Raw genomic sequence first — 144,179 nt, 5'->3', positions numbered from 1 at the left:
GATCGAAACATGTTAGCCCAATCTGCTGGTGTCATGTCCAGGTTGGTAATAGATTCAACCATACTTATGGTGAAGGGTGCTTGCGGCCCATAGGTTGTTACAGCCTCCTTTAATTGCTTCACTGTTTTGAAATCTAAAGCATGGTGAATTCGTTGCCCTCCTGCCTGTTCAAGTACAGGGCATGCTAATCTTTGGGGTCCTGCCTCAGGATTCCATCCATCAACTACGGGACTTGAGGACCGCTCAGCTGTAGATGGAGCTGTTGGTTGAATTATGCCCTCTGGTGATACAACGGAGTTAGTAGCAGCCTCCTGTTGTAATTCCCCGCCTTATGGTTGTTTTTCCTCTAAGCTTTCTTTTTTCAAATTTTCCTCTGTCTGACTAGCTCAAGAGACCTTCTCTTTTGCTTGACCTAACATGTTTTCTACCATAGTCTGGACCTCTAACAATTTACTTAACAGTCTTTTGGTTTGTTTTTTACTAGTTTCTAATCTACTATAAAGGTAACGCAACCCAATAAGATACCATAAAACAAAACCGAAACACAATGAAACAAAAACAGAACAAAGAGTAGTTGTATCAATTTTCTCTTTCTCAGTGCCGAACAACTTCATACCTTGAGCCAACCATTTTTCCCAGTTTGCCTGAGAAAATTTTAGGGATAGGCAGCTTGAAACAAAAATAAAATGAATCAAAACAAGAACACACTGTTTTTTGAAATGGTCACCCATTCTGTCGCGTTTCCTCAGGGGCAAGCAATTTTACTCACCTCCAAGCTTCAGGCGGTCCCCATACAGGCCACCAATTGCCGCAGTCTGGCTGGGCACAAAATCACGAGCCACTCAAGCAGGAACAAACTTTATTTTTTGAAACTGCCGCCAATGCTCCCTACGCGTCCGGGAAGATTCCCAATGGACCCACGCCACATTCTTCTGGAACCCCAGAGGAAGGTCCTCCTCCAGAATTCCCTCCTACCGCACTTCCCCAACCAATGGGAACTCTCCAGGAGTCCTGTAACAGGCCAAGGTGGACAGCAGGAGTCCAATATCCATATAAATGCAAATCTTAACATAATGATATCATCTCAATGGCTTGCTGGCATCACCTAAACCAAAAATGCCATGCATCATATTACTTGGCTGTGGCTCTTAGCAACCATTCACTTTTATCTTTGACTTATTTTATCATTCAGCTCTTGATTTAGGACATCATCTTCATATTTTTTTTTTTTTACTTTAACATATAACATGAATATGGTAATAAAATTTCAACGGGAATAAATTGATTTCCATTTTAATCTTCATTGCTTACTCAGTCAGGTAAAATAGTTTAAAAATGCCAATTATACCTTGAATTCAGTAGTTACTTCCCATTGGTTCTAGTAAGATATCTTCATAAAAATCAAGAAAGTTTGCATTCTTTGAATTGAAATGATTCCTTTATCCTGTGTGCTCAAGAACTTCTAAGGCAATCATCTTCAAAGTCTTTTCTCTTTTGGGTGGCTATATACACAGCATTTTATAGAGTCTGTGTTCAGTCTTTCTACATGAACCTAACAAAGTACTTTTTGCAATTACAGCCTAAGGTCAGGCTCTGGCTTTCTATTTAAACTTCCTGGAAATTAGATTTTTATGAAACAACAAATCACACAATTGCAACTCAATCTGAAATCAACTATTTTGTAAGTATAGGAAAAATAATCAATTGCCCTGTAAGGGAGATGACAGAAAAAAGCTTGTATTTCTAATATAATGAAAACAATTATCATGATACGTCATAGAGTGAAATAATTACAATAAAATGTATCCCTCTAGATTTTCTGGGCATCTGTTAGAAGAATTTCTAGTCATGTGTAGTGTTTCACTATAATAAAATGGTTTTCTATTAAATAGTTATTTTCATCTCCTAAAGGCAGAATAATAAATATAATATACTATATATGTAACATAAGGTACATAAAACACATTTAAAATGGTACATAAGAATTTTGATATTAAAATGTATGTTAATATATAAATATTTAATTTAAAATGCATGAGTTCAATTTATTTGTTTATTAAATAATCATTTTTTAGTTGTAGCTGGATACAATACCTTTATTTTATTTATTTTTATGTGGTACTGAGGATCCAATCCAGGGCCTCACACATTCTAGGCAAACACTTTACTGCTTAGTCACAACTCCTGCCCAAGTTCAATTCATTTTTTTAGCTTGAAATAAGTTTAGCATTTGTTTCTAAGAATACCCTACATAAAAAGTCATAGGTAAATAATTACTGGACAAAAAGCAAAGTAATAAACAGCACATACAAACGCGAATTTTTAGGAAGACACTCTCTGGAGTGCTATTTATGGATTTTAGTCTGAATATATTTTGTGTGCCCCTTTAAATTAATGAATAATCATTAATTTTCACTTACTTTCTATAATTTGCAGGTATGGGATGGATTCTTTTGTCACAAACACCTTCGTTAGAATAAATGTTTCTCGAGGGTTTCCATGTAACCTCAATTTTAGAAAATATATTAAAAAATAAATGTGAAAAAATATTATCCTGCAATGGTTTGCTTTCTCTAACATAAACAATATTGAGTATTTACTATATGATACTTGAGACATGCCAACATAGACTAGATGAAGTTTTGTTTTCCACATAGATTATTTTTCCTCTGGAAAATATGGAGGAAATAAGAGCTGCCTTCAGGGACTCACAGTGCAGGAAGTTCTGACTCTTTTAGAGTACAGCTAGGACATAGGGCAGTTCCAGGAGAGGCAGAACAGGTGAGGTCACTAGAAGGAAAAGCACAAAGGGAAACCTAGAGGGAGGGTTATGGAAGAAGAAATCAAAAAAGAGCAAAGAGAGCAGCAGCCAGAGAGCTCTCTGAAGTAAATTCTGCATAGCCTAAAGTAATTGGACAAATCTAGATATCTATATTTGATAGAATCAACTTGTATTTGATGTTATCTAATAGTAATATTTCTGATAGTGACAGTACCTAAATATTCTCTTAAACATTATGAAATTATTAAGGAATTGTGGAAAAGTGCCATAATATAGGGGGATACTGAATCATGACATTATTTCCACCTGCACTGAACTTACAGGTTTGGGGTTTCTCCAGTGAGCAATCTAGAAAAGACAGTGCTAAAAACTCTTAGTGGAACAAAGTTTCAATGGTGCTTACATTCTTATTCTCAGATGGAGGGTGAGTTGGAGGTGGTTACAATCAGTGTGCTACAGACAAGAAGGCATAAGGATATAGGAACTGATAATCCATCTAAAAGTTTGGTGATGGGCTTTTCTGTATAATTTTATCTTAAGTATTGTAGGAAGGAACACATGGAGCTTGGTTAACATATCTCAATTGTCCAATATTGGATCACTAAATTTATCACAGAATTGTGCCTGGAAGAGCAATCTCTGGCTCTGCTTAGGCTCCCCCAGGCACCTGGGATAATCCAAGAGAGAGTCTAAAACCAGTAAATTTAAAAGGAACCTTGAGATAAACACTGTCAGACCATCTAGATTCTTCTGGGGATATAGAGTAGTATTCAGAATTCAAAGTTAATAAAGTATAAACTGAAAGGAGTACAAATACCCATCTAGGAAAGAACCATAATATGAGAAGAGTTGTGTTATTCATTAGAAAATTCCAAAGTGAAGGATAATGTAGCGAAGGGAAACAAGTATAAGTCTAATTATAGGTATTATAGTAAAATTGGGAGATAAAAAAATAATTATTTGTGAACTGAACATAATTATTTGTGAAGAAGCTGGACCATGCAGATCAGAGTAATAAAGATAATGGCCATCAGAGCTCCCCATCTTGTTCAAGAGATCTTAAAGTGCCAAGTTAGCAAAACCTACAATACTTCGTATTAATCCTGAAAGTGTCAGAAGCAATCATGCTTTAAAAGTGGTAAACTTTTTCATTATTATAGTTGCATTATAATTATATGTAATATAGTGGGATTCATTGTGACATATTCATTTATACATGTGACAATTTGGTCAAATTATCTCCTGTACCTTCAGTTTTCCTCCCCTCTTTCCTCCCTTCCAAATTCACTCTCTCTAGTTTACCTTAGTACTTTTAGTATTATTATTTTAATTAGTGCATTAGTGTTATATACAAAATATGTATTCCTTGTGATATATTTGCATGTGCACATAGAATAATTTCTTGGATTTTGTTCCCTAGTATTTCCCCCATGCCCTAACTTCCTCATTTTCTCTGAATTCCTTCCTCTTCCTTCTATTTTTGTGAGCTCACTAACTGAAGTAACAACATTTCCAGATCATGCAATGTTTTTATCAGTAATATTGTTTCATATTTAGTGACAAGATACATATGAAAAAGTCTAATTGAATCAGATCCCTAAAGATAAGATTATATAAACAAATCCATTGCAAACTATTTGACCTATATGATTGAAGACTAGAATTTAGAGTACATAGTGAAGAGAGTTGCAAATCACTTCAGCAAGTTTTCAATTTTTATTATTGTTCATAAACCATAAGTAATGAGTCCACACTGATAATTAGATTGTCGGGAGAAATTTTTGCATTACAGTTTTTTTTTCTGTCCATTGTAAATGTATAGACTATTCTAAAGTGAATTAGTGATTCACAATCTTCACAACTTTAGTGGGATATATTTGACATGCCATAAATTTTGTCCTTGTTTTAAATGCACTATTCAATAAGTTAAAGGCAATGCTATATTGCATTATGTGTCATTGAACTTTTTAAGAAAGTCTGGACATACACAGTTATTAATGAAAGAGGAGAATTATACCTTAATTGAAGATGTAAAATCTTCTTGTTATTGTTTGAAGTGCAGACTGGACTCATTCTACTGCATTTTTTAATGTGGTACAATACTCTTCTTATTAAAAAGAATTAAGGAGAATCCTAAATCCTTTTTGCCCCAAGTTGGATCCACAATGATTTGTAATTTTAGTCTCTGGTTTAGTGCCTGGTTATTGTGAAATTGAGTTGAATGCAGAACTATGAGTTTTAAAAGCCAAAGAAAAATCAATGGTAAGGTTAAATTTTTTTTTATAAAATAGGACAAGTTGAATAATATTGTTCCTTCAATGGAAATGATTCTACTAGAGAATGATAACTGGGCAGAGTTAAGAGCAGACTTTGATCATTTCACTTAGAGAAATGGCAATTTCAAAATGAAGTTTAAGGATTTAAGATATACATTGTGAAGCAGGTGCATGGTATTCTGGTTTGAGTCCAGTGAGACAGAATACACTTGTAGGTAGCAAGATACATTAAGTAGATTCATTACTTATAAGGAGGCTGCAAGGGACAACAGAAGTTTAGGATTCATTGCATTAATTTAAGGTAAAAAATGTATGTACATGTTTAAAGTATTACATATTTTCTTTGTGATTCCATGACTATCTACCAGTTTCAAGATTTAATCAAAGTAGTCAAATGATTTACCCTAAGTCCATATTTACAGATAAGATTTATGACAATAAAGTTAATAGGAAAAAAATTCAGAAAAACAATATATATATATATATATACAAAGTCATATATAAGTCAGAGAGGTCATATGCAGTTTCTTTGTCCCTACTCTTATAGAAGTTAAAAGAAAACATCCTTCTCACTTCTTCCAAATGGCAGGAGCATATAAGAGAAATTCCTGACCCTGAAAGTCCTTTTGAAAAAAAGTTGATAAAATGAACTAAGAATCATTTACTTTTACTAAAATGATACAAATATTTATATTTCTCTTAAAAATCAAGGGAAGAAATTGCAGGTTATTGTGGACAAAAGTAATTTATGTTCATTAGTAAATGAAGTATAATATTCTTTATAAAAATACAAGGCATCTCAAATAAAAGTTGGAACACATTCAAAACCAATAGTCTTAGTCTATTATTTTAATTCTCAAATTAGTTAGAAATACTTACACATGTTTTTGTATAATGATGACCCTCTTCTTCCACCATCCTTGCTATTCCCCTTGTATCTCCCTTTCCATCCCACCCCTATTCCCTATCTAGAGATAATCTTCTTCCCATGCTCTCCCTCCCTACCCCACTTTGAATCATACCCCCTTATATCAGAGAAAACATTCAGCATTTGTTTTTTTTTTTGAGATTGGATAATTTAGCATAATCTTCATGTGAATTTGGTGTCAACATACCTTATATGCAAACAGAGATCTGATAAATTATGGTATAAAGTGTATTAAAAATTGCAATGCAAAAAAATAAGAGAGCTCAGTATAATGGCATAATTTGGCATGAACATACTTTATATACAGAGTTATGAGAAACTGTGCTGTGAATGGATAACTATGAATGTAATACATTCCACTATTGTCATGTATGAAATAAATAAATAAAAAGAAAAAAATACTTACACATGTTCTATTCCCTATGTTTCATTTTCAAGAGTAAAGTTGACAAGTGAAAATATTTATTCAATGTCACAATAAGATTTAAACCATTTTTCCAAATGTAATATGTTATGTTTAAGGCACTATTGTTGAACAAAATGTCTTTCAATAATTTTGTTCTCTAATACTCCTAGGTCTGCATAGCTATTGGCAAAGAGATGTATCACTGCTATGATGGACAAAACCCAATTTTTAATTTTATATTTTATTCATTTTAATTCAATTAGGCCCATGCAAATAATGCCCCCCATATGGGCAGCACAACTTGCAGTTATAGATATGGATATTCTTCTGGACAACCACTTTATCTGGAAACCTGTGGCACATGCTATCAGTGTCCACTCATTGAATATTTTTCATATTGTTCCTGCACTTTCTGTATACTCTCACCCACAAATAGGGAAAACTGTAGGGAAGTTTATTTTCATGAAATATAGCCTTCAGGAAAGAAGCAAGTGGATCGATAGGAAAAGACTATCATTCTCACACTGCAGTGGGTGTGGAGATATTCTGAGGACAATGCTATTACTGGTCTGAGGATCTGCAATAGGATTGAATCCAGTTGCTCACTCCAATTATTTATTTATTAATAGTCCTTATTCTTTTTTCCCTGGTATTCTTCCTTTTCTTAAATGAATTCATTCTTTCTTCTTACCAGTAATTCCTGGAATCATCTCTCATATAAATCCTTGCTTTAGGAATAACTTCCTTATTTACTCGAAACAGGATTAATAGACTTTAACTTCTATCTCTCCATATTCATGATATTCCTTCCTTTTCCCCTCACTAATACATTTGTGAACCATGTCAATATTTTCATCACCATTGCTACTCAAATATTGATATACTGCCTGACAACATCAATGAATATAAATATTTAATGAATGATTGGTTGGGTAAGTGAATAAATAAATGTATGCATAATCAATAAAAAATTAAACAGAGTAAATTTCAAAACTCAGTGGTAGTTTTCCACTTTTCTACTGCCTCTAAGCTGATGTCAGTTTTCCTTTTTCTTATGATTGCTAATTAATGTATTTGTTATCTACTTTTTATATTATTGGGTTTTGTGTTTTTATTTTTTTTTTCATATTTTCACTGTTCTCTCAAGAGAGCTTATGCACATATTTTCTTTGCTAGATTAACATACTTAATCTAGGTCTTATATAGTGCTTTCTTCCAGTTTTATCCTCAGAATCTACCCTGTATGCACAACCTTCTGATTGTTTTGTTATCCAACACTTTCATCAGTGCACAGTTTTTAACAAGCACATAAGCTGGGAATTGTATTTCCTTAGTTTTGCAAATGAGGTTAAACAATAACAATTTTTAAATTAAATGTTGAGAAAAAATTCAGATATCCTAATGTATCTGAGTCCCAATAGGAAACACACAACACATTCTAATTTGAATAATATTACCAAGTGGTTAACTGCAGAAGCACCTCAAGAAATAATAGTGCATAAAGCTGGACCTGATCAAAATTGCTATCAGTGTCCCTAGAGACCTTTTATTGAAGAAATCTAGTTTTCTGAGTTTCTCATACAAGCAGAACCAAGGAAAAGTTACTCTCCCTCTCATTTCTCTGCTTTCTTGCAAGGGCTCCTCATTGGCCAACCCCAGCAGAAACCAGAGGACCCAGGTCTATTCGTCCAAACTATACAGATTGTTCTGTCAGGATGGTTGAATAGAGCAGGAGAAGTTACAGGGTAGACCTGGAGTAGCAAATAGAAGACCTAATACATACTCATGAATAGAAAGCTCAATTCAAAGCTCACTCCTATTCAGACAATTTCTACACTTCCAGATCCCCTTTAGCGAATAAATAAAAATATTTTGAAGAACATCTTAATATTTTGATAATTAGTATAATGAAAAATGTGGTAAGAATATCTTTCTATTCTGCTTCAATCACATTTAAGATATTATAAGGAAGCTTACAACTGCTAATAGCATGCTAATGCTTAAAAATAACAATACAGTTATGTGGCATTTTTAAAGTTCAGAATTAAAGCAGAATTAATAATTCAGGTATGCGATTGCTCAGTAGGGTGACTATATATAATAATAGCATATTGTGTATTTCAAATGGTAGAAGAAGAGGTTTCTTAAGTATTCATTACAAAGAAAAAGTGATAAATATTGGAGAGGGAGAGATATGTTTAATGTGATTCTACAATGTGTACCTATTACAAAACATCACTTGCTGAAACATTAATTGTGTATTTTTGTCTTTTTTAAGTATCAGTTCAAGATAAATTTATTTTAAATAACAAAATTTAAAAATAGTAAAATATTTATGCAAAAGATCTAAAATCAGCATATTATAGTGATATAGTATTCATAACAGCACAATACACAATTGCAAATTTATGAAAGCACTCTATGTGCCCATGAAAGGCAAATGAATTAAGAAAATGTGGCATATAAACACAATGAAGTTGTAATTAACCATAAAGAAGAATGAAAAGATGGCATTTGCAGGTAAACTCATCAAACTGGATAATTTTGCTTAAAAAGTAAAGCAACACATATAATACCATGTGATAAAAACATTTTTCTACCTTCTCAATATCATATGAATATTTTTATTAAAAAATGTAAACTAATTCCCAAGTATTTGATATTTTTATGTTTTTACTGTATTATTATATTTTTTGTTATGTAGTGAAAAATGAATGTATTTTTAAAAATCATTTTTGTGTTCCTGATATTAAAAAATTATAGTTAGTTTTTTGGCTCTTTTATTGTCTACTCATTCAATATATTAATTTTTACTATGATCATTTCAGAAATTCAATTCTATACTAAATACATTCAAAGATTGAATACCATTTTCAGACACGGTAAAGGTGAGATTCAGTCATGCTAATATAGTTTGTTTAGTAATGGTGATGTTTAACATCACTGTGAATTATCCTAAGGAAATGTTAGGATAATATCTCATGCTTTAACAACTGCAGCTAAAATTTCTAAGAACAAGGCCATTGTCTCTTTAAAGTTGAAAAATATTAACTTTTTCCCCATATAATCTTATAAGTACATTTTCAAAAGCAATTTTAAATATTTGGACATACTTTTAAAATTTGTTGTAGTTGAGAAAATACTTGCCAAATTCCCACAACATAGTTTTAAGTAAAATATAGAATTTATTTTCTTTAAAATATTGACTCGTAGATAATATTTTTGAAAAAAAGTTTTAAGAAATTTGATTTAAAAAATCCATGATTAAACAAATAAAACAAATAACAGTATCCTCAGAAAAATACAACATAACTTATTTCTTAAAACATTAAATATATACTAACCTCAATATAAAAGTGTTGAGAATACACATTACTTTAAAAAAATTGAGTTTTATTTCTTGGAGAATAAGAAAGACAAAAATATGTTTGAATAAATCACACACTGATAGTAGACCTTGTGTTAAATCCAAAAGGAAACTGATTTCTTCTCATGATAAAGGTCCATGTAATATTTATAATTCTCATCCATTCCTCCTTCTTGCAATAATCCTTGGCATCACAGTCTTTCTCCAAATGACTAAATGGTGCTGCATCTACCCTGAAAACATTACTGGATTCCAGTTCAGCTGCTTGCACTCTGTTGTATTACATTTTTCACCTATAAAGTCTGAGTCAGTTAGCATCAAACACACAAATTTCCTCATTGAGAAGGAACATTTAAATCAGAAGTGTAAATATCCCTTTGAAGGAAGCTCTGATTAAGGCAAAGCTCTTGATTAGGACTTATTTTATTAGTATTAATTGATATTAACATTAGTATATTACAAAATATTTTTCATGCATTAATTGACTTACAATATAAAGATTATAGTATATGTTAATATGAAATAAAAGATAAAACAATACTATGCTTATTTAAATTTTGTTTACTGTGGTCTTATTTTGTAAATTCCTCCTACATGATGGTAAAACTCAATGTAAACACATTTGAACTAAACACAGATTATGGCTAACCATATAATCCGACTTCTGCAAAATGTGGGTGTGTGCTGTGATATGTCATATTGCTTTTCTTTCCTTTAATATGAAGATACTACAAAGGCTTTTCTATGAAAATATTTTATTATAGGATTCTGTTTCTCCTAATGTTAAGTAAACTGAACTTTTCTAAGGCTGTGTGGTATCTTGGATGTCTTTGCAAGTTAAGTACATTCATTTAAAATGTTTTATAATTGTGTAAGTTATAGGCAATGAAAGGTTCTAAATTGTGCTATCTGTGTTTTCATTTAACCAGATATAAGTTGTAAGAAACTTTAGAAATATCAATAATTTTTTTGCACATCTGAGTCTCTCTTTGCCAAAATATCTATCATAACAAAAGCAAAATCTCTAAAACTTAGGTAAGTAAAATTGTTTCAGTTTTGAAACCTAAAAAGAGCTCAGGTGGAAAATGGCATTGACAACCAGAATTTTCTCTCTCACAAATCACATTAATTTTGCAATATGTCTCTTTTCCTACAAAAATATGGTTTATTAAATGTTTTGCTAATTTGATTGGGGAAAGATCTGTAATATTTATTTTCCTATATGTACCATTGGTAAAACCATGCTTTGTCCCTCAATGGTGCTTAATAAATAATTTGATAATATTTTGTAAAGTGAGATTGAATTATGTGATAAGGCCTAAGGAAGTTCAGACGTTGAAACAATTAAAGATAATCAATGATGAGAGAATTCCCCAATATATTTTATTACACACTTCATAAAGTTAAAAAAAATAGTTTATATATTTTTTTCTGATGGAATCCAGATTCTAACACAAACATTTATTGAAATATATTTTCAAAATTCCAAATACTAAAAATTAACTCAGATATTGCTGTCACAAGTGAAATAAGAAGTCAATATTCTTACATGTGAATTTATTTTTTTAATTATGGTGCTTTTTTCAAAAATTGCACAATCTTAAATGATTTTATTTTTAGAATATTAAATATGAAGTACCCTTTGATATCCTTATTTTGGTAGAAAGATTCTTACTGTTATTTCTGACAAAAACACCCGTGAGGCATTCCTCCTCACTTCTACTCTGGCTGGAATCCACATGAGCATTAAGTGGGCTCAGAACTTCTAGTTAGCACCATGATACTTATAAACAGGCTGAACATGTCAAAGAGTTAAATACATCATACTCCAGAAGTTAGTCTATGTTCTCAAAATAGTATCTGGTACAAATACTGGGAACTGAGACTATTTCTTTTTTCTTTCTTCTTTTTTCTTTATTTAATTTATTTATTTACTTGTATTTATTTAAACTTCTTGTTGAACCTCCAGGGAAAAGGAGGTCAAAAATGGTCTCTTTGGAGAATCTTTAATTTGATTACTTTTTTAAGCTGAAATTTTCTAAGGCTGTGTATTATCTTGGATGTCTTGGCAAACTTCTTATTTTCTCTAAATTTCAGAACTAAAATTGTGTTGAAGAATAATTTCCTGAATGTGTTTTGCAATACAACTTACTAAAGCTCCATTTTTCAGCATAATGTTCAGTTATAAACCATAAATAGAAAAGTTCTAACTGGAATTAGACTTAATATTCTCATTGCTTTGCTGAAATTTAAAGGCCCAGGTGCTGTTACTCTTAGATCCTATCACCTGAAAACCTATTTACCACTGCTGAAATCAAATGCAGAATACTTTTACTATCAAAATAGCACAGTTCATTAATAATTTTCTTTCAAATAAACTTCTGTCCCTGGGCTATTACTTAAATACCAAATGATCTTTATTCAGAGCTTTAAAAGGCAACAAAAACACATTGAGAAATGGTTTATTTAGCACAGGTTGTACTGGAACACATACAAATAAAGTCAGCCGCTGGTTCTCATGCATTGCAGTAAATCCCACTGTTTCTCCTCATTGCTCCAATTCAGAGATTACGAACATGTATAAACTATTTTCAACTAATAAGATATTCTCTCTGGAAATGCATTGACAATTACAATGAAACATAAATATTAAAAACAATTTTAAAAACAAGACATGATTATATAAAACAGAGACTTCAACCTTTGTGTGTTTCTCTAATCCTCACTGAAGTACTTTAATCACGCTTGTAATCAAATTGGATGCATAAATTTGCTTTATCTATATACTCTATTTTCTATTCCGCATCAAGTCACTCTTGTTTCTGGTATTTTCCTGCCGTTTACATCAATAAAAAGCCACACTCATCCCCACGGAGAGCATTTTATTACCAAATACATCTAATTTTCTAAAGTGTAAACAGCTTTGTATCAGTGTTATCCATGCTGTCAACAATTAGCCTGGGAAGCAGCACTATAAAGCACATAGGGCTGATGTTGATCAAATTTCAGTACTTTGACTCAGGATATAATTTTGGAACTAAGTGCCTGACTTGCACTGATAAGGAAACACTATCCTCATTTATCAATGTCTATCTGAGGGGTCAGAATTCCAAATATTCTCAGATGGGAAGTATAGTAGTTAAGACTGGGAAAAAAGGCTATCTTTACTAATAATGTTAAAAATAATATGAGTTTCTTGGAGGTGTTACTCAAAATGTGAGCCCTAATGAAAAGGAACTTATGCTATTTAGCTCTAGTTAATTTTTCACATATGGTGCTGGTAACCTACAGCAGCATAATTTTTTCATCTCTATGTGTTTTTAGGAGTCAGAAAATTTAAATTCTTTTCTGACTTCTCCAATAGTTAAATGTTAGCAAAAATACTGACAGTTCTCACAAAAGACTAAACACTATATAACTACTCTTGTGAGCTCTCAAGTAAAATAATAGTTTTTTATTTAATACAACACATGTCCTTAATTGAACACTGGTGGTACAACCAGTATGGAAAGTGGGATGTATATTTCCCAAGAAACTTGGAATGGAACCACCACTGGCCCAGTTCTCCCACTCCTTAGTATATAGCCAAATAACTTAAAATCAGCATACTACAGTGATGCAGCCACATGGATGTTTAGAACCGCTCAATTCACAATAGCTAAATTATGGAGCCAAACTAGGTGCCCTTCAACAGATGAATGGTTAAGAAATGTGGAATGAATATATATAATGGAATATTACTCTGTCATAAAGAAGAGTGAAATTATAGCATCTCCCAATAAATGGATGGAAACAGATACTATAATGCTAAGTGAATAAGCCACTCTTAAAAAATTCATAGGGCAAATGTTCTCTCTGATACATGAATGCTAACCCACAATAAGGCAAGGTGTGGTGAGATGAATGGAAACTCATTGGATTATATAAAGAAGGATAAAGGGAAGAGAAGAGGGATGGGAATAGGAAAGACAATAAATGAATCAGACATAACTTTCCTATGTTCATATATGAATACACACCAGTGAAACTCCACATCATGTACAACCATAAGAATGGGATCCTAATTTTATACTCCATGTATGTATAATGTGTCAAAATACATTCTACTGCCATGCATAAAGGGAAATTGCATGGAAATGGAAGGAGACCCTCAGTGTTATACAAAATTACATATAAGAGGTTGTGAGGGGAATGGGAAAAAAACAAGGAGAGAAATGAATTACAGTAGATGGGGTAGAGAGAGAAGATGGGAGGGGAGAGGAGGGAAGATAGTAGAGGATAGGAAAGGTAGCAGAATACCACAGTCACTAGAATGGCAATATGTAAAAACGTGAATGTGTAACCGATGTGATTCTGAAATCTGTATTTGGGGTAAAAATGGGAGTTCATAACCCACTTGAATTTAATGTATGAAATATGATATGTCAAGAGTTTTGTAATGTTTTGAACAACCAATAAAAAATAAAAAAAAATAAAATAAAATAGAAAAATTTAAAAAATATATTTTAAATAACAAAATTAAAAAAAAAACTTTAAATAATATTAGAAGTAACCTTGTGACTTTCTCTTATTTTACATATAGTATGGATCTAATCTTGTAGGTTATTTGCCTTTAAGTCAAAAGAGTATATCAAATTATGCACACCAGCAAGGGACATGTCTCTCTCTTTCTTTCTCTCTAACTCTCTCTCTGATTTCATTAAAATGTGAACGAATTAAAACAATGAAAAACTTTCTTTGTTTTAATGAAAATGGGTGAATGTAATGCATTAAAAATTGAGTCTGGGGTTGTGGCTCTGTGGTAGAGTGTTTGCTTGCGTGGACCTACACATGCAAGGCACTGGGTTTGATCCTCAGAAGCACATACAAATAAATAAATAAAATTAAAGTATTAAAACAGTTTATTTTATTTCATTTTAAGTCACATAAATTTTTAAATGAATCAATATTTTAGGAAAAGAGTAAGACAAAATAAAGCAATAATAAATTTTATAAACATCTTTTAATCAAATCAGTATTTGTAACAAAATTGATAGAATTCCTTTCACCATTCATATATAATACATTTATATATTCATGCAACTAACATTGATATTTATAATTATGAACTTAGAAAGACCTAAAGAGAAACAGAAAATTTGACTAAAATCTCTATCCTTCACTGTTAAAGCACAAATAATTTAATGTGGTTAATCGAATTAATTTCTTATTGAAATGCAAATTTAAACTACATTGAGGACTGGTATTGTAGCTTCGCAATGGAATGCTTGCCTTGCAAGTATGAGGCACTGGTTTGATCCTCAGCATCATTCATAAAATAAATAAGATAATAAAATGTATTATATCCATCTACAACTAAAAGTATTAAAAAACAAACAACAACAACAAAAAAAACTACACTGAGATTTTTATCATAATCCAGTCAGAAAGGCAATTATCAAGAATATAAGTAACAATAAATGTTGGCAAGGATGTGGGAAAAAAAGATACATGCATACATTACTAGTGGGACTACAAATTTGTGCAAACACTCTAGAAAGCAGTATGGAGATTCTTCAGAAAACTTGGAATGAAACCACATTTGACTCAGTTATCCCACTCCTCAGCATATACCCAAAGGAATTAAAATCAGCATACTATAGTGACTCAGCCACATCAATGTTCATAGCAGCTCAATTCATAATAGTTATGCTATGGAACCAACCGAGGTGCCATTCAACAGATAAATGGATAATGTGGTACATATATATAATTTAATATTACTCACCCAGAAAGACAAATGAAATTATGACATATGTCAGTAAATGGATGGAACTGGAGACTATCATGCAAAGTGAAATAAGCCAATCCCTGGAAAACAAATGAGTGTTCTCTCTGGTAGGTGGATACTGACTTACAATAGATTTGGGGGTGGGCAGGGAGAGAGGAGTGAAGTTCATCAGATTACATGGGGGAGGGGGGATAGGAGGAATGGAAGATGGATAGGAATAGGAAAAACAATAGAATAAATCATACATAACTTTTCTATGTTCTTATATGTATATACCACCATTGTAACTCCACATCATGTGCAACCACAAGAATGGGAAGTTATACTCCATGTATGTATGAGATGTCAAAATAACATTCTACTGTCATGTATAACTCAGAAGAACAAATAAATATTTTTCAACCACTGTAAATTCCTAAAAACTCAATTTCAACTTTTTTAAGAAAATAAGGGATTAGACTTTAACAAATTAAAAAATTCAAAAGCATGGCACTGAGATTTAGCTTTGCCCGTTTTACTTCTGACTTTCCTCTCCCTTAGTTCTGTGAATAAATTCTTAGACTCTATTGTGATCAAGTAGCTATTTGTTGCTTCCAAGTTCATCAAAGTAAAGGGATTTTTTTTTCATCTACCAAGAATCTCAGTTTTTTTTTCATGTATTTAGTCTTGTTTTCATATTTTAAGTGCTCTCTGTGGGGATCTGACTCACCAAACAAACAAAACAAGGTTGTCACTGGTCTAGTGGGTGTGTTCAGTGACATCAGAATCAAAGGGCCAACAATGTGAACTGTATGTAATTCACAATTTCTTGGGAAGAATGAATGCTGACTGGGTGATAAACCCTTCTATATTGAAAATATCTTATGAATTGCATATTTGAATAATTTGATAGGGAAATGGAAACTGAATAAATAAAAATCAGTGAATTATTTGAGTTTCTGAATAATTTAAATCCAAATACAAGTAAAATATGTCAGTCCTCCAATGAAAATTCATCATCTTCTTTTCACCTTCAAGCATGTTCAAAATGTCATTGAAAGTCTATAGTCATGCTACAGCTGTTATCAGTGGGTGGTGGGCTTACCACTGTAAATATGTCCCTACCTGCTGCTGCTTCTCATGGTGACTTAGATTTTTCTTTATTTTGGAGGTCATTTAAAATGTTAATTTAAAAGATATTTTAAATTTTATTTCTTGGCAAAATGTTGTTTTAATAATTTTCCATACATGCTATGAAAAATTACATTTGTTGGATTTGAACAACAGTAATTTATGTTTGCACAGGTCTGGAGGAAGAAGTTTGATATTAGTTCCAGTAGATCAAAACTGAAATATTGGCAGGGCCACATGCCCCCCAGAGGAAAAGTTGCTCCATTCCTGTTTGCCTTCTGATGATTGGCAACGGTTTTGGTCTGTTGGCTCTGTGCAGCGTTCAAGGAGAACATCTTCAGATTTTACCTTACTTTGTATTGACATCACCTTCTCTCCTCTGTTTATTAGACACCCTTTTTCCCTCTTTCATAAGGTCACATGTAATTGTATTTAGAAACCAAGCACAAGCTGAGATAATTTCTCTCAAAGTTCTTTTCCTTATCACATCATTTTGCAGGGAGACATTTTTTAGCATAGCACAATAAAATCTGATTTATCAAAGATCTGAATGTAAACCTTTGTAAATATACTATTATTGTCTGTAGATTTAAACATTCAGATTTTCTTTTTTCTACTAAATACAGTCAAGCACTATAATTTTGAGTTATTTGAATATATAATTGCTTGATCAACTATATGAAATAAAATATATAATTTAATTGCATATAATTGTAATATTTGTTTTTTTTTTTTCAAGATTATCTTTTGTCTTTGATTCTGCTGATGGTCCACTGCTCATTAAACACTTTCTGGACCTTTGCCATATGCTACCCTTAGTTCCATAGGTATGTGGTATAGCAGAAAACAAATGAATAAAAACAATAAGAAAGAAATTTTAAAGCCATAAAAACTTAGAAGTCTGTAGGAACAAGCAAAAGAGTAACTGTGAAGGCATATTGCCTCTAAATTGCTATGCAGATATTATATATTATTTAATAAACCCCACACTAATCACATAGTCCCTATAGCTAGAACAATCTCAACATATATCTTTGTATCATGCTGTTATAGAAGAAAATTCTCTAAAATGTAGGGGTTTAAAAAAGCATTTCTTCTGTCAGTCAACAGTGTGCCTTGGGCCAACTTTTGTGGTTGTTTGCTGGTCTTCTATGATTACTCAAAAGGCTGTGATCAATAAACTTGGCTTGAGCTGTATGATCATGAGGGCCACGTTCAGGATACTCATGATTTTTCTTCTGGCCATGTGTTTCCGTAAAATCAACATAGGCATTCTCATAAGGTGAATAAATCCAAAGCAAAAATGGAACAGAGCATGCCCCAGGTGCAGTTTTGGCTCCCTATTTACCCAAATCATGTCACATGATGAGGTCCTCAGGCAATGTTCAGAGCATGGATATAAAGAAGCATGTATCATTGATTATTGGTGTTATAATATTCTCCCACATTTCTTGTTTTTTTAAGCAATTTATGCAGTGTCATTAAAAATGCTTGATTATTCCATACCCGGGACCTAAGGGAATCTTTAATTATTTACAGGAAAGATTTTATGCCCTTGAAAATGCTCAATTTATTAGTGTCTACAGCTTCATACATGAAATATTATTACATTGTTTTAAATTAAAAAGGGTCTTCTGTTTACCCTTTGGAAATTCAATATATCACTGAACAAAATATTTTGGAACAATGATATTACCACTGTACAAGAGTTACTAAGTTTCTTAGACATGTAAGCCAAAAGAAACCAGAAAATGTGGATAGAAAACATACTTGGATGAGACTGTAGAATGAGATGCTTTCAAATAATGTACTTTCATAATATCTAACCAAATAGTTTCTTATTAAATCCTCCTCAAATTTCTCTCATATCTGAATGTTCTTGTTAAAATTAACTACCTGTTCATTATTTTCTAACATGCTAAATTTTGTGTTAAGCATAAAGAAAACAATTGAATAGTTTATTACTTCATTTATTCTTGTAAGAATTTGTTTCCTGCTTTATGGACAGAATACTAAGATAAGTCTATACATGCCATACTCTGAACAGAAAAGTAAAACAAATCCACATGTGATTAATCCACATGTGATTAGTTAAAGAGAATTAGGCTACATAATAAAGTGAAAGTGTCACCTCATTAATTTTGCAAAGATAAAATTCATGAATAATAATTATGTTTCATGACATTTATTGACTACTTTGCATGGATTTCAAGAAGGTACACTAAGCACTGGGAAAATGTGCAATTGATTAATCCACAATATAAACACAATTTCCTTCAGATATCTAGTATATATACATACAATCTGATGGAATTCTTTTATTTTAATAGAATGAAAAAAATAAGAATGAGCCACATGCGGTGGCTGGAATGCCAGTGGCTTGGAAGGCTGAGACAGGAGGATCCTGAGTTCAAAGCCAGCCAGCAAGAATGTGAGGTACTAAGTAACTCAGTGAAAACTTGTCTCTAAATAAAATGTAAAATAGGACTGGAGATGTGGTTAAGTGGTAGAGTGGTCCTGAGTTCAATCATCAGTATCAAAAAAAAAAAGGAAGAAAAATGACTTCATAATTTTTACATTTCCTTGTGTAATATAACATCTCAGCCTACTAAATTATCAATAAATATTTGTTGCAAAAATAAACAAAATGTTGAATTATTGAATATAAAGCTACCTGCCTATTTAATAAAATGCTAAAATTTTTAAAAATTATGACTTGAAAAAGTTTTATATTGTTGTAGGCTATTTTTAAAATGAACCTGTTATCTGATTGGATAAATGAGTTTTGGTACAGCTACTATGAAAAAAGTTATTTGTTTATCTGAAGCAAAACATTTCATATAAGCCCAAGAAAAAAATCATTCTTAAATACTTCAGTAACTTTCAGTGATAATCTTAGTAACCTGAGCCTGAAAACTTGCAAAAAGAGATGGCTCTATTAAAGAAGCTTTATACCATTTATTTTTGTGTGTGTGTTATCTAAAGAAAAAACAATTGAATATTTGTTACTTATGTTATATGGATGTATTAAGAAATGAACAGTTTTGTGTCCAAATTATTTATTGTTTATCTGGCCTAATTCATGTAAAGACATATAAAAATGCCATCGTTTTTATTTTTCCAATGTAGCTTCTTTTCTGACTGGCACAAAATAGATACACAAGGAATGGTATTTCTTGAAAGAATTTATAAATGACAATGACAGCACTCAAGAGAATATTAACATAATTCTGATAGTTGATCTGAAAACCCTGACAACTTGATAATCAGCAAAATAAAAGATAGATAAATTCTTAGAAGAAAAAAGATAAAAAAAAAATGTATAGTGACTTGAAAAATATCTTCCTTGGAGCTTTATCCGTTAAAATAATTTTCAAGAGTACAAGCAGTGTAGTATGCTTTGGCTCAGATACTATCAAATTGACACTACTGAAAATTGTGCAAATGCTATCTATAAGAGACAACGGAAGAAGGATGAAGTGGGAAACTGTGGAACAAAGAGAATTACTAGTTACTCTATAAAGCTGCAAGTATGATTTTCTGCAGAGGTGGGTGTGTGCCAGTGAACGTAAATGAAACCACCAGATAATTTTTAAACAACTTCTATAACAAATGACAAGAGAAACCGGCCAGGGCTAAGTAAGTGATTATCAAGCTTAGGTATGTCAAGAAGAGACAGAGAAATGAAATTGGAAGAGCTTAACTCCTGAAGGAAATTCAACAAAAGCTCCTATTAGAGTTTTCAAAATTATTAACTTTGAGGCCGTGGAAAATTGTATAACTTCTAGTGTCTCAGTTTTCACACCTGAAAAAAAAAATTAGACGTTCAAATCTGACCACAAACAAATTGACAAAACAGCATATTTTGCTTTTCCTTCAGAGTGAAAACTGAATCTTAAAACAAGACTTTTGTTAGGGAAGAGGTTTGCCTGTCTAATTGTACTGATTGTCAATGAGAGTGGCTTCTTTTGATAGAAGGGTCCACTTCAGAAGTGAAGTGCCTGAGAAGGAAAAGAACAGACATCAGAGCAGATGAACTTCTACATCTTTATGCAGAAACAATTCTTTGTGGAGTTTAAAACTGAGCATTTTTTTTTCTGATCTCATTTTTATCATTCCTGTTTTTGTAAAACTGGGCTTTTTTTCTGACCTTTGTTTTTACTGTTACTATTTTTATTTTACCTTTTTTAAGAGAGAGAGAGAGAGAGAGAGAGAGAGAGAGAGAGAGAGAGAATTTTTTAATATTTCTTTTTAGTTTTTTGGCGGACACAACATTTTGTTTGTATGTGGTGCTGAGGATTGAACCTGGGTCGCACCCGCACGCATGCCAGGTGAGCACACTACCACTTGAGCCACATCCCCAGCCCACTGTTATCATTTTTATTGGAAATACTTTTCTCCTCAGAAAACTTGTCACGTAAGAGTTATGTAACTGTAGGTGCATTTTAAACTCAAGCTGATAATTTCCATAAGGTTTTTGTGTAGATTAAATGAAAAGATGGCAGTAACTGAAACATGAATGTTATTGCTTAATATTCATTCAAATAATTATTCCAGTAGAAAATTACATGTCTATATTTTAAAATGCATTTCACTAAGTCTTAAATATTTTTAAATTATGAATTGTGCTATTGTTTCTTTATGAAGTTTTCTTAGAACTCTATAAATTAATCATATTATTTGAATATCTACAAGGTAGCATTCCTTGAGAGATAAATTCTCTGAAACAAAATACAGCATACTTATGAGAACAAAGCTTTAAGCATATGTCTAATTTGCTTTGTGAATTTGACTTAATCTTTTTTAGCCATTCAGAGATGCCATAATGAGGCTGGATTTTTAAGGGTAATAATTTCAGATTTTCCTCATTTTCTATCTACAGCTGGAACATTCATATGCTGTGTGCATGATGTATTTTTATCATTTTAGTTTGCATATGACCTTTTCATTTTTCAAGAATTTAAAGGAGTTTATAATAAATGCTCATTATTAACCACTAATGAGCAAAGCCTAAGGTTTTTCTCTGCTCATTTTTTGTGTCCATAGTTTAATAATTTGTTGAGAAATGGCATCTTCCATGTTTTATTCCTAAATAACAACTTGGTATGTGATATTGCCATAATTGAACAAGTGTGTATAAAATAGCCAGCCATAATATACCAAACCCTACTTCCATTTCATAATGTTGCGGGGTTAAAGAACAGTACATCCAACGTGTTTAATATTTAGAGGAATGTGTATATGTATACACACACACATAAACAATGATATTTCAAAAATCATCTGAACAGGCTATTATAATTGAATGTTCAGCAAATTTTATTTGTTTTTTTTCTCATGTATCATCAGCAACTCACTTTTATTCTAGTATATATTTAGGCAGGTCTAATTTTCACTTTTTATTTTAACTTTGCATTTTTGTATAGAGAAAATTGAAGCAACAACTTATAAGAGTATATGTTGACAATGAATGAAAAAAACATTTCTGAACTACAAATAGAAAAAAAAATAGTTTGGAAACACTAAAGAGAGTAAACACCAGATAATAAAATAAAATTCTTTGTCACAGAAAAGTACTTTGAAAAGTCATAGACTTGAGATATATTTTTAGTGAAACATTGATATTTAATCAGAAGAGTAGAGAAATCTCCTAGTCCCTCACACTCCCCAAATGCAAATGAACTGTAGTATAATATTTCATATATGCCAATTAAAAGTCATAGATGATCAGAGTAAAGAAAAAAGAAGTACTGATTTTTCTATATAAATACTGAGTATACAAAAATAAGAAATGGATGCAACAAGATGTGTTTCAGATTTTGGTTTATTTTTTGTATATTTGAATATTTGCATGTGCATAATGAGATATCTTGGGGATAGAACCCAAACCTAATCATAAAATGATTCATTTGCAATTTATATTCATAATCTCTTGGTATTTTTGTACCATATTTTTAGAGTGCATATATTTTGACTGTGACTTCTTCCATGAAGCCTATTATGACATTTCAACTTGTGGTGTCATGATGGTAATCATAAGATTTTAGATTTTGAAGCATATTGAATTTGGCTTTTCAGATAGCCTGCACTTGAAAATAGGTTTAAAATTATTAAGAGGTAAAAATAAAGAGGTAAATGTATGCAATGCTAGCATTAATCAAAAGAAAGCTGTATTAGCTATACAAAATTTAGAAAAAGCTAATTTCAAAACACAAATTTTCAGGCATAAAGAAGGACATTTATCAGGTGTTAGGAAGGTATCAACTCTCCAAGAAGAACCACAATTATAGATAAGTGAATGAGGCAAAAGAAACAGACATGGGAGAGAGAGAAAAATCCAAAATTTTAATAGGAACTTCCACATCTATTTGTTGGATAGATATTTACAAATCAAATTGGTAAAAAAGTCAGTGAAGATATGAATGAGATGTACCTACCTGTCCATTTTATGTAATTGACATTGAATATTCCATCCAAAGACAGTACCATGCACATTCTTTTCAAACAGGTATGGAACATTAACCAAAATAAACCATATTCTTGGCTAAAATCTTGCCCGAGCAAACTTATAAAATTAAAAATAATACAAAATAAAATGCAGAAGTCAAACAAAATATTTTCTAGATTTTCAGTGGAATTAAAAGTATAAATCACTTGAATCAAAGTGTGAAATATGATATATCAAGAACGATGTAATGTTTTGAACAACCAACAATAAAAATTAATAAAAATAAAAATAAATAAAAGTATAAATCAATAACAGAAACTTGGAAAAAAACTTAACTGTTGATACATTAAAGATTCCTCTCTAAATAATACATAAACTAAGGAAGTTTTCAGAGAAGTTAAAAATATGTAGGACCCAATAGAAATTAAAATGTATCCTGTTAAAATTTCAGGGACACGGTGTAAATTCTCTCTTCAGAGAAAAGCATGTATGAAGTTGGACCACTGTGGAGTGTACCTGCAATCCCATCTCCACATAAACAGAGAAGGAGCATCAGGAATGCAAGAAAAGCCTGGAAAACATATAAAAACCCCACCTCAAAAATGCATATGTTTAAAAACTAGTTAAACTGATGTTCTACCTAAAACATCATAGAAAAAAGATTAATATAAACCACATAAGGTAAAAGAAATAGTAACAATTAGAACAGAAGGTGGGAGTGGTTGCTCAAAACTGTAATGTAGCTACTAGGCATGATGAGGCAGGAGGTGCAGGAATTCAAAGTCAGCCTGGGCAACACAGTGAGACCCTGTCTTAAAAGTTTGAAAAAAGGTGCCCAGGGATATCTCAGTGATAAAGTGCTGCTGAAGTCATTCCCAGCCCTGCAAAACAAAAACAACAACTATAAATAAAATAAAATAAAATAGAGCAGAAATAAATGAAAATAGGAAACAGTATAATAAAAAATCTGTTTCATTTAAAAATATAAATGACCAATTTATTTTTATTTAGCAATCAAACTAACCATGAATAAAAGTAATAAGACAAAGATTAGCAACACCAGAAACAAGTTAAAATTGATCACCATTGTTGTGAATTTGAGAGGCATAGAAATTATAACTAGTGAATACTGTGACCAAGCCTAGGGTCACAAATTTTATATCCCTGATACCAGAGTCCTATTGTAAGACACAAACTAAAAACAAAAACAAACAAAACCCCACCGCACACAAGGAGAAATATATATCCCTGAACCTATTAAATCAATTAAACACACAATAAGTTTATACTAAAAATGTAACAGGTCCTGATTATATCACTTGGGATTTCTTACAAACTTCAAGTAAGAATAATACCAATTCTAAATAATATGTTTCCAAAATATGCAAGAATATATAATACTAGCTAATGTATTTTATGAAGCTAACATTACCCTAATATCAAAACTACAAGTGATATTCAAAGAAAGGAAATCCAGGTTATATGTATATAACAAACACAGGTGATTCATTTCAAGTCTGCTTCGATATTCAATATTTGTAAATGTTATCTACAATGCCAATTGATTTACCAAGAAAAATCATTATAATCATACAATGAATAGAAAAAATATTGACAAAGTCCAACAATCATTCTCTATTTTTTAAAAAGTCTCAATAAATTAAGAATAGAAAGGAATATTCCTAACTTGATTTTACCTAAAAAAAATTATCTAACATCAATCACAATACAGGAACATGACAAGAATATCTGCCATAACTATTTCTTCAACATTGCAGTGAAATTCTTACCTAGAATAATGAAATAAATAAAAGGATATATTGATTTTAAAGGAAGAAATAAATATTTGTTTATTTGAGTATGACATAAATGTCTATGTATAAAATTTGCAATGTACAAAAATCTCAAATGATTAGCAAATATAGCAATATTACAGGATGCAAGTTTATTTAGAATGAGTCAATTGCTTTCCTATATACCAGTGAACAATTAAAATTTTAAAAGTTTTATATGCCATTTACAATACACACCAAAAAAGAACCATTTGTGTATAAATCTAATAAATTATATACAAGGTCTTTACACAGACTACAAAAACTATTAAATAAAGTAAGAGACATATAAATAAATTGAGAAGTAGTCAATGTTTAAGGATTAGGATATTCATTTTTGTTGAGAAGTGAATCCCTTCCAAATCAATTTAAAGATTTGAGTCATTACAATGAAATTCTAAGAAAATTACCTCCTGACTATCAACAAATTTGTTCAAAATGAGTATTAAAAAGCAAAAACCTTCAATGACCAACACAACATTGAAAAGAAAAACAGGAGTACTCACATTCTCTATCTCAAGACTTAAAGAAAGTGATGGTGATCAAAAGACTGTGGTTTTGTGAAGGAGTAGACACAAAGATCAATAGCACTGAACAGAAAGTCCAGAAATATACTCCTAAAAGCCACTGGACTTCTAAATATTTTCCCAAGTAATTTGAAAATGTGTGTTTACACAAAGACCTGTATGTGAATCTGTATAAATCTTTATTTACCATCTCTGAAAGCTAGAAGCAACCAAGGTGTCCTTCAGTAGCCAAATTGATAAACTGGTACATCCATACAGTGGAATGAATTCCATAAAAACAAATGCATTATCACATCACACAAAGTCAAAGATGACTCTTAAATTCATATTGCCAAGAAAAACATCCAGTGTACAAGGGCTACACAATGTATTATTCTATTTATATAACAGCATGGAAGTCAAAAACACAAAGATAGTTCATAATTTATGTTTCACAGTAGTCTAGAGAAGTCTCTGGAGATTACGAGAAGTGCAGCAGATTTTCTTTTTTAAAGCAGTAAAACTATTTTGTTGAGACTAAAATGGTAAACTAACAACACTATAAATGTGTCAAAATCTATAGACCATTATATTACAAACAGTAACTTTTAATATGCAAACTAGAATTTTTATTTAGGAGATAAAATGATCTAAAAATTGAAAGAGAATGTGACAAAATAATCTCACTGTTTGACAAATGGTCAAAACTGCATCACTGGTAAAGTTATGATGAGTGACATTGAAAAATCTAAGACTGAAGGCTAAAGAATTCTGATAAAGTCGTCTTATGGCTTAATAGTTCTTAAACACTATACTGGGATTGAAGAATTCCTAAATGGAGGACCGATGCTAAGAAGTAGTTTTCTCAGTAATGGAGTGAACGTTTTTCATAAACAAGAAAGACTACAAACAATGATGTAGGTGGTAAAGAATTATAGATGTGATGTTACCCTGACTCATTCTGAGCCTAATGAAGCCACCACAGATGGTTACACACTGCAACACTTACAGACAGATTCTGATCCTCACACATGTATTTTCTTGTTCTATTATCTGAAGACCTGAAACACACACCTGGTAATGAGAAGCACTTTTACCTTCCCACAAATTTGTAAGATAATTTCCAACAAAAAGAAATAAGCCTTTTTGAAGAAATGGCTAATTCCAGAACTCTGTCAAAATAGTTTATAAGACAAGACTGGAGATTGCAGTGGCAGACTGTAAGATAGTGTTCAGAATATACTAACAACCAAACACACACACACACACACACACAAAAAAAAAAACTATTGAGGACATGCAAAGGGCTATATGAATGAATGGAAATAGGTTTATGAATAAAGTAACATTGAATTATAGGCCAAAATATCAAATATCTATGAGTCCATTGTCATATAAATAGATGACTAAATATTTAAATTGAGAATAGACACATATCTCATGCAAAATTAAAACGTTTTATGATGAAACTCTGCTCTTAAGTCACAGAACATAGCTCCATGCCTCTTACATGTGGGCAACATGAATTAACTCTCTTGCAAGAACTGCATAAGGATTTGGGGAAAATTAGCAATGTACAATAAGAAAACCTGAAAAACTAACTCAGCCAGAGGGTAAAAGTTAATATCAGCAGTGATGTCATTTGAATAGCATATCATTCTGATCTATGTGAAGAGAGTGGCACTTTATCTCTCTGTTCTTCCCCAGAACACATCCTCAGTCAAATCATGAAGTGAAAATATCTGACCAATACCCAGTGAGGGACAGTCCACAAAGCACCTGATCAGTAATCCTTCAGACTTCCAAGAACCTGTGAAGTAGAAATCTGAGAAACTGTCACAGCCATGAGAATCTTAGAGTGACCATATGAAATGACAACCCTGCATGGGATCCTGAATGGTGAAAGCACATTAGGTAAAAATAAGGAAAAATACAGATTTTAATTGACTGAAAATTATCAGCACTGGTTCATGTCTGTAATCCCAGCAGCCCAGGGAGCTGAGACAGGAGGATTTTGAGTTCAAATCCAGCCTCAACATAGTGAGGACTTAAGCAACTCAATGAGACCCTGTCTCTAAATAAAATACAAAATAGGGCTGTAGAAGTGGCTCAGTGGTCGAGTGCCCCTGAGTTCAATCTCTGGTACCCTAACAAAAAATTATGTAAGAGTAGGGGAAACTAAATATAGGGTATTTATATGTATATATACATATATGTTCATATTTATACATATATAAGTTTTCTGCACTTAGTAATTTTAAAAGTTTATTTTTAACAGTTGTTTTATTACTATAACAGCAATACAATGAGAGAGTGGCAATAGTATTGGAAATAAAGATTATTCATATCTCGGTGGAAGTATATTGACATAATAGGGCAAGTGATAGGAAGGTTTTGTGTGTGTGTGTGTGTGTATGTGTGTGTGTGTGTGTGTGTGTGTGTGTGAAAGAGAGAGAGAGAGAGAGAAAGAGAGAGAGGGGGGGGACAAAGAGTTTAGAGTACATTAGAGTTCATTTAATAACAGAAATATTACATTCAGAAAGTGGAATACATAGATTTGGATCTAATGAATTCAAAGCCAGTGAATTGCCAGGAGTATATATTTAAAAAGTAGCAAATACTACTTACTTATGAATATGTTTTATATATAAATACATATATATATATATATATATATATATATATATATATATATATATATGCTATAGGAATTATATGTATGTATATTGTGTATATAGATATACACACATAAATTTAAGAATTCTTTGAATGCTATTTTCTATAGAGATAAAAATTGCTTCATGAAAGAACTCCAAATGTTGATGATACCAAAACAAAGAAAGAAATGAAAACAGAGTGAGCACTCAGTGGAATTACCTCTGTAGAACATGCGAGGGTATAAAATACTTAAAAAAAAGAATGAACCGAGGGGTAGAAGCAGAATTTGAAGATGAGAGATGACAATGTGCTTAAAACCATGGAAATCACAGGAAGATGAAAGGAAAGGTCGTTGGAGGGTTTCAATTTTGAAGTTACTAGTGAGCTTCAAAAGAGACAGACTTCAGGCTGTTAGTCATGAGTGAGTGAGGTAGGAGAGTACAGTACACTGTACCTCATTACTGACTGAAGTGTGCATTTCAGAATTCTGTTAGGGTCCTGGCTCTGCCACTTGCTTTTGTCTAAATAGAGGCCTTTCGTTACATTTTTAAACCTGATATACTAATTTACAAAATAATAATGATAATTAGTGTCTCATAAATGTATTCTAAGAATTAAATGTTTATAGTATAATTGTTAGCATAGTGTGTGCTCAGTAGAAACTCTATTTTAGTTGTTGCATTCTTTAAAAATGGTTACAGAGCAGAAATTTGGAAAGAAAAATTTGATAATTGTTACTGACCATCTTAAATCATTCAGTGACCAAAAATATATAGTAATTTTCAATCAGGTCAAGCATCATATTCAGTGAATGATGTATTGGGAGAAATATAAGGTAAGTAAATTACTTTTGGAATTTGTATCTTTAGTGTTGCTAAAGGTTAAGGTAGAAGTGCACTCAAGGCAGCTAAAAAGAAATGACGTTGAACATAACTGCATTGAAAAATAAAGGCCAAGGTTGTATTTAGATGACTTATGTGAATGCAGTAAAAGGTATAATGCAAGGTGGTTTCATATATTTGGATTACTGGTAATACACACATGGATATCTTCAATTTTGTAATAGAGTTCTATTTGTACTGGGGAAAAATATTGTGTCATTCAGTCTTGACTCTTGGGTAAGATATTGGATATCAGAAATAATGATGTTATTTTCTTGATTAAGTATAATAATATGTTGTATTATGAACCATAATTCCAAGAAGTTCCTGTTGTTTTTATTTTTCATTGTAGAGTAGTAAATAACAGTGTTGTGGTTGGAAAATCAGTGAGAAAATACCAAGAATGGAAGTTAACATTAGATTTATTTAACTCTCCATGAATAAAGAACTTTACTTCCTATTCATTTTTTATTTCTCAACTTTGCACAAGTTGTTTGGGTATCAGTACATCCCATAACATTAATTTTAAAGTGAGAGAATAAAAAATGTGATTAAACATAAATACCTAAGGAATTTAAGAACTTTGGAAAAAATAGAGATTCAGACTGACTGTTATAAAAATATGTGCACTAAGAATTTCAAGAAACTTGAACAACGTGGTGGTTCATAATAAAATTTAGACTTATTAACATGCAATGGCTAATATATAAGTGTATTATTTATATAGTGTAACATATATTAACCAACCATGAGGATTTAGTCTCACTGTTTTATAACAAATGTCAGAGACAAATTATTAAGGTTTTCCAAGTCTTTAAATAATTGTGACTGTTTATATGTCTCTGCCATAATTAGACAGAGTGATGAAGATAAATAACATAATGTTAAGGAAACAAATATTTATGAATCATCTAGATATGCTATTTTTATATTATTCATATATGCACATAAGTGTATTTGTATTTTTACACAATAAAGAATGTGGCATATTGTCTAATAGCAGTCAAGAGTTTTGGGTAAATGACTGGAAGTTTGGTGTGAAATTATAAACTCCAGAACTCATATTGCTGCTGTTTGAGATTCTATCTTCTCAACAGAAAACTTAAAAGTTTCAGAATTTGTTCATATCATGTTTGGCAGAAAACTGAAATGAGATCTGAATTTGAAATGGAATACATTACAATTAAATCTATAGTTCTTTTTCCTGTACTCATTTGAAGCTCATAATGTATGAAAGAATAAAAAAGTGTAACTGTTTTTAAAAAGAAACTACAATTAACATCATCACAGAAAATGAAGACTCATTTAAATATGACTCATCTAAATATAAGAGCAGAGCAAGCAGGAAAAAAAGAGAACTACCAAGAAAATTATTATCACAAAAATAGGATAAAATATTAAAAGATACAAAATTAAGTATAAGACAATGAGCCATTACATCCAGACCACCAAACAAACAAACTAACAAAACAGCAACAAAATAATGAATACCAGAAAATCTGCCAGAAGTGAAGGTTCTGAGGCTGCATATTTACAGAAGCCCTCAAATGTCTAGTCCTAAGAATTAGGAAATTCTCATCCTTGGCTCATTAGTATGAAATTTTGTAAATCCGAGGGTAAGAAAAAAAATTTTAATATCATCCAACACAAACCATTTCACATACACATGAAAGAGTAGTGCAATCATATTTGTCTCTTCAGCTGAGTTGTATGCCAGAATATGATAGCATACTTAAAATAATGAGGAAGGAACGATTACAACAAGAACTGAATATCCGGACAAGCTGCTGTAGTTGAGGAGGCAAAAATAGATATTTTCAAGCAGGGGGTGATTTATACAATGATCCATTGTACAGGCATACTCTTTGGAAGGATACTGAGACTGTTTACTGATTTTTTTTATCACCTCGTTTTTATTTCTAGTCACAGTTTGACCACCTCACATATAATACATACGCAGTTACATCTGTTATTAGTAATTCTCAGTTTTATACAATAGCTATTGAAAATTTTGCAAAGATTTCTATAGGGAATAGTGAATATCTTTTAATCTTTGCTTTCGATGATTTATTTTTCCTCTTTGCCTCAAGATCTGGGCTGTAGCTATTTTCATACTATTTTCTCTCTCTTCCTATGCACACCTAAAGAACTTCTGCATCTGTATTTTAAAAATGACTCCTTTCTGTGATAGAAGTGGAAAATTTTAATGTATGATCAATCAACAACATACTTCAAAGATTTCTGTGATTTATGACTTAAAGATCTCTATGAGTCTCAAGATTATTTTGTAATCCACAAATGATTTAATGGACTTGTGATTATAGCTAGAATTTAATAGCCAATAAATTTCAGAGGAAGCTTACAAAACATTAGGGTGCAACAAATTAAGTTTACCACAGTGACCACTAGAACATTGAGAGATGAAGAAGGAACTTGCCTCCTTGGACATTACTAGCCAGAGACAGAATTTGGTACAAAAGCAATTTTATATTATTTCTAGTGTATCAATCACAAAGTTTCACTGCTGGATGTTGATAAATATTCTTTGAATAAAATCAAAGGTAGTATATTTAAAAATTTATAAGTAACATACTTACTTATATATAATATGTACATATATATTTCTATAAAGATACATATGCAAGACAATAAAATTATAGTTTAATTATAGTTAATAGTCAATATTTACCCATATAAATATAAATTATTAATAGTTTTATATTGCTTAAAACTTGAATGAAGTTTTGTGATTGTTAATATAAATTTTTTAAAAAAATTGACTGGGTATCTGGTTCAGTGAGAGAGTGCTTGCCTGCTACATTGAGGTACTGAGTTCTATATTCAGCAGCACATAAAAATAATTTAAAAATAAAGGTATTGTGTCCATCTACAACTAAAAAATATTTAAAAATAAAAATATTGATATATTAAATCTATTTTTTGTCATACCATAAAAAGTATTCTGTAACACTTCTAATTAGTTAATACTAACAGATCTCTTTCCCCATATCGATTTTTCTAGTTTCCCATTGTAATGAAGATTATTTCCATCACTTTCTTTTGACATAATTGGGTGGTTGGCTATTAGAAATCAAATGCTTTTTTGGTTGAAAAAAAGTTTGCTGTGATTATCTGTATTATTGTTATATGCCAAATCCCTATGCTGAAATCTATCTCCTAATTTGTCTTTGCGACTGCATTCAATGCTAGGGACCTAGAAGAGATAAGTAAGGTAACAAAAAGGTTACATGACTAAGACCAAATCTAATATTCAGCAGGTTCTTTTAAAAAAGTAAATAAAAACATAAACACAGAGTGAAGACAATGTAAAAACACAGAACAAAGAATTTATCCTAAAGCAAAGAGAAATGCCTCAGAAGAAACCAACCCTCCAGAACTGTAAGGAAAAGCACCTCTTGTTAAGCATTTCAATCTTTGATATTTTGTTAAAGTAGCCCTACCACACAAATAGTGTTGAAAATGTAAAAGAGATAGATGTCCTAAAAATAAAATTTATTAATATGATTAAAATAAGATCCACAGGTTTCATACTTTTGCTTAGTATTTTAGTCACATGGTTTCACATAATCTGCCCCTCCTAATTTTCTTCACGTCACATGGCTTCTGTTGAATGTAGATCCAATGATATTCCTTTACAAAATGTCAAATGCAATAATTTCTGCCAATAATAATCATTTCAAAAGGGAATGATATTGCACATTAACCTTCTTCAGGAGGTTTTTCTTCATTACATAGTGAATCATGTTGTGTGGGCAAATCTAGAAATTATCTTAATTTTTCTCTTGGGAAAGATGATGATATTATAAGCTTCCTAAAAAAGTATGTAAATATTTCCCAAAGTGTACTATATTAGAAAGTATTATACTACATGAATATTGTAGTTCTCAGGAATGAGACTGAAGTAAAAACTGGGTGATCAGTAGAGGAAAGCAAGTTCGTCAGTCATTCCTCAGAAGGAGAAAAGGAAACTATGCAACTGGTAGAAAGAGGAAAAAGATGGGAAATGCAGATTTGAAGGATCCCATTGCCATAGCATCAATAATAGATAATTTTAAAGTAAGCATTTGTGTGTGCATATGGCTGAGTATAATTTACCAGTTATTCATATTTCCAGGTGATTTTCCTATATGTGAATTCTTGGTTTTATGATCTTGTAAATGTTAAATATATTCATAGATATTTTAAAACTATAGTTAGATATTGATCTTAGATTTCAGATGGAACTACAACAACTTTAATTTTCTAATTATACATAGTGTTTATCTTTCAGAAGACACATTTATAGGTTTAATATTGAGAAATATACAACTTTAATTAGTTAATATCTGTTATGTGTATTTCTAAATAGTATACAATCCAGTTGAAATTAACATGAGTGAAGTTTACTAATATGCTCATTAAATTCAATATTTCTTAGGAACTTGTATCAAATTAAAAATCTATTTACAGGGAAGTTGTAAGGGATGATGAATCTGAGGATTGTTGTTTGTGAGATAGCAAAGAGTTAACTCTGAGCTGTAGTATAGAAGAGCATTCACAAAGTACATGTTAGTAAGTGCATCAGCTGACTGATTTTGCATTTGTGTCCCTTTTAAGATTTAGTCATTGGATTCAACATTCTGAAGTCCCTGACTTATTTGTTCAATAACATAAAAAATATTTAGAGATGTATTGTACATCTAGCCTATGTTATTTGATATGTATTTTTTTCATTGGCCAAGAAAGAATCACTAGAATGTAATAAAAATCTAAGAAACTGTAATGAATTGCTCTTTCTCTATTTAAATTAATAGTTGTTGTTCCCTTTGAAAATATTCATAGAAATAGAAGCTGGTATTTTATCTACAACTGAGAGTTTAAATGATTTGGTGACTTTTTAAAACCAATTTCCACACACCACTACAGTATAAAACAAAACCAATATTTATTTTAATGTGGAATTTTAGCCCTGAGGCCTCCCTTTATAAAGAAGGATTTTTTTCCATTTCTTTTTTAAAATTTTATTTTTTTGGAAAAAAACTAATATATTAATTAACATTCTTTAATTTGAACTAATGTTACGATCAAACATTGCTTTTCAAATTCATGGGTTACATATTTAATTTGATATTATTATATTTATTTCAATTTTCTGAAAGGGTAGGAAAAGCAAATATGTCTTGGCATACAGTTTTAAAAAGAAACACCTTTGAATTATAAGAAGATGGAGATCAGAGTTTCCTTTTTGTCTCAAAAGGAATGAGAAGAGTCAGCAGGGTGCTGTTGCTCCTTGAAGATGACTTTGTTTATTCCTCTTTATCACTGAATCCTGCAACCACATCACAGCAGAGTGTAGGGTACACCACTTTAAATGATAAGAGTTTCAATAGGCACTTTAGTGGAATTAAGAAAAATCTAACACTCTTCCACCGTGATGCCACATAGCTATCTTCGTTGTAGGTTGTCATGTCAGTAAATCGTATTTAATAGGCCTGAGCTTGTCTCAGCGTGTTTCTGAAATAACAAAACAAAACAAAGCAAGTACATATTATAGGATTTATCTTGTGACAACAGAATAAACCAAAACTTACAGTGTGATAAATACAGCCACTTGCTAGAAACCAGATCGTCAAAAGAATCCTGCATTATAAAGCCTGTGTGTGTGCGCGTGCGTTGATGTCTACTTGTGTTGCTCCTGTTAAAAAATCTCTCCTCCTCTGCACCTAGCCTCCGCCTCTCCCTAAGTGACTTTGTCGGGGTTGTAGCTCTCTTCTTCACGGAACATGTCAGCAAGGACCTTGAAGCCCGCTCCCCAGTCCGCCGGGTAGTCGTAGTCCTGGTCAGCATCAGTGGCGAGCGAGTCAATGGAGCTGAGCGACCTGGCTAGCGACCCTGCGCCCTCGTAGGCGAAGGTGGCCAGCGAGTCATAGGGCGGGGCAGCAGGGTCCAGGTCGTGCTCCTGCAGCCTCTGATGGATGAAGTCCCTGATGTCCGTGCTGTCTTCCACCGGGGGCCTCTGGCGGGGCAGGCAAAGTGAGTCTGGCTTGATATCCCTGCGGGTTTTGTTTTCTTCGACTGCTGTCGGGTTTCTCAGCGCCCCATGTCGAAGGCCTGCGTGTCCTCCTCTCCACCTCCTTCGTCGTCATAGTGAATAACGTTGTCTCTTATGTCTTCTTTGGAGGTCATCAAGGTATCCTTCTTCCTCTGCCTGCGCAATGCGATGTACAGCACAACTATGGCTGAGAGGAGACAAATTGCAATTGGGGAAAAGAAGGCAGATGAGTCATTTATCATTCCAAGAAAGTTAAAATTGATCAAGGCATGCTGTTTCCAATCTTAGATTAAAAACACTACAATCAATAGGAGCACGTATGTGTTTATGTTTTTCTCATTGTCTGAAGTCAACAACTTTATTTGGAAATGATAACAAGAAACCACAGAACAGTTATTCAAAATATCATTTTTGTCCTTATATTTCCATATTTTAGATTTCAGTTTGACAAAAATGCCGGGGTGGGTGGGGGTGGGGATGTTCTAACCATACAGAGTTGTAAGAATTGATACCAAAAAAAAAAAAAAAAAAAAAACTTAAATATCATCATCATCTGCAAGATGTAATTATCATGGTTAATTTCCAAATTGTAGTATTCTCATTTGGAAATTGGAAATTTGTGTTTTTAATGAAATAAATAATTTTTTGAGGTAATCAATTAAAAATAATTAGGGGAGCAAAATCATTTTGATTTACAATGGAAGAGTCTGGAAGACTCTTGTCATAAAACTAGAGAGAAGAGAAGAATACATCATGATGAAAGTACATTATTTCACTTTCTCCAAAATTAGAGTCAGGGCATTGGAAGAAGGGATGGAACCTAGGGAGGACTTCTGTACACTGAGACTTTGAGAGAAGTTTAGCAGCTCTGCACTTTCCCTATGACTTAGAGAATCCCCAAACCTAAGAGACTGTTGTTTGATTGCCTGGGGAGTATGTGAGAGACTGAAAGCCTCATAGAGAATTCCTGAATGCAAACTGGTTTAGGAGTCATCATGGCAGTAAAGCAGACTATTATAGACTTCCCTGAAGTCCACCTAAAAGAAAATCAAGTAACACTGAATTCTTGGGCTTCCCATCAACTCACAAAGGAAATGAAAATGGCAGACCTAGTGAAGTCTGTGATTGGTTACAGAAGTCAAAGAATAGTGGATATTTAAGCAGACACCATGGAAAGATGAAGAGTGCCAATATTCACTACTCTGTTCGAGTGAATTCACAGCCTCTAAAATAGCACAGGTATTTTGCAGGCATTAGGAAGCATAGAATGAAGGAGTGCATGGTAGATTTCAGGGCTTTGTAATGATGAGCAGACATGTTACTTGCTACCCTGTTTCAAGGTAACAATACAAATAGACCAATACACTCCCAATGTGCCTTCTCATTTTAATCAATTAAAAATAATTAGGGGAGCAAAATCCTTTTTACTTCTATTGGAAGAGTTTGGAAGACTCTTGTCATAGAACTATAGAGTTCTTTCATCATGATGAAACTCGGTTATTTCTCCCTAGGCAATCAAACAAGTCTCCTAGGTTTTGGGATTCCCTAAGTCATAGGGAAAGTGCAGAGCTGCTAAATTGCTATGGAATTACTCTGGCATTCCAGTAGTCACAAGACAAATGAGCAGAATGAGAAAGGAACACTTGATTTGAACTTAAACCTAATTGATTATGTTCAATTCCAGATGTTAGAATTTTTTTGAATGTGCTCTTTTAAGTTTTATATCAACAGCACAAATAGATACTAATAATTATTTATTATAAATTATAAGGACATAATATTTCATTATGCTTATGAAAGTTATTTAGATGTAATTAATAATACACATGTAAATTGGACTACAACTTTATCATTCAACACAGCATGAACATTTGACTCAAGGCATGTTCCCACAAGGTATCATCGAATTTCTTACTCCATGTTCTACCTCCTACAAGTGGTTTAACAGTTTTGCTTTCTATCCTATAGTTACTAGAAAGTGTTCATCTTTTTCAGAATATTTTTTCCTGAATGGAAAATATGCATATACAAACTTATCCCACAGTGCCCAGCAGTGCATCTGTTGTAATTTGATTTTAAAATTGAAATCTCTCTGTACTAGTGTGAATATGGCAATAAATTAGAAAGTGAAATAGAAAAGCTGAACAGTTGATGGGAGAGGCAAAGCCCTGAAATTGGTTGACAGTCACCATCACAGAGATGGTGAACACATTTTACTTCAGTCCTTTTCCTTTGTTGTGTGCCTAGATATTTTAGTCAGTTTTCTTCAGAGTAGGAATAGCTAAAATTTTGATGTGAGGGGATGTGGGAAAATTGGAAGAAGAATTGCTTCTGAAAGGCAGTTTTAACTGAAGAAAATAAAATTTGGGGATTCCTGTATATTCTATTTCTTTACTGCCCTTTTCTTTCTTCTCTTTTCAAAATTTGAGACCTTTTGTTCACCTAGTACATTTCTTAGAAGACTATAGGATCTTTTATTCAATTGTAGTAATTACTAGAATATAAAATGAATTGAGAAATTGTTGCCAAAAAATAGATATATTTAGAGAGAATCTCATTTTGCAAAGGCCACAAACTTGAAAATCCAGTTTTATATTTTAAATTATGTGACTTATGAGGGATTAAATAAAAAATATATCTCATAAAATATTGTAATATAGATAAATTATAACAAGAAGTGACAGCTCACTGAACAAAAATCTATTTACATGGTAAACTGAGAGGGAGAGCATGCCCGCTCAAGAGAGAGAGACAGACAGAGATAGAGACATAGGAGTGTGTGAGAGAGAACTTGATCAATGTTGAAACTAACCTAAAAGTATAACGATACATAGTAGGATTGCAATTAAAGTGCCAGTGCTCAATCCAACAGGCAGAAAAATTGCTTCCACATTACAAGACAGGATGGTACCGTCAGAGTCACACCTACAAACATGAATAGTCATTGTGTTTGTACTGCTCTGGACAGGGTAGCTGCTGTCTTCTATTACAACAGGGAGAAAATACAACTCTTATTGTCTGCGGCTGTATCCATTTCTTCTGGTTTCAATTCCAGCTGTGTTGTCTACAAAACAGGACATTCAGATAACATGGTTACTGTGAGTTTCACTTCAATTCTTTAAGTTGGTATCCACTAAGTATAAGAAGACCTTCTTGAATTGGTAAAATGCAACCTTATATTAGTTATGTCATATATCATCATGAAAGCTGCCAGAAAAATAATCCTTAAAGAAGGAGGAAACACTAATCTTGTCTGCTACAAGAATTACCTTTCGTATTTGGAAAAAAATACAGAAGGTTTTATGAGAAAAGAAGTCGTTGGGTTACTCTTTTTTCTTTTCTTATATGAAAATGTCATTGAGGAAAAGAATATTTCCACACATATTAGCATAACAAAAAAATTAAAGCATTAATCTGTTGAATATCTTATATAAGAATCTATTCTTTAAAATTCATTAAAAATCTATTGACGGAGGCTATGGTTGTAGCTCAGTGGTGGAGTTCTTGCTTGCCTAGCATGTGAGGCATTGGGTTCTATTTCAGAACCACATAAACAAAATTAATTAATTAATTAAAGGTATTGTGTCCATCTGCAGCTAAAAAGAATATTTTTTAAAAAATCTATTGACTCTTTCAGATTAAACTTGTGATTTTTCCTGTGTTTTACATGGATCATTTATACATAAACAAATAAACATGTTTATATACGGACCCCCCATATTCACACATTCCATAGCCATGGATTGAAAATTTGAGAAAACAAGCAATGGAAAAAAATTTCCATTGCTATACATAAAGAGTAAAATTGACTGTTTATTTTTGTATCATTTACATTGTGTTAGGTATGATAAGTAACATAGAAATGATTTGAATTTTTCAGAAGGCTGTGCACAGATTATGTGTAAATATTATGAAATTCTTTATAAGAAATTTGTATTTCTGAAAACTTTGGACTCTATGGGTGTTAGGGTCCTGGAATTAATCCTTAACATACCAACAGACAACTGCAGGTATGAGTGTGTGTGTGTGTGTGTGTGTGTGTGTGTGTGTGTGTGTGTGTGTATGCATGTGTAGGTATTTAAATGCTTTCACTCTTGCACATCAGATAAAAAAAGAGAGATGGAAAAATACATTCCAATTATAAATGTAAAAATACATAACAATTTGTGAAAATCATGAACTATTACCACTTTAATGTAATTAAAAAGGAAAATCATTTTAACTTGAATAAAATTAATAGTAGTGATATTTGTAGAAATAAAAGACACCAAAATTCCATTTCATATAAATTTAATTAATGTTTCAATTGAAAATATTATTTTGCATTCATTTGCTCTTTTCTTATATGTTTCTATTCATGAAAGCATAAATTTTAGTTTATTTGAAAACTCTTCATTATTATTTCCAATAAACTCCCCCCAAATGTTTTATTTTTACAAATAAATTGACATGTAGTTTATTATTTATCAATATATTAACATTCATAATTCCCACTTGAAAATAGATTTAAAAAATTAGAAAAATATATTACTCAATAAAATATAAGTCTGTTAAAAATGTTATCATTTCCATTATGTTACATTGTACTGTTTGTTGATACTCAATGGAGCCAACAGAAGTTACTGAAAAATGGAGTACCTTGATGAACAAAGTATACATGTGATAAGATCAGGGTTTGTTTTGGTAAGATTACTTTGTTATTATTACAGACATAACACTTTAAAATTAAGAAACAAAACTTTAAAATGCCAGGTGTCTACTAGGATACTCCCAATTAAATTTACATGTCAAATGATTGTGGGGACAATAAGGATAGAAAAGTGGAGACTAGTTGAAGCAATGCTAAAATCTTCAGCACTTGATGTTTTTCTACATGAATCTGAGGAAAAGGAACAAAGATTAAGTGTTGTAACCTGAGTGAAAATAATTAATAGGTTTATTTGTGTAGCAGTACTGAGGATTGAACAAAGGAATGTTCTACCTCCCAGCTACTTCCCCAGCCTTTTATGTTTTTATTTTGACACGGGTCTCGCTAGTTTGCAGAACCTCAAACTTGTGATCTTTCTGTCTCATACTCTTGAACTATTGGAATTACAGAAATGCACCACAGTGTCTAGAATCTTTTGGGATATTTAAAATATTTATTTTCAGTTTATTATTTTTTGAAAATAGATTGCATGAAAATTGTACATTGTCAATAGTGAGAGAAAAAAGATACAGTAAACCTCATTTCCCCACTTAAAACATTTTCTGTACCCTAAAAAGTGTACAAATATAGCTTGCAGTAAAGAAGAGCAATAATTGACATTAAATTCTGTAGCAGGTATATGTGCAGTCTATAAGCAAACACTGCTCCTGAGACCAGAGGGTCTGGTCCATATTATCATGATTATCTTGGTCTTCCAACAAAGATGAATTAGGGGGGCATAGCAGATACTCAGAGTGAGTAAGTGATATGAGCGTCAATCTTATGATCTGGAAATCTGATTTGTCTGCATTATATTCATGAATTAAACCAAGGGCATCTTGCATTGGGCTCTATGAATTCTTTCTCCATCCTGTTGTCTTCATCTTCACAGCCAGTCTCACATGATAATGCAAAGGTGCCAGGACTAATCTTTTCTCCCTCTCATGTCTTTTCCATATTACATAAGACTGATCTTCCCAAAATGAATATCTGAACATGTTATACTGTTGCATAAACTTTTCAATGACTTATAAAATTAATCTATTTGAATTACTATACCTTTAGCTTATTTATAAATAGTGTGAACATAATGACCTGATTTGTTTTGGACAGCTCTATTTTAGATGAGTTGCTCTAACTGAAAACTATAAATATTGTCTACTTCTGTTCTCAGAAGTGTTACCATTTTCATGATAAAACATGTGGTTGTTTTATTCATAAAATCCTTCAACTTTGGGGTGCTGTTTCATGTACAGCTGTTCTTCAGTCATTCTCACTCAACTTTCTTTGGTGACAATACATGGGTACTCCAATTTCTTTCTGTAATTATTTAAAGCAAACCCAGTTTTCTCAAAACATCCTTGGGCGTCTACCAATAATCACCATCATTATCATCCCATTATAATTTAAGTACTTAGTTCTAGAAACAGAATTTATTAAAACTTTAGCTTCTCACTACCCAATATTATAAAAATTGGCATTTTAATTCTTATTTTTTAGCATATAGAAATTTTGAAGCCAGGAGCAGTGTGGCACATGCCTGTAATCCCAGTGGCTCAGGAGGCTGAGACAGGGGAATAACAAGTTCAAAGCCAGCCGCAGCAAAGGCAAGGCTCAAAACAACACATTAAGAACCTGTTTCTAAATAAAATATAAAATAAGGTTGGGGATGTGGCTTAGTGGTCGAGTGCCCCTTAAGTTTAAACTCCAGTGGTCACTTTATTTATAAAATCAAAAAAAAATTAAGAGATAAAAATGTCAAAGCAAAAAACAAAAACAAACAAAAAGGCAAAAAGCAAAACTATAATTTGCAATTACTTAATAGAGAACACATAAACCTTAATATAGACAGTTCCCAACTTCATGGTTAAATATTTTTAGTCCATATGTTGTATGAAAGCATACCCATAGTATGAAATTGTTACCCTTTTCATTTTTAGTATGATATTTAAAAATTGCATGATATATTCCAAACTTTATTCTAATATAGACAATCTGTTAGATGATTTTGACCAACTGCAGATTAACAAACTGTTCTAAACACATTTAAGATAGGATATGCTAATCCCTGATGTTTAGTAGGGTATGTATATGATATGCAATTTCAATTTAGTATATTTTCAACTTTACGATGAGTTTATGGAGACATAATCCTATCATACATTGAGAAGCATCTGAAATCCAGTATTCTTAATGTTTTTTTGTAGTGGATATAATAGTGTCACATGCAATAGTAGTAGCAGAAGTAGTAGCAATGTTGGCGAGAATAGTAGTAGAAAGTAAGTGTAAACATGGTATATGAGGGGATAACTAAAATTATAGTGGCAGTAATATATTATAACCATTATGTTTTATACTTTGTATACATGAATTTAATACAAGTAGGGTGAAGTTCTCATTGTTTAGTACAATTTTCTGAGCGTCAACCATTTTGGTATGGCCTGGGAATCATTCTGATTACAATATCTACATTAGTAACCAGTGCTATACTGAGTGTTATTAAAATAAAACAGATACTATAGAGTTACCTATTTGTATGTACAAGAAATATGCATGGGAGCCAAAGGATATATTTGATAGGGACAACTTTCAATTTGTCTGGTAGCTTTTTACATGCATGGCTCATTAAGAGACATTCCTTTGTATGGTGGAAATACATTGGCCTTCTAGATAGATCCATATAGATTAAATATTTAACTTATTACTATTTAGGCAATGTTGAATTTCTCATATGTGGATTTCTTTATTTTACAAAATTGAATGCTTTTAGGAAAAGTATTGATTCCTCTATGTGTGCCCTTTGAAAAAGCTACTTGAAAAAGGTAAATCTTTAAGTGTTTATACTTACTTCTGAAGTCACGGACTGTAAAATTTGGTTTGATGGCAGCCTCAGGGGATAATCTAAAGGAGAACTGCTGCCCAGCAGGTGAAAGATCTCAATCTGCAGCACTGACTATCTGAATTATCTGAAACAAAGTTAAGATTAAACTTGAAGTCAATCAGTTTTGAAAGGAACTTTACATAACAGGTTTATAAATCCATTTAATAAAGTATGCTACAGAAATTATACTTTTTGAATTCATTTTAACAGGCCAATTACTCACACATAATTTTTTTAAACAATTTTCTAAATGTTTACAGGTTTTAATAGCAGGCTCAATTATAGGACACAGGTTAATTCTAAATCAATATATGTCAAACTGAAAAGCTTAACAGCATTGAAAATTCTCACTAATAAGCAAAATGAAATTAAAATGTACTTGTTTGCATTTTAAATTAGATGAATTAAATTCTTTCCAGCCTAAACATGAAGCTGCTTACTGGAAACAAATATTTGATTATCTAAAAGTGATAGAAATAGCAAAATTTTAGAACTGTTGTTTGTTAGAATGAGTTTTATTTTCATGTATAAAACAATGGGAAACAAAGAAAGAATGTGTATATTGTTTCTGTTGTTACGTTAATTATCCTTCATTGGTTAGGAACAAAAATATGTTTTTATAGATTTCCATAATAAGCATTACAATCCCTATTTCAAAAAATGTTCTTCACTGTCACCAAAAGTAGCACATAGTCTAGTTAAATTCCTGATATTTCAGTAAGAAGCTCTTAAATTTGAAAATAATCAAAAAGTAATTTCTCAGAGCCAAACTATTACATTCATAATTCACTACATAGATAAGCAAGTTACAATGGCTTTAAGTGATTAGACAGTCAGCTCAGTGGTAGAGTGCTTACTTAGCATGCACAAGAATATGGATTCCTTTCCACCAAAAACAAAACAAAACAAAATCAGAATGGCTTCCAGGCACTTTTGAATCAACATATCCATTAGCTGTGTGCCAGAAAGACTAATTTCAGGAAGCATGTGTGGGAAAAGACAAAGGATGTGTGCTGATCAGAGGATCATGCTTTTGAACTAAATTTTAATCTGGCAGAGGAAGACGTTATATTCAATTATGGTAACCTGCCATAATTGTAAAAAATATTAATCATATGGCTGATGCTATTAAACTGATGCTTTTGATTTTTGTTTTATTTCTGGTTTTTATTCCTGGTTAAATCCAGTCTCCGGACTACAATTTACCTTCCCATATATTTGGGCACACAGAGAGATACCTAAATAATGGATAGATGAATCACAGTTGTTATTGGCATTTATGTATCAGTGCAGCATTAGTAACAAAATTAGGGATTTTGGATTCTGGATTTGAAATTTTAATTTCTTACCATAGTGCAAACTCTTTGCACAGAATTTATTTTCCTTGTATAATTGTCATAAATGAGACTTTTATAATTCATCATTAGACAATGGAATATGATAATTTAGAAAGAATCTTGATACATATCCTGAAAAATTAACTTTTTTGACTCAGACCAATGTACTCCAATCATAGAATTTCACCCCTAAAAGTTCTGTACATTACTTAGGGATCAATATTTGATTGTCAATTTTTATTTTGTTTTCTTAATGTTGTTAGCTAGTGCCACTATTAAATTAAAAAATATTTAACAACAAAATATCAAGAACATATTTTTGAAGAAAGAAAATCATCTTAGGACAGCATATAGAAACTATTAAAGACATTCATTTATCTGGAAACGTTATTTGGATAGTACTGCCCTGAAGAAAATAACTCTCACATAAATTTTCACAGGCTTACATAAGACCAACTTATTCCCTACTATTTCTCTCCTTTTTAGAAAAGTACACACACACACACACACACACATATATATATATATATATATATATATATATATATATATATACCCATATATGTATTTTATATATATTCAAGAATAATCCAGAAGAGAGAGCTATTTGCTATGCATGGTTTGTAGGCCAGGGGCACTATAGTCGGGTACCCAAAGCAGAAAATGGCAATATATCACACACCCTGCAAACTCAAGGGACATTTCAGCACTGTGCTTTGAACATAAGTATTGAGGAGTAGGACACAAAAACCCAAAAGATATTTTTTGATATAGAGTTCGCAAGAACACAACAGATTTTTCACTACTTTGTCCACAAATAAGAAAATCTGGTTGATCTCTAGTAACATGGACTTGTATCAGTATTTCAAATCTTTTACTTTATTAGACAAATAGAGCTAAATAGAGCTCTGTTCCCAGAGGCTAATTTCATTTGGAGCATTATAAGATTTTGATTAGTCTGATATTATTGATATTCCTAAGTATCCAGAAGACAAAAAATGGCTTTTTTATATACTTTGGCACAGTGGAGCTCCTCAAAAGTGAAAAAAATAGTTAATTTGTAGAAGTTTTGTAAACTTCTTTTAATTTTCCAATTATCAAAAAAATTAATTTATGCTCAAATACTTATGTAGCATCTACTATTAAAAACATTGGAGCAGAACAAGCGAAACAGACATCCATATTGTGGATGCTTTCAAGGTGATAAGGTTTAATCCATTCTGTGACTATTATAAATTAATGATGCAGATTTCTTATTTGAGGTAACATGATGAAAATATGTAGTAATGTAATTCATTTAGTCATTTCCTCACATCATCTATGAATGATTGGGACAACACAGTCAATCTAGAAGTCTCCATGCTTATGAAAATGTAACTTTACTCAAGAAAATGGTGTCTACTTGACACATACAATTACTGAGCACTTGAAATGTTACTAGAGTGAACATGGGCTCTAAATTTTATTTAAACTTCATATAATAGTTATATTGATAGTACATATCACTGGTGCACAGCTTTTGGACAAATAATCTACTAAGTAGTATTACATGCACAAATTGAAAGACAGTAAATTTTAAAGCGTGCCCTTTAAAAATATTGTTTCAAATGTAAAATTTATTTCAAGAATTAAAACTCATTCAATTTACCTAAGTAAGTGGTTATGTTATTTAAAAGTGATTGAAGTTCACATCAATATATCAGCATAGAGTGTTTGCTCACAGTTAAGTTCTTTAGAAAAGCCACAGTAAGAGAGTACAAAAATGGCAGAATGCATAATCCAAAGAACTTGCTAGGAAATCAAAACTTTATTTCCCATGGGATTATTTTCACATCCATATTCACCATAATCCACTCAAGTTTAATATCTCTTATGATGTATTTTATGAGGACTTGTTCTGAAATATGAGCATATGCACATGTATATATGTCTGGACTTAGAGTTGAAAATATACACATATGATGTGTCTTTAAACATTTTTTTTGGCATGGGGCAGTGGGTTCTGGGATTGAACCCGGGGTTTCTTTACCAATGAGTTATATTTCACTTTTCTCTTTTTGAAATAGGGTTTCACTAAATTTCTGAGGCTGACCTCAAACTTGTTATCTTCATTTCTCAGCCTCACAAGTCAATGAAATTACAAGTGTAATTGGTGTACTCTCGATTCACACTATTTGTAAGATACTCTCGATTCACACTATTTGTAAGATACCTGTCCTGGTTTTGCATTTTCACAGACGGCTGTCTCCTATGGCACAGATATTTCTGGAGGAAATTCATTGACATCTAAGACATTAATTAGTATGTTGACTTTGCTGGTAAATAATGGATTACCTGTTGAAACATAAAAACATAAATTATGATTAAAATTGTTTTAGTTATTCTTTATTCAATAAAGAACATCAGTGCAACACTGATGCTTAGGTGTCAGAACACAAACAAGGCATATTACCAGGGTTCATCCCTGAAACTCACCATTAGGTAAGACCAACCACTTAGCTGGCATTTTATAAGTTCAGGGCATTTCTGGTGGAATGACTTACCTATCTTACCAGGATTAGTTCACAAGACTAATCTTTGCCATTAGCAATATTTTTTATTAGATTAAAAAAATATAGTTTTCTAAGTTTTACAAATGTAGTAAAAATTTTACTCTCTGACATGTTTTACATCTTAAATTACCCTTTTGAAATTAATCATCTCAGAAGTTTCTTCCTGAATAAAAGAATGATGAGTATGAAGAAGAAAGAGAAATTGATTTACATAAGTTATAATTAGAAAAAATAGCTTTAAGGGAGTAAAATCAAGGAATATCATAGAAAGCTAGGATATCCTGAAATTACTTGTTGATTATATGAAAGAAAAGAATAAGCAAACTTTTGTTAGAGAATAGGTTCTTTCTACAGTATCAAAATAAATCTCAACTGAAAAGGTGTCAGTTAAAATCCCATCACAGGGTTTGGGATCAACCTAATAACTTACCCTTTGCTACCTGTCATTTGCTGAAGTATGCTCTAAATAATTTCTTACAAAACATAAAAGTATTACTTACAAAACATAAAAGTATTATGTTTTAAATAATTAGTTTAATAAATTATAACATAATACTTTAATATTTTGTAAGTTTTAGCTTACAACATACAAAATTTACCTTTAAGATTTTACAGATGAATCAGTTGTCTCAAATTTTTAAAGGCCTACCCAGATCACACAGCTAGAAGAATGGGGAGTTAAAAATGTAAGTCCAGGAGTATGAAAATTGAAAGACGTATATATTCTACCATACATTCTGTCTTGATTCTTCTGTAGAAGAAGTTAAATTCTTCTATATTGTTATTGAAAATTCAAGATATTCTTATACACCTCTATCTGGAAAGCTTTAAAGAAATGAGTACACAAATATTTTGAATGACTGATTGTCATAAGTCTATAAAATTCAGTAGAAAGAAATTTTAAAATGTTGAACGTTAACACAAAAAATATCTACACGTTGCCATATGTCACTGTGAAATCTACTCATGTATACCAGTATGGACAGAGAATATATGAAATGAGGATACTTGGTGTAATTATGAAAACTATGTTGTTAATCTTGAAGAATGATTGTGAAAATACATATGATGTAGACATTGATATTGGTGAAAGCATACTAAATTATTTGATAAGAAAAACTTTGGCTTAGTTTTCAAAAGTTATTGAACCTTTCTTATTCAGTTATTTCACTGAGTTTCCCCATATAAAACACAGGATATCAATAAGTCCTACCTCATAGATTTGTTGTATTAAATAAGATGATGTTTTACATAACTTTCAATGTTTTGGTGAAATTCTTATTATTCTTATGACCAGTTATATTCTGTGGAGATTAGCTAGAGACAGTTATTTTATTAGTACTTACATTTATGTAGTGCAGAATAGGGATAAAAGTCAATTTGCTAAACTTGGTTTAAATTTCTAAAAAAAACTGTATATCAACAATAAAAATAAAACAAATGCTTAATACTTTAAAAAGTAAACAATGAATCAACAACATTCTAAAACACATTATACAGATTAACTCATTTATGGTTCATGGTAACTATTATATAGACACTATCATCAACCCTATTATGCATATGGAACTCTTAAAAAAAATGGCGAGTTGTGACTTTTCCAAAAACCACAATTGAAGGTAAAAATCCTGACTTGGAATCAGATGTTCTGGCTCCTTAGTGCTTCTCAATTCTATTATTTATTATTATTTTTAAAAAGCACACTGATAATTATACAGCCACTTAAAATAGATAAATAATTTATATTATGTCTTAGATTTTGCTGTTAAGAAGAATGACAACCTGTTCAACATCTGGACAATGGGAAACAGTCTACTTCCTATTTTACATGGTAAAGTGGGTTCAAGTCCAGAGCCCACATGAAGAGGAGAATTTCTTTTCCACTTTTTTCTAGGGTAGGAGTTTTATTTCATTAGGTTAGAATGAGAGGGAATTTCTTCAAGAGGAGACAAGTCTTATCCCTCAATTGTATTTATCTTAACAATCTACTTTTATAATATGTAAAAAGATTATCAAAATGAATTCAGGCCTACATTCATTCATCAAAAATTCTGGGTATTCTTTGAATTATTGAATTATTGCCCTAAAATGTCATTTTAGTTGATGTTTTCTATGAGTAAATTTTCACAAAAAAAAACATCAATACTGTAATAACTTATTATTAATAGTGTTTCTCCAGGGGATGCTTTAAGCGTTTTAACTAAGACAAATCTTTGTTGTGTGAAACAATTCTGTGCACTGCAGGACACCTAGATTTCCTGAAATTAAATGTCAGAAGCCAGCATTGCAAAAGCCATAAAATAAATGTTCAATCAAGGATAGAGGAAAAACAATAAAAACAGCATGTTCATATTGCTGAAAATGAGTAATGGGTTTATGGATTTAATTCTGTTATTTTTTCTCTATTAAATACATTTTTAATTTTTCAAAATTAAGGGCTTAAAAACAATATACTGAATTCCATAGTGCCAAGCTAGGTAGGAAGAACATCTCTGTTTGAGAACTACTGAAGTCTAATAAGCCTTGAACTTTTTGCCATAGTATATAATTTATAAAAGTAATGCAGCATTCTTTCATTTAGGTATACAATTTACTAAAGTATGTTGACAAAGTAATGACATATTTTCTTTCTGACCCATCTAATCTATATTTCACAGAGCAATAATGAAATTTTATTTAACTTTGATTCAGCAAGAGTATAATGACCAAATATTTGACAACAAAATTATACAGGGTTTAGTTATTATTTAATACTTAAAAAACAAATTCAATTGTTGGCTTAGTAAACATTAAACAACTGATGTCACACATAATTGTGATGTTCCTAATCGACCGTTTAAATTTCCATTATCATTAGTCTACTTTGTTTATATTTTAATTATCTGCTAATTAATAATTTGTGGTCCATTTATGATAACCAAGATATAATTCTGGTCAGGTGCAGGGTGCACATATGGCTGCTTTGAAGGCTGAGACAGGAGGGTCAAACAAGCCTCAGCAATAGCAAGGCACTAAGCAACTCAATGAGACCCTCTCTCTAAATAAAATACAAAATAGGGCTGGGGATGTGGCTCAGTGGTTGAGTGCCCCTGAGTTTAATCCCTGGTACCAAAAAAAAAAAAAAAAAAAAAAAAAAAAGAAAAAGAAAAAAGAAAGAAAGAAGAGAAATAAAAGAAAGTATTCTGTATTTGTCTCTCATGCCTTCAAAATATTTTGTCAGATGTTTGTCCAAATCCTAAACGATATTGCAGTCCGTTCTCATGCTCACTCAGTGAATGAGAATTAGAATTGTTTATTCATATTTAAAGTACAACTTTAAAATAAGGAAAAAGAAAAAAAAATTACCAAAATCAGAATAAAATAAGAAATATATTTTAATCATAAACAAAACAAAATATTGTAAAGAAATATGATAAGTTATTTTATTGCAAAAAATAGTAAAAAAAATTATGGTCAAATTCTTATAAAGATTCAAATGATCAAAACTGACAGAAGAAATAGGAAACATTTGTGTTCCTAAAACAGGTATGAAAATTTAGGTATAATGAAAAAAGATTTTTCACGATTAAAAGCCTTTTTCCAGATGTCTTTACTAGAAATTCTATCAAACGTTTAAAAACCAAATAGTGTAAATTCTTCAAAATAGAGGAAACATTTATCACTTGATAACAAAGCCAAACAGAAACTTCACAAGAAAGCAAAAGTACAGACCAGTATATTTTATAAACAAAGGCCTTTACCCCCTAGCTCAGCAACAGAGCCCACTTCAAGCCCTACCTGGGCGTTACTTAAAGGGAATGAGCAAACCCCTAAAACCCAATCCTTGCCTTATTTGAGTAGAATATTCTTGAATATCTTTTCCCCAGTAAACAGAAAGTTTCTCCGTGTGCTCACTCTTTTGTCTTTCCAGGGCTGGAGCTGACCCTTGGGTTCACCGAGCTGAGCCATCCTGTCTTATGTTTCTGTACTGTGTGGTTAATTAACCATTTTCTTAGTTATTGATACAGTCAGGTCCTTTGATCCCTGCTCATCGCCAGTCCAGCTAGGTGGTGATAGGAAAGGAGAACATTCTCAAGGCAAAAGCTGGGTTGGTCCTCTCAGAGAATGAGAATATTTCCTTTCCTGCCTTTAATTTTATTGGGGATCCCAGGGAAGTTTCCAGAGAATCCTACCCAGGTCCACCTCTTGTCTTGACTGATAGCAGGATGACATTGGACTTTCAAGTCCTCACTGTCATCACATCTGTAGGTCACTTTGGACCAAGCTGCCTGTACTCACAGGAAGCTGTTCTTATAGATTCTATGATTTGGGTGGATCATACTTTTCATCCTGAGTTACAAGATCTGGTATGTGTAAAAAGCCCCCCTTTTCAGAGAGAATAATTTGCATTCTAATTGGCATTTGGGTCTGCATTTTTCCTTCATATAATAGATAGTGTGCTGAGGACTGTTAACATATTCTGTCAACTTAAGCCAGGCAGGACTGCAGGTAAATTGGTTTTTAAAAAAGAAAGCATGTGGGAATTAACACAATTAGTACATTTAATAAAATTATTCCCTTCATGTTCCCATAACTCTAGTCTGCCTGTTATCAATTGGAAATTAAATCAGAAATCTTTTTTAGAAACAGGTAACTAGTGACTATTCTTTATATATAACATTGATAATCCTAGATAAATAGACTATTACCTAAAGAGAATGTAAAATTCATGTAACTGTACTATTCTCTCCCAGGTCTTCTCAGTGCCAAGTGGTTTCATAGAGAGCAAACCGAAGGCAATACATTTATGGAGAGCTCTCTTTTACATAGTACCTTGAGACTCTGTACCAGATTTAAATTTGCCATAGTGTCCTAGTGATCTACAAAATTTTAAAATTTTATATCTATGAATAGGTGAGAAAATGGGCAGAATCTTCCCTAAGATTTCTGCAGAAGCCAAAGCAGAATTCTGAGTCTCCTCAGTGTTTTTATCAAATCCTGAGATCTGAGATGTCTATGAAGGAACTGAAGAGCAAGAAGGCATGCTGCCTGAGATTGCCCAGGCAATTATCACCTCTCTTCCACAAGTCACCTCATAATGCACTCCAGCCACCATGCTATGGGGAAACCCCTTTCAGAGCCAAGAGAGAGTTTTGCAGTATTCAGCTCTGTAGATACTCAATAAATATAGTCAAATAATGCAACATTTCTTAGAACCAAGTGAGAAGTCTAATACAAAATGTTTTGAAAATTGTAAAGTTCTAACAAATACCAGGTTTTGGTTATATTAATAAACATGGGAGCTACTTTGCTTCCTTATTTAAAAATGACAAGAGCTTTGGAATAGCTATATCAGTGAAAATTCCATTTTGTGATTGTGTACTAAATTATAACTACAATCACTTCAAAATTGGAATTGTAGCCTTTTATACCAAAAACTGAATTATAATTGTACAAACTGAGTATGACACATGTAAATGAGTGAATAATAAAGGCTTTCTTTGGCTTTCCTCTTTAAACCAGTTCACTTCTAAATTGCAAGTCAAGTTAAACTATGTTTAATAATAGCTCTGTTTTGTGGTGTGATCTGCAACTAGACTGAGCAATCCATAAAAAGGATTTAAATTATTCATAGATGCCTATGGTGAAGTCAAATATTACCTTTTGTGCTTCTGGTTCCAAAATGTGATCTCCAAAGGAAAAAAAAATCCCTAACAATACCACTAATCTTTTTATTTTTCATAATGAAAACTGTATGAAGAGTAAATTATATATATATATATATATATATATATATATATATATATATATATATATATATATATATATATATAAATTTAAAATAATATGAAGTATTAGATACTTTGAATTCCTTGAGGACAAGAACTGTGCCATATTTATCTTGACATTTAGAATATAACACAGTGCTACTACATGATACTCAATAAAATATACAAACAAATAAATATAGTATTAAAAACAGACTAGGCTGAAAAGCTAAAACAGTTTCTATGGAGTTGACAAGACAAGAAAACTGTATGGATCACGCCCCACTGATTCCTTGGTTCTCAGTGTATGTTCCCTGAATTAATCCATGCTTAATAAAATCTATACACCTATCAATTCTATTTTACTTTATGTAAAACCATTTGTAATATAAAAGGTTATTCTCAAATTACTTCCTCTATAATAATTACAACAACATTAGATTAATATTTTATGGTCAACAAAGAATAAGAAAAAATGCTAAACATCACTAATCATCAGGGAAAAAAATGAAAACCACAATGAGGCATTTCATCATCCCAGCAAGAATGCTGTCATCAAAAGACTAAAGATAACAAGTGCTGGGAGAAAATAGAAAAAAAGGACCCCATGCACATTGTTGGTGGGAATGTAAACTAGTACAGCCATTTAGGAAAACAGAATAATAATCCCTCAGAAACTTCAAAATTGGGCTACCATATGATATAATATTTCCACTCCTGGGTATATACACAAAGGAAATGGAATAAGTATGTCAAAAAGAAAAAATACACTGCCACGTTTACTGTAGCCAAGAAAAGGAAACAACAGAAATGCAACACTTGATAAATAAATAAAGAAAATTTGGTAGATATTTACAATGGAATATTATTCAGCCATGAAAACAAAATGAAATTCTATTACTTATGACAATAAAAATAGAAATAGAGATAATTATACTGTATACTTCAGAAAGCTAGAGAAAGGATTCTGTTTTCACCATAAAGAAATGATTAATGTCCAGGCAATAGATATAGTGATCCTGATATAAATATTACACAAGTTCAAAGATTTTGAGATATTACTTGTTATTCCACAAATATGTATACTTTTTAGACCTTAATGTATTAGTTAAAGATAAATGTAAATAAAATTAATAAATGAACAATAAATAATTTGAAATATTTGAATTTTGAAAACACATAGAATTCACTAATATTAATTTTATAATAAAGATGATTTTATATCAAAATTAATGAACAAATGTCCTTTGGTAAGTAATTAAATTTCTGAAACACCCAGTTACAGAGATTTAATAAATCATTAATAGTTTATATTTCTATGTAATTTTCTTTCATTATAATCAACTAAGATGCAAAAGCAATAAGAATATAATGCACAAAATAATCAGTTGTGTTTAAGCCTCTTCTATAATTTCTTGATTATTCAAAATGTGGTTTATAGCTCCTAAAAATATTTGTTCATTTCTAGGCATTCATGTCTTGTTTGTCTTTCTACATCCTCATCATTTTTTTCTTCTATGGGCACATTTTCAGTTTACTTAACTTTTCTTTTTCATACTCACTTATAATCTATTTTGCTGATAAACACATATATCTACTGAAATCGAACACAGCCCCTCATACATGCTAGGTGAGGGTTCACCACTGAGCCTCAACCCCAGCCCCACCAAATATATTTTTCAAAGCTAAATTGTTACTGAATTATGACAAGTATACACAAATGATGGCAATGATTTGTATGAGGAGCAAGCATATTCTACCCTTTATGTTCAAAACTAAGCTCAGAGTTTGCAAAACACCGTTATTTCTGTTTCTCTGTTCTACATCAGTTTACTGCACCCCTTACTCTTATCCCCTGCCTGAAACCTGACCCCTAATACTGATGTCTCACTCCCCACCCTGTATTTTAACATTAAATGAGTTTCAATTTTCATCATTTTAATCTTTCCATTTTCATCCACTGTCAACGCTTCATAGAACACTCAAGTTTTTGTCTTAAATTATAACAAAATTATTTATTAGCTTTTTCTACTGTTCTCCAAACCTGCTTTTCTTAAATCCTTTTAATTATTCTTCAATCAGCATACATTTTCAAAAATACAATTCATACTTCTATTTCATTTTTTTCAGCTTTTACCTCTTCATAATAATATTGAAATATCACATAGGCTGGAACAGAACACAAACCTTAATTTTTTCTCACCTTGATTATCTTTATTATAGGGATGAGAAAAGTATAGGGAAAGAGACAAAGACAAATACAAAAGAGTGTCACCTTTTACTCACCCTAAATATATTCCATATACTTATTTCTTTTATATTCAATTACTTTATTCTTAGTATCAGTGCTTTTTACAATCAAGAATGAAATAGATGATATTTCTAGTATCCAATATACTAAAATTTTAATATCTTTTCCCTGACATTATAGTTAACATGCAGCAGTATTGTGGAGGTACTCCTTTCTCTCTGCTCCCACAGCACCCTCCTTCTTTGCTTTTTTTTGATTGACATTTTTACATGCTATTTTTTTTACAGTATACTGTGCTTTATGGTCATTATTCCATAAGCCCATCTAATGAAGTTTTTTTTGTTGTTTTATAAACATTAAAAATGGCATGTTAAGATACACAAAGGAATAAATAAATGAAAAAGTATTAAAATACTGCTGTCTTATTTATACTCATGATGAATAGTTTTGAGATTCTAATGAATAGAAGGTATAATGTAGTGTTGGTGACTTAAATTGTTAATATGTAATATATTTCAAGAAAGGTTGAACATACACAATATATTAATTACAAACATATCCATGTAGTTCATAATGAGTAATATACCTTGGAATCAAAGATGTATAAGATAAAGACATTTCTTCTAAAAGTTCATGCTAAATTGATAATATCACTCTACAAATATATTAGATATGATATATCATGTCAATGTAATAGTTTTGATATTTTTTTTTCTATTCTTGAACTCTGTCAGGTTAAAGGAATATTTCTGTGTTAATGGAACTTTATCATATTTGTATAAATATATATTTGTATATGGATTTCAGCAATTAGGTGAAAAGTTCATCATGTAGTTTTTACTTCTTGAGAAAACTGATACTAATTAAGTAAAAAATAAGGCTGACATTAATGTTGTACATGTGATTTTGTTGAAGCAATTATATTGATTTAAAGTACTCTTAAGCAGTTTGATTATGTTAGTATAATCATAAGCAGTTGAAGGTTTAAAATAAAATATAAGCTCTCACAACATAAATTTGGATTTCATTATATTTGCATAGCATATAATAGTGAGCAAAATGGAAACATTTCTAAATTAAGTTGATGATCGAGATAACATTAATGATTATTTTTCCATGTTATATGATACACTGCAGAGCTTTATGAAATAGTTTGAAAACTTTACAAGTGATTCATTCTTCACAGTATCACTCTTAGAACTACTATTGAAATGTTGCCAATTCTAGTATAAATAAAATTTATTTTCATTTGAGAATACAAATTAGTTTCAAATAGTTACTTGGGGGAAGAAAAAAAGAAAATTATAAAATGGTAGACAAACTACCTAGATTCTACCAGGAATCTATGAAAAGGCTTCTATGAAAAGTAAGAGAAGGTTAATTATCTGGGCAACTGAAGGAAGAAAAAATGACATGGGCTTAGAATCATAAGCAATTGCTCCATGCCATCATCAAACCTCATCTACGCTGAGTAGTGACAGGTTTCACATTTTTATTTCCCTCAATTTGTGCTCATCTTTAGGACACTGGAGAGTTTGGCAACATTCCCTCTGTACATCCAACTGTCCCACAATGGTTGCAGTATCTGATCTCAACATGAACTTTGATGCCTCTATGACTTTGCTTAAGCAGTTTCCCCACCTGATGTTTGTTTAATGACATAGGGTGCTTGTTTCCAGTACAGGTTTCTTGACAATAATCCCAGAAATTCTGATCCAATGTGACTTGAATGTACCCAAACATCTGTCTTATAAAAAAAAATTATCCCAGATGACTGTGATACTTGTGATCATAGTTGGGGAGTAGAGGAACAATAGTAGGAAAAAAAAGGCAACCCAAGGATATTAGTTTTCAACAGCATGCATAGAAATATTATAACTATTTTGAAAAGTGATCCAATCAACGGGAAAAGGAGAGTAGGAGAGTACTGCTGGTCAGACACCACAAAGAATTCCAACTCACCCTTGTCACCAGCTCCCTGGTCAATCACAGTGAACCAGATAATACACTGTGAGGCAGTCAGTGCTGGACTAAAGAAATGCATTCCAAATCCACCAACAAAAAAAGTTGGAGAAATACATGCCTTTTAGAAAGGTGTTAAGCAAAGGACATACAGGTAGAAACAACAAAATGAGGGTAGACTCAAACATATTGGAAAAACTAAATTCTCAGTGAAGCTTTAGCTGGCTGAATGAGACTACAGACAATCTTTCCCCTCTATTCCCTCTGTACATCCAACTGTCCCACAAAGCTTGCAGGATCTGATCTCAACATGAACTTTGATACCTCTACGACTTTGCTTAAGCAGTTTCCCCACCTGTAATCCCCTCTTCTCCCTATGACAAGGTACATTTTTCCGTATGTTTCTTTAAGCTTTAAAGTTTTATGTGGTGGTAGGACTTATTGTTCCTTGTTCTTACATGCACACAATGTATGTGTGTGTGTTTTAATGTTTTAAACACTCAGTTTAAATTAAAAGTTATATGGGATATAGTGAGAACACTTTTTATTTTGAATTGGCATTTAAATCATTTCACCAGATATTTGCTTCTCTCACAAAATTTTCAGGACTTAGAGGCCAGATAATATGGTTCCTAAATTTTCTTCTTTTTAAAATAACTTATTTAGTTGCCAAGAGTCACATAAAATAGTCAACCTTTTTAAAATGGTCTATAATTATCACTGCCTTCTTTTTACACACTTGCTTTACTCTCTGTTTTTACATGTTGTTTAGATTTAGTAGTTTGCCTCTACTGAACCAAAATGTGGCAAAAGCGATGTGATGCAATTTCTCAGAGTAGGTTACAGAAAGTTCAATTTCATGGAGTTCAGGTTGAGGCTCAGTGGTAGAGCGCTTACCCAGTATATGTGAGGCACTGAGTTCGATTCTCAGCACCGCATATAAATAAAAAACAAAATAAAGGCCCATCAATGTCTAAAAAAAATTACAAAAAGGATTAATTTTGATCTTTCACACATTCTCTGTCTCCTGTGTTTATTTTGATCGCACTGACTGAGAGTTGTAAACTGCCCTAGAAGCTCTCATTTACAGGAAACTGAGAACATCCTGGGAACAACAGCCTCTGAAATTCTAAGTCTCAAGTCCATCATCCTACAAGAAACTGAATCTTAATATCACCTATGGAGTGAACTTAATTAAGGTCTAATGAGAGAACATTTAGAGGACTTATTTCACCCATGAATGAATAAATGAGATAATAAATGTTGGTGTTCTATGTGACCGAATTCTGATGCAATTCGTAACATAGCATAATTATCTAATATCCCAAAGTTAAATAACACCACACCTTTAAGGAGAGGTCTTTTTTCTACTTTCTCATAGGCTTCCTCTGCAAAGACTGAGAACCTGCTGACAAACAGCAGTGATGTGCTTGAGAACACATTTCAAATCTTCCTCTCTTAATGTGTAAATATAATTCCCAGTCTCATGTCCATCTATTTTTGGAAAAAGTGTTACTGGTTTGTTTTTGTAGCATAGCCAGCCCATTTACAGAACATCTGTACCATATTTTTTATTCAAAATGCATTTGAAAATTACCATGACTATTGTTATTACTCATTTAAAATAAAGGAAGGAAGCAGAAGTTAGTGGATACGCATCCCAAAATGTATTTTGGAGAGTCAAAGGGTCCAAACCCAGGTTTGTTCTCTTTAGCTGTGTGGTGCTGGGCTATGAAGAAATGTCTCAAAGCATTGATTTCTTCACTCCTACACCATGGATAGTAATACTAACCTTGAAGTATTATCAAAGGGGACCATATGAGTTAATGGGTACACAAGTATTAGAATAGTTTAACTATTTTATTATTACTTCACCTTGTCTGAGAATATAATTTCATAGCTAGTTTTTTGGCATACAGAGAATCATTTCAGAATATTCTGCCAGGGGCTGGGGCTCAATGGTAGAGGACATATGAGGCACTGGGTTCAATCTTCAGCACCACATAAAAATAAATAAATAAAATAAAGGTATTGTGTCCATCTACATCTAAAAAATGTTTTAAAAAAGAATATTCTGTCTAAAGGTCATTTATTTTTACTTAAATCTTTCATCACTTTAAAACCACATAGTGGTCAGTCAACCCTTTGCAACTTCTTTCTAGTGTTTACTTAAATATGAATTTTATGGAATTAAACACAATTTTAACAATTATAACTTATTTTAATTCATTAATTTGGTTAATTTCTATCTATACTTTCACTGCAATGTCCTTAAGAATTGACATTATTTATAGTTTTCTCATAACCTACAACAAATGATGTTTGCACAAATGGTTCTTAATATAGTAAATAAAATAAATGCATAATTCATGTTGAGCTTGAATTATAGTAAAAAATCTTATAACTTGATTTTTCTGTACATATGAAAATCATATCACATGTTCTATATTAAGTAAAATAAGTTCTAACATAAAACTATCTTCATGCAGACACCTTAAAAATTGATTACCAAACAATTAAATTTCAACTCATGAACTTACACAAATATATGAAATTTCACAAAAATAGCATTTAGGAAAAGAGTTCATTGATTTTTTTTTTACTTATTTCATAATAAATAAAACCAATCCATGTTATTATTTGAATATCAATAAGAAGAAAATTGTCTCTTATGTAATTTGTATATATTATAAATATGAAATAAATTATAGGACTTCAGTGTCATGGTCACTTACCCTCTTTAACTAAGGGCATTTGTTACATTAACACCAAAATATTTAGATACATTGGCCTTTTGAAATTTTCTGATAATTTGAATGAGGTGAAATTTTGAAGCTTCCCTCTCTTTTAAAATTCTTGAGAATTATTTGGACCTCTGACTATAGCAACACTGATAAATGATTGATTTTTAATTAATTTAAAGTTGTTCTGTCATTGTACCATTTCACTTCACCTGAGAGGTTTTAATAGAAGAGTCAGGTCAAAACATATACTAGTTCAACCTGCAGTTTGGTCTACTTAAACAATTTCATTCTTCATGCAAGAGCAAGTATTGGGTATTTATTTCTCATCCATTCACTATGATAATAATATCTGATCAGTGGGATAGCTTGATCAACGAAGTCAGCTTAAGGAATTGGAATATGAATCATGTTTACTTTAAAAGTTCATTTGCAAAAAATAAAGACTCAAAATTAGCTTTTATTATGGAATCTCTAATTATCATGTGATGATATTTTGGCATCTTTATTTTGTCCTAGAAGACTTCTTTGATGGGTCTAATATACATTCAATCGTCTTTGAACAGATACTGAATTCCTCAAAATGGAATTGATGGTCAGTCTGTTTTAGGAATATTAATTTGGCATCACTCTCATATTGTGTGTGTGTGTGTGTGTGTGTGTGTGTGAGAGAGAGAGAGAGAGAGAGAGAGAGAGAGAGAGAGAGAGAGAGAGAGAGAGAGAAGTATATATAACCCACGTAACTCTCATGAATAAGCATGGCTATACAACTGTTGGTACCCAATCCACAAAATCTACTTTGGTAAAGAGTCCAGGGCTCTAATCTTAGGTTTGTCATCATTAGCTGTGTGACACAGTGCTATAAACAATTTGAATTCCTTTACTCCTATACTGTAGATAGTAATACCTTGCAAGTTTATTGAGGAAATTGATTTCTTAGACACATGAGATACATATGTACAGATGTATCTTATATACCTAAGTTCCAGTGCTGACTATTAGGGCTAAGAAACTACTTGTTATCCATAAACTAGGATTTCCTTACTCGCATTTTCCTAAAATCCACAGCTTACAATTTGGGAGAGCATTGCACTAATTATAGAGATAAGTAACCAAATATGGTTCTATAAATTTAGGAAATCTAATTTTTCAGTGACTGAAGACTTTTATTTTCACACAAGGGTTTATACTTTCTTCCCTGCTTCAAGCAGTTGAAGCTAAAGGCTCTAAAAGGAGGCCCTGGACATTATTTGTATGTCTATTCTCACACCATTACCATGGTTTTGTAGCTACTGGGAGAAAGAAAACTTTTATAGTATGGTAAAGATTACCAATGGATTATCCACAAACATTTAGCTTGAAGTAAGGCAGGGGTCTATTACTCCTACTTCAAAGTGATTTTAGCATTACTCACAATGGTTTTGTATTAAATAGTTTAGGAAAATAATTTTCATAAATTAATTGTCCTCAAAATTCTATAGAAATTAATCATTGAAAGTTATCAAGAGGGAAGAATTAACCTATGCAAGTACAGCAGATACAGAACAGAAAGGAAGAAAGATGTTCACCACAAGTGAGACTACAGCAAACAGTGTACAGAGAATGCAGGTGGAGGGTCCACCAAGACTAGCTGACTGGTATTCAACTCTACAATAGCACATTCGCTCAAGTAGTTCACTTCATACTCTGTGTCTGAGTCTAGCTGAGCAAGAAGGTCCAATCTGAACAAAAATGACAAGAAAAAGACATTGTGGTAGCACAGCCTGTAATTTACCTTGGCAAGAGTTTTTGAGTTTTCGTAGGGTACAGTGGACATAGCAGATAGGAACTGGCATGGAGAAATTATACTGTTATCAAGAATTATACTGTTATCAAGAAGGCTGCTTGACAATCAAGAGGAAGTTAAGAATGTTTAAGGTTTACCATTGTGTGGTGGTATCTGATTCCTATGCAAATGTCTCCAAAAGCCCCCAACATTAAAGGATCAAATCACACAAGAAAATAATTGGCCTTCAAACATTTACCTTTACTATCAGTGCAACTCAACGCTAAAAGTGGTGGGACAGATAAGAGGAATTCATGCATTTTTATTTCCTTCACTCCCAACCCAAGAGACCTGAATGTCTATATCCTTATCCCCACATTCTCAAATATACAAATTATGGTTTCTTTGGAATCTTCAGTGATTTATTTCCATTTTACCAAAAAACAATCTTGACATGGAAAGTAAAAAATAACATTTTCATGTTTCTCACAATTCCATGAGTTAATATTAGTTTCATAAGGCAATGGGGAGTACACTGTGGTATTCATCTAGCAAGTGGAATTCATCTAGAAAGTAGATTGGATGAGGGGTTTCAAGACTGACATAACCATCAACTGACATGTAGTGTTGGAAGGCTGAACTGAGCCCCAGTTGTAATCTGAGCATCAACAGGCGATCTCTCTTTTATGGCAGCCTCAGAATAGCTAGACTTTCCACATGACAGGTTAAAATTTTAAGAGTTAAGTATTGAAACAAACAATGCAGTAGTTATTTAGCAATCAAGAGTTACCTGAAAGTCGTAAAATTGGCTAACAATATTCTAAAAGCATGGGGGTAAGGTATCTGACTGTTCATGTTGAGCCGCAGTTGTTACAGATAAAAAAAATTGTTCCACATTTATGCCCCCACCGAGTTGAGACTGATCAAAACCCTTCCACAGAACTATTCATAGCTTCTCTCTGATCTGAAAGGTGAAATTAGCAGCAAAAGTGTTATAAATTTGCACCAGATGCACAAAACAAATGAGAAAACGAAATGAAAGATACTTAGGGATTTTCCAAAACTTTTAGGAAATCATAAGCAGAAGAACTAGGGGAATGCATTTCTGTTGAAAACAACCAAGTAAAAAGAGTCAAATGTCACATTTCCACTCTAATTGATTACTTAAAGAAATTTTTATCACATTCTCTATTATACTGTTAAACCATAAGAACTACAATTAAGCTCAGTTGACAGGATTCTATTTTGGACCAAGCAGAAATGAACACAAGGAACAATTAAAAACAATTCTAGGGATTCTCTGCAGCTCTTTGCAGAATCGCACTTAAAAGTGTATTCCACAGTTACATTTATTAAAAATATATTCTAGTTACAGGAAAGAGACAGGGAGAAGATTTTTTAAATGCTCTTCTTGATTTCAAAAAATATTTTAGAGTGAGTAATTTTATTTGATTATTATTTCTTCTTGACCAGCCTATGAAACTCTTAGGATCATGCATGGCAGAAAAGCTGTCACTCTGGTGACTTTTTGAGAGTACAGAGTGAAAACGATGAGACCTCACAATGAAATGCTTTTCTAGGTATTCATGCGATACTGCAAACAGGGCTCATTGGCAGCTGTCACAATATCTCTGGACTTATGCTAGGAGGAAAAGGAACAGGTTTCTGAGTTTCCCCGGGAGACCACTCAGCTGTTATTGCAAAAATAAAAAACATCTCAGCAGGGACTCATTTAAAAGTGTTAAATCCAAAGAACTGTGGTATAACATTGATTCTGTCCATGCCATACTTACTAACTTTACTCACAATTATGGAGAAATTATACTCTGTCTAGTAATTCATTAGTGGCGATGGTTCCTTCTGTTCCATCTATTGTAAAGTAGCTGTCCCCATCACTCTTCCAATTTATGAAGTACCTGCATGTGAAAAGAGTAAATGCAAATGTGCAATGGTTACACATTAATCATAATGGCAGTTAGGCTAACTTGACACAGTTCCTTATTTTTCTCCCTGTAGCTATTACCCACCTTGCAATAAAGAAGAGTGTAAATGACAGCTTCTTTATTGCAAAGTCAGTATGCTCAAGGGGAAACTGGAAATAATGAATGATTTAGTACTCCTGCTGTTCATATTATTTTAGGGTCTTGACACCTTGAAAGCTCAGCAGAGACTGAAATTCTAAAGCTGACCATGGGTTTCCTTAACCTGCTGAATACTAAACTTTTTTGAGCAGTAAAAAAAAAATCCTTAACAGTGGCTGTGAAAGGGCTTTGGATGAGGGAGACTTCTGCAAACAATAACAAAAATCTATGCCAGAACTGAGGTAGAATCTTGATTTTAACACAGACAGGGGAAAAAATCACATTATGGAAAATGAAGGAAAAACTTTGACAATTTGGTGATTGTACAAAAATATTTGTCTTTATACAAACATAAAAGAGCCATTGCTGTTTTATTATACTATATGTCAGGACAACTTTCAAAAAGAAGTGGTGACCTTTGCTAATGATGTCTTTTTTATCGTTTTTATTGTCTGACATATTTGGTAATAAATGTTGCTGACTTATGTGAAGCAATAGGAGTAGAACATCCAAGAAAATGAATAACAAAACAGAAATTTCATTCACTTAAGTCTTTAGGAAATGGTGAACACATGAACTGGTATGTTATCAATTATAATAACAAGAGTTAGCATTTTTAAAGCTTGCCATATTTCTCTCAATGTTGATAAATATTATCATTAATTCATACAGTAGCTCTAAAAATATATTATCAATCTCCCCACTTTACTTATGAAATTATAGAAATGAAACCATAGAAACAAGAAAGAATTTGTCCAAGTTTCCATAGATTCAATGTTTTATGCTGATATTTGAACAAGTCAGTAATGATCCCCATATGATCATCACTCTGTATTATTACCAAATTGACAAGGGATATTATAAGGAAGAGCTCTGCTAATCATATGGTGTGATGCACAGAACATTTACAAACATTATGTTTCTGGCAGGGGAACAAAAGATAGGTTCATAACAGTGGCTGAGAGCAGGTGACATTATTGCAGCTGGCCCATTAAAATACCCATGCCACAAAAAGTGATCCTGTGTTCATCATGAAAATTCAGTTAAGGGAAGTGTATCTCCAAAGAGCAGGTTATTATTCTGGCAAGCTTGTTATTATTCTGATAAGTTTGTAGTTCTCATGTCACTGCAGTCAGAGATCAAAACTTGTTTGCCTGTACAAATGAGATTTATGAACTAAACTTGTCAATATTTGTTAGTAATTGATTTTCCCACCTGAAGTTACTGAATGTAATGGAACAGGGTATAAACCGTGCAATTAATCTTTTTATATCATGGCTGTTGATTTGAGGTGTGAGAATGCATTGAAGCCATGTGATTTCAATATAATAGCTTATCTTTTAGGAATGCTCTCAAAAATATAAATGAAGTTAAGTTACATTTAAAAGTCAGGAAGCATGAGAATATAATAAGTCTAATTCTCTCTGTAGCATGTTCTTTTTTGAACAAGAAAGAATTGTCTCACAATAGTCCTTTTAAGCACTTCTATTCAACTAAATATATGCCTAATTGAAGAAGAAAATTGCTACTGAATGTGTTTATCAGCTAGCATTTTAAAAAGAATTTTCAATGCATACTATGTTCAATCATGCAACTCATTATATTTGTTGGGTGTACATCATGCAGTAGACACCTTGCTAGAGCTGAAACATGAAAATTAAGTAAAATAAACAAGAATTGGGGTTACACATATCAACACATGATCTTAATGACTGATAGAGGGATAGGGAAGACCATAGGAGAGCCAAGAAAAGGCATCAAGTGTAAAATCAAATGGTTCAGGCAAGACATCCTGTGCCTGATGTTTGGTGGCACTAGAAGGATATGGAGAAATGATCTTGAAAAAGAAACTAAAAAACCCAAAGTGAAAGGGAAAAGATGGTATTTTAGAGAGCAATGCAACCACACTATCAGACCTGTGAAAGTAGTATAGAGAATTATACATTGTTAGTAATTGCTATAGAAAATACTTGAGAGGAACAATAATGAGAAGATGAGTGATTTAGGTCAAAGAAGACCTTAGACATACTATTAAGTAGGTAGACCACATGCTAAGGGAGATCAACACTGCTGAGCAGGGTCACAGGGGCTTACATTTAACCCCTAGAAAAGTAACTTGTTGGATGTATTTGAAGAGGATGAGACTGTGAGCATTTCTGGATCTTCAAAATCTTGACAAAAGACGGAGAGTAAGCAGGGTTGTAAAGAGACTTGATTCAACAGGCTTTGAGGAGTGATGAGGAAAACTAGGGACACTTGCAGCCCAAAGAAGACACAAGATACATTAGCTGACTTTAAATTGGTAGAAATGGACACGTGCAGGGGTGACAGAATTACTTGTTATGTTTTGAGGGAATAGGTAGGACTGAAGAAGAGAACATATATAAACACAGATTTCAGATACTTAAAGCAAATATTTTTATATTAGAACTGTAAACATTTATAAGGGGTTTCCTCAGGAAATAGTACACACTGTGGGCGATTTTGGAACTGCTCCAGTAAGTTCCCACTTTGCTAAAATGTACTTCAACTTCCATAAACTTTATTGAGATATAATTTATATGCTAAAAAATTCACCCGCTTCATCCGTAAAATTCATTCATTTTAGGTATCATGAATGTTGTGCAAGAATGTGGTAGTTTTTAGAAAATATTTTAAATTTATTAACTCTATATGTATATATTGTTATGTGTTTAATTTTCTGGAAATTTTATTTTTATGGATAAAAATTGTGATGGGGTCAAGGAATAAAATAATTCTGTCCCTGAGGAGTTTTTAATGATAAAAGACATTCTCTTGCCTCCTGTTTAAAAGTCATTTGTTCTTGTGTAGGTAGACCTTGGTGCATGATTTATATTAGGTACTCTCCAACGTGACAGACAAGAACTGCTACTTTATGTTATTTTTAAATTTAAATTCATCATACATTTCTAAGAACATTTTAGAATACCTCTCCAATATATTACTTGATAGTACTTTCCACATTCATTTTTAACTTCATGTACACACATGTATTAATGTTTTAACAGACATATTTGAGAGTACCTTAGAGGTTTTATATCCCCTGGATACTAAATATTAACATGTTTCTCCAAAATCAAAGACAACTAATTTGTCCCAATATTGTTGAGGGTTAATGTTAACAATTTGGTTAGTGCAGAAATAAATACTTACTCATACACTTAATCTCAGAATAAAGTAAAAATAAACAGAGGTGAGTTCCCTGTAATTTCAGGCAATTCTGATGCCCAGCCTATGGGAAACTACAAGTCAAAATTAGTGGCTTTAACGTTTTTATGGTTTAGATATTAGGTATCGCCCAAAATATTATGTGTGAAGCAATGCAAGAAGGTTTAGAGAAGAAATGATGAGGTTATGAGAGTCTGAACCTAATCAGTGAGTTAGTCCCCTGGTGGAATTGGCTAAGTGGTAACTAAAGGCAGGTAGGGTGTGTACAGAGGACACAGGATGTCTTTGGGGTATGTATTTTGTATTTGGTAAACGGAGTCTCTCTCTTTTCTTTTTCATCATCATGTGAGCTGCTTCCCACTGTCACACTCTTTCATATAATGTTCTACCTGACCTCGAGGCCTAAGGAATAGAACAGGCTGTCTATGAACAGGACCCCTGCAACTGTGAGTACTCAAATAATCTTTTCCTCCAATAAAATTGTTTTTTATCAGATATTTAAGTCACAGAAATGAAAAAGCTAACCTTTATTGAAATCCTATGCTAAGCGGCAGAAGGAGACCCTCTTACCAAGAAAGGTCACTGACTAAATGTTTTCTCAGGGCCAATTAATCTGTGTTTACAGACTGACTTCACTTCACCCACTTTCATATTGCCCCACACTCTGTGGCAGGCCCAGTCTGATAGGCAGAAACTTTCTCAGCTCTCCAAGATCAATATCCCTGAGCCCTTCCCCTATCTATGATCTTTGAAGTCCCACAGTATCAGATTCACTGAGGGAAAGATGGGATATACTGCAAAATGATATAAGTGTGTTATCTATACAAAAAAGGGTTGAGACATTTGTGAGGCCCAAAGAAGTAAGGTTGCCTAGTGTAGTTACGTGCTACAAAATGTTGAAAAAAAATGCGTGGCCATTTGCACAGAACCAAGGACTCAAATTGGATAACTTTGCTACCAGAAATTTATAATCATACAAATCATGTTTCATCAGATTTTATGTAGTTTTATATTTTCTGCCTTTTGATTAGATTGTTTATTCCTTTTACATATAAGGTCTTTGAATTAATATTGAATCTGCATTTGCCAGTTTTTTTTCCATAAGTTTTGTTTCTTTTTTCCTCTATTCCTTCTCTACTGTTTCCTTTTTCATTAAGTGAATATTTTGCATTGTAATTTAAATCCTTATACTTTTTTTCATTGATTTATTTTTTCTTATACCTATTCTGAGGTTTGACCATATACACCTTATCAGATTCAAATTCCCTAACTGAATTCCAGTACTATCTAGAAATATTGCTCCTATATATCTATGTGCTTTTATTAAATATGGTATAAACATATTTACACCAACCTTTATGTATCTATGTCACAAGTCTAATAAAACATGGTAATAATTATGAAATATGTCTATTAAGGCTTAATAAAAGCAAGTAATTGGAGAAGAGCTTCAGATCTCTGGGTTCTCAAGGACTCTGTTTCAGCCTGGGCAAATTCTCTGAGCCAGTGCTCTAGGCATTGGGTGTAGACTTCCTGTTCTGCCTCTCATTGTTCAGGGTGTTTGGGCCCCACATTATTAGTCTCACTGGGATAGAACCTCCAGCTGTGTGTGATACTGACTGGAGGAGAGATGCTACTGGTCCCTTAGTCACACTCACTAGAAATTTAGCTTCTGAAACCTGGAGGTGGAGGGGATGAGAAATATTGGCAGCCTGACCCTCCTAGCAAACCATTATCTCTTGATTGGCTACTGAAGAGAGGGAAGACATGTCTCTTTAACCACAAATACCCAGGGCAGGCATTTCTACCAAGGTAGCTGGGACATAATAAGGAGGGAGGTAGTGGCTTTGGGTCCACTGCCAAAGTCTGTTGCTTTTCACAAATTTTTGTTTACTTACTTGAGTAAATAGTTCTTCTTGTGCTGTTAGCCTTTAGAAAAGTTTTGAGAGACAGTAAATAATTGTTTTTTAGTTTGATCATTTTTTTTTAATTTTTATTTGTTTATTTGTTTTACCAAGGAAGGCCTCTGCAGAGTTCCACATTGGCCATTCATTAAGTGGAATCTTCATCAATTTTTACAATTCTTTTCTTCCTTTATATTGCACTTAACCTGCATTTTATTTTTAAAATATTTCATTATTTGAGACTCTACCCATCTTGGAAATGTGAACATCTTTCTTCCATGCAATGTAATATGTTAGGGTCTGTAAACAAGTCAAGATGGCGCCTGGCATTTTGCCAGAGGGAGTGGTTTGTGAAGTAACGCCAGAGAGCCATTAAGTGTGGAGATTCCTTATTGGTTGACTGCTGTATCTAGTTTATGTTAATTAAGATACGCTGTGTGGAATGTATATATACCCCTCCTATTCTACAATAAACGTCTCCCACTCCTGCTGTATCAATCTACACAAGTCCCTTGTCACCCCCCGGTTATTTTGCTGCAGCCGGACCCCAGCAGATGGTGGCCCATATGGGGAGCCCCAGGACACTCGGGGGTAAGTGACGAAAAAAAAAAAGCTGCCCGTCCATAGATAGGAAGGGAGCAAATCTGCTCGTCCCTAGACAGATAGGGCGAGAGGACAAATGGCCATTTCGAGAAAATGGAGAAGATTGATACAGTATGTTTGTGTCTTGTTTTGTCTTGAAATGTTGTATTGTCTTTGTGACGAAAATATGGAAGGGGTGAGAAGTAAATTACTAAGAGAAGAAGGCACCCCAGTGGAACCAAGAGGAGTTAGGGCATGTGTTGATGGAAGTCCAGGAACTCTAGTCAGAAAGAAGAAAGTTCAGAGGAGCAAGGATTATCAGGAAAAATGTTGCAGCAAAAGGCTATTACTGAATCTTTTCGTTACTGGAGGGTGCATGAATTGGCGTGGCACGGCGGCTGCCATGTGCATGAGCCAGTCATGGCACAGCAAGGACTTTCCAACCGGTGGCAGCAGGCTCTTCCCCGCCCCCCCCGCCCGGGGAGCAGGACACCACTGCGAGAGAGCCCAAATCCAAACCTGACCCAGAGGCACAGTCTCACAGGCTCTTGCTCCCTGTGCCCAGTGGCAGTTTGAGTCCGGAACACTCCCCGGACTCTCCCTGGGTCCATCTGGGGCTGCCCGGGATGCTGCAGGCGAAAGATGGCCCGCATCCCTGAAGTTTGATCATTTCCAAGGCCGGTAACTACAATGGTTCCCCCACACCTGGAAGCTAATGAGTAATGAGCAATATTAAGGCTTATTTCAAATGTTAAAAAAAACCTTGAGATAATGTACTAAATTGTTCAGAAGGTTGTTTTCTTAGCACCTGCTGGAATACTACAGGATTTTCTTTAGCATCATTGCTGGAGTTCCTGCCTTTGTCCCAGTGCCAGTGAGGACGAGGGTGGAAGAATTTCCAGTGTTGCTGAGAACCAAACAAGACTTCGGATCAAGCTAGCTGCCTGCAGAACTTACCTGGACTGTGATTTAAGCTAGCTGCCTGCACAACTAACCTAGACTGTGATTTACCTGAACTGTGAGTTAATCTATTGAGACACTGCTTTACCTGGACTGAGACAACAAACTGTAATCTACAACAAATTGTAACTCGATATCTTTGCTAACAGTGTCATTGCTGGTATTATTTTTCCAAGGGCTCCTTTCATGGAGCCATCAATTGGCTTGGAATTGTGGCATTTTGTATCCTCCCCTTCTGCTTGTAGCAGATTATTTATGGTGTTTGTGTAAAAATCACTATGGTTGTTATTTAAATTAAACAAAAGGGGGAAATGTTAGGGTCTGTAAACAAGTCAAGATGGTGCCTGGCATTTTGCCAGAGGGAGTGGTTTGTGAAGTAACTCCAGCGAGCCATTAAGTGTGGAGTTCCTTATTGGTTGACTGCTGTATCTAATTTATGTTAATTAAGATAAGCTGTGGGGAATGTGCATATACCGCTCCTATCCTACAATAAACAATGGCTCCCACTCTTGCTGTATCAGTCTACACAAGTTCCTTGTCACCCTCAGGTTATTTTGCTGCAGCCGAACCCCGGCAATAATATTCAATTAATACGGTAGATTCCAAATAAGATAACATAGCTTGTATATATTTCCTGTAGGTGATTCAATCTCTTTTCTTTCCCACTGCCTTTTAAATTATTTAAAAGTAGAGACTAGTTTTGTTCATCTTTCTGTTACCAACTGCCTGGGATAGTAATCTCCACAGACAACTTGCAACTTACATTTTGCACTTAATTTGATGCACAGAAACAATTATTCCAGTTTATATGACAGCCAAATATTTCCACTAGAAGGCAATAAGAAATTTTAACATGTTTTATTCAGGAAAACCAATTTATTTTTCTGATTTGCAGAAGAATTTATTAGCTTTAATACTCAAATTCCTAGATCCCAGAAAAAACTTCACATTCCCAGACAAAATAAAAATTTACCATTTTACTTATACTTAATACTTGGAGACATGTCATAATTTACAAATTTGATTCAAACAGAAATACAACTTTGTGTAGTTAATTACATACATTTTAAGTTTTTTGACAACATATTAAATATTCAATGATTTGCATAATGTATGCATAAAATAATATGTCAGGCTGACGACTTAACTCAGTAATATAGTACTTCCCTAGAATGCACAAGGCCTTAAATTCAGTCTACAAAACAAATAAAACCTCTAAATAAATAATAATGTGTCTACAGCATCCTGTATTTTGTTACCATAGTAAGCAAATTTCATTTACTTTGCTCAGTCTGACACTGACATATAAGTGCACTGCATAAATTGACTATTACTGAAATGCAATGAAATAGTTTGAAGAACACTTGTTTTCTGGACAGAGTGAGTGATGTAAAATATCACTCATTCTTTTTACAGTTAGGTGTGAAATCTTTCTTTCTAATGCACACTATTCTTCATTTCTACAAAATTTGGAAAATAATATGTACCCGACTGTGTAACTGTCTTGTTAAAAAGATAAAATGTGTTGCTTAGACCCAGAATCACACGTGTCAACTTGCACTGTGTGTTTTTGTGTGTGTGTTTTCCCTTTCTCTGTCTGTCAACATTATTTCATTTAATTTCCAGATAAAATATACTTCCATACCCACAAACTTATGCTTAGTTCTAGCATCAAGTTATGCTATACATTATCTTCAACTTTAAAATACCTGAACTACGAAGCTCCGCACAAATCTCTCAAACACAAACCATGGGCACAGATTCTCAGGCTCTGTATTATAAATGGTTTCTGTGTTTGGCTCTCATTCACCATTTTATGTCACCCAGTTTTTAGATTGTCCCCTGGTGAGATTTGGTACCCTTTTCTCTGGATGTTCTCCTATGAGGAAGCCCCCTGACTTCTGGAATATGGCTGAAACTTATACAGACTAGTATTTTTCTGATGTCCTGCCTTCACATGACTGACTGAATCCAGTGCCCAATGAAAGAGTAAATGTTGAACAAGAGCTATCATTTTTTTTATTGTGATATTTTACCCAATATAACAATTGGGAGACCAGTAGCAGAAAAAAAAATTGCCATGATCTAACTGACAATGAAACCACAACTATAATTTTTGAACATTTCAAGAAGACACGGCATAGTTTCTAAATATAGAAGGGCTTTTCAGGAGATACACGTTCCTAGAGACAACAATCACACACTTTGAGTTTCCAAGAGTCTTCATTAAAATATAAGGATAGATTGATATTTACTTGCAACTAATCCCAGCAGTACCCTTTTCAATAAACAAGAGACATAACAATAAAGTATGTTTGTACCATCTTCTACTTACTCAGTAATAGTTGAGATTTAAATGAAAAACTAAATACTTATGATATATAAAACAATTCATACAATTTTTCAATGACTATTGCAAAGAAAACTGGTTTAACAATTGAATAGAAATAAATTAAAAAAAAAAAAAAAACAGTAACCTGACCTGTGAAGGCTACCTGATAGAGTACAGTTTTTATTACTTCTTTGTAAATGAGTTTTTAGAAATGCCTCAAAAACTTTTATTCTCTTCATTAGGTAAGCATTCCCCTTAAAATTCTTTCTTTTAATTTACCTAAATAACTTCCTCTGAGTTAATGGAAATGCTAACTTTGACCCTGTCCTAATTCTCAAAACATTTTGTAAAAAGTACTTGATGGTATTGAACTATACTAAAACTATTACATCTTATTCTTAGGTAATAAAATGTAAAAATAATAATTCAGGTCAATGTAGAAAACAGTCTTTTGTTTAGGTAATTATTATATATCAAAATCTCTTCATTCTTATCTCTAAGTTGCTAATATTTTGTTGTTGTTGTTGTTGTTGTTGTTGTTGTTGTTGTTGCTTTTGTGTTTGGACAGCTAATGAAATGAAAATCAATTGAATCTATTTGCAGAAACATTTTAATGAAAACTTCAGCCATATACATCAACACTCAGAGTGTAATTGCTTCCTTAACAATAACAATTAAGCTTTAAACTTTTTTCTTAGAGATCTCAGTGTTTATATGAACCTTTTTAGGCAAATATAAGTTTAAAAAGGTTCGTATAAACACTGAGATCTTTATTTCTTTCATTTATTTATTTCTTTATCTTATATTTCTCCTTATTTTTAAATTTTTCTTAATAAATTCAAAGTTGTATCTCAGTTTGGATAGTTGATTGTTTGTTTTAGATGTTTAATGACAAACTAAACACATTATAAAGTTAGAATGGTTAAATAGTTGGCACTCTTGCTGGGACATGGGACACAGTGAAAGGGGAGGCTAAGGAAGAAGGATTGTAAGTTTCAGGCCAGCCCAGGAAGTTCATTGAAACCTTGTATCAAAATAAAATAAAAAGAACTAGGGACATAGCTTAGTTGCAAAAACACCCTGGGTTCAAGAGAGTATTAGAGAGTAACACACACACACACACACACACACACACACACACACACAGAAATGTTTCACTTCTTTGTTTAAATATCTCATTTGGATATAAGTAATATGCTTAGAATAGGTGTCTAAAGAGGTATAAATATAAAATGTGTTAATAAAATTATATATATATATATATATATATATATATATATATATATATATATATATATTAGAGAGAGAGAGAAAATTTTAATATTTATTTTTTAGTTTTCGGTGGACACAATATCTTTGTATGTGGTGCTGAGGATCGAACCCGGGCGGCACACATGCCAGGCGAGCACGCAACCGCTTGAGCCACATCCCCAGCCCCTAAAATTATATTTGTTATGTATTCATTTTCCTTTAATTTTCTCATACTTTCCTTTTTTTTTTTGTTTGGTATTGAGGATTGAACCCAGAGATGCTTTACCATTGAACTATATGAACTATATTTTCGTTCCTTTTAAGTTAAGACAGAGTCTCACTAAGTTGTCCAGAATAGCTTTAAAATTGCCACCCTTCTGCCTCTGCCTCCTGAGTACCTGGGATTACAGTTGTGCACCAAAGTGACAGGCCTGTTTTTGTTGTTGTTGTTGTGGTTGTTTGTTGTTTGTTTTTTTTCTTAAACAGTCACACATTGTATTCTAACTATGAATCTTTTGATACATGTGCATGTCAGTGTTCAGACTCCCCTGTACTCTGCCATTCTCTTGTTCTATGTGGACTATGTATTTTGTCTTTAGATACTCTCAGAAAAAGATTTTTTTTTCTTTAAAAAAACATCATCTGTTCCCAGAGCATTATATGTGACCATTTGTTCAATTTGTTGAGACCTTGAAGCAGCTTGCTGTAATGGTGGAAAATGTGGTTTACACCAATACTAAGCTTGGGTTCTGAACTTGATGTCTTGAATATAAAACACAGGTTCTCAGCTTTGTTATGTATTGAAACATACAGATAGCAGGGTTTGATAATACAAATAAAGAATGTGCTTAATAAATGTAGGCATTTCATCCCTAGAAATATTTCTGACTCTGGATCTTATGCGTCCTTCATTGGGCCGTGGTTCTCAATTCAATCCAGCTATTTTCTGAATTCCCTGCAGCACTAAATGCATGTTTTGCCTTTGCTCGTGGTGTTCCTATGAAGGGGCCTCAAGTCCTTATGAGTGACATCCATCACTTCTTTCCTACAAAATCCTCCTGTGTTATTTCTTTTGTCTAACCTACATGTTTAAATTGATGTTAATGTTGGTTTCTCAAAAATGAAAATAGCAAAACAAGAGTTTTGTATTTTGTTTTGTTGAGTACATAAGAAGTTCCTTTCATTATAGTTTATCAGTGAGTTCCCTGTTCAGTCATAGGGCCTTGTACTTACATGGGTGCACTGTATTATTTTATAAGAACATCTGACTGCTCTTATTAACAATATCCAGGCTAGAGGGTAGACATGGAATTTCTTAATTTATATCAATGAGTGTTAAACATACTTATCCTGAAGTACTTTCCAGATAGCTTCATCATAACTACTTCATATTAGTGCCTTGAAGTAGTATGTTTGTTCATGTCATCATTAATTTTATTTACTGTCTCTAGGAGCCACAGCAAAATGGTCTGGATCTGTTTGCTATTTTATCTAAAGCAATTTACCATTTGTGTCTTAAAAGCTTATATTATGTTTTAAAGAATTTTTTATTTCTTTTATTTCTTCTAAGTAAGCTTGATTTCCTACAAAACTAGACATGTGTACTCTTTAGTTAATTTACACTAAAATTATTCACATTCTAATAATTCATTGAATGGTTTATGACAGATTATTTCATGGACTAATTTCTTTAATTTTCTAATGATTATTGACTTTTACCGTATTTTTTCAGGAAAATATATGATGATTATTTACTATGCATTTAAAATAACTAATTATTATAGGTCAAACACATACATACACAATTTCAAATTAGTGTGACAAAATAATTATTCTCCAAAAGCAACTGAAGAAATTATAGAGAGAATGAATGGAGCCAAGTGTTGTGGTACATGCCCATAGTCCCAGCAGCTCAGGAGGCTGAGGCAAGAGGAGCAAAAAGTTAAAGCCAGTCTTAGCAAAGGTGAGGCACTAAGCAACTCCTGTCTCTAAATAAAATACAAAATAGGGCAGGGGATGTGTCTCAGTGGTTGAGTACCTCTGAGTTCAATCCCTGTTACCATCACCCTGCACACACACACACACAACACACACACACACACACACACACACACACACACACACACGGTAGAAAAGAAAAGAAAGAGAATGGAAAGGGTTTTTTAAATGTTTGCTCCCTCAGCACTTGGAGATAAAGCAAGTAACCTGAACTACTACAAAAGGAAAGCATAGCAATTCAGGTCCATGATACATCCCATGTTCACCTGGGTGGTCAGAACTCCTGAGGAGTTACCTAAGGCAAAACAGGTTGGCCTCTGAAATAAATCACCATCCTTTCCATTACAGTGACACTGCGTAATTGAATGTATTACTAAACTAATATAAAATTTCTTTGTAAATTAAAGCTAATTCTTTGGCTATTTGTTCCAAGGCTTATAATAATGAGAACTTGGGGATCTAGCTGTATTTCTTCAAATATTTTGCCATCCTTTCTGAAGACATGATTTGATCTTCTGGTATCTTGATTTCTCTCTCTGTAAAATAATATGAGCTATTCTATTGTGTGTGATGTGAGACATGTGCACATTCCAGAACTAGTACAAATTAAATATGATGATATCATTATATGTTGATAGTCGCTTGATACCAATATAAATAAATCCTTATTTGGATATAAGGTTTGAGGGAACAGAATTTTTTTTTCCTAGTGAAAACAAAATAAGCAATGCATGCTTGTAAGAGTGTTGTTGTCATTTTGTATTGTCAACTAGAAATATGGTATATGAGCAAGATTCAGAAGGACCAATAACATGATAAGAGCATGTCTACAACAAGTATACCTTATTGTCTCCCAGGGGCGGGTTCCTGCTGAGTTTACAAGCAATGGTTACCCAAGGTGATTAGGTGAGATCACAGTTATGAAAATCAAATCACTGATAAGTTTTAAAATGCATTTGAACAATTATGAAGACATGATTTAGCACCACTTTTTTATTGTTCAAAAAATCACATTCCCTATCACTAAAATAATTTCTTATACTCCACTTCTTTTCCTTCATCCTAGACTTCTGCTTTCACAGGTACCAAAAGAATATGCATATTTCATTGCCAATTCCAAATTACTGAAAGAACATTTAAGAGACATAGCGTAGTGGAAGGAAGTTACCTCCATCATTGGGAGCAAGGCTATGACAGGGATAGTGAGAGCAGGACTTTTTTTCTTTGGTTTTCTGGTCACCCCGAGGTGGACAGACATTCTATGCCCCAATTTTCCACTGCATAAGATACTGAGATGCCACAAGTCAAAAGCATCTTGGCCAAGAATCTGTGAACTGAAATCGTAAGCCCAAATAAGTCATCTTTCATTTAAGTTTATTTTTCTCATGTATTCTGTGACTTTGATGAAGAGCTGACTAACATGGTACTATTTAACAATAACCCCCAAAATGTGCAAGTGAAAACCTACTTGATTCAATACTTTTATTGAACAAGCTTTAAATGCAATATGCAAAGTTAATATTTTTGAAGTAAAACATGTATCCTAATATGCAATGCAATGTTATTAATAAAATGTAGTATGCATATGCTTATGAATATATGAAAGGGCATTTTTCCAAATCTATCCTAAGCAGAGGTGTGTGTGTGTGTGTGTGTGTGTGTGTGTGTGTGTGTGTGTGTGTTGGCCTTTCTTTCTTAAGGGCTTACATACATGAGGATTTTGATATTATATTTATAGAACTTATGCTCTAATGTCATAGCAAAAGGAAGTTTGATCAATCTCTTCTCAGAAAAATTAATTTCCTCCCCCACTCTTTTTTTCCCTTTGTGTAAAATGATTATCTGTTCTTAGCTTCTATAAATGCAGTTAATGAAAGCTATATGCCATCAGCATATTTGCAAGTAGACTTCATACAAAAACCAATTTCAGAAAAATAATTCTCTTGAGGGTCCTAAATCTTAAGGATAGCATAGTTGTGACAAATTCAAATAAGGCAAACTCCCCAGAGATTAACACATTCAGCTGTTACTGCAGTTTCTAAATTAGTGTCCCCTTTAATGCATGTTTGCCTTGAGTTTCTTTGAAGTATTTCAAATCAAGTCCTGTCTGCTTTTTCTCTTTGGTCCACCAATATTTATACACAATATCTTTATGTTTTTCATTTAACATTTTTGGAGTTGTTTCTTCTCATTTGATTCTGCAGGTTTTCAAGTGATGTAAGAATTCATAATATATCTTTTACTGGAAATTAGTTTCAACTATTGTAAATAGTTAGCTCTTCCTAACTTAATAAAATAATCCACGAAGAATAGTTTATGGCATAGAAACCAACACACTATTTGTTTCTTATTGTAAACTTGAAACATACTTCCTTTTCTAGAGTCCAGTTGGTTTTATGACTCTAGTAAGTTTTTCCTGTATTATATTTTATCAGTTAGTAGAAGAGAATTATTTCTGTTTTCATGATCACTTTTTATTTTAAAATACTGTGATTCAGATCACAGTATTCAGATACTGTGATCTTAAGGAAAAGTAGTACCTATAAAACTTTATAAAATATTTATTAAGATAAAATATTTAATACTTTTTAGAACTGCAGCCTTATCTCTTTACTTTGTATTTGCAATGTGAATTTTAATTTATATATATATATATATATATATATATATATATATATATATATATATATATATATATATTCTTAGAATCATTTAAAGAGTGTATGCACTACAAGAATTTGTTATATATAATGATATATGGTCATGATCCATAAAAAATATATATGCAGTGTTTCTTAGAAGCAAGTCCTATTAATTAATTACTGAGTTTCCCATGTATTGTTCTATATTTGTAAACAAAATATTTAATCATTTTGATTTTTGCATCATACAGAAAATATTTACAAATGAATAGTTTGCTATTTGGTTGTAGTTTATAATATAGAAATCAAGTCATTAATTTAACCAATATTTATTTATCTACCCCTATGTTCTAGGTAATTGTATTAGTCAGCTGTGTATTGCTTTGAGCAAAATAACTCTCAAGAATAATTTAGAGTAGAAAAAATTATTTTGGGATCACAGTTTCAAAACTTCAGTTTATAGTTGGCCAACTCCATTGCTCTAAACTTATGATGTAGCAGAAGAAAGTCACAAAACCTATGGCAGTCAGAAATGAGGGGCAGGAAGAGAAAGGGAGGGAGGAAGAGCATAGAGACAAATATATTATTATAATTATATATATGTAATATGATGTGATATATAATATAATACAATTCAAGAACCAGGCTTCCAGTGGCATTCTGTATTGTATTGTATATAATATTATATACAATACAATATATATAATATAATACAATACAATTTTTTATGGATCATGACCATATATCTTTATATAAAACAAATTCTTATAGTGCACATATTCTTTAAATAAATATATATATATATATTATAATTACATATATAATATAATATATGTATCATATTATATATAATACAATACAGAAACCAGACTTCCTTTAGCTATGCCCCATCTGCCTACAGTTACCACCCAATAATCCACTCAAGTTATTATTCCATTAAATATATTAATCCACCAATTATCTTCTAGCCCTAATCACTGTCAAAAATCCCTACCTCTGAACCACTGCTTCATGGAGTGAAGTTTCTAGAACAAATTATAACATTAATGTTTGAGGTATGTGGGATTCATCAAGACCAATGCAGAAGAGAGGGGATTGGTGGATTGTGATCATATCTCAGCTACTATTAAGACTGATACAGAAGAATTGTGAATTTAGGTCAAGCTTGGGCAACATAGTAGAATCCTGACTCCAAATATAAATAAATAGATAGATAGATAGATAGATAGATAGATAGATAGATAGATAGATAGATAAAAATCCAGTGAAGAGCAGTATCTGGCCTTCTGAACTTTATATGCTGAAGGAAAAGTAACAAATCACATATGCAGCTCATAGAATGTGGCAGATTAATCTAGAAATATTTTATACCACCACTTATTTTAATCATCACAAAATTCCTGCTAAGGAAGATAAAAAAATAGAATGGACATTTTTTGAACATGTAGTATCTCCCCATCCAATTTTATCAATAATTAAAATAAATTTTATCTGTTGCCTTAGCATGCCATATGGGAAGCTTGGCTTCACTTTTGTGTCTCTTCCCACATGTGCTTTGTGGATAAATGTGTATTTTTGCCCATCTGATTAAATTTCTGGTGTATTGAAAAAGTAGCTAGTAATAGGTACACATGTTGCAGTCAGACTTGCCTCACTAGAAATCATTTTTATGACCTTTATTGTAACATGTTCTACCACAAAGGGTAGACAATACTAGGGGCAGAATAAGAGAGCATTAAAAGGCAAAGGCTGGAAGAACAAAGGGGAAAATATTTACAAATTAAACTAAGACTACTAGGGAACTGTGTGGTAAGTTTGCCAGGCAGAAAATCAAAGCCAATCTTTCTTTGAAGCTGGTTTAGTTCTTGGTGATGATATTACTTCTGGCTTTACTGTGCTCAGTGTAATGATAAGAATAATAGCAGTAATAAAATATCCAGAATAAAAGATTAACACTACTAAATTTTACCTTGCATAGTAACACTGTTAAAAGATATTAAACAAAGAAAAAAACAAATAGATTGTACCCTAATGTGTCAAATAATTATATATTTGATATTTAGTTTTCAGAACATATTTTCACTATCATTGTTAAGTGAGCAAACATGTTTTTACACCAAACGAAGATGACTCAACAGGATATTTCCACAACTGGCATGATTCAAGTTTGTTGTTTACTCCATGAACATGGACCAGTTTCATGTTTTCAAAACAATTCTGTCTTTTGACAACTCTCACAGAATCAATTAGATCCATCTTCATCTTGGAAGCAGGCACTACTCATTAGAAGAAAGACTAGGGTGTGACTTTAAAATAAAGTGGCATTGCCCTGACTCCTATGACATAAACAATGAAACTTGAAAGCCCACTTGTGCAGGATAATTTCTCTGAAATGTATCTTTCTTTTCCTTCTCATACCAGGATCATTAATTTGACAATTTTCCTGGGTTTGAAACTGTCCCTTTACCTAAGGATGTGTTCTACTTATGTAATCTTTAAATTTTTCTGCATGAAAGGGTTTTGAAGTGCTGCATTAGAAGGACAACTTTTGTTAATGTTTTTTGTATCATCATGTAATTCAACAATTAAAAAATTGAATGTGATTTCGACATATGCAATTGGACTGTTACCCCAATTCTCTTTTATTAAACTGTATAGAGTTTTAATCAGTGTTTTTTTTCAATGTTTTCATTATTTTTTGTTACAATCTTCAGTATTTCTTTAATAGCTTTACACATTTATTAAAAAAACTATAATTTTGTTTGCAAGGCATTTTCTACTCATTCTCTTTAGATTAACTGGAACTGAAACATGTTGCAATGTTGACATGCAGAAAAACAGCCTGAGCCCCATGAGTAAACTGGCCAGTACTTGACCTGAAAAGTAAGGTATGCTCATTACTATAATTTTTCTCCCTTTTTGTGAGACAGATGTGCTTCTTTTAGAGTTCTGTCCTTATCACAGATGTGCTATAGAAAATAAAGAATCTGTTGTGATCTGAGTGGCCATGCTCCCCTTGTATATATATTGATGTTGTAACCTGCAATGTAATGGTATTACAGGTCAGCATTTTGTGGAGTATTTAGGTTCAGAGGTGAAACCCTTATGGATGGTATTAGGGACCTTTGCATTTCTATAAATTATGGGCATTCAGAGTCATCCTGCATAAGGCACAGAAAGAAGAAAAGAAGTATAAAGAAAGTTTCTGTCTACTTAGAGACAGAAGGTAGATGGTAAAACCATTCTGTTGAAGTTCAGAGAGAAATAAAGAACCTACTAGGAACTGGAGGAAAGGCAATATTTATTATCAAAGATCAAAGAACTTGGGGAAGTGTGTTCACAGTCTAGCATTTTGTGGAACATAGAACTTTCAAGGTGTGAAACTTACTATTTAGCTGAGTTTTCTACACAAAATGTTGGAGAAGAAACTTGGTTCATTCTAATTACTTACAGCAAAACGTGGAGGGAGATTAACTAAAGATGGAATGGTTAAGCCAGTGGAAATCATAATCTTAAAATGTGGAAATAGCTCATCCATACTGTAAAACATGAGAAAGTGTGTTTAGAAGAGCACAGTAGGGGTTGGCAGACTACTAATTTGATAAAGGGATTCCTGTGGGTGTGAGCAACAGACTCTAACCACCATAACAACAAAAGCCAGGAGTAAAGATGTCATCACAGCAGCAGCAGCTCTGCCAAAAAGAACTGAAGAAACCAGTGAGAAAAACAAAAGAAGGCTCGCAGACTTCCAAAGCCCTACAGTACCTTCAACTGAGAACATGTGCTTTCCTTAGTTCAAAAGAAGGATTCCAACATAATCTAACCTCCCTAGGGCTAGGGTCATGGCTGCCTTCCCAGTGATTTCACAGTGCAAGATCAATGCCTGTAGAGCCAAAGGGTGAGGATGCCAAATAGAGGGCTGGGAGGCCACCTTCCTACATGGGTAGGGCCAACATAGAGAGCAACAGCATGTGTAGAGTCCTGCTCAGGAGTAGGGGTGATGTTAGCACCCTGATGAGTGCAAAAGCCTGGAGCTCTGCCCCAGTGGTCCAGGAGGGCAGAGGACTGACCGAGAGAAGGTTTATTCTTAAATCTTAGGGCTGAAGGGAGTCTGGCCTGCTGCAGTACACATTCACATAGGACTTGTCATCACTTTTGCATTGCCTGCTTTTCCCTTTTTGAATGGTGATGTCTGACCTAGGTCACAGAATTGTATTTTGGGAATACATAACTTGTTTGGTTTCATTGGTTCATAGCTGGAGGGAATTTTTGCCTCAGCATGAATCTTACCTTGAATCTCAACCATATTTGGTTTAGATATTATTTAGCTAGACTTTGTACTTTAGACTCAAATGATTATGTTGGAATAATTTGAGACTTTGGGAGCTCTGGGGAAGGAATGAACACATTTTGAAGGTGAGGACAAGAATCTTGATAGGTCAGAATGGAATGTTAAGGACATAGTGCTTGTGAACATCTCACCCCCTTAAGTCATGATACAAAATCTGAATCTCCAATATGATGGTATTAAGAGATGGTGCTGATTAAGCTGTGTGAGTGGGGCCCACATGCTCCTAAACAGTGGACCACAGAGAACTTTCTGTCTCTTTCTGCCTCATGACCACTGAAGAAGATGACCACCATCTTCTAAATATTCACCAGATACCAGAATTGCTGGCACCTGGATTTTGAAAGTTACGGCCTCCAGAAATCTGGGAAATAAATGTTTATTGTTTAATTCACCCAGTCTGTGGTAATCTAAGACTACAGCCTAGACTGACTGAGCACCCCATGGGATAGATTCAGATGAATACAATAAAAAAAAATACATGCTTTCAAACCACTTCTTCAGATTGTGCTATCTACAGTGATGTGCTTTCTACCACTGAATACATGACACAATTTTTTGGTATTTACTTACCACATGTCATAAAATCTTAAGAGATATGTTTATTCCTCTCTATATCAATAGAGTATTTTTGTTTTAAAAGACTACATAATGTTTTCTTAATTTGGTCCAGAATAGTTTTTATTGCTGTTCTTTATTGGTTCTCAAGAGTTGAAGATGTGTAAGGTCAGTTAGCAAACAACAGAATATGGGAGAAAGTCTCAATCCTATTGCAGGATCAATGTAAGGAAAGGAAATTTTATCATCCATCCACAGTGCTATTGTAAGTTATAGCTTTATGGGAGGGAGGGAAAGAGGAAGAGAGGAAGAGAAGGAGAGAGAGAGAGAGAGAGAGAGAGAGAGAGAGAGAGAGAGAGAGAGAGATTGATTGATTAGTGAGGAGGTATTGATAGGAAAGAGCTCTGTGCAAAGTCTGGATTCGGGTCAGTTAGCAAACAACAGAATATGGAAGGAAGTCTCAATCCTATTGCAGGATCAATGTAAGGAAAAGGGGATTTTATTATCCCTCCACAGTGCTATTGTAAGTTATAGCTTTATGGGAGGGAGGGAAAGAGGAAGGGAGGGAGAGGGAGAGAGAGATTAGTGAGGAGGTATCCATAGAAAAGAGCTCCATGCAAAGTCTGAGTTCTGGGCAATTCCTTAATTCATCTTACTCTTGGACTGACTAAATGTGTTTTCATTGTCTCAATCTCACATTCAGAATGAAAAGTCATTACAATAAGAAAAAAAATTGCTTTCAAATAGCAAATGACAAAACCATCCATTTTTAAACACTAACTTTGGGGACAGAAATTTTAAAATAATTATAACATGGCTGCTACATTCTAGGCACTGTGAAAGTGTCTTAAATTAACTAATTTGGAAAATCATTCTTTGAACTTCATTTATTAAATCTTTCATAGATTAAAAATTGAGATTTGTTAGTTTGTGTGACATATCCAATAGCTTATCTGTGGTAAATGTTGCAAGGAGGACTGATACAGATGTTTTGTCCAAATCCTACAGCACTTCCTCTATTCTTATATATAATTTATAGCATCGTATTCTATATGTGAATCATGATGCACTTTTGGTCAGAAAATTGTTATTTGTTAGTTTTTGTTTTGTTTTCAAGACACATAAAAAGAAAATATTTCTTATTCTTACCTAACAGCACTACTGCCCACATCCAGGTCTTGTGCAGTTACAGCGCCAATTATGGTCCTGACAGGGGTGTCTTCATAAACTTCCATGGTGTAAAGTGGCTTGCTAAATACAGGAGGCTCATCTACATCCAGAACACTGATCTTCACTGTAGCAGTGTCTTTGAAAGGGCCAGCAGAGTGAAACCGGTGGTCAAGGTGAAGGTTGGAGGCCTCTACTTTAAAAGTATATGCCTTCTTCGTTTCAAAATATAAAGGCTGTAGTGAGGACAAATCCAAATTGAAGTGTTACATTTTTTATAGAATGTGGCATAAACCATGAGCATCATTTCAGAGCAATGCAAGTTGGTATTAATTATACTGGTTTTGAAATGTCTCACTTTTATAATTAGTGTGTAAGTAAAGCACAAGGTCAAACTTTCTGGGTAACTCATAAACATAATCTTTTGCACATATTAAATTTACATAATGTACTTATGAGCATACATACTAGATAGGGGTTACACATTTTATAAAAGCAGTTTGAAATCAGTTAATAGTTTAAGGAAAGCACTTCTCACATCTTATCCAATACTGACATCTAGTGGAAGCAAGCAGTGATAAAGAAATGGAACAAAAATGGAATTGTATAATTGAAAATTTCTAGATTCCATTTGTAAATTTGGCATAACAGCACATTTTTAAGTTCATTTTTCCTATTGTGACATTAGTATCATTTTCTTTTAAATAATTATGAATTAATAAGTCGTTTTATTAGAAAACATTTGTATCAAGATTCAAAATCACACACAATGGTAATTATGAAGAGTGTTGGTCTTTTGTGTTCTCAGAACTCCATATAAATACTGGTTCTCCCATGCATTGTCAGTAAGTATCACCAAGAATTCAGGCTTCCAACATATATGAACAAATTAAAGAAGGCATTGGAACAAACATACAAGTCATTTTCCAGATTTTCAGTAATGCTCAATTTTAACTTGCTACTATTTACATTCACCCTCACTGTAAATGTTAGTTTTATTATGAAAGTAACTGAAAATGCTATATTCCAGAAATATGGTGCTACTATGTTGCTTTGTTAAGTGATAAGCTTAAGTGTAATGACTCAGACTTCTAATCTCCAAGGAAAAACTAAGACAACACAAATTTAACATTAACAGTGAATACGGGGACCCTTAAGTTTCTGTTTGCTAAAGCAGTTCCCTATAGTGTGACCACAATGATTTGCTAATTGCCTTGTCAGCATCTGTTCCTTTATCTAGCACACCAGAGGAAACTAAAGGAGGTTTATTTTCACTTTTAAAGACATGAGTATTATTTTATGTATTTCTTCTGAGAAAAAGAGAAAAAAATCACTTATGTATTTAAAAACTCTCACAATTCAATGAAATCTGCTATGGTAAAATCAGTTATAAGTCTTGTATATGCATCAAGTAAGTCTCCACACAATATTTTTAATGCATGAGACCATACATTTATTCCCCTTTAATTATTCCCTTCATTTTATCAAGTTCATTATATTCTTATTCCTATTTTTATCTTTGTTCTATGCAAATAATTGATTTGACTTTCTGATAATTTAGTCATACCTGTTAACATATAACATTGATTTCTTTCAGTTTTTATTACTTTCCTGTTAGAAATGTTTATTTCTCTTAAAACAAATAGAAATAAAATTGATAATATGGCCACTGGTCCCATGATTAGAAATGAAATATCTAAGAAAGCATAGATAGAGGATAATTCCATGATGATATTTTGACCCATCTCAAGCTTGACTCTCATGCTTTGAGAAAGGAATCAGACTCAAGAAAATACAGCTAATTTCCAGAAAAATATGTCAAAATGTTATTTAAAACAAAAAGAAGAAATCAGTACAAATAGTGAGAATGAACAGTTTCGAATAAATAAGACCAAAACAAGACAGGACACATATTTTAAATATTAAGGACTATAATGGTGAATATAAGTTAGGATTATTATGTAAGTTTCTGAGTAGTGAATTAGTAATAATTTAAATTCTTTACAACAATAACTTTCGTTTGGAAAAAGGAAGAAACAAATAACAAATTAAAACTTTCACCACTGAATTAGTTAAAATATAAAAGGTTCTGGCAAGGCAAGAGGTATCCCCTTGGAAAAACAGAAAGGTACAAAGGTAAATAAGATTTTTTTTTCTCTCAGCATTCAATAAATTATAGAATAAAGGCATGTTGTCTAATGGAGAAGTTTGAAGAAGCAATAAATTTCATTTAAAACACCATAGTAGTTGTCTGAAAAAAAGAGAAAAAAAAGTAAATTGAAAGAGTTCACTGGCTAATTCAAATTAAAGAAAATACAAAGTTCTTCTTGCATGTAAAAAAATAAGTGCTCCATAAATGTTAAACAATGTATTTTCCTGACAGTGAACCCTAACATCTATCTTAGAGCAATCTAATTTTAACAACTTTGGAGTCCTTGATTTCAAAGCAAACTGAGTTGCCCCAGCTCAGACTTATTCTCTTTTGGGCACCAAATCCACGGCTATCCTAAAATGTAGGCATTCTTACCAACTGTTTCCCATCTCTAATTTTCCTCTAGATGTTGAAATGCCTCTGACTATCTGTACTAATGTGTATATTTGTATATATAGCTTATATATTGTATATATGGTTTTATTTTCCCTCTTAATAATACATTACATCTGTCTGGATGAACTTGACTCTTTACTGGTAAACCGATTTCAAGCCAGAGACAGAAAGAGACTTCTGAAACATTTTTCGCTTTTTTAATTTTACTTTTATTTTTAGGAGATAAGACATGATGTATGTTTTTAAAGAAGTCCTGGCCTATCACAACAGGTAAGAATTTGGCAGTGAGGGAAATAGAGAGTGAGATGAAAGAAGCTTTTTGTACATTTAGATTTTTTTTTTTTGCAACCAAAACGTTATTTCCTACGAAGATCAAAGAACAGGAGAAAATTGTAAGAGAAATGCCACAATTATATTCTATGTAGACTTCTTCACGACTCTGACCCTTAGGCAAATTCACAAAATGGTGTAACTCTGAAAGAGCAAAGAATCACCAATCATCTCTACTTGCCTGTACTCACCCATCTGACAGACCAAAGCCATATTTGGAGGGAGATTTTGTAATCGACAAAAATTCTAACATTTGATATAATTATAGAACAGAAAAGATTTTTTTTTGGTAATTGCTAGAAAATTGGTTCTATTTTTGATGGGATTAAATAAATTTGAAATATTTATTTTTTACACAGTACTTTGAGAATTTTATGACATTGCTCTGGGCATATTTAATTCAGGGAGCCTTTCTAGAAGAATAAGAAAAAGACTGACTAAAGAGAGTTTAACTGAGCAACTTCTTTGGATTTTTCTGTAACAAAAGATTAGTAAGATCAGAACTTTTGGAAAACAATTCACAATATAGGAAATTGTGCTACATAAGACCGTGACTATGGTGAATTGGAGAATGGTATATTTAGTTTCTCTCTGGAATACAAAGTGAGAGAAGGGTCAAATTTTCACCTTTTACTTCTTTTTGTTACATTGCTTTATTTACTCTTTGCTGAAGTCCAGATAATTAAATATACATAAAATGTTCAGTGACAAATAATTTTTGTTTCACTTAAAAGGAGGATAAGCTATTTTTAATATTAAATATCAGAATAACCCCCTGGGCTCTTTTAGGCCTCCTGTTGTTTCCAGATAATGTTGAGTGGAAACAGGTACCTATAATTACAGATACATGAGAACTGGAAAAAAACAGCTGTGGCAGACAGAATTCTGAGATGCTCCCTATTTTTGTCCCCATTGCCCCCAACCATTTTATGTAATAATTCTGCTCCTTAGTGTGAGGGACTTGTGAATTAAATGGCATATTACTCTTGTCAACTTGTTCAGTTCTGTGGAAAAAATAATATGAATATAGAACTAAGGCCCTTAATCATTTGACATTGACTGAAGACACATTCTGGTGATGTCTGACCTAGCAAATGGTGCAAATGATTCTGGCTGGACTTTTTTTTTTTCTCGGTGGTGCTGGGGATTGAACCCACGGCCATGTACATGCAAGGCAAGCACTCTACCAACTGAGCTATATCCCCAGCAGCTCTGGCTGGTCTTGAGCAAGTGAACATGTGAGCACAGGAGCCAGTGTGGCAAGTGCCTAAAGGATACCTATGAGGATTGAGACTTGATCTCAGCCAGGAATTAACAAAACAATCATAAAACCTCAGCAAAGTTAATTCTGCAGGCAACCAGTTAGCTTGATAAAGAGTTCCAACCTTGTATCAGATTTCAACCTCAACCCACACCTTCAATTCAGCCTGAAAAGCTGACAGTGAAGGACCAGGGATTTGGCTTAGCCGTCTTCCCATCTATAATGTTATTGCAGCAGTTTTCATGATGAGCATCTATCAGTTTTACCAACAAAGTGAAGGGAACACTCCAAAAATGAACAAAAAACAATGTATCCTTGGCATTAAGGCTGTACTCAATCACTTTGTAGGTCTTCACAGTCAAGAGAATAGAAAACTGTGAAGGGACACAAATGAGCGAGGAGTGTAATGTTTTACAAAATGTACTAGTCCCTTTCAAGATAAGGAGTTAGAAAACAGATTTAAATCAGACTGAACCATGATGAAAATACATTAGAAAAACACTCTTCCAAAGCAAGTTTATATACCAGCTGAACAATAAAGATAAGATGTTCAGAACACATATTATTTTGAAAGAAAGTCAAGTTTTTCATGAGTTAATTTTATGATCAATAAAGTCAATTCCTCTCTGAGAGAAGAGATGGGAAAGCTTATATATATATAATCTCCATTGAAGAAGGAATTAAATTCAATATTTCACTAAAAATAATCAAAGATTTGATGAATAATTGATGTTCTTGTACCACATGAGAAAGTCCCTATAGTGAAGAAGCATGCAACAAAATAAAATGTGGATATTTTAAATATAGGCTTTACTTTTGACAGTGTTCACAGTATTTCTTATACAGTTAAAAATTATATAACTATAAATAAAAAATTGCCATTTTATTTAAAGAATAAAATAAACACTACATCCAACTTATCTCTAAAAATATTACAACAGAACTACTTATTTAAAATGGATTTAGTTTTTCTTTGCAAAGTTATTGCATTCCAGTCTTTTGTAATACTGAAAATATTTTGACGGTCATTTAGCAAGTACCTGAAAGACCATGGACATTAGTTCAATGTCTGTTTTTTAGTGACAATAATTTCTGGAACAAATCTAGTAACAAAGACAAAATAAATCAAAACAAAGGCAATAATGTCAGGGCTTCTTGCTACACATTGTCAATAATAATTTTCATAAAATGACAAAAGGTTTCATCAAGTATTATAAATGCTTAAGTGAAATATATGAGTCACATACATGTACAGTATAAATCATTCCTATCTGGAGAGGCCAGTTATTTTTTTTTGTCACATATCATTATTCATTGCAATGAAAGTATATGCTTTTCAAAATACACCATAGTTGAAAATAAGCCATGTGATTTTGAAAAATGTATCCTTCTTCCATGCACTTCAAATTTCCCATTAATGAAATCAATAAAACACTGCTTTTCTTATATACTTTGCAAAATATTTTGAACTTTATATAGTACGTAAGTGAACATGAAATGTTTTTTGTCTTATCCAACAAAACATTAATACCCTATATATTTTAGAGATTTTCTTTAACAAACAGGACAAAACATAAACACGATAAAGGACTTCAAATAAGAAAAATCAGATATGTCATAAATGAGTGTCATAAGTACAACAAGTGCTGTTGCAGAAATGCTGAAATTTTGTAAAATAAAGTAAGAGACAACCAGTTTGGGAAGGAGGGCTCAAAAAAACCGTTGATGATAAGCAAGGGAGATAATACTAAGTAACAGGAAAGTATTGAAATTCCTGTGAGCAAGAGACTTCCATGAGAATGTGGAACAGCTCAACAACTCAGGTAGACACCTGCAGTGAATTTGGTGTGGGTGAAAAGGAGCTTGTACATGTGTGTGACAGTGTGTACAGAGGCTGGTAAAAGAAAATATGCAGCCTGCTTTTGACCTTTCCAGCAATGGGGACCAGATAAAAGTCTAAGTAAGATAATCAGATGTAGTTCCCACCCTTCATTCACAGGATGAAAGAGTTCCTGAAGGAAGATAAGGGGTGAAGCTGGCAAATACTTAGCAGTGTTGGATGGGAGTATTAAAGAAGGATATAAGCCACAACATTAATTTCTGCTCAGAAGAAATCACTGGCTAAGCTCTTGCCCTGTTTTTGGAAAACAAAGGTCTAAGGGAATGGTAGAAACCTAAGAAGCATTCTGGACTTTTTGTTAAAAAAAACTAGAAAGGACAAAAATAAGACAGGTCACATGTTTATTGGAGAAAAAGAAGGAATATGGCTTTATACATTTTGAGGTTGAAAAAAGCATTAAGAAATATTCAAATAGAAAAATCTGCAAAGCAGTAGAAAAATTGACCTTGGTTTTGTTAATTCGGGGTTAATTTAGAGTTGAATCTATTAAGAAAAGTTGGGCAAGGTATTTAAAGAATATAAACAAGGTTTAGAAATTAAAAAAAAAAAACAAGAGAAAGACAAATATTTGGAAAAAAAACAGGAACATAATATTTGTAGAAACAACATAAGGAGTACCCCTTTCTCTGAAATTAGGAATGTCAGAGTTACTAAAAATAGAATTTTTAAATTTTATTAATTTTTTTGAGCATATAAATTAGTCTACAATTTATTTTCATTTTATTCCTAAGAGATATTCTAAAATTTACCACATGATGGTGCTGTTACCAAGTCATATAGTGTGGAAATAATTCTCAGTCATATAAAATGATAAAATTAATGAGTTTTACTGATTCATGAGTAAATATAAAATATAGATGCCCAATGGAACCAATTGAGGCCACAGCCTATTTATAAAAGCGTTCTGTTGAAAAGTCAAATATTTCATCTCCTATTTAAAAATCCTTCTACTTTACATTTAATGTGATCTTTAGTTATGTAAATTCAAAATAAAAATATGCTAAGATAACATCAAACTGGTTAAACTTTTTAATTTCAAAAAATGTTTTACTTATTTTATAGTAAATAGGCCACTACTTCATCATTCTTCATTTTAAACAGATGCCACCACTACTTTGTAGTTCTTAACAGACATTTTTATAGAGATGGTACAGGACTCTTTCTGAAATTCTGCAGGATATTAAACTGTTCTTTGTATAACTGAAGTATTCACTCTACTGTTTTAATTACCTAAGTTTTCATTCAGCAACAAGCAAACCAAAGTGTTTCTCAATATATTTATCCATTTAGAGTTTTTTAACTAATGTAAATTCCTCTTCATTTTTATATTCAATAAGTATATATTTTATTTTTCTCATAGGGAGTAATTACTAAGATATAGTTTATTTGTCTTTTAAATATAAGAATTTTTTTGAATTTAAAACAGCTGATTTTCTAATTGCAAATATATCCCAGCTCCTAGATTTTAAGATGTGATTGAAACTTTCAGTAGCATTATTCTAGTTTTTCTAGTGTTGGTATTGCTATATTATTCAAAAACACATAAGAGAATTTTAATTTGTGTATACTTTGTTCAGTGTAACATGCAAGAGTAGAGTAAGAGTTGGTTTGGGTTTTTACCAGTATTGTGTGCTTTGGAGAGATTTACAAATTTTCCTAATTTTACTCTGAATTCAACGTAATACAGTGAAATGACACCTTTCTTCATTCTCCTCAGCTTATATAAACCTGAGTTTCATTTTTATATATCCTCACCCTACAGAGGAAAAGGAGAGAAGTATACAGTAAAATAAAACTAAATAAAAGATTTTGAAGATAAAACAACATTGAAAATATGTGCTTCAGAACATTGAGCATTTGAATGTATTTTAAGTGGGTTAAAAAAAGAGAAGCTCTGTTAAATTGAAGAATATATTATTTCATTCCTCTACTGCTGCTTAAAAGTTTGTCAGCCAAAAATTTAAAATAACTCATCTTTAAAATACAGCTATGTATTCATATGTAGGATATATATTTATGGATTTCCTAAAAGTATTTAGTATACTTAAAAATATGATTTATGTAGGAACTGTCAAAAAATAATTTTAAGATCATATGGAAAATTAAAATACTACTGTTGATGTTTACATTCATATTTATTTTTGCTCATTTCATTCTTCAAAGACCAATAATAAGTGCAAGATAAAGTTTTCTGAGAACCTACTGCATGTAATGCTTGAATAGTCTTATTACATGAGCTTTAACCAAAAGGATTCTGTATTTTAAATACAGCTGCCATTTTAATTTATTTTGAGTTTTCCATGCACTTTATTCAGCTGAATATTTTTCCATTATTCCTTTTTCATAAAATCATACCACCATGTTTGAGATATATATATATATATATATATATATATATATATATATATATATATATATATGTGTGTGTGTGTGTGTGTGTGTGTGTGTTTGTGTGTGTGTGTGTGTGTATGTACATAAGCACATTTCATGCAATCCAACACGTAGATAGATGTTAGATATTTCAAAAATTGTGTTGCAAAACTTACTTCTTAGATTTAATAGATGTAGTCTATAGATTGCATTTTTTTCAACAGAATAGGTTACTAGGTAGAGATTGCCCCTGGTGGATCCTTATTTAGAGATCACAGCAAGTTAAAACATTGAAAGTGACTCCAAGTATTCTGTCAGGTTTTGTAAGTACTGAATTGTTTGGTGTAATTTTCTACATGATAAAAATAGTTATAACAATATGTTTTGACTGTTTCTTTAAATTTTGCCAGAATCACCAATTCTCGCAGTCTTTACTTCTATGAGCATCTCAATCTGTTTCTTGGATTAATTTCAGTGATCTTTTCACTGGGCTTTTCTCAGCCTTACTTAAGTAAGTCTTACTTGCTTAAGTCTGATTTTCCTCAAAGCATACAGAGTAAACTGACTCTATTAGAACAGAGGTGATTTACATATAACTCCCCTCATTATTACCAAGCTCAGAGTCCTTGACCTGACCTACAAGACCTCCATCATGGGACATTGAATACCTTTTCTCCAATCAACATTCCTTTTATTCACTGACCTTTCCAGTCTCTTTGTCCATCAGTCCCTCCTCAGAGAGAGATTTTGCAATTGTTGCTCAGTTTTTCTGAACACATGTAATGTACACAGTTGTTGTTCATCTGTCTTTCTTCAGAAATATGCTTATATTTCACCATAGCCCCAAAGTCTTCTTGACCTTTACTATAAGACTGCCTTTCACATTCCTGTAATCTCTTTACCTTGATTTATGTCTATCAGCTTGAATCTATCATTGCTGATAGAGATATTTCATGTGTCAATTTTCCGATTTTCCCAATTGAATGGATGGAGCTGGAGAACAGGGAATGTCTATCTTTGAGTCCAAAATGGATCTGGGACATGGTGGCTACACCATAAATATCCCTTGAATGATGAAGGGAAAGGTATAATCACAGATTTATTTGGACAAGGAGTTTTATGCCAGTAAGATGAATGATTAATTTACCTCAGAAGGAAACACTGTTTTGTCTTTTTTAGAGATACATTTTTCAGATTGATTATCTGCATTATGTAATTCAACTTTAATAAGGCATTTCCATAGTTTTATAAATCTCAAAGTCAATCCAATAATTTTTTTTTAAAATTCTCAAAAATTCAAACAAAAAATGATGTAGCACCTACTCACTATTAATCTTTCCTTGGACTGAAAATGCATTTTTACTGATTAATAATAGTTAAGTTTTTTTATAATTTATAACTGCAACACTTCCTTTAAACATTATATTTTTGACTTCATAAAATAATAAAGAAATATAACACTATTTCTTTCCAAATATATTTAAAAATAAAGATTTTTCTGATTGACATATAATCATCAGTTACTTACAGGCATGGATGAAAAATAGGTGTCTATAAAAGTAAATATAAAATATATAAAACTACATTGATGAATATAAAATACTTTTATAATAGCAAGATGAAAGAATATTTAAATGTAGATATGCATAATTTAGTATTAATTCTGTCACTCAGATTAACTTTGTACATCTAATTAATTTAATGGTTAAATTTTAAATTTTAAGATACTATTTATTATCATAAATAGTAAAATATTTTCTACCATTTTTAGTATTATTAGCTTATTAATATTTGTTACAGTTGTTTCATTTGGATTGATTTTGAAAAATATTTAAATATTATACTTTTACGTAAAATTAATAAGAATATTCACTGATATGTTACTGAGTAGAAAAGAGAAATACTACATAACAATAGAGAAATACACAAGAATCATACACCTTTTTTCTTTGTGTAATTCTCAAATTCAGCATTAATGCATAATTTTAGATGGTATCATGTGTGTTAACTAACTTCTGGACTAAGTACAATTTATGTACATTTGTGGGAATAAAAACAAAATGACTATCTATATGAAGCTTACATTTTCTTTTATGATGATTTTCATTATAATTCATAGTGTTTCTTATTAAAATTCAGAGCTCCTAACAAATATGAGAAGAAAAGACTGATTAATAGCACTGATTTCAAAAATATTTCTTCTGGGTTGAAATGTTCATAAATAGTAACAGAAATGACATGTACTGCAGTTTGGGGTTAAGAGAGTATACATTGAACAAGGAGAGGGGGAAAGAAGAGCTAAATTTAATAAGATTCACTTTTTTGCTATACTTCACTACTCAAAATTCATTGTTTTCTTCATTATAATGGAAGCAATCTACATGCCTCCAATGGAATCAGGTTTCTTTCTCACATTTACACACTCCTTCATGTGCCACTACCCAATAAAAGACAAAACTACATATTGGGCAAGTAACGATTTCTTTCAAGGGTCTGAACAACTTTGCTGTCCTCCTCCACTGCTCTTTCCACTCTCCCTTTCTTTCTCTTGCTCTAAAGTTTGGGCAGAATCACAATTCTCTCAATCTTCACTACTATTAGCACCTAAATCTCTTTCTTGTATTATTTCAATGATCTCTTCACTTGGGATATTTCTAGTCTTACTTCCTAACTGATAAAAGTAAAAGTCTCTGTAGGCTTTTTTCTTACAGAATTCTCAAGTCCATTATTATCCTTTCTTATTTCTTCCACTTCTGCACTGAATAAAACTTACCAACAATAGTGTTTCTCCACTGTGATATCAACTCTCACCAATAATGTGCTAACTTAGATATTTATACTCTGTGTTCTCCAAAAAGTCATGAAATGTCAAGATCAAATTTGGTAAGATAAAAGTTATTGATTGTTTTTTTTATTTTTAAATTGATCATTTTTGTACATATATTGCTATAAAATTAATTAGAAATTAAACTCTGATAAGAGTGTTAAAAAAGTACAGAATCAAATTATTATGCTTCAATTTTCAATATAAATCCATATTTGTTAAATCATAGAATAACACTATCTGTGGGAGTGAATATTTCATAATAATTACTTTTTTATTTAAAATATTACTAATTAAAGTAAAATTAAAATTGCTTATACTCTTTCATTTTCTTTAATTATTTTTAGATAGTAAACTGTCAAAACCTTTGTTTATGTACCTTTTTTAGTTTGATAACTCCTTCTTGTGTATCCTCATCTGTGACGATGTCAAACAAATTCCCTCCATCTCCGGGAACAATAGTGTACTCAATTTCTGCATTTTGTCCAAAATCAGGATCCAGAGCTCTTATTTTTCCAATAGCTGAGCCAACAGGAGAAGATTCAGGAACTTTCAGATGGAAGATGCCTGATAAAATATATGTAATTTGCATTGACAGTGAACTAGTAAAGGAAGATTATCAGGTTTGAAAAATGTAGACTGCACAAAGTAAATCAAATTTGGAACATTATAGAGCAAAATGCAAAGGCAATTTGCTGTCAAGGATTATGATTATATGTAATAACTTCATTTTCACTTCAGTAGACCTGCTTTTGATTTTTAAATGGGTATTATAAATAATAGAGTGTGCTATATTAAAATTACTGTGTGGAAATATTTTAATATGATGGATATCAAATTATACCTTCTATGTGAGGGTAAAAGTCTTCATAATTGTCACCAAAGTAATCAATACCAATAAAATAGAATCTAAAACACAATAAAAAGATATATATATATATATATATATATATATATATATATATATATATATATATATATATAAATTAATAAATTGATAATAAATAGATAATAGATAGATGGATAGTTATTTATGAATTTGAAGGTTATGTATCCAGAAAGTAACCATTACAATGACTATGAATTCATCTTACAATGAACTGAAATGATAAGCTGTACACTAATACAAAATTCTACCTCGATGAATTTAAATAAGGCATATTGGAGACAAAGATTCAGCTCATTTTTTTAATAGGTAGAGAGAGAGAGAGAGAGAGAGAGAGAGAGAGAGAGAGAGAGATTTTTTAATATTTATTTTTTAGTTTTTGGCAGACACAACATCTTTATTTGTATGAGGTGCATCAAACCCAGAGCTGCACGCATACCAGGCGTCAGCTCATTTTTAATACATATTAACTTGGCATACTTTCTAATATTTAAACTGAGTACATAAAGTTTGAACTCCCCAATTTTTTCTTTTTCTCATTAAAGGAGAAAAAATTAAAATGATCATTTTTACCACCAAATAGAATACTTACATTACATGAAATATGTACTGGATCAGAAAAAAATGTAAAAAAAAGAATACTTATCTGTGGAAAATATTCCAGAACTATGAAAATAGTAGACATAATTTAAAACCTTTGTCAAAAATTTAAGGTTTAAGATAAAGAAAATAAATAAGACATACTATTTTTTGAACATCTCATCAAAGTGAATATTAATGGGGTAAACAATAATATTCAAATCAAAGTTAAAAATTTTAGCAGATGCTAAAATGAATGAAGAAGTTTAATGTTTAATTTTGATACTGGAATTCCAGTTTCAAATTCTATAAATAAATTTTGAATGACACTTTCCCATGGACAAACAAAGTGCAGTGATTAAGTTCTTTTAGAATTCTAGTACATATGTGAATATTGAGTTATGACGGCACTCAAGACTTTTCTTGCATGGTGAAGTTCACTTAACAAATTACTTTTTAAACTTATAATTATTTGCTTCAAGATGGCATGAAAAATTATTAAATTAAGTCACTTCATTTTTCATTACCAATTATTTTTATAGAATATATAGTTATTTCACAATCAGTTGGCAAAACTTGGTAATCTCATCAGCCCTGGTAACAGTTAAATTTTGCCAGCTACCCTCTACCTCCCAAATATTTCCCATTTTTTCTTGTAAATTATTTTGAAATCTGCCTTATTTTAACTGACATCGAAAGAACATCACCTCAATAGAACACACATTCTGTCTTAAGAGGGCTAAATATCCACCTATATCTTGTTTATTTGATGCACAAGAAAGAAGGTATATATATATTTGGGGTTGGTACCAGATATTGAATTCAGGGGCACTCAACCACTTAGCCACATCCTCAGCCCTATTTTGTATTTTATTTAGAGACAAGGTCTCACCAAGTTGATCAGCGCCTTGCTTTTGCTGAGGCTGACTTTGAATTTGCAATGATCCTGTCTCAGTCACCTGAGTTGCTGGGATTACAGGCATGAGCCACTGTGTCCCACTAGAAGGTATAGTTTATACTGACCTAAAATAATTGTGAGTAAGTAATTAATTGTTTAGTATTATACATGTAAGATGACTTTCTAAAAGAATACACCATATACAGTTTAAATAAGTAAATATACAATACAAACAAATGATAATAAAACTTTCTAATGACAATGTTGGAGCATTAATATAGACTTTATTAAGGAATCATATTTAATGAAAGTCATAGTAATTGATCAAAGTAGCCATTTCTCATAAACTAGTATTATTTTCATTAGGTTTTATTTGCCAAACAACACAGTTGCTGCCAGATGTTCAATGTTCACTAAATTCTAAGCAGGGTTTGAAACCTAGGCCACCAGATCAACTAGAAAAATCAAAAATGAAAGGATTAAATGTTGCCCAATTGTCTCCAAGAAGGATAAAGTGGGAAGTGGGACATTCAAGGGCAATCTGTCTTTTATCAAAAAGTGACAAGTACCTAGTAGAAATTAATGTGACCATTGTCACCTACATTCTTCAGATCACAAATATTTCTCAATAAGTACAGATTTGAGGGACTCCTGAGTTTTGAGCAAGCATTAAGATGCTTGAATTTATTTTTAGTGTGGCAGTAAGGCATGGGGCATAGTCACTCAAGTTTTACTCAACATCTCAAAGAGAAAATTCAGAGAAAAGGAACAGAGCACAGAATATATGAGATATTTTTCAATTCCTTTTGAATTTTTTTTCAGAGTAGAAATTAGAAGTTTATTAAGGGACAGCACAAAAGACTTCTCCCGGAGGAAGAAGGGGACCCAAGAAGTGGAATCCCCCTTTTAAAATTTTTAATGTCAATTAAATGTAAATATGATTTATTAGGAAGTGAGTCTACAACATTTGATTCTCACTGTGTGATTGGGATAAAAATCAGTAGAAACAATAAAACCCTTAAATTGATAGTATGATTAGTCACAGTTCAATCTCATGGTCCATCAGTGTTAGAGTCTTAAATTTTTTGCTGAAAAAATAGAGAAATGGAGGTTTAAGTTGAATGAGTACTATAAATCTCCCTCTAATAGGATATTTAGTTAGGAAATTTATTGTTAAACATTACAATAAAAATTGATTTGAGAGCAATAGCATGATGCTCTATACAGGGGATTTCTGTTGGGTTGGTGAGGATACCTCCCTGAGGAGTGCAGGGCAGGTGTTGGATGATATCTTTAGGGAAATAGGAGGATATAAAGAGCATAGGGTATTTCTGCAGACACTTTACAATATATTCAGTGAGAGCAGCTTCAAGTTGCGTATTAAATTTTATAAGGTAGCTTTTCATTTGAAAAGTATAGAAGCAAAAATAAATAAATTGTATATTGAGAAAAATAATAAAGACTAGAGTCATGTCCACTGGATAATGGTTAGTAAATATGGAAAGTCTAGCCAGAACTGAGACCCTCTATTGTGAGAAAAAGCACTTTAAACTTTGAAGGGTACCAAATAATGCAGACTAGAGATGAAATAACCCCCCTTGAAGACACTATGCTGAGATGTGAATTTTATGCTTTAAAAAAGAACACTTTATGAGGCCATTAACAATAAATGTGAAGATAGCTATACTTTGTAGTACTCTGTCAATATAAGTTATAAGTTATCTAAGCAGTTCTTTTTGAGAATTGTCATCTCAGAGCATTCTCACAAATTTCATTAATATTTAATGGCTTTGGAAAACTTGTGGTAAATTCAGAGTGGCATTGTCCATATATGGTTGATGTAACAGCATTTGACTAATCTGTATCCCTTAAAATTAAGACATAATAAAGAAATTATTTATCACTTACATTTCTTCTGTGCATCGAGGTTTTAGTGCATGTACTTAAAAAAATATAAATAATGTTTTAATTTACTGAGAAAATATGATATAACCAAATATATTAAATGAATGAACAATTTATAAATATCATAAAAACTTTCAGCAATGTGAAATTTTTTTTAAAAAGATGAAATAAATTTTTACAAATTTACTTTTAAAATACATTTTATATTTAAAGCAATAAGTCTTCAGATAACAAAAAAAATTGTGTAAGAGCTCAACATTCAACTATTTATAAAGATCATTTGTATATGACAGGTAATAATTGGAGCTTAAAAATACTAGAACTTCATTGGATTAGATAAATGAGAATGAAGGGAAGGGAGAGATGGGAATAGGAAAGACCACAGAATAATTTGGACATAATTTTCCTATGTTCTTATATGAATATACAACCACTATAACTCCACATTGTAAACCAAAAAAATGGGAAGTTATACTCCATGTATGTATAATATGTCAAAATATATTTTACTGTCATGTATACCTAGAAAGAACAAATTAAAAAATTTAAATACTAGAATGTTAGGGTCTGTAAACAAGTCAAGTTGGCGCCTGGCATTTTGCCAGAGGGAGTGGTTTGTGAAGTAATGCCAGAGAGCCATTAAGTGTGGAGATTCCTTATTGGTTGACTCTTGTATCTAGTTTACGTTAATTAAGATAAGCTGTGTGGAATGTATATATACCCCTCCTGTCTTACAATAAACGGCTCCCACTCCTGCTGTATCAATGTACACAAGTTGCTCGTCACCCCCCCCCCCATTAGTTTGGTGCAGCCGGACTGCGGCACTAGAATGCTAGAAATATGAAATGTTTAAGAATAAATTGATATGAATTATTAAACATTTTAAGAACTCAAAATTGTATCCTTGAGCCCACCTAAATAATTATACTATTTTTTAAAAAAGTTTACATTTAATATTCAGAATGTGTATATGCATATACATACACAATCACCTAACTGTAGATTACATAATTAGATTTAGACATAGAATTGTTTAAATACTGATCCTGTATGTTTTTTCCTTGAAATGCCATCTAATTGCACCTAATTGCATTTGATTTGATTTCTTAAGCAAATGTAATAATAGACAAATAATGTAGTATGTCAAGAACATACCAAGAGAAAGCAACCAACATTGTTGTAAATTAAAAAAATAATAATAACTTTATAGAAACTTTACCTATATCTCTGTGACCTTGGGCAAAATATTTAGTGATTCTTTTATTTGTAAGATTGGTGTAATAATAATTTTGATTCATCTTGTAGATTTATTTTCAAAAATTCACTGGTACAATAGTAAATAAAATTTAGTATTTTATATATATATATATATATATATATATATATATATATATAATAACATACTTTGTATTATCCATTACTACTAATTAAATTTTAAATAATATTTTTATTGATAATGTCCCCCATTATAATATTTTTTTCTATATGAATAACAGTAAGAAAGAGAAAGCTGCATACAAATGTGTGAGAATGAAAAAAAGAGAATGCTGAAAAATTATTTTATATTTTACTAAAATATTTATTTTCTTGTTCTGAAAATTTTAGAATTCAGGAATAACAAAATATTTTGATAGTTTAGTAATATTTTAGGTCCTCTGTCTTCAAAATCCTAAAGCACTTTTTTAATTAAAAAAAAAAAAAGTCCGCAAGAAAAAACCTTTCTGATGACAAAATTGAGTTCAATCTGGGCTTAAACCAAACACATTAAACATCTGTAAATAGAACCTCAGGAATGACAAATCTATCCCTACTCAGTCTCAGAATGGCTATGAGATCAGTGACAATAAATTTGAAGAGAACTAGTGTTCATTCTACTCTACTGATATAAGTTTTCTAAAAAAGTTTTGAAATTTTTCATCTTAAATTGTTCACAAACTTATCATTACCTAAAGCCATTGAAAAACTTGTATCAATTAAAAGAGAAGCATTTTCTAGCAATGATTGACTTAGTAAAAGTGCAGGTTGAACACGTTTTAAAATGTCAAGGATTGGGCACCAATAACTTTACTATTTTAGTTAAATTATTTCCCTTTTTAAATACAATAGTAGAAAAAAAAGAAAATTCAAAGAACTCAGAAGAGGAAAGGAAAACAAAATGTTTGTAAAATCTAGTGCAATTCAGAAATGTTTATATCTAATACAATCTCAGTTCTCAACAACTAAAAGAGAAAAGAAAGTTTACAAAGGTTATAAATGTCCCTTCTAAATTGTACAAGCATGTACATGAATTGTTAAGTATATATCTAAAATTAATGGATTAAGTTTTATAAATTCTATGTAATGATAGCAATAAATCTTTTCTAAGAGTGATAAGAACTCATCCATCTAAAACTTCTGGTTCTATGCAAATAAGACAATGCAAAAATATAGGGCCAGATGTAAATCATATTTATATAGTAAGTTAATTACTTAACATGCCTGTAATTCAGGTAAAAGATTAAGTCCAACTGCAGCTTCTAGTAGCTTTGTCCACAGGATGTTGAAGACAATATAAAAATGGATAAACAGATTTTTTATAGTTTTGTCTTTCTCAGAATTCAATAATTTTCTTTTGAATGATTACATAAGAGCATAAATTTATACATATTTATGAGGTTCCCCATCTTTTAAAAATATGTGTATATTGTGTAATGTTCAAATGAGTTTAAACATATCTAGGAGTGTTAACAATTTAATGTCATTGAAGAATTTAATTGAAAAATCAGAAATATTAATCTAGCATGGCAACTTCGAAGGTCTGAAGCAATGTTTATAATTCTATTACATGTATGATATTTAGACTGAGAGTGTGAACTGAGCCAACTTGATATTGGGTCTGTGAGGTCATCTAATAGGAAACAATCCACAGAACCATCAATCCATAGAATCAAACCACAGAAACAACCACATGAAAAAGCTAATAGGCTAAGAATTTCCTGACTTATAATTTTCTTTGTTCAGCTACTCCCACTGTGATCTATCAACTCCAATATCAGAAGGACCACTGGTATATTAATCTGTATAAATTCTCATCTTGTTCCTGTCCTTTCCATATCCACTTGAAAAGTTTGATTTATCATTTCAATAAAATACTAATGTGTGGCCTATATATATTCCCAATGCCCCCCACCTTTTTTGTACAAGGGATTGAATTCAGGGATGCTTAAACATTAAGCCACATCCCCAGCCCTTTTTAATATTTCATTTAGAGACAGGGTCTTGCTGAGTTGCTCAGGGTCTTGCTAAATTGCTGAAGCTGGATTTGAACTTGTGATTCCCCTGCCTCAGCTTCCCAAGCTGCTGGCATTACAGGATAAGCCACCATGCCTGGTTTCTGACATTCTTTTATTACTATATCTGACAAAAGACAACCCTTAATAGTCATAATTAATCTTCTAAAGAGGAGAGATGTATGACTAAGAAAAAACAAGAAAGACAGCTAGATATTGGTTTAAATTATGATCATTAACCTAGAATTCACCTTCCTCATTGCTTGCAAAGTATGCAGATGCTGAAGTAACTACCATTCTCTTTTCATTTCTATTTTAAACCAATCCACTCTCCACAAACTCAGCTTTACTAACTTCACTAATTCTTTTCCCAGATAACGACTGTGAACTGTATTTCACAGAATGAAATTAGAATGGTGTTATGTAGATTTTTCACTTTCCCAAACCTGCAAACAATCCCTCATTAATATTCCTGTTATTGGAATAGGTACAGCATGTTCATTTTTCTCCTTATTCCCCTCTCCATTTCCTCAGTGAATGTCTTTCCTTGGATGAAAACAATGTTGAGCCAGAACATCATCTGCAGCAGTAACTACAATATAGTGGTCAGTTTTTTGTTCCCTATTAATTCTCCAAGATATTACTCCCCAACTGTAGGATACAGCAAAGCTAGGGGTTTGGTGTGTCCTTGTTTTAAGGTATAGTTTTGCTTCTCCAGGTCTGATTTATCTGAGTGGCAGTGAGTGAAGAACTCTTGGAAGCATCTCATCCTGCAACCCCCAAGAGCAAGGAATTGCCTCTACTTTGATAGAACACTGCCTCACCCTCCAGATCCCTCAGTGATGCACTCCACGCACAGATTCTCAATATGAGGAAAATCTCCTTTGTAGGACTTAAAATGACTCTTGGGTATTTTTCCCTTCTGCAGCGACATCTTTACCCTTCCTTTTGTTATCATGTAATTATTTTTACAAACAGCTTTCCTTGGGTACTTCAACATTCTTAAACATATGGAAAACACTATCCCAAGGATTTGCTCCCTGTCTGGGAAAATAACAGCAGCCATTGTGATCTGCCCTGGTTGTTGAGGAGGCTCTTCTCTACATACCTGAGGCTAGGAAAAGAGCAACCACACTACTTACTTTGATTATATGGGAACTCTTCATCACTCTCTCAAAGAATACCTCAGCATAAACTTTTTCTATTATTTCCCATACTCTATAAAAAGTGTTTAAAAAAACACACACACACACAAAAAATATCTTGTTCTGACTAATGACTCAACAGCCTTAAATGCATTCTGACATTTTCATTTTAAATTCTACATTTGACTTTGGACAATACTTGGCTAGATGATATTCACTGCATTTTAGCATCATGGTAAAAATTTAAATAATAAACTTTTATCACATCTGTAAGCATCCCCCTCCCGCTATTTAGCCAATTTCAATTGAGATATCCTTCATCTTCCCTTCTTACTATTGAACTCCAGCAATATGCAAATACTGGTACAATTTATCACACAGTCTGTTTTCACAATCAATATTCTTCTTAACTGAGATATTCCCAAGAATAGACAGTGTTCATATTTGATTATTTCACAAAGGTTTTCTTTTGCTCCAAACTGACTCCAGGCACCCTTTTAATTATTGTCCCCTTTTTAACATAATTTCTCCTTTATTGTCACTGTGACCTATTTCTACCTAACAAGCAAGCCACATGTAGACTTAGGCTGGTTTTTGAAGCCACTATTCTGTTAAAGATTTCCTCTGATATTGCCAGTTTTATTTCTTTGTCATTAAATTCTTAACAATTTTTGGGCATCATTCAACCCTCTTCATCATTCCCTCTTTTTTGAAGCACACTTCTAACATCTCTTACATTCTCTATATAGAGTTCTGGTTTCTTCCACTTCACAGCTGTCCCCTCCCCAATGCCCTTTGTTATGTCCTCAAGATCAGATAAAATTTCTGCTGCATGTTAGCATCATATGGAAAGATTTGGATACAATGCTGCAGCCCAAGAATAACCCAAAGAGGAGTTACTTTAGTGGTTCTGTGTTTAGACCTGAATAACAGGATTTTTTACATTCCTTCTGGTTCTATTGATAATCATGGTCAAGAGCCATTGTCTCCAGCCGCCCCTTTGATTTTTCTCTTCTAGTTAATTTCATCTATCCTCTTGACTTCATTTACTCTATTCACACTAATTTTTTTTTTATATTTTAAATTTCTCTCTATACACCTTCTGAGTTTCATACTTGGCAAAACATTATGATGTTCCAAAACTTCAAGGCATCGATCTTGTTGCATTCCACATAGAGCTTATAGGATTGCCATGTCCCCCAAAAGATATCTAATATGCAATGTCTCAGCAAGTAGTATTTCTCCTGTTCCATAAATTAAAATCCTCCATTGATAGAAAATAAATACTACCATTTTTTATCCAATAAAATTGTTCAAATCCATACACATAATATCATTTTCACAACTATCATAGTCTTTGCTAACAGAGATCTCACACATATTTCTTCTCTGTATTACTGTTATTGTGTGCTAACTGAGTCTCCCGTAGTACTTCTCTCTGAGGTACCTGCAATGTCTTCCTCATGCTCTTCTGCAAGAAGAGACAGGGTCATGTCTATCACTCACAGGGAGTGAGTACATTATTTTCTGACACAGAAATAACATGGAATAAATGTATAAAGCTTTTAGAAAGTCAATGGACATAAATATGAAGGAAAGAAAGACATTTTAAAATACATATTACCCTTTAAGAAGAATAAATATTTTTAGGAATCATTTCTAAACTTCTTTACATTTTGTAGCATGTATCTAAAATCTTTCCCATCAATAAATATTTTTATCATCACATTAGAACTATGATGTCTATACTGTTATCATAATTCCCATTCATACCCTGGTAGGGTATGACTATGAACATACATATTGAGTAGGGAGGGAATGCAGGTATAAGCCCTGAGTTTTAGTGTTTGTCAACTTCTATGGCATAAGAACTCCCACCACAGATAATTTCAAGTCAACTATGTGTCATCATTGAACACAGTCCTGGGAGATGTGCCCTATAAGCTCAGATAATCTGTTCAACACCTCTTTCAGGTGTTCTAGGTTATGAGAAGGACAAGTCAAGTGGCATCTCTGACCCACAGAATGATTACTTTATTTGGTTTGTCCACTTGGTCTCATTTTACTACCTGAAATCAATTAAACTGAGGCAATTTTTTGTTAGTAAGCAAGCTTTTAAAATACAAATAACTCAAAATTAATACTTTCAGCCATATTGAAGCATGTACATTTCAATAATGTGTGACTTAGTGGGTTAGGCATAAACAGGAGGGTTTCTATTTTCAAAGTTTAAAGAGCACAGTCAGTGAAAATACGGAGAAAAAGATCATCAGGAGATTTAAAAATATTCAAAAGGGGATGGGGCTTTAAAGATAAAATTTATTTATTTCTACACTCTTTCTATGCCAGTAGTGCAAAAAAAGAAGGAAAACTGACTACATTTTTTTCTGGACTTCTGATTCTCCTTTCCTTTTTACAAAGTACCTCTATGCAAGTATAAGTTTTACATCTAATACTGCAGTTATAGTAACTACAGTTTCAATAAACATATCTATATTTCCCTACAAATCTAATTGTCCTTTATATTTTTTTCAAAAATTTGCATTGGAATTTCAACAGCCCATTTATATTACTTAATTATTATCAGAATAAAAATCTCTTTCACATTCTATAATATATATATATATATATATATATATACATATATATACATATATATACATAATATATATATATATACATAATATAATATATACATATATATACATATCTATATATTCAATACATATGAATTATATACTCACTATTCCTGTTACATGGTAATAAACATGATGTGGATCTTGGCAAGAGTTCACATCCTTTCAGGTGCATCAATAACTTTCCATTGTTTATTCATCTTAACAGAGTGCATTTAATATTCCCTTAAATCCTCCTTTAAATATGTAAATAGTTCTTTCAGTTGACTTTATCCCTATAATTTCTGATTAATCAAATAAGATATAGCACATTAAGAATTCTAACATATATTGTCAAATAACCTTATCAAAATATTCCACAAAAATAATACAAATTTTCTTATGATTTAGAAAAAAAATGAGCACCTTTAAACTAAGATCCTATCTGGGCATGGTGGCAGATGCCTGTAATCCCAGCAGTTGAGGAAGCTGAGGTAGGAGCATCACAAGTTCAAAGTCACGCTCAGGAAATTTAGGAGGCCCTAAGAAATTTAGCAAGACTCTGTCTCAATATAAAAATAAATAAATAAAAATGGCCAAGGACGTAGCTCAGTGGTTATTTGCCATTGGGTTCAATTCCTGGTACCAAAAATAAGTAAACTAACAAAATTTTAATAAATATTTAGACTTTCAAGACTGGGATTGTGGCTCAGTAGTAGAGCACTTGCCTTGAACCTGTGAGGCACTGGGTTTGATCCTCAGCACCACATAAAAACAAATAAAAATAAAGATCAATATAGATATAGATAGATATAGAAATACTTAAAACAAATAAATATTTAGACTTTCAAATTCAGCTGACCTCATCTATTTATTCAAAGGATTGGTTACTCATGAATTTCCTTTTGAGACTTTAATAAGATAATCTGGAAGAGATGAAGTTTTGTAATATTCTCTCTCATGGCAGAGTTTAGTTTCTTTTAGCCAAAACCAATTCGTTAACTGACAGTCCAACTAGCTGTCTCTTAATTTGATTTCTTAATGGCCATCATACCATCATGAATCATGTGCAAATGCACTGGCTTTTCTTTTTTTCTATTGCCTGTATTTGACTGTTGGACTTTCCCTGTTTAGTTGCCCGTGCCTTAATGTTTCACTAGCTATCACTACAAATCTCTTCAAGTATAAATATCTGACTATCATTTATTTTTTCAGGAATGGTTTCAATGCACTCTTTGATTTTTTTTCTCTCTCCCCCTTCTCTTTCTTCTTCCTTCTTTCCTTCCTTCCCTTTCTGTCTTTTCACTTCTAATTTTTTATAGTTCTATATATACAAACCTTTAAATAGGATGTCATGTTTTGCAGTGCTGTAAGTATTTCAGTATAGCTTTGGTTTCCCACTAACACTATTATAATAATATTATTTCAGGAATCAATGTCGATATCACTTCTTCCAACATTTCCATTGTTCTGTAATGATATGGATTCCCATCCAGTACATTTATATATATTGTGTTCATAAGTTTATCACTGTTTTTATTCCAAGTTGTGTGATTGTCAGTTACTTAAAAAATCTATACTTGGTGCTTGAGGGAAGAAATTTAAAAATTTATTCTCTTTATGCAGGTTCAAATAAAAAATTATATTATTTTTACATTATTCAATTACTTCAATTCATTACTTCAATAAAACTGCAGTTTTAATTATTTTTCTATTGAATGATATATTTTATTACATCTAATATTTGTTAATAAGATATATTTCTTACATATCAGAATTTTCTTTCCAAGGTTTTTACTATTAAACTTGGTTCTGTGTTGCTCTTATTAACAAAACAGTTTCAAAATCCAGTTTCTTTGTCTATATAGCTCCTAAGACCAATAATAAAGCAAAAATGAAGTAGAGAAATGTGAACCATATGGAGTTAAAGGTAGCTTTAGGATTCTTTCACAACTATGGTTAAAGACTGTCACTAATGTCAGAAATTTAAGTAATAAAGACTTGATCTGCTTTTTTTCATCTTCTCATAACTTCATTTTCTTTTCAAGATTTTTCATACTCTAATGATAAACAGAGCATGATTTCTTTAATTCAGTTATTTTTTATCTTTGTGTGAGAGTTCATGTATCACTTCTTTGCTTATATATCTTAGAAATATTTCTTTGTGGCTTTGATTTTGAAAACACTTTTTAAGAATTTTAAAGCCTTTTTCAATGGCCTTTTGCTTTCTCCCCTCCATCAAGCTCATCATATTAACACAAAAGTCATCTTCTTGCTGAAGTCATTTCTTCATTGGTCTTCCTCTTACTTAACTTCCTTTTTGAGTCCAGAAGATCCCCGTGTCCTTTCCACTCTGTTATTGAGATATCTCCAGGCTCTGCTTCACTTACTGTTTCTGTGGGCTTTCTCTACACTACTGTATACTTCAGTCCTTATCACATATAAAATCTATTTTATCTAAAAAGCAATACATTGCATTTTGTTTTATGTTACATTATTGCCCTTAATGTAATTTATGTTACATTATTGCCCTTCTGCAATAATGTAACATAAATACATAGTGTATACATATTACAACTTTGTAACATTTGTATTCAACTTACTCCAGGCTCAAAGGCTTTGATTAGCCATATTATGGGAGTGTTATTAGGTTTTGTTTGTTTATTTTTTTGTGTTTGGAGAATAAACAGGTCGCCTGCCCTTAGCCAGAATTTCCAGGCAAGATAGGAAGTGAGGTGTAAAAAATGCACTTGAGAGTAACAAGGAAGCTTGTGAAAGGAACTGAGTGATCCTCACCATATCCAGATGAGTAGTATAAGGCCTTCTCTGAACTCAAAGGCCAGGAGATATTCTATTTTAACACATATAACACATATTCTGAGACTGTGTGTATGCTTGTGTATATATAACCACATAAATATCTATGTGCGTATATGTTTATACTCTTGAATTGACCCCATTACTTAAGTAATTTGATTTCATAATATATACTTTAGATCAGCTTGTTAGATGGTTTAGCCACTTAAAATTTATGTAATAGAAATCATTAATATTTTTGTAGCTTACTTACAAATAAAGATCCTCTAGAGATATCCCTGATTGTAATAGATAGGAGCCATATAACTCTCATGCAAAACATTTTTAAAAGAAAATGCTTTCTCTTCATATGATTTCAGATAGAGTTCTTTTTGTAGGTATCAGGTTATTTCCACTTCTGATCCAGTATTGTTGGTTTCATTTGTGGACACTTTTCTGGGTTACTTGGAGGAACTTTTTGGGTAAACATAGGCATCAAAAATAAATTTCCACTCTAGAGAGAGAGTTAATTTAAAAATGAAGTTCCTGGATGAATCTCTTTTACTTTTTAAACAATATAGCATTGCAATTTTATTTCTGAAACTGAGTCATTATAAGAATTAAGTGAGAAGGAACATCCAAATCATTGTCACACAACAATTTCTATGTTGTGTGAAACATAGTAATTTATTAGTCAATACCATAGTCATCATCATCATTATCAGACTGAGAAAAGTTATAAAATCATGGGGCAATCAATTTTAAATCAACAGTAAAATGACAAACTATTTTCATAAGTTTTATACAAATACATTTGCCATTTATGGTTTCCCATCTTCTTTTATAGAAGAAAATGGATGCAAATGGGGGCTTAATAAGTCATACATGCATATGAATACACATTGCCATAATGCACTGTGATAAGTAAATTCTAAGAAATTATGTTGTGCATGTTTAAGCAATGGAAAAAGTATGTCAAATTCATCTGAAGCAAGATTTTTTATCATAACTGCTTAAGAGTCATGAGCAAATATAGCTAGTCTGGGGAATTCTCCTTTAAGTTATTTATGTAGGAAATACATGTTTCCTTGACATTAACATTCAAATAGATATCATTTCAGTTCATAATTTTATGTCACATTTGCTGTTTAATTGCTCCATATGAGAAATGTTTCTGCTAGATGAGCACTGGCCTCAAAAGAAATGGTTTTACTGTGTATAAATGTATTCTGTCTTTTTCTCTGACGAATGTAATTCAAAATGATGTTACACTAAAAAGGTTTTGACACAAAGACATGTAAAACTTCAGGCAGTTGGACTAATTTTTTATTCATGCAAAACATGAAAACATTCTTCCTTCAAATAATTCAACAATATCTCCCACTTATTATAATGCTAGACAGTGGTTCAAATGTGCATGTAATACAATCATAAAATAATTTGATCACAGTGATCTGCTAGGTAATTTTCTATTGCCCTCTTATTTTTCTCTTTATGAGTATAGGCAGTTTAATATATGTTATGATTGTTTTAGAAGTGCATTTAAAATAATATTGTTTTAGAGTGGCATATAAAGAAAACCATAGTTTTTATTTTTAATATCATGTTAAATTAGAAGAATTGTGAACTTCAGAGTTAAAAAACTTGTAACTTCAATTCATTGTTGATAACTGAGTATTTATCTCTCTAAGGGTCCATCTTCTTTATAGGCAAAGTGATAAATATTAATCTAAAAATGTTATTGTAAAAAAGAAGATAAGACAGTAATCATAAAGTTCATGGAATAGCTTATAAATGCTCTAACAGTTTCAATGCTCTGTTCTTTCACATACTTTCTTGTTTAATCACCCTTAAAAACACAAATTGAAACTTGAATAAATACCCAACAAGCCTATGGACCTATCCATATTCTTTTACGCCCTACATACGATCTAAAGTTATCTTTCTGTTTCAGTGGGATCTAAGCAGGAATTTGTGTCTCCTAACTATATGTAGCTTCTCTTGAATCAAGACTTTCACTGTGTATTTTCCAGGTCTATTATCCCTGCCCAAACTTCTACAAAATACTCTTCACCCATACCTGTAGGACATGACTTGCTGCCTGCTTCCCAGTCTTGGGGCCGCACATGTGGCTGGGATGGCGCCTGGCAATCAGCCAGTAGGTAGTGTGGTGGTGACAGAAAAAACAGACCACCTCCAGGATAGGTCCAGTACTCTTCCACCCTCGTGGATAGCTTATGCCTTCCCTTACAGAACATGGGAAGGGTGTATAAGTGAACTCACCCCACCCCTCTGACCTTTATCCTGATTGGCTCCTGAGCATTATATTAGCTGTGTGTACTTCCTCAATAAACAAGATCCTGCTTTGAAGGTCTCCCTAGCGTGTCTGATTGTCTTTCGGTGAGGGAGGGCAGGGTGTGTTTGCCTGGGTGGCGAAGGCCAATCAACCTTTGCCTTTCTTGGCTCATCCTGGTCAGGGCATGCTTTCCCCATGTCTCCCGCAGGTCAGGAGGAAACCAGGGGCTAAAACCCTGACACATACCCACTAATAGGACATCTTTCCACTGGTAGTGGTTTTGAATTTCTGACCTGGAAACACCACTATCACCCATATAAATAAGAATATCACATTTCCCAGAACGTATTTGCTACACTATAGATTCCACAGGCTTTATATACACAAAACCTGAATCTGAACCCATGTTTAATATTGCACATTTTACATGCAAACAGAAAAATCTCTCAATCCATACTGCTCAATAATCTATCACAGCTTGCCGAATTTAAAGCAGACATAAAAAAATAAAAAAAATAAAAAATAAAACAGAAAGAAAGGAATAAGAAAGAACTACAGGAAAAAAGAAAAGAAAAAACATGGATAGCTTTTAGAATTTGAACCATATTCTTTAATGAGATCATATAATAGGTAATCAAAGTAATTATTTGTTTCTCCTTTTAATGTTTTTTCTGTTTCCCTCAATAAAAAAGTAAGAAAAAATATTGCTTTAAGGAATTTTGTGTTATTGCTCATAACGTTATCTAGTAAACTTTGTTATATACTTTCCATGTTCTAAAGTTTGGTGTTATCTTTGAAACAAATTCATACATTTTTTTAAATTGACAGAAACTATGTATGTTTAGCATGAATCACATGGCATTTTTTAATATGTGTCCTGGTAGAATGGTTCAATTGACTAATCAACATATGCATTAAAGTATAATGATTTCTAAATGCCTTTCCAAACATTTGGCAATTAGACTTTCTGATTACTAAATAAAAATATATACCAATGAAGAAAATATAGGTTGAAACTATAAAGAAAAAAGTGACAAAGCATTCAAATATGAAAACATGTAGCCAAAGCAATAAAACATACAATTATTTAAATATTCTTAGTGCTACAGATTTTAGTAGATGAACTCCCTAATTGTCCTTCTGAAGTGGAAAAAGAAAAATCATTTTGGTTTTTAAACTCTCTAGACAAAAAAATTACCTGATGACTTAATCAAATTTCTTATAAAACTATGACTAAAACCATTCAGCATCAATATTCTAACTCTGAGGAACAGAGAAATAATTCCCCAAAATGCACTGGGAAGTGAATAGGTACTGATTGGTGTTAAATGTAATACTACTGTAACAGAAAACTAGATGAAATACAAGTGAGAAATACTCATTTTCAAAGGGAAACACAGAGTTATAGAGAGGATACAGGTGTGAACCATTCTATTATCAAAAGAAACTGTAGCAATTTTCACCTATTGCAAAACTAAAATGAAATAACTAGTCAGAACTAAAATAATAAAATATCATCAATATCATCCTATTCACAAAAGTATATGAAAATAGTTCCATGTGTATATTTACAAAAATGGAGTCACAGAATTATTATCTTAAATATATAATAAAAAATATGATGGTACATGTGTTATAAATAGGATGCCTTATATCAGATTATGTATATTTGTGTTACGTCTTAAGTTAATAATGTATCACGGTAAGATCCCACCCAAATAACTATAAATATTTTGTTTTAGTTAACATTGATTTAATAAGTCTGATTGTTCAATTATTAACTCTATTTTCTATTAAAATAATATGGGATGTGAAATACATTGAAATTATAAATTCTGAAGTCATGCAATTTTTATCTGTTGACTTATGTTCCCTGAAACCAAAAAAAATGTCTGGGAAATGATTTTAATTGCTAATGCATTATATAACATTGTAATTTAATAATTTCATATGGCTCTGCAAATTTTGAGTTAGGGTAAATTACATACTTTTGGGGAAGCGAATTGGATTGTCGTTGACGTCACTGAGGGTGATGTTGACTACTGTTGTTCCAGCCAGTCCTCCTAGTTGTCCTCCCATATCTTTGGCTTGAATGAGAACTTGGTATTGTTCTTTGACTTCTCTATCCATGTTTGCCAAAGCTGTTCTAATAATACCTTGAGGGGGAAATAGTAACAGAAGACAAACATCACAAATCCTGTACTTTCCATAATAAAATAGATTGCAACCACAATAAAATGATTCTATGTAGATTCACTAGCAAAGTTATGCCGGTGAGAAATCATGTGTTATTTAAAAACACCTTAAATGCTCAATACTTAAGATATAATTTAATTTCGGAAACAACCCTACAATGAGATATAGAGCAGCAGTGAGGAATTATTAAAAACTACCATATTAGTTCTAAAATGTAACTAAGAACATTAGGTTAAATTTTATTTATACAAATGTGTCTATTTCAAATAAGAATTTTTTAAAAAATTGGTAAACATAATCATGTGAAAAAATGTACGTGGTCAATTTGTGTTGAGTGTTCACTTTCTAATGATTACCATTTTCTTCTTCACTTTCATTTTCTAGGATAAATATGCCACTTAGTTTTTTATAATTCGTGAATAATCTCCTTTGCACATTATATTTTGTCTTTCACCATCTCCCTCAGTTACTTTAGCAATAGATTTTTCACTTAGGTATCATTAAGCTTTATAATTGCTGGGACTTCTGTCTCCTTTGTCACCAGGTCCTCCAGCACCTAGGACAGTGCCTGATATTTGGAAGGAACTCAACAGCTGGTTGACCAAATAAATGATTGTTCGAGTGAATTTATCCATAATTACATTTTTAGTCATAAATTTAATGGTTCATATGCATATTTATACATGATGTTCAGTTTCTACTTTTGTGTTCAAATTTAGAACTAATTTATATTTACACTTATTCAAAAGGAAGTAAGTAAAAGCTTCCAGCATTCTTTAAAAAAAAAACTGAATGCATTAACCTAATTCTTATTTTCAGTCAATGGTTTTAGGGTAAGATGGGACAGCCTTTGCCTTCAACCTGTGTGGCACTAATAGTGGTGTTTCATAATGGAACAAGTATGTATGACAAAGAGTGTCAACAGGAGCACATAGCATTGAAATCACAAACCAAATATACATCCTCATTTTATCTTTACTTTCTACTTACTATCCAACTACCAAATGCCATTTTGAAGCCAATTCAGATTTAACTGCAATCTGAAATTTTTTTTGACACTTGGAAGAAATAATTATAAAATGACAGCCTTCATTTTGCTAATGATGTTTTATTCAAGAATTGGTACTGACACCATTTTGATTCAATCTGTTTGTCTCCACCTTAAGCTCCTGATGCCTTATTTCCAACTAAATCTTACAACTAAGATTTTTCATCTCTAGTTTTTAATGTCTCTGTCCTGCCTACCTTAATCTGTGTGACTTCTTTCTGAGTTATGCTTTCTGCAAATTTTAGATAAATCCCTGAGTTTGATTCATATATTCATATGCTTACTGACTTGTTCTTCTATTCACTAAGGCCTAGCTTTGCACAATTTATTTTAAATATAATAATTACAAATATATATAAAATATTTTTATTTGTTTAATTCGTTTGTGTTTGAAAATCCTCAATATCAAATTAGAGAGAAAGAAAAGAGAGAGAAGGCAGGAAAGAGAGAAAAGGAGAGAGAATTTTGGACTTGTTTCTTTCTGCTTAGTGAAGTGTATAAAAAAAGCTATGTACTGAAATGAAGTTAGATCAAAACATTAAGATAGAATTGCAAAGGGGGTAGATACATATAACTCACTTTCAGAATATCTGTTTTTTCCTGTGATCTTTTTTCCCCCTGTGATTTTTAATTTTGTCAAGTTGTCCCCATGGCATCTGCCACCCTGCCCTCTTCATCTGCCCTGGGTATGATAGGTGACCTGCCTTCTGTTCCTTGCCCTCTTTTGGTACCATGCTGCCTAACTAACTATAAGGTAGTACATTAAAATTTCGGAAGAGCAAGAATATATGTGATGATGAGAATGATGCTCTTTCCGCCATCACTTACATTCAAGAAACCACGGTTCCACAAAAATAAAATGCAACATTTGCACATTTTTGTAACTTGTACAAATCTGGGGAATCGGGAAGACTATAATATTGAACATGAAAAGAGAATTTTTCATTACATCACTTTTTAAAATGCTGAAAATTTCTCTTTCAGGAAATTATTCCTCTTATGGCCACTTGTGTATCAATCAATTAAAATATAAAAACCAATCAAACAAGCAAGAATAGATTACATGGTTTTGATGTAGGAGGACTTTGCAAAGAACTGAGCTGCAGTACTTCCATACCAGACAGCAGGAAGCAGAAGAAAATGCTTCAAGCCAACTAAGTTTTCATGTTAGTATTAGTGTCCATCCTATCTACCTTCCTTTTGGTATTTGTATATAGATACAGTGGCTGACTTATAGGAGAGCAGTTGAAAACAAACCAATGAATTTTATAGAACAGTATAAATATTTCACAAAAATGATGCCACTTACTTTAATTCATCCCATAGAATTCTAAAATAAATCATTTTTGTTGGATAAAAGGAGACAGAGATAATTAATCCTGGGATTATTTTAATATCTTCTAACTGAGGATATTTCTAATGTATTAATCAAGACAACTAGAATGGGAAGAATATTGTTACATAGTTTCTGCCAATATAAATGGACATATATGATTGAGATAGTTTTACACATTTAAAATAATATAACAAAGAAAAATAGTCTTCAGAGAGTTTATTTTCTTTGGCAATAGTCCCTCAATCTTGATGAATGTCTGATTATTTTATAAAATACAGTAAATGTTCCAAGAATGCCATTTTGAGATGAAAAATAATACAATATTATATAGGAAAAAATATCATAAACAGCATCTGTGATCATCTAGTATATAATTTTACAAAAGCTAATTTTTGAATGAAGAGGTAAAGTTCAGTACTAAGACATGGGACCACAGATCAGGCAAGCCTTGTACTAAAGTAAGTATTTCATTCACCTTTTGTTATTAGAATTGAGGATATAATCTTCTTCTCCTGCTCTTCCTCCCTATCCCATTTTGAGTCACCCCCCTTATATCAGAGAAGACATTTGGCATTTGTTTTTTAGGGATTGGCTAACTTCACTTAGCATAATCTGCTCTAATGCCATCCATTTCCCTGCAAATGCCATGATCTTGTTATTTTTTAGTGCTGAGTAATACTCCATTGTGTATAAATGCCACATTTTTTTTTAACAATTCATCTATTTAAGGGCATCTAGGTTGGTTCCACAGTGTAGCTATTGTGAGTTGTGCTGCTATAAACATTGATGTGACTGTGCACCTGTACTATGCTCTTTTTAGGTCTTTAAATAGGGAAGAGAGATGGGTGGGAAAAAGAGGGAGAAGGGGAATTGCATGGAAGATGAAAGGAGACCCTCATCATTATACAGAATACACATATAATGTTGTGAGGAGAAAAAAAAGAAGAAGTGTGTCACATTAGATTGGGTAGAGAGATGTGATGGGAGGGGAGTGGGGAGAGGAAGGGAGGTAGGAAGGGCAGCAGAATAAAATAGACATTATATTGTTATTATTACATTATTATTGCTATATGTATATATGTGACTGTATGACCAATATGATTCTGCAACCTGTACAATCAGAAAAATGAGAAATTACACCCCATTTGATTCAAATGTATGAATTGTCAAGATCATTTTACTGTCATGTGTAACTAATAAAAAAATAAAAATAATTAAAAAAAGAATTGAGGATATAATAGACACAATCAATTGCTGCCTCCCCTCTTTTTCCCCCCCCCCGCCCCACAGATCTACTTTAATACTTTTCTAGACTTTGCTCCTTGGCTCCAGGAAGCCTTAGGTCTATTGGCAGTGTATTGTCAAGTAAAACAGAAATTGGCCTGGGCTTTTATTCCCATAGTAGCCCACATCCCATTTCTTCTATCCCAGGGGCCCTCACTAGATAATGCCTGTGTCCCTAGACCCTCTCTCTCCTTCAGTCTTAGTAAGCTAACAGCACCCTCTTGTTATTCCTTCTCCAGGTACTATGTATGCCTTAGTGATTCTCTAAAGTGTGCATGTGCTTTAGCCAATTGTAGTTTAATTAAACTAATCTCAAACTGTCCCATAGTGGCATATGAGACATATGGGATGATAATTCATACACTCTCTGTACAGTTCCTTTCAAAATTTATATTTAATGGTTTTGTGTTTGTGGGAGTAAAAAGCAGATCATAAGGAAGTACACAGTGATTTAGGCAATTTCATATGGTGATGAGTGTTGTGAAGACTATAAGAGCAAGTGCCTTGGACGTGGGGGTGTCAGAATAATCTCCTCTGAGGAAAGACTGTGGAGATGAAATCTCAGAGAAGAGGAGGCAGATCTGGAAAAAAACAGGGTGGGGCATTCTAAGGAGAGGAGACAGCAGAGCGTCCCTACTTCAAAGCCCACTGGAAGAGCCCTCAGGCCCAGCAGATGAGAGAACATGACATGAAACAAGACTCCAGAGGGGCAAAACAGGCAGACAAGTGTGTTATTCAAAGACAAATAAGCCTTTTGAGAAAGCATCTTGAAAATTATGTGATCACTTTTCAGTTTCACAAAAAGTCTTCTGACATCTACTTGGTGACAGTCCAGAATAAAAACACAATTTGGGGGACTATTATGCACAATCCCCAAGTTATTACAGATCCTACTGGATTTAATATAGATTTATTATTATTGTTGTTGTTGTTATCATTACAGTTGTTATTATTATTATCTGAGGCAGATTGACAGATTCATCCTGCTGTCTTTCTTTTTCAGCAGTGTAGTGACTGTGTCAATCAGCGGGAGACTGACATTTCTAATTTGTGGGTGACCATGGATTAGTAGCATTGATAACCTAACTTTTAGTCTTGGACCAATCATGATATTAGACATATATTCAAAATGATGGTGATTTAACGAAAGGACAAGGTGGTTGGGATTCATTTGAGCAATGCAAATTCCAGAATTGTTATATTCCCTATAAACATAGTTGGGATGGAGAAACTCTCAGGAGAAATGGCTTCACTGCAGTCACACACCACCACCAGTCATAGATTCCGAGAGGGTGGCATTTGAGGTTCACACCTTGGAGCACTCTACCTCTGCTATCCCAGCCTTGCCAGGCTACTTGTGCCCCTGTACTTTTCCAGACATCTCACTCTTATTGTCTCTGTTCCACAGATGGCAGGCTGCTCATCTTTCTCGTTCCTATGTTAGTGTGTTTTTCCTAAGAAGTCATTTCTGCCTCAATGACCAGCTCCATCTCTGACTCATATGTGACTATATCCAACAGGATTCAGGCTCAGATGCCCGTTATTCATGGTACACACTTGCTCTTTTTTTCTTATCTTCCCTCAATAGACAGAAGGCTGCAAGAAGACTGAAAAAATTCTTAATAATTTTTATGAATGTATATCTATTTTCCTGTTTCACCTTTATTAATACAACTCTCTATATTTTTCCTATATGTAATAAAGGTAAAATTATTTACCTTCACGTAATAGAGGTAAAATAATATGCAATACTTTTAGTGTACTTGATACTCATTATTTTGAAACCACTTTTCTTTATGTTTTGTTGCCTGCAAATCAGAAAATACAAGCATGTTTTTTTCTTTCCTTTTATTCAGGGAAGATACACAATATCCCCCATATCAATGCCCTGATTTAGCAATTCACTATGGTCTTTTCCCTGTGTATCTATTTATTTTGCAATAAATATCAAATAAATACATAGAATAAGGTTCATTGCAAAAGCCTTTTACATTCTTCCCAATTCATCTTCATGTCACTTTAAAGCTTAATTCTGAGACAGAAATGTCTATGCTATATTTTAATCAATCTTTATTGTGTCATGGAAGAAGAAAATATTTTCAAAGACAGAAGGGAATCAGGTTATTTTTTTTCCCTCCAAGTCCTAGAGATTTAGAATAGCATTATAGTTTGGGTTTGGGAGATGAACAACAAATGAATCCCATCATTCTCCATTCACTGAGTAATCTAGCCCCAAGAAGTCCCAAAGGCCACCAATGTGTTCTCATTAGAGCAGCTATAATGGTGAGTTTCCAATGATCTTCTCTCTGAAGTCTTCAGAAACTGCAGGACTCTCAAAGTTTTCACAAAATCCCCACCTTCCCACTGAGCTCTCTGATTGTCTCCCCTTAACACCCTTCCTGACTCACTGGAGGAATCTACCTTCTCTTCTTGCCTCCTGCAAATGTTATCCCATCGTAGGTTCATGAAAAATTTCTCAACTTCCTTCAGATTTTTTTTCCTCAAAGTTATCTTTTAAAACATTCTTGGTCATTTGATCCAAACTCTCATGCTAAATTTGTTTCCTATTGCTTCTGTCACCAATTACCATAAATATAATAGCTTGATACCATATCAACTCTAGAGGGTCTTGTTAGCCTCAAGTCCAGCTGTCAGCAGTGCTGTGTTCCTTTCTAAACATTTTCATCTTCTGGAGGATGCCTAACTGCCTGTATCCTCATCACTATTCACCATCTTCTGAGGCAGCAACAGAAGCAGCTTCTTTAATTCTTTTTTGACTCCTCTGATTCATTAAGAAAGACCCTTGGGATTACTTGGGTCCACTGAAAGGAAACAGGATGATCCCCATCTCCATAGCAGATTATCTGATGGATAAATTATACCTGCTACTTAGCTCTTCTTTGCATATAATATAACACATCTGCAAGTTCAAGCAATTAACAACTTTTAATACTCGGGTTGGGTCATTATTCTATGAGAGATACTACTCCTCAGCATTTCATGACCTTTGTCATTTTCTCTTTAGTTCTTATTGCTATTCAAAACCCTGTTTATTTTTCTTAATTATTCTCTTTGGTTTGTGGTCGCCAACAAAATATCAGTTGCTGAAAGCAAGCTTTTTTCTCTGTATTTTTGGAGAATACTTACTTAGAATAATTTCAAGGATACAGTAGCCACTTAATAAATAATATTTTAAAAAGTAGATTTTAATAAAGTAACAGTTAATTTACCATATGGAAAAAAAGCATACATACATTTTTTTTTTCAAGAGAGATTATTATTTAATGTGTTTTTAAAAATTCTGGTCACTATTTGCAGAAAAGAATTTCTGATATAATTTTGAATGGGATGAAGGATTTAGTTTGGACTTAGATGTATTATAATTGCTCTATCATGAGAAACATCTTGAATAAGCATTATTTTTGACCAGAGAGTGATCTCTTTAAGTAAATCATAGGCTCCAGGATTGACCAAGTAATAATCAACCTTTACACAAGTAATAATGTGGAGAAAGCAGTATAAAATATATTTTATATATAAGCCTGTTAAAGATAGATGGCAGGATAGGAACAATAATAATAGTGTAAGAACTAAGAACTTTAGCAGCATAATACATATTTCCATTTTCAATTTCACAGCTAAGTAATTAAAAATACTATATAAGAGATCTGTTTTTTGTTATCAGTTGATTTGAAAAGTTACTGAGTTTCATTTCCTTTTAGACTTAATTGGCCAAAAATGATGCATTTTGAAACCATATTGTTTTGATTTTATCTCTCTGACAGAAATTATCAACAAGAACAAATAAGAAGAAGAACTGTTTATTAGCGGTTCACAATTTCAGAGGTCTAGTCCATCGCAGACTGACTCCATTGCCCTGGGCTTAAGATGATGCAACACATTATGGGGGAACATGTTCGGTGAAGGAAAGCTTCTCCCCTGTGGCTGGGTGAGGAAGTAGAGAAAGAGAAAGGATGTGGTGAGGAAGGGCCACAGGGAAGATACACTTTCAGGCCACATCCTTTAGTGATCTATCTCCTCCAGCCACATCCCACCTGCCTGTAGTTATTACCCAGTGATTTAAAATAAGATGGACAGATAAGTTTATAGGTCTCATGGCCAAATAAGTTTACCTCTAAATATTACTGCATAAACAGTAATTTTCAGAAAACACCTCATACCCATGCCATTATACATATTAGTAAAAATTCTGCATCCATCACTGCATAGATGAAGTTTATATGAACTTCATCTATGCAGTGATGGATGCAGATGTAAATGTTGTCAACAATGTATTTAGATAATAAGAAGAATTAACAAGTTATTTTTAACAGGGAACTCCCACTATAATAGGCCTTAACAGTTCCATAGGACTTAGGAGTCATTTTCCCCAGGAGATGTTCCTCAAGAAGTTTCACCCCTCTAATCAGTCTATATCTGTAGTGTCCATTAGTAGCATTATTCATCATAGAAAATTGTGTATTACAAAATTCAAATATAACCTTCTGAGGACTTGATGGGCTCCACCCAGTAGATGGGAATCTACTTGATTCATCTCAGTATCACTGTGGCCAAGAACCTGCCAGACCATAGGTTATAAATAAATGTACATTAAAAAAATTATTAATTAAACACATTACCGATTATGGTATTGATCTATGATACCAAATCCAGTGATGTCAAGCTCATAAGATTATGACACATCCCCTTTTTACACACAAACAGTGTATTTAGATTAGAGAGCCATTGAGAGAGCTTCTCCTCGAAAGCAACACAGAATGAAACTAATTCCTACAGGCATATTTTACATCCCTCTGAAGTATTGTCTTTTCAAGGTCAAACATTCTTATATCTTTCTGCTTATTCTAAATCAAGGCTAGTGGAACTCAATTACACTTCTCTTAAAGAGGGACAATGCCCAATACAAGGGGATCTTTTTCTATGATGAATTCATGGCCAGCTAATATTGCTACACATATGCAAAACATTGCAGAATAGCTAAACATGTGTGCTTTTTTATCTTAATAATGGTGTGTTTCCTTGACACATTTTTCTTCTTAATATGCACTGCATCTATTGATTTTCTTGCCCTTGGTGTGTCCATAACGAGTCCTTGTTTTAATGTTTCCTGGCAATTCATTCACTCTGGCCAACACATATTGAAAGAATGGCTACTTTGTGTGAGCACTCTTATCCTTGAAGGATGGAGATATTAGAAATTTAAGTTTGACAAAATTATATTATGAATTAATATGAAAATAATTTTCAAGACACAAGATATCACAGGCATTTGCATGGTCTTATAAAGTATTGGTTCAAAACATATGGTATGGTCCATGCTGCAATATTAGTATGAAGTTTAGAATACCAAAACACTTTAAAACCTAAAAAAAAAGTCAAAACATAAGAACACATAGAATATAGATTTGAAGATTATTATATCTGAATGAACGATGATAGACTCAAGAACAAAAATCTTGGTAAGGTCACTGAACTAAGGAGGGTCACACAGCCTGGAATATCAGAACAACAACAACAACAACAAAAAACAAAAAAACAAAGTAGCTCATGCAACTGCATTTTCCCTTAACTGTTTTGGTATAAATTATATAAATGATGTATACATACACAAATTCTAAAAGAATTTAGAAAGGACACATGTTTCAAATTTAATGTAAATAAATTGGCCAAAAATTTCTGGATATAGAATACTAGTTTTATATCTATACCTTGTTATTTATACAATATATCTGTCCATTGTTGGTTGCATAACAATGTAAATATACATAATACTGCTAAAATTTGCATTTAAAAAGTTAAAATGTTGATTTTTTTATATCTTGTATACAGACAAAATTAAAGTTTATGGAATAACAAATATATTGAAATTGATATTAATAAGCTTCCTCAAGTAGGGCTCAGATATTTTAGAAAAGTACAAAATATCATCACCATATGATACACAATGTAGATATACAATGTGGAAATCACTAGTTAATTAATGCAGACTAGTTACTTGGAATCATTTGGAAAAAAACTAAATGCATTAAAAAATGTTAAACATTAATTAATGCATTAGATTCAGTTATTAAGAGTAATATTTTTTGTTCTAACTTGAATATCTCTATTATTAAGGTTACTATGTTCAGCAGTATTCTGATGCCATGCATTAGATAAAATACTACATTATTTTGCGTTTTAAAAAATATTTTATAACTTATAAAGGCTTTTCATTGCTCTTTAAACATTAAGTGTAATTAGGCATTATGATTTATATAATTAGCTGATAAAAGCTTATGATATAATAATATATCATTATATGATATAATAAATAATTCAATGTCTTATAAACATTAAATATAATAAAATAATGCATGTTTTATAGATGCACTTACATTTGGATTTTTAAGAATATTATTGATTTATAACTTAAGGCATATATATGAACATGCTATAGCAAAGTATTTCTTGGTTAAGACAAAAAATTATCTAATAAATAAATTTTAAAAAGTACCATTTCTTGATTTATTTCATTCAATAAATTAATTTATACTAAGGTCATGTGTTTATATTTAGAAAAAAAATCTTGCCATATCTACTCAGAAATGTTAGGAAGGCTTATCAAAGTGAAATATCAGTACAAGCATCAATTTTATTTTCTCATGTCTAGTAAATAAAATATAGAAATATTTATCTCTTCCTAAGTATTTATGCACCAGAAGTTTTGATGAGACTCTTCCTTTAAGAATTGTTTTAAACTGTTCTCTACACTCAAATGTGGAAAATTTTAGATAATATTGGCTTTTCATGCATTTTATTTAATAACAGAAAGAGGAATCATAAAAAGAAGATATATGGCTGGAACAAATGGAAAGTATTTCTGAGAAATTGCAATTATCCTTGATTTTTGATTTATTCTTATCTATCACAAGGTGATAAATTTGACAAAAAGTCTTCTTAATTGTTTTTGTGCATGAAGAACTAGTTTTCATTCTTTTAATGAGGTGTCCATTTCACTCTTTTTCTGTCTAGTGGTCTGAGGCATGGCTACTATGAAGACTTCTGTCTCCAGTGAAAATCAATGCTTCAAAAATCTATTATGTACTTTGTGCCAGAATTGTTTCACATTTAGTTCTATATAATAAGCATTATACAAAAATATAAACATGAAATTATGAAGTCATAATGTGTATTCATATATTATGGTGTAGTGTAATACTTTTGAAATGAATTAGAATTTATTTAAAGTTAACACTGCCCAAGTAGACTCAAAAGGAGAGCATTTGTCTTGACTCACATACTTGATATCTGTATGGCATTAATTTGACTATAGCTAGTATATTCTTAACACAAGTATTTAGTTTATCTCTGTATATTTTTTTCTTATTTTCAGTTAGGTTTTAATTATATCCACATCACCTAAAGTTTTTCTTAACAGCATGAAGTCATTCATCTTTCATTGGCCACCCTGCTTAGGATATAAACACATGCAGTCTATAGAGTACATAATTGCAAACCCATGAAAGTATTCTAAAACTGACCCTCTTTCTTCACAAGTTGCTATATACTTTTTTTTCTTTCTTTTTTCTCTCAGGAGTGCTCCTCAGAGACTGAAGTAATTCATATTTTCATTTCTTATCAGATTTTCAATAAAAGTAAATTTGGATATGATTTAAAACTCTTTAAGAAAAAAATAGCCCAGGGGCTGGGTTTGTAGCTCAGTGGTAGAGTACTCACATAGTACATATGAGGCACTGGATTTGAGCCTTATCACCACATTAAAAAAATAATTAAATATAGGTATTTTTTCCACCTACAACTAAGAAAATCACATTTATATTTATATATGAAGAAAAACTAATGACCCAATCTAATGAAAGGATACATTTTAGATGATGTCCCTTCATTAATCCTTTATATATTCTGCCCATTTTCCAAAACTCTGTAATTTCTTGGAAACTTTGTGTCAACATAAACTTCATTGAACAACATCCTCAACTTTTTTCTTCTTCAATTTCCCCCGTTCTTCTAAAATAAATAATTTTCCCATAGTTAACAATAATCAAAAATCTTGTTTAATAATGTTATTGACATATGTCTTCCTACATTCACTGCCATATTTACTGTAAAATACCTTCTAAAGGTTACTTCCCCATTACACACTCACTGGTAGCATTTCATGGTCTAAGTTTTAATCTACAATACTCTGTCTAAACCAGAGGAAATTTTCACCTTCTGGATTCTCTTCCCCTTATAATTGCTTCTTGTTTTAGTTAGCCTTTTATCTCTGTCCCACAAATACTCAACAAGAACACCTTAAAAAAGGAAAATTTATTTGAGGTTCACAGTTTCAGAGGTCTCAGTCCATTGATGGCCAATTCCTTGCTCTGGGCCCAAGGTGAGGCAGCATATCATGGGGGGAAGGGTATGGTAAAAGAATCCTGCTCTTCTTGCACTAAGGAGGCAGAAGGTGGGGAAAGGAAGATGTACCCTTGCAGGGCACATTCCCAGTCATATGTCTCCTCCAGCCATGCCCAACCAGCTTACAGTTACCATCTAGTCCTTTCAAACAAAGATGAACTTTAGGTTTCAGATCTCCCAATCCAATTACTGTACCTCTGGACATTGCTTCATTAACAGAGGAGTTTTGTAGCAATACCTCATATCCAAACTATAACATTTCTCAACAGAATTCTTAAAGGAAAGATGTGATCTCTTTACTCTCAACTCTTTTTTTGGGTCTAGACAAATAAGAAATTCACTATCTTACTCTCAGCTTCAAAATTTCTGTTTTCCCCATTGACTTCATCACAAGGGAAAGAAGTGAGCATTGACAGTAAGTTCTGTATGCCCTGCATTTGTTTCCAATTTAGTAGAAAAACAATATGCTTTGTTTCTAGGCAACATTAGTAGATGGCTAACTATTAATAACATATCTCATTGGCATACCAGATTTCAGCACATACCTCTTTTAGGAAATATATTTGGATTATATCAATAAATTGTATACAAATATATATATATATATATATATATATATATATATATATATATATATATATATAATGTGTCTTAAAATTTATAAATTTAATATTTTTCATCAAGAGTAATTGATCTGCAAATTTTAAAGATAGTTAATTTTAGTATATGTTGACAATTCCCATTATCTTAAGCTAACATAAATAATAGTGCCCAATTTATTTTGCAACTTATTTAATTGCACTATATAAGAGGGGATAGAATGGCTATCACCTGGAGTTCCTGCTTTAACTCTGATGTGACATGGAATACCTTCTTCATTCACTGGTTAGAGTGGATGACTCTCCATAACAATGTATTTAGTGTTCAAAAACAGACTGCTTAGAAGAACAGAGATCTCATGTGATATATCAGGGAAAATAGGGGTGAGGGTTTCCTCAGTGGTAGATCACTTTCTTAACATGCATGAGATCTTGGGTTTAATCCCCTGCACCACAAAAAAAGTGGGAGGGATATAAGATCTTTCATGTGCATATGTTCCTGCCCTTTCTACATCATCCATATTATATTTGACTTTTAAATCTGCAATTTAGGTTAGGTTGTTGTTGTTGTTTTTTTTTTGTTGTTGTTGTTTTTTTTTTTTTTAGAAGTGTGATGGCTTTGAAGACACAGACTACAGAATCAATGGTCTTCATGTCTGTCATGCTCTCCTTTGCTTTATTACAAACGTGTCTCTTGGCTTTAGCCAGCCACTTATGACACTTATACAGACAGCAAAAATAATCTAGGATTTCTCCATGCACTGATAAACCTAAAAATGGAATGTAATTTAATTCAGTTAAGAAACCTGGAATGAAAAGTTATTTAGCCAGATATTAAAAAAGTAGACTTTTGAAAATTTAAAATAAGACAACCAGAGAAGTTGTAAGTATATGTGAAAATGTTTAGATTTACACATGTCACTATCTATAGCAGATAGGTGAGATGCTAGTTTCTTTACTCAGTATGAAGCTCACAGAATCTTTTTTGCTGTATTAGAATAGGTGATTTACATGCCAAGAATTAATTAAAGTTTAAATATTTGAAGGAGTGGTGATTAGGTTTTCTCTAATAAAAAATTACCTGTCTTGGGATCAATAGAGAAATAAGGTTGTCCCTGAAGAATGCTGTAAACAACTCTGGCACTGTTTCCATAGGTCGGGTCATCTGCATCCGTGGCCTTGACCTGGAGCACATATGCACCTGGAAAATAAGAGAGTGTGATTCTAGCTTTCTTCCTGTACAGAGTTGAAAGCCATTTCTATAATTTGCTGCACTCTGTTTTCCTTTGGAATTTGGCATTTCTCATGGATGTCATGAGATTTTATGCCAATGAAGAAAATTTAACTGTTACCATCAAAACATCATATAACAATACATCAGAACCACAGTGAGATATCACATCACCATATTACAAATGGTTAGTATCAAAAAGACTTAGAGGCTAACAAGAGCTGGTGAAGATAGGGAAATAACAGAACTCTTGCTCAATGCTTGATAGAATGCACATTAGTACATCCATTTGGGAAATTAGTGTGAAAGATCCTCAAAAATCTTATAACAAAACAACTTTTTGAACCAGTGATTCTAAGAGAAATATAACTAAAGAAAATGAAATCAGAATGTGTAAGTCCATCTGCATTCCTCTGCTCATTGTGGCACTATTCACAATAGCCAAGAAATGGAAACAACCAAAGTGTTGCTCAACTGATGAGGAGATTTAAAAAAAAGTTACAAAGAGGATAATAATCTGCCCCAGAAATTAAACCCTGTCCCTTGTGGCAGCATGGATGGAACTATAGATCATTATGTTAAATGAAATAAGCCAGGCACAGAAAGACAAGTATTGCATGATCTCACCTTTGTATGGAATCTAAACATCTGATATTATAAAGGTGGAGAGTGATATGGTGGTTCACGAAGGCTGGGGAAGTCAGAGTTGTGGAGAATAGGGGAAATGTTGATGAATATTCTGAGTAACAAGAGGAAGAGCAAGATGCTCTGGTGGGGTACTGCATCTAGGGGACTATAGATAACAATAATTTATCATCTAAAAGCAAGAAAATAGTATTTTTAAGGTTTTCATCATAAATAAATAATGAATATTTGAGGAGATTCATTAATTTTATTTAAACATTTCACAATTTTTACATGTGTCAAAGGATAACACAACATATCATTAATATATATAATTGCTATATTTTCACATATGAGTTAAAATAAATTTAAAAATGTGGAATCATAGAGCTGTTCTTCAAATAGCACATATTTTAGACATCTATTTTAAAAGTTAAGTCCATTTCCAGTAGATAGATCATTGAACTGAAAGTTGTCAAGATAGTATTATTGATTTCTACACTAAAGAAAACATGGACACCACTTACATTAGCTCATCTGCTTACTGTGGATGCTTTAATTTCATGATTAGAATATCAATAGCTAAGCTAAAATGTTTAGAGGCTTACTGAACTTTAGAGGTTAAGTGATTTGCAATTTCAGGTTACAAATCAGCAACTGCATACACGCATTAGGAAGCCTTTAATTAGAAAAGAATACTTAAAAAAGTGAAAAAACATATTTAATTGCAGTGTCAAATAGCTACAAAACACCTCTTGGTCTCAAGACTAAATTAAACTGAGGGTTCATTGGCATTGAAAAACACTGAAGACAGTCCAAATTATCTGCAGCTTTACTCCTTTTTTTTGAAATTGAGAATATTATTTAAGTACTAAAGGGAAGTTGGAGAGAATTTTTCTGTATTTTTATCTTATCTACTTAAGCACGTTCATAAATCAGTCTTCAAGAACCTTTTAAGTACAGTTTCCCAATGTCTTCTTCGACATTGTTATTCTTAAATGAGTAAAATAAATCAAAGATATCATACATAACTTGTAAAAAATTATATTTTGCTTTTAATTAGAAATCTCTGCTAAGCATAAACACACACACATATGTATATGCTGAGCAGGGATATATATATATATATATATATATTGTGTGTGTGTGTGTGCATGTGTGCATCCTAAGTTTTACTGTGCACTCTATCCCTTGGAGGCATTCAGAGTAGTTGCTGTTTTGGGGGAAAGCACAGTTGGCCCTTTCCATTCAGTTATTTATTTAGCCTTTTCTCTCAAGTTGAACTTTGAATAAACTAAGTCTTATAAAGTCTAAAGGAATGAATCCACTCTTCACCATTACTTTTTTTAAAAAAGTAAAGTATTAGAGATTAGGGTGCTAACTTTCCCTGGGCACAGTGGAGTGTACTTCAAATCCCAGCTCAGTAAGAACCTGAGGCAGGTGGATTCCAAGTTCAAAACCAATCTCTGCCTCTTAGCAAGACTTTGTCTCAAAATACAAAATAGAAGAGCTGAGGGTATTGTACCACAAAACAATAAATCAATAATAAACAAATAAATAAAAATTATGAAATAAATGACAACTTTTTGTAGATATTCAATATCAAATGCTTTTGCTTAATATGCTTTGGTATATTCTATCAACAAATGAAAAACATGTTATAGCAGCCTTTCCCAGGGCAAGAAACTTCTAGAAGGAAAGGAGGAATATATTGCTAAGTAGATAAGAGTGATGAGTAGTATTTTCCATCACCAGCACCAACATTTCCATGCCATCAATAGTTGCATTAATCATACCACTAATCATAACGAAACCATAATCACACACATACACACACACACACACACACACACACACACACACACACAAGAAATTTCATTATTGATTAGTGTTTGCTTCTGTGAATCACTATGTTCCTGTCGTAAGGAGTCATCAAAACTGATCTTTGCTCAATGTTGTAGATATGAACATTTTATCAAGAATAAATTTTCCTCTCCTCAACAGTGATCTTTACCCTCAGATTCATTACCTGTATTTCTTTACCATACATGTGTTTTATAGAAAAGCCTATCAATTTTAAATATTACCCCAATCCTAAATATGAAATTGCAGTTTGAGAGGTGTGAATTGTTCTACTGTATAGGTACATTTGAACATAAAACATTTTTTAATAAGTAGCAAATAAAAATGTTTAACAAAATAGACATATGTAGTAATAAATTTAATAAAAGTTTGCCAAACCTATACCACATGCAATATCAAAGAGGAATACAAATATAATCTTGTCTTCCTTTTTACGTGTCTGTTTTTAATGTTATTATGAACTTCCAATAAACATGTTGAAGAAATTTTTTCTTGAAATCTAATATTAAAATCTTGTGTAAATCATTTATAAAGTTTGTCACTTAAAAGAGTGAGAGTACTTCATTAATACATATAAGTAGCAGAGATTTTTCATTCAATTCTATTAGTCACATGATAGCAAGAATACATGTTTCTCTACTTGAAGCACATTATTAAAAAGAGCTGTCTGTTCAATTTAAGAATAGGTGAGGCCTGGCTTGCTATGTCAACTTTCCCATGCTTTTCTCTATACTAACACAAAAAACAAAACTTTCATGTTGTTACATGTTTCATGTTGTTAAGAATTCTCAGTTAGAGGGCTGGGGCTGTAGCTCAGTGCAGAGTGCTTGCCTAGAGTGTGTGAGGCACTGAGTTCGATCATTATCAGCCACAAAAAATAAAATAAAATAAAGGCATTCTGTTAATCTAAACCTATAAAAAATTTAAAAAAAATAATTCTCAGTTAAATTTAAGGAATATTTATGCTTCTAAGCAAGACTACCTTCTTCAGTGCTAAACTCGCACACCAGTTGTTCTTAACATTATTAATTACTAAATGCCCAGGAAGTAGAAAAAGATTGTGGATTTGAGGCGAAGGCATTTAGTGTGCAATAGGAAAATAATATACTAATCAATGATTTGCACTGAAAATGGAGGGGTCTTCTATGTTGACAACAGCCTGGAATTTATTTCCTATGCCTCAAATTCAAATACAATAATACAACATTCTAACTGCAGTGCAGAGAGAATGTAGTTCACAGACAAAACATTACTTTATAAATGGTTGCAGATAGTGTGCAAAATGTTTGAGGCAGAGTACCAAATCACTTCAAGTTCACTTTACACTGCCCTAATCATTACAAATTTAATAGTGTATTTTTAGTAATAGTTAAGCCAACCTTAACATATACATATAAAACTAAGAGCAACAGAAAAATTGAACATGGAGTTGTATTATACAATAATGAAGAAAGAAAATGCATCAGGGAACCCAATTGAGAGAAACTGAACTAAGTAAGTGTTCCCTAACATCTAAATGATCATATTTAGAATTCATTTGAGATCCAATTTGGATGTGGTATTAGTAAGACTATGATAAACAATAGCAGCAACAAAATACTAAAGGCTGGGTTGGCTTAAACAACAGAAAGCAATGATCTCAAATTTCTGGAGGGAAGAAGTCTAAGACCAAACTGTGAATTTTTTTTTTCTGGTAAGACTTTTCTTCTTCCCTTCCAGATGGCCACTTTCTCACTCTGTCCACATGGTCTTTCCTTTGTGCTCATGTGAACTGGGAGAGCTCTGCCATCTCTTCATCTTCATATAAGGTGACCAGATCTATCAGTTTAGGGCCCCACCCTTATGACTTCATTTATGCTTAAAAACTCTTGAAATGCTGTGTCGTGAAATACACATGAATAGTTTGGTATTGGACATATAAATTTAGGGGTGGATTACAATTCAGAATAAAATTGAGGAATGTTTTCTATAGTGATCAGGAAAAAATATTTGAGAAAAATAATTTATATGGACAAATGAATAAAATGAGGTAAAATTTTTGTACTTTTTTCTAGTTCATTTCTTTTTTTAAGAAAGAGAGAGAGAGAGAGAGAGAGAGAGAGAGAGAGAGAGAGAGAGAGAGAGAGAGAATCTTTTTTGTAGACGGACACAACAAAATGCTTTTATTTTTACATGGTGCTGAGAATGGAACCCGGGTCCCGCCTGTGCTAGGTGAGAGCTGTACTGCTGAGCCACAGTCCCAGCCCTAGTTCATTTCTTTAACAAATAAAATTCTATATCCTTATTGTATACAGCGTGATGTTTAAAATATTTGCATACACTATGGAGTAGCTAAATTGAGTTACTTTTTATATGCATTACTTGACATACTTATCAATCTTTGGGTTAAAAAAACCTTAAAATTTGTACTAATTTCATTAGTGATTTTCAAGTATATAATACAGATAGTTTCTGACTTAGTGACAATTCAACTTAAGACTTTTTGTTTTAGTTTCAAAATAATATGAAATTTGTGCATACATTCATTTTACAGTCAGTAAAAACCATACTTCAAATTGTGAAATATGCTCTTTGCCTGAGCTAGTGATACACAGTAGATAGGACACCCCCTTAGTAATCTCAGAAGCATCAACAGAAGGCAACAGCTCCCACAGTCAACCGTTTGACCATGAGGGTAAACCACCAATGCTCTTTTTTGGAGATAGGTATAACGAATTAAATAAAATATTCAGCACTTTCTTATAAAATAAGTTCATGTTGATTTCACCCAACTCTAACCTAACATAACGGTTCTTAACATGTTGAAAGCAGGTTTAGGCTCAACTGTGATTTTCGTATGTTGAGTGTATTATTCAATACTTAAATTATTTTCAAATCACAATGTTTTCATTGTATGTAAATCCACCTGTACATTGTTATTAATTACAGTCACTGTGTTGTACAGTACATCTCCTGAATATATTTACCCTGAGATTTTGACCAAGAACTCCACAATCCCCCTCTTCCCAGCTCTTGGGAACCATCATTCTACTCCTGGCTTCTATGAGGATTTTTGAAGAACGTTTATTCCACGGAGAGACAAACTCTAGGGATAAGTCACATTAAATGTGCTGAGGGATCCAGGAATAACTGAGCCACACTCACTGGGGATAACAAATGACACAGAAGGGATAATAGAGAAAATGAATGTGTATGGCTTTCCAAAGCCATTGTTAGGCCTATCCTACTTCTCCAACACGTCATTGTCTTTGTCTCATTATAACTCATTGTACCGTCTAATTACCCAATTATCCCTGTTTCAGCTTTCTTTTATATAAAATATAGAAACATGCACACATTCTCAAACCTTACTTTGATCACTCAAATCTTGAGTAGACATCCTACAAAAGCACAAAAAAATTCTTCTGATTTTTAACTAATATTTACTTAGTGAGTACTCGTTTTAGAAGTTTCTGTTTATTGTCTCTAACACAAATAATTCTGAACACAAATAATTCTAACACAAATAATTCCATTGGCACAGCTCAGTCTAAAGGCATTTGAATTCAAACATATCAATATCCATTGTCAAGTTGTTCTACAAAGGACTATACTAATTTACATTTTGGCCAATGTATGATTTCTAGCATTCTCATCAGTTCTCATATGCAGTTGTGTTTTGACTGCACTTTGGTAGTCCATCACCTTATGTTTATTGTCATTTCCATCTTGTGTATGCATTAGATACACACACACACACACACACACACACATACACACACACACACACACACACAAATATAAATTGGTATCATATTCTTAATCATCTGTCCTTTACACATTATGTTATATATTAATCGGCAAATTGGTCATTTTCTAGCTTATTTTTATTTATTTTTTTACCTTTAGTTTTTTATTTTATCTTGGTTCGTGATTTTTGTGGAACACCTTTTTTTGGTTTGTTTGTTTTTCCCTTTAGCATTTCTAGGGGTTTAATCAAGGGATACTTTATCACTGAAATACACCCCAACACCCCTCCCTTTTAAAATTTTGATGCAGAGTCTTGATAAGTTCCCAAGATTGGCCTCAAACTTGTGATCCTCCTGCCCCAGTCTCTCAGGTTGCTAGAATTAGGTGTGAGCCACCACAACAGGGTTCATGAAATTAGGTTGTACTAATTAGAAATTTTTATGCATATATGTTAACATATTGTGTGTGCATGTACATTGCATACATACTTTAAAATATTATGCTTTGTCCCTGGTGAGATTAAGTTGTCTTTATTGTCTCTTCTTCATAATTTCTATCACAGTGTATATGGGTTCTGGAACACAGAAAAGACTAGTCACTTTCTTTCACAATGGAACCACATAGGCCTTGCTTCTGCTTGCATATGTCTTGTGATAATTATGCTTTATTTATTTGATTAAGTTAAGAGTGATATCATCAGTGTCTGAAAGTCATTATAGTATCTCTACGGTCTGCATTTCATAACACAGGAATTGAAGGTCAATGCTATTATCACTGTCTTTGATACTTCCACAGATGACTGTAGCAAGACAATGGTAGATTGCAGTCATATTAATTCACAACTTCAACTGAAGTAGTCATTAATTTGTTGGTGCATGAATTTATCCTTTCAGTCAACATACATTCTATTGTATCTACAGATATCACTTTCAACATACAAGAAAGCATATTGCATAAACATATATTCTGCCAATGCCACTTTTAGCATGAAAATTTTATATTCTGCATATTATATTACTTGCATTTTGGGTACTTAGTAAATAAGTACATAAACTTGCTGGAAATGCATAGACAATTTAAGTGTATTAAATCTAACATACAGTTTCTATTAAATTTTTCTTTAAAATATTCCCAATGTATAGGAATATTCTATTCATCAAATACGTCCTTTGCTGTTTATCATTCTGAGACTGACTAAATCCATTTGCATCCTCACCACTATGAATTAAAAAGCATCTCAAATGCTTGGGGAAAGATTAGATTTATCAAGAGGTGCATCATTTTTTTGTTTTTTGTTTTTTTTACTTTTGCCTTATGTACATTGCATTAGAACATTGTAAATGTTCTAGACATATAATAGGATGTATGAAATGATATACATTCTGACACTTATTCAGCTAACATTTGAAAAGAAAAATACATAAAATTGAAAAACCATGAATTATATTATCTAGAAAAGTGTATGTAGTATATGCTATTTAAATACATGTAAAATAAATTAAATACACAGAAATTTATGTTTTTTCTTTTTTCATCACCTATAGGCTAACAAAGTTTAACACTAACATGAGTGATGAGCTCTTCCCTTAATATTAAATTCTCATCTGAATTTTATTTTCTATGTATTAGACAAAGTGACTTTGGGACGTATTTTTAAAATATAATAAAATACAAAAAAAAGTAGACTATAATAAAATTGGCCCACTATATATACTTGAATTCAGAAGTACTCTAATTAATTGGAAATGTGATCTTATGAAAGTTATTATAAAGATAAAGTAATTTCAGTGCATGTGTAGTACTAGAGATTAAATCTAAGACCTCACACATGCTAAGCAAGTGCTCTACCACTGAGCTACATACCTTTATTTTTATTTATTTATTTTAAATTTTGGGACAGTGTCTCAGTAAAGTACAGCTGAATTCCAACTTGCAGTCCTCCAACCTGTTTCCTGGATCGCTGTGATTACAGGCATTTGCCATCATATCCAGTGAAAATACAATAAAATACGAGAGAGAGAGAGAGAGAGAGAGAGAGAGAGAGAGAGAGAGAGAAAGCAGAAAGCAGTCCCAAAACTGTCCATACACTAGCACTATTTCTATCACCCACTCTTCCATGCATGCAAAAGTAGAATTCTGTGGAATCAATAGGCTCACGTTTAAACTACATAATTTTTTTTAAATTTTTTTAACAATGATTATTTCAGGATTGTATATGTGACTCATTTCAAGCCAACAAAACTCAAAGAGCTAGGTGCTGGGACTTTCTAGAAAATGTTCTCTTTATTTTTTTCTCTAGAAATAGGTGTGTGGATGTCTGAAATTGATAGTCTTTTAGAACACCTTGGGAAGAACTTGAATGGAAAAAGTCAATCAGAAAAGGACATAACCCTAGAATTACAAGAATGGAAATAAAGTTTGATTTTTTTTTGTTTTGTTTTTGTTTTTTTTTGTTGTTGTTGTTGTTTTTACAAATGATGCCTGAAGCTCAACCATCAACACTTTCTATAATTTGAGACCAGAAACCATTTTTTAAATGCTACTTTAGACTTTGACTTAGATTTTCTGTTACTTCTACACAAACAATATTTTGCAAGTTATTTAAACCCTATTGGCCGCTTTTACCTCAGAATGGAAGCATAAACTGTTCAGTCTTCATTGAACTCATTAATGCATTAATTCATGTAAAAATATGAAAAACTCCTAAGTGTAATAATTGGCACATAGAGAAAGCTTATCACGACAGTTGTCACAGTCCTTTAGCATTGCAATGAAAGCATAGAGTCTTCCTCTATTTCCAGTAATTTATTGTATAATTTGAGATGGAATTCTATCAGAACTCCTCTCACAAAAACTTTTCTACTACTGCAGCATTATCTTTTGGATACAGGATTTTAAACATATCACTGCTCTTTCCAAAACCAGGCCCAGGCATAGCTGTAGTGTGAACATCAAGACAGTCTGATTTCTGTTTTCCATTCTAAAATTTACCTAGTCAGCACCTCCAAACTCGATCTATAGGACATTTGTTTTTTTTTCTGCTGTCCAACAAAAGTTAGAACTTGGCTGTTTAATTTTGGAGACTAACAAGTCTGAATTGCTAAGAATTGAAAATTTTGTGTTGCACCTTGACAGTGTGATGTCACTGACAGTTCACCTTAATTAAAATCCTGGTTCCCCTGAGACTCCAAATATCTGTTCAGCATTTAGAACTCACAACAGCACTGCTTCAGCTTTCAGGTACTGCTTCCAATCAACTCAGTTTGCTCTCAAGAGAGAAAGGTGCTCCTCATGTTTCCTGGTTTCTTTGAAGGCATTTAATTTGGAGGTCCCAATCTTTCTTCAAGTTATTTCACTTTATGGTTTCCTTAACACCATTTCCTCTTTGCTTTCTACTTGCTTCTCTGATCATCAGTTAACCTTTTATATAAAATCACATTTAGCTCCCTACGTGGAAAGGTTTCTGTGCTGTAGACTTTTACTCTAAAGCTGTATGTTCTACTCCTTAATCTCATTCCTATTAGCTGCTAGGTGCTAGACCTTGGTCAACATCCATAGTTTTCAGTTGTTTCAGAAGCAAAATTGCCAGTAACTAGAACAAGATAAGTCTTGATTGTATTCTAGAATAATTTTTTTTAGAACTTATTTTTCAAATTAATTCCAGTGTATTATTAGTGAATCATTGATAAAATATGTCCCTCCTATCTGATATAATTTTTAATTAAAATATTAGTTTCTCATCTAGATCATAGTATTGCAATTTTTAATAACCCCAAAGCTGCTTGTTTAGTACCTAGCATCAATTCTGTGTAATTCAATCACACTTGTCTTTTATGTAAAAATGTAAATTTGACTTTGTCCTCAGCAGTATCTCAGATGTTCTTGTAAACTGCCTCTCCCAACACCTCCAGGTTCATCTCTCACTAAGGACTCGTGTTTATGTTGCCTCTGTAAGATAGCAGTTTCCTAAGAGATAGTGCTGGTCCATATTCTGCTATGGATTCATGCTGTTGTTGATGTTAGAAATATCTGCTTTGCCTACTTCAAAGACTGGATCAGTAGCTCCTCTTACAGAAACTCACTTCCTATATGTTCAGAATGTCTTGGTTCCTGTCTATCCTTCCCCTACTGTGTCTTCCACCAGTGACCTACAGACTGATTCAGCTTTACTTTCTTTTGGAATCTCAGAAATACTATAGATCTTGGTTTATAGTACGTACTTAATTCGTGTCTCTTGTGTAAGTTTATAAAGGAACAAATATGTCTGGCTAAAAAAGTAGTTTCAATCAATTGATGTTAGAAGTTTTTCAATGAAGCCTTAGATTCCTTGACTTAGCCTAAAGGCTCAATGTTCCACCCTGTCAATAATTGTGACAGCAGCACTCTTTTGCTGTCTGTTGCAGAAATCAAAGGAGAAGATTCAAATCAAAAGTGTCTTGAGAACTCTTAAGGGCAATGGCAAAATAGTACAACAAAAGTGATTACTAGCATATTGGTAATCCTGACACTTTAAGCCTGCTAAGTTTACAGAAGAGTGCACAATTCTACTTTTATTTCCCACAAAGAGAATATACTTTCCTAAGAGCAAAAATTAATCTGACATCATATGCAGAAAATTTGTTTGAATAACATTTAGAGATTGTTATTGTAGTTCACATGACCTGCAACTAGGTGACATTAATACTGATTATCACACAGAATCAAAGGCATGATGATACATATGACTTTACCACACTTGCAAAATTGTTTCGCATTCCCTTGAGTGCTAGGCCCCATGTTGTAAATGTGTGATACCAGTAACCCTGGAGTCTGAGATAGGAGAATAGCAGGTTTGAGGGCAGCCTGGGCAACTTTACAAGACCTTCTGCAACTTAGTGAGATCCTGTCTCAAAATAAAAAACAAAAATGTCTGGCTTGGTTCAAGTGCCTTCTGATCCAAATTCTCCCAATTCATTAACGTGACATCAGTTTCTTCTTCTATAAAACAGGAAATGTTGGAATAGATTCTTCTATGCAGATAAATATTATGACTACTGACAGAGATAGATTGTTTTTATAGTTCCTGAAATCAAACACTGTTGAATGGCCCAATCTTCACATATGATCAAGTTATCATTTCACATCAAAGGTTTCTGTATGAAGATTGGAACGTGTGATTTGCTTTACAGCTGCAATATAGCAATCATTCTCAGGATGATTTTTATTTTAATATTAGAAAACAACTTTAAAAGTTAGGTATCACTTTCAAAGCTCACTAAAAATAAATAAATATTTGTTTTTATAACTATTTGTTTATTACTAATTTATCATTTATACAATAATGTTTTATTGACCACTTTGAAAATTTCAGAGTAGCACACACATGAAAAGGAAGAAATATTATATCATTAAACTATAATTTCCATGCATACTATATGGAACACTGAATTTAACCAAGAACTTGCACGATTAATTCAGATAGCTGGAGGCATTCCTGTTACTTATAAAAGAAAAAAATGTTTTTTTTGTTTTTTTTTTTTGTGCTGTACACTTTTTTATGACACTTTTTATGACAAAAGTAGAACTAAGTATGCCATTTATTTCCAAATAAATGTGATGGGTCTTCACTAATTTAGGACTTCAGTATTTATCTTGAAGCTTCTGCCTCTATACTGAAGTTTTTTTTTTTTTTTTAATATCTCAGTGATTATGTCATTACATGGAAATTTTCACATATAGTATTTTTAGAAAAGCTTTCAGGTTGTAAACCAATGATAAAATATAGTAGAGATTAAAAGACAAAAAAGGGATTAAAAGTCCAAGGGAGAATGAGTCCTAGTTAGCTGAGTTTACTTAGAAATGTATTTTATGACCCAGCTGTGGAGACAGAAAAAAAAACCTAATAAAAATCCAGGGCAGCAGTAGCTGATGCTCTGGGATGAATATTAAAACAGTGAATTTGATTCATATTTGATTTAAAAGGTAGATTAAAAATTTGGTGAGGGGCAAGTTTGCCTAGTAGAATTGAAAATTGTTAATGAGTGCTATTTAAAATAATAATACAAATAAAAAAGAAAACTGTGAGAAGATAAATTTCAATAAATTTAGCAGCTGGCTAGAAGTCCATCAGGCAATTCAGAGTCCTGAATGTGTGCTAGGCCTGAGATTGGGCTCAGTTGTCCTCTCCTTTCCTGAGCATTGACCTGGGGCCACATTCAGGCAAAGGCTGCCATGACTCTGATATTTTGGCTACCAGTATATATGGCTTTGAAGTTCCAGAAAGCAGTTTGGTCTATTCCATAAATCTTACCCCAAGGAGGACCTCTTACTCAAACAAATTTATATTTCCTTCAAACCATCCACCCCCACTGCTATCATGATTTCCTTCATGACCTCTTTTGTAGAGATGCTCTTTTCCTTACAGCGGAGTTGTACCTGGAGTGTGGCTTCCTTTTCCTCTTCAATATCACTGCACTAGGCTGGCACTTGTTTATTAGAGGATTATGTTAGCATGGAGTACTTTACATGTAGTGCTCCTTTAGTTTTTCTTCTTTAATCTGACATATTTAATAACCAGAAGTGAATACCCTATGAACTAGAAGTAATAGATAGCTAAGTCCTTGTGGTCCCCAGCCATTAGCATTTTCTTCTTCAGAAAGGTAACTATATAGGCTCAGGACTTCTTTTTTTTTTTCTTTTTCTTTTTCTAATGGTAAAAGGTGGAATATTTGCATTTAAATGCAATCACAAGACTTCCCAAATTTCAAAGTTCTGAAACCACAGAACTTTCATTTACTCTTCCAGTAACTGACACTGAAGATACATATTTAATACCAGGGGACATTTTTTAGATGTTCTCTGGTGTGTTTTTTCTTTATTTTTAAAATTTTTTTCTCAGTTTTTAGTTGTTTTTTTTAAATTTTAAGGCATGCATTAAGTGACCAGAGTTTCAAGCAGCTAACTGAAAATAAGACCCCAAAACAAGCAAAAGCAAGAACAAGAAGCACCACCATAAGAGAAACCAAAAAACTCTGCTGTTAAAAACAATGTTTGAAGAACTTAAGACCATTTTATATGAGTTTTGGGGAATTCAGAAAGTAATTCTCATCTGTAGCCCCTCTTCTTCCCTAAAATGATAGAAACACAGCAATTAATATATTAGGAGGTACTACAATATGTGAAACACAGTATAAAATATTTGATGTGTATTATTGCATTGAAAGTTAAAACTATCCTACCTCTATGACTCACACTTTTTTTATAAATATAAACATTTACATGAAGTTTTACTCAGATTTTTTATTGCTGTGACCAAATGATCTGACAAGAACAATTTAGAGGAGAAAAAGTTTATTTGGGGGCTTATAGTTACAAAGATCTCAATCCATAGACAGCCTCCTCCATTCCTTGGGGCTCAAGGTGAGGCAGAATATCATGGACTAAGATTATGGTGGAGGAAAGTGGTTTAAGATATCATACCAAGAAGCAGAGAGAGAGCTCTGTTCAACAAAGACAAAATATATACCCCAAAGGCATGCCTCCAGTGACTCACCTCCTCCAGCCACACCCTACCAACATAGTTACACCCATTTAATCCGTATCAGTAGATTAATTCACTGATTAAATTTAGGCTCTCATAACCCAATCATTTCATCTCTAAACCTTCTTGTATTGTACAAAACATGAGTTTTTGGTGGACACCCTGTATCTCTATACCATACCACATGATAATGCACGTCATCTAAATTCAGGACTTTTAACAAATGCAATGGGGGGAAACTCATTCAGCTGAAACCAAAGCCTTTGCTCATAGCCACCATAATGATCAACTATAGGGTGAAAGGAACTCTGGGTTAAGTATCAAATTTCCTTTTATTTGTACAGCTTGCTACAAAAATTTGATTGATTTTATTTGCATTTTTGTTTTAAATCAGGAATTCAGCTCTATAGAAATGCATTATTCATTGTTTTTTGTTTTATAAGTACCCAAATAGTCTATTTCAGTCAAATTTAGTTTTATATTTATGGATTTGCTTTTTTGATATTAAATGATATTTTTTAAAAAATACATATATATTATAGAATTGCACATTAACTGAATATTTAGTACACAACTTTGAAATCAGTTTTGTATGCTTAACACTAAATATAAGTAATATATATTAAGACTTAGATCTTTATTTTATAGTCTTATCATTTAAAAAACTAGCTCCACTATAACCCATATTTGACATTGAGAAACATAGCAGAGGAATTGATAATTTATCAAAGTGCTAATTTCTAATGCATTTGTGTACTTCATGATTTATGATTTGGGATTTCAAGATAAATAATAGATGTCTTACCAAATCAAAATAAATTCCAAAGCAATATTTGTAAAATTAGATCAAACAATATTTCCAATAGTTAATTAATAAAACAATGTCCAGGATTCTTTGCTTCGTTTTTAGCATGAGACAGATATTATCTATAGATTTTTTTGTTCATACTATGACAAATTAAGCACTGCTTCATTGTGCTGATTCTCCCATTAATTGAAAAAATTTTGTCAAATTTTATTTTTATGTCAAGTTGTTTGAGTTGTTCGTGACTTATATGTAATTTGCTTTATTGACACACTCTCACACAGGCAAACACAGAAAGTGATATGAAGCAATTGTAAAATTTATGAAAGAGATGAATCCTTATTATTTTGCTAGTATTTCAAGAGGAATTTTTAATCAGAAAAAAAATGTTTGAACCAACATAGATTGGTTGTATTATTCTCATTATTGTGCAGGTGTCTATGTATTCTATTTATAGTACAACTACCACATTTAATAGTTGACTAATTTAAAGTACTATATTAGGCAGTTTTTAAAAATTGTCATTTAAAAATACAACCAGTTAATTTTTGCAACTCTTTTATGAGGTAATAACTTATTACATTAGACTCTATTATAACAACTTCCCTTGTTTAAACAAGTTAAGTTCGCAGAAGGATACTATAAAAATTACCATTTCATGCATATTTTACTGGTGAGAAAACTAAGATTTTCTCAACTTTACCAAAATCCTAAAATTATAAAAGTCATTTATGATTGGACAGCTGAGCCACTGTTATAGGTTATAGTGTGACACAACTTCTTCCTTTACATAAAATGGGTATTTGCCAATTGAAGTAGATATTTGGCAGCATCACCTTTAGCTCCATATAAATCCACCTGTTAGGGGCTGGGAATGTGGCTCAAGCGGTAGCGCGCTTGCCTGGCATGCGTGCGGCCCGGGTTCAAACCTCAGCACCACATACAAAACAAAGATGTTGTGTCCGCCGATAACTGAAAAATAAATATTAAAATTCTCTCTCTCTCCCCCTCTCTCACTCTCTCTTTAAAAAAAAATAAAAATAAATAAATAAATCCACCTGTTATATAAAAAATTCATGCAAATTTGTAATATGTGGTCAAACACAATTTGTGGGTAGCAAATTTGAACCCATGATGAAATAATTTCATAAATATTTAAATATGTAATGTAATTTTAAATTTAACTCTCTTTGATTTGAGTTGCATTTCCATGCAAGTCTTTTTTAATTTAATATGTCTTTACCAAAACATATCTTCCAATGACTTAAAGCAATTATCCTTTCCCCATTTATTTTCTTTTTATATATTTAGTATTTTTCATAGTTTCAATTATATTTATTTTATTTCATACTTATATTTATAATGTCATCAGTGTTTTTCAAATACTCCTTTATATTAGTATGTTATTAAATCTATTTTCCTAAATAGTCCTGGATAGTACATCCATCTTTTTTCCTTACAGTTTTACTGGATAACTTTCTCTGTTCTCAGTATGTCATGTTTCATTCTTTCTTGACTTGGTTCCTTAATTTTGAAAGAGACACTAACATGTTCACAAAATTACTTGGAAGGTATATGTGTTTTTATTTACCATCTGGCCACATTTAGCATTCTTGGTTCAAAATCATGTTTCTTGCAACATAAAATGCATTGCTCCATGAATTCCTAGCATCCTTGTTGTCATGTTCCTGTAAACTCTAATGTCACTTTGCTTCTTTGTTTATAGTAAAGTTCGAGACAGGGTCCAGGCTGGCTTCATACTTGCAATTCCCCTGCCTCAGCCTACCAAGTTGCTGGGATTACAGGTGTGTACCACCCACTAGGTTGATTTGTATTTCTTTAACATTTATTTTTTCTCTCTGAAATTTTGGAAAGGTTTGTCCTACTTTGCATTCTGATAACTAAAATGAAGAATAGTTTTTTTAAAAAATTCTTTATCCTGCATACTTTT

The 144,179-nt window shown here is 32.4% G+C and overlaps 1 pseudogene; it reads right to left on the bottom strand.

Moving 5' to 3' along the window:
- Nucleotides 1-34,633: 34,633 nt before the first annotated feature.
- On the bottom strand, nucleotides 34,634-113,718 carry LOC143386209 (cadherin-12-like; annotated as a pseudogene).
- Between the last annotated feature and the right edge of the window lie 30,461 nt (nucleotides 113,719-144,179).

This window comes from Callospermophilus lateralis, unplaced genomic scaffold, assembly GCF_048772815.1.
Source record: "Callospermophilus lateralis isolate mCalLat2 unplaced genomic scaffold, mCalLat2.hap1 Scaffold_286, whole genome shotgun sequence".
NCBI lineage: Eukaryota > Metazoa > Chordata > Mammalia > Rodentia > Sciuridae > Callospermophilus > Callospermophilus lateralis.
The sequence above is the reverse complement of the archived record's forward strand: the minus strand, read 5'-3'. Positions and strand labels throughout refer to the sequence as shown.